We start from the raw sequence: 144,179 nt of genomic DNA, 5'->3' as shown, positions 1-144,179 counted from the left end.
AATTTAACAACCAGTTCTCTGTCCTAATTATTATTATTATTATTATTATTATTATTATTATTATTATTATGCCGCCCACTCTCCGAGGACTCTGGGTGGCTTACACCAAAGACAGTATACTAAATAGCATATTGCCCCCAACAATCTGGGGCCTCATTTTACCCACCTCGGAAGGATGGAAGGCTGAGTCAACCTTGAGCCGGTGAGATTTGATCCGCTGATCTGCTGAACTAGCAGTCAGCTGAAGTAGCTGCAGTACTGCACCCTAACCACTGCGCCACCTCGGCTCTTAATGATTTCTTCCAACAACCAGTTTGTCAAACTGCTCAACCAGTTAACAACTGGTTCTCCCGAAGTGGTGAGAACTGACTGAATCCCACCACTGCGTATATGGCTATATTGAATAGTGCCAGTCAGCATGCTACAAGCATAATTGCCTCTTCAGTGCAGAGATGAGGGTAAGAGTGACAATTACCAGGATGTTATGTTCTTGAATGGTAGACAATTGGTATACCTGCCAGAGTTAGGCACAGCTACTCCAGCAGGAACTCACCCTTTGTAGTTTTGTAGCCAATTTCTTAACAACCTTCTCTAGAAAGGAAAAGGGAAGTGACTGGACTCTAATTATGTAATAGAGCTGGGTCCAATTCTCCAAACTTGTCCAATAAAATTATTGGAGGTTTTTATTTATTTTATTTAAAACACTTATACAGTTGTCCATTCCTAACTCCAACTCTAGACAGTTCCCAATCGACAATTAAAACACTAATAAAACAAAATAATACATATCTAGGAAAACCATAAACATTAAAAACTTGCAGCAGAGTTAAGGTTCCACATGCAGTCCCTTGTTAAATCTTCTCATCCACCTCACCTTATCCCAACACTTGGAGGAAAAGGCAGGTCTTAAGGTCCCAAAAGTGCTTTTTGAAAAGGCAACTGGATTTTCTTTTTCCTTGAAGATGTTTCACTCCCTGATCCAAGAAGCTTCAATTGAACTGAGATGAGCTGAACTGAACTGAACTTCTTGGATAAGAAGCAAAATGTCTTCAAGGAAAAACAAAGTTCAGTTTCCTTTTGGAAAAGCACCTTTGGGACAAACCATGACTTGGATGACTGAGAATCTCCATAGACATCTAGGTCTTAAAGGCTTTTCAGAAGGCTTAGAAGGGTGCAAACTTCAATAGAAAAGGCTTTCCATAGGGCAGGGTCTGCCATGGAAAAAGCACCCTTCCTAGATCCCACAAGATGGCAATGTTTTGATCTACAAGGCTGTCATTAAGGGCCTACTGCTCATTTTCCTTCTTCACCCAGCCAGACTAAAGTTGCAACAGGATGACTCTTCTTTATTGTGTTTTGTTTTTTAACTGCTGGAGGAAAGTAGAACAGCTGGGAGACAAGAATAGAAATGAGTGACAAGCACTATAAGTGTTTCAGCAGATATCAAAGGCTAAGTAGCAGAAAGAAGGCATCGTAATCACCAACTGCTACTGTTCCTTGAGATATGTGTACTTGCTTTTTCCCCTGACCTTTTTTTCTGCTGCAGTAGCATTTGTTTATTTCATTAATTCTCTTTAGTGAAAGCATTGCAGCACTTGCTTTCAGCTTCACCCAATTCGCTGAATAACCAGCTGCAGCCATCATGTTAAAACTACAGTTTGGGAGGTGAGAAGGAAGGTGGATGAGGATTTGTGGTTTTAAGAATCAGGTATTATAGTCAAGTTACCTTATACCATACTGAAGATTAACTATTGAGAGGATCTTAAAGGTAAAGGTAACTAGCACATATGTGCTAGTTGTTCCCGAATCTAGGGGCGGTGCTCATCTCCGTTTCAAAGCCAAAGAGCCAGCGCTGTCTGAAGACATCTCCAGAGTCATGTGGCCGGCATGACTAAACAACAAAGGCACACGGAACACTGTTACCTTCCCACCAAAGGTGGTCCCTATTTTTCTACTTGCATTTTGTACGTGCTTTCGAACTGCTAGGTTGGCAGAAGCTGGGACAAGTAATGGGAGCTCACCCCGTTACATGGCGCTAGGGATTCGAACCGCTGAACTGCTGACCTTTTGATCAACAAGCTCAGCGTCTTAGCTACTGAGCCACCGCATCCCTAATAGGATCTTACAACAGTATTGTAGTATGTAGTTGGGAAGGAATATGTTGGGGTAAAGTAACTGATGAACATTATACAAAATATCCCACTGTTAGTATTGCAAGTCAAAATGGGACTGAATCTTCCCTGCTATTGAAAGTTGCATTTGTACCTATAGAGAGGATGTTATTTGCATCCACTTTTCCCCACCTTTTTTTTATGGTCTAGATCCCCATGGATATAACATGTTCTCTTCATATTATACTTGTAAAGTCCCACTATACTTCTTTTAACAGAAGATGTAAAGACTAGAGCTGGCAAGAAGGAAATGAGAAGCTTGAGACTCATCATGGCTGTTTTGTAAACATTGCCCATTTACAGCCAGGCTAGGATGAAAAACAGAATACAAACAATCTCTTTCTCAAAAGTGTGTGCACGTGCGCGCACACACATATTCTGGCTTTAAACCTCAGAGAGGTCGTGTGTGTGCGTATGTGTGCGTGTGCATGTGTAGTACTTCTCCTGGGGAGAAAGCCAATTTAGTGTAGTAGTTAAGACACCAGGCTGGAAACTAGGAGACTGTGAGTTTTAGTACTGCCTTGGCACAAAGCCCTCTGGATGACCTTGGACCAGTTACTTTCTCTCAGCCTTAGCAGAAAGAAAAGGGAAAACAACTTCTAGTATCTTGTGAAGAAAACTGCAGGAACGTGTCCAGACAGTTGCCAGAAGTCAATGCTGAGTCAAAGACACAAATAACTGTCCATCTGTCGTCCAACTATTTGTCTGTCTGTCTATAATTCCCTCAACACTGTCAAACTATTTACTAAGTCTGCACTACTATTAATTTTCTCATTGTTCCCACCACCTATCTCCTTCCACTTATGACTGTATGACTGTAACTTTGTTGCTTGGATCCTTACAATTTATATTGATATTGACTGTTTCCTGATTGCTTATTTGTACCCTCTGACCATCATTAAGTGTTGTACCTTATGATTCTTGATGAACACATATTTTCTTTTATGTACACTGAGAGCATATGCACCAGGTCAAAGTCCAATCACAGTTGGCCAATAAAAAAAATTCTATTCTATTCTATTCTATTCTATTCTATTCTATTCTATTCTATTCTATTCTATTCTATTCTATCCTATCCTATCCTATCCTATCCTATCCTATTCTATCCTATCCTATCCTATCCTATTCATCTATCTGTATCTCATTCTGAAATGATACATCAGGTGAGGAAGAATTCAAGAACACAATATGGACCAGAAAAGCCTGGGTCATGGCCTTTTCTCAGTCATGCAGTTTTCTGGATAACTTTGAAGCAGCCAGTTTCATACACTGAGGATCCAAAGCAAAGATTGCTGAGAGGATGGTCCACCCTTTACTATACTTCTAATATGTTATAAAGTTTTGATTTGTTATCAGAAACAGAGACAAACAGATATGCATCTGCATAAAAATAAAATGCAAAGTTGCATCCTTTTTCTAGAACTCCTTTCCCATAAATGTTTAAGTTTACACAGCATTTTTCAGGCTTTCTGTGACAGCACATCCATGTAGTAGAAAGAAAAAACAAAGGGATCTTCTTCAGGTTGTCTGGGAATGTCCCTGGGACATGTATAGACAAAGAAAGACTGCTTTTACTATGTAGAAATAACAATGACCTTCTATTTTTGTTTGTTTGGGAGGGCATTTTGTGATGTCTCTGAGTAGCTATGAAGGCTCCAATAGACAGTTCACATACCTTCCCAAAGCTTTGAGAGGGACTTTGCCACACCATTCCAAAATTCCCACTAGATTAGAATGTTAAATGAGACTGAAGGGGCAGAAGGAACAATCATATTGACTATTTCATTTCACTTTGTTAAGATTAAATCTAAATTAAATCTACTTTAGCTTTTGTCTGCCCCATCATTTCTTAGTATATATCCCCAGCATGCCATCCAAAGTGTAAATTGTTTGGGACACACAGATGCACACATACCCTGTCAATCCCTGCCAGTCATTACTGGCTTCATATCCAATCACACTAAATTGATCTGCTCATCTCTATTTCTTCTCTTTCCCCCCCCACACCCCACTTTTTTTTTAATACCAGTTTGCTTTACTGCAGACTGCCACACTCTATCTAAATGAAATGTTTTCTACTCACTTTGGAGGTATTCTAGCAGACTCCCATGTCTCATCAGCTCTGTAACAATATAAATTGGATCCTGTAAAGTGCAAACAGCATAGAGCTGTATAAGCTTAGGGTGTCTCAAATTCTTCATTATCTGTGCCTCCCTGAGGAAGTCTTTTGGATCCATTGAACCTGAAATGAGAACAGCGGTGAAAGAAAATTAGTGTGTGTTATTAAGGGCTATTCTGGTTTGCCCCACAGTCTTGTGGAAATAACCAGGGAGATTGTCTGCCTCTTCACTAATCAGCATAGATAGCAATGCAAATCCCTCCCCCTACATAATTCAGATAAGGAATTTATGAAATTGAAATAGCAAAGGAAAACACATTACTTTTTGCCCCCCCCCCCAAAAATGAATTCTAAAAAAAATTCAGCAATAATAGCAGTTGTAGTTCTGGTCCTCCAATTTCCCTCAATTCCCCACTGCCCCCATAAATATTACCAAAGATGAAATCACAGCAGTATTATTGGTTTCACTGTTCATCTGAATTCTCAGAATGGAAGCATGATCAGAAAATGGGTGGTAATTTTCAACATCTTAGCTATCCAAATTCAACCTCTAGCCACAGCTTTAATCCATAACAAAGATCTCCTCACCATCTTCAAGATATATTGTTATAGCTCATTGTATTTTGGAATTATTCTATTACATGTTATAATAAATAAGTATTGCAAGTTTTGGTGTGAAGAAATGAAACACAGTGTTCTGCTGCCCTCTCAATGCAGTAAATCCATGCCAGGAAAAAATCAGATTTCACGACAATTTAGACAAGTAGTCTAGATTGGTGTTGCACTCAATGTTTTTTCTGCCTGTGTCTTGTCAATATAGTCCATTTAAGTGAGAACAAAATTCCTTTGTTGTTGTTATTGTTGTGGAGGTGGAGACCGGGGTGCTCCCGGTTCAGACCGGATCACCCAATCCGGTAGCGATGGCAGCGAGTGGTTCGGAGAACCGGTAGCAAAAATCCCTGTACCACCACCCCATGCCCAGCTGAGCTGCGCGATCATCAGAGGCTTTTTTTTTTTACTTTTAAAAGCATTTTTTTCTTCGGCCAAAAAAATGCTTTTAAAAGAAAAAAAAAAGCCTCTGATGATCACGCGGCTCAGCTGGGATCGTCAGAGGCTTTTAAAAGGCTCTGACGATCCCAGCTGAGTTGCCTGATCGTCAGAGCCTTTTAAAAGCATTTTTTTACAACCTCTTCAGCCGAAGAGGTTGTAGAAAAAATGCTTTTAAAAGTTAAAAATAAAAGTTGGCCACGCCTACCCAGTCATATTACCCCCACCACCAAGCCCAAAATTTCAAGCCTGGTGGCATACAGGATTCTATTGTGAGTAGAGGACTACTCTTCTCGTGAAATATCTCTGGACCTGCTCAATTGTATTAATGTCCGATATACAGTGTGGATTCCAGGCAGATGAGCTGTATTCGAGAATTGGTCTGGCAAAGGTTTTGTATGCCCCTAGTTAGCAATACAGTGTTACCGGAGAAGAAGCTTCGCAAAATTAGGTTAACAATTCTTAATGCCTTTTTGGCAATGCTGTTACAGTGAGCTCTGGGGCTTAGATCATTTGAGATGAGTACTCTTAGGTCCTTGAAAGAGTGAAGGTCATCTACAAGGTCGTTTCTGCCCAACTTGTATTTGGTGTTCTGATTTTTATTGCCAATGTGTAGGACAGAGCATTTGTTGGTTGATATTTGGAGTTGCCAAATGCGCGACCATTCTAACACATGGTCAAGGTCGCTTTGAAGGGCAGCAGCATTGTCAGTGGTGTTAAATAATTTTACATCATCAGCGAAGAGGACACAGCTGCTTTTAATATGATTGCATAGGTCATTGATGTAAAGCAGAAATGTGTGGGTCCTAGAACGCTGCCTTGGGGGACACCACTGTTAACTGGTGCCGGGTTTGATAGGGCCCTCCCTATTTTATTTATTTATTATTTATTTATTGGTTTGATTTATATGCCGCCCTTCTCCGGAGACTCAGGGTGGCTTACAATGCGTTAAGCAATAGCCTTCATACTTTTTGTATATACCTGCTTAGTAGGGCTTTGCCCCCCGCCCCCCCAGTGATGTTCTTTTTTATACAAAGTCAGCTTATTTTGACTACTTGTTGCCTGTTTGACAGGAACATGGCTATCCATTTGTGCAGGGATCTGAAAATACGATAGAAAAATCCATCGTATCTATCAGGCATTCTTACCAAATAATGACTAAAATCTCACTGCCAGATATCTTCTACTCTTCTTTCTTTTACTATCCCTCCCTTCCTTTTAAAAGGCATCAGGAAAATTCATCAGCGATAAGAAAATACAAGGTCAAACCTAGTGTTGGAATGCATTAAAAATGTAAAATGGTTAAAGCACATAATGAGTTAGTAGACTTACAAATGCAGTTGGCATGGTTTTCAAAAAAAAAAATTATTCCAATGCTGATATATTAATCAAAGATCTTGCAAGTGCTTCATGGGACTACTTTGTTTCTGTGAAGATTGGGGCCAGTTTAATTAGTATGGTGTGTGTGTGTGTGTGTGTGTGTGTGTGTGTGTAGGCATGTGTGTGAGGTTAATTGAAGGCCTTTCTAGTTGTAAAAGCTGCAGTTTAATCATTTGTCCTTTTATATAACATTGGAAGGATCAAAGATTAATTTTTAAGCAAATGGAGAAAATGGCTCAAATGGTTTTATCGTGTGAAGCTTTTCAAATGTGTAGCATTCAATAATCCTAGAGATTATTATCCCTATGTTCTTTTTTAAATACCATATTTTTCGGAGTATAAGACGCACCTACCTTTTTTGATGAGGAAACAAAGAAAAAGAAATCTCCCTCTGCCTATGTCTCTGAGCAATTTTGCCTCATTGCAGCAAACAGCAAACAGCCTGCTTTACTTCCAGTTTCATTTTCAGCATAGCTTGATTAGCACAAGGGGGAAAAAAATCTACTCCAGCAATTTTCTTGCCTGCAGCAGAGCTCTGCACAAAACAGCTGAGAGCAAATCAGCTGAGATTCAGGAGGCCGATCCAATCAACTTGTGCTAATTAGGCTGTGCTGACGCTGAAAGGAACTGTATTTTCTTGCTGTTTGTTTGTTTATTTATTTATTTATTTATTTATTAGATTTTTATACCGCCCCCTCTCCCGAAGGACTCGGGGCGGTGAACAGCCAAAGTTAAAAACATACAATATAAACAATTAAAATACGTTTAAAACAGAATTAAATCTAAAATGGCAAGGCAAGGAGGTAAGTTTGCAAGGAGGTAAGTGCTGCAAGGCAGAGGCCAAAGGGTGGAGGCCAGTAGGTGGGTGGAGCTACATTCGGTGTATAAGACGCACCTAAATTTTCACCTTCTTTTTTGGGGGGGGAGAAGGTGCGTCTTATACTCCGAAAAATGCGGTAAATAGTTCAGGTTGCTTTCTATGTTACAATAGTTCTCTGTTCTACAATAAGTCTCAATAGCTCTCTATCCTACAATATTTATTTAACCGTGCCTAAAAAATACTGCAAGTATTTTGTTGGTTAGTATAAGAGGGTTTTTTTAAAAAAAAAAATCAAAACAAAACTTATTCATGCTATCCATTGCTTGAACAAAAATGACTCTCACATTCAAACTCACTGTACAATGCTATGAGATTTTTACTTGAACATTCTCACCATCCATCTGATTTTTTTTAAAGCCTTCCACTTTGCTTTCCACTTCGACAAAAAGAATTTGTCACTAAATCCCATGGCTAATATTTCAGTCCTAACAACCGGTTCAGTGATGTCATATCGTCACCGTTACCGGCTCGGTGGAACCAGGCCAAACCGGGAGGAACCCACCACTGATCTATGCCTCCTTAGAAGTAGCAGTCTTCCTCAGTCACCTCAGGCCTGGCCCTACTTCTGATATAGAACAATTCTCCTGTTGTTCTCTATGTTTGTTCCTGCTGTCTTTCAACATTCCAATCCAGACAGCAGTAGTTTAGCAATGGAGCTGCTTGGTACCGACTACAGTCTCTACAAGAATCAGATTGGCTGTTCCTCTGCTTCTTGCTCTTCCTATTTGTGCAAATTTTTGGGAAGACTGGCTTCTGTGAGGGAAAAACTTCCACCTTTGACTTTTCCTTTCATTTTTCTTTCCCAGATGTCTACTCACTGGGATGCCTTGGCACCCCTTTTACCACATTCTTTCCTCTGATGGTAATGCCAACCCCTCTTTTATTGTGGTATCAATGTTGTTTTGATGTTGTAATGATTAAAGCAAAGGGAGCAGGTTCCTTCCTTTCTACCTTCTACTGTTAATCCATGGGACATTTGCAGCAAGGAAGAACAAGGTTCAACTTCATAGAATAAGCAGCACTTACTGAAACTCTGAGGCTCCGTTGCAATTTAAAGGAGGGCAGGACTGGGAAAGCAAGGAGAAGATGATTCATCCAATCTGGGCAGAAATTCAAAAGATACACACTGGGAGATCTAAGGACTAAATGTAGTAATGAGCTTCTGGGGAAGATGAGAGGGTAGGAAAACTTGGGGTGATGAAAGTTGACTTAATGGATCAACCATAAGTTAAATTTTAGACTTCTGGCAGTGATGTAGGGTCAAGGCGGCACGGGAAAGAAGCACTCTGTTCCCAGTGCCGAATCTCTAAGTTTTTGGTGCCCTTCTGGGCAAAGATTGGTCCTGGAGGGATCAGCAGTAAGGAGGTGAATCTTCGGAGGAGGTGAGGAGAGGTGCGATCTCCCGCCACACCAAGAAGGACCCTCATTCCAAGCTTAGAAGAAGCCGGCCGGTGCAGCTGACTCAGAGGCCCGACGCCCCAAGAGGGACCAACGGGAAGCAGAAGAGTGAGTACGGTGCAAAGATCGGCGGTGTGAGCAGACTGAGAACAATTTAAACTATCTTTACTTCGGCGGAAACCGAAGGGGAGAAGGTGATTTTTGGAGGGGCAGCGGGCAAGAGAAAAACTCAGAGTTTAAATGGGCAGCAAATGGCCCATTGGGGGGTGGGGAAAGCGGTTTTTGCCCTCCCCAGACTCCTAGAGAGGCTCTGGAGCCAGGCGAGAGAGGAAAAATGGGCCTACTGGGCCATCACGTGCCAGGAGCAGGGGGAGCGGGGGTGTCACACACACATGCGCAGGTGGGGGTGCATAGAATTATGGGTGTGGGCACGTGTGCACGACCCCCACCCCCACCCCCTCTCCTGGCATGCGATGGCAAAAAGGTTAGCCATCACTGGTCTAGGAAAATTACAGAAGAGTTCAACTTACCTGGTTTTAATGTTTTAACTGCCACTGGTGTTCTGTTATTCCATAATCCTTCCCAGACCTCACCAAATTGCCCGGAACCCAATCTGTTTAAAAGTTGTAGAGAATTTCGGTCAATCTCCCAGTGATCTACAGTTTGATATGATAAATCATATGGAGTTGGGACTTCTGTCTGGATAGAAATAAAACAGCATGCATAAACATCCATTTTTGCTTTACCCAAGAATGCCAACATGGCAAACTTTGCAGGTTTTCATTAATAATCGGTCCTCTAAACAAAAAAAGCTTTGGACAACAAATAAAGCCACACTTTTAACAAAAAGATGCCTATTCTTACAATGACTACCAAATACTTTCTACTGTAAAGAAAGCATGTTGCCTTGATGAAAGTCTCATTTCACTAAAGCAGCATGAAACAGTTGCTTTGAGCACTAACTTCCAGCAGGGAAGGCTATGTTCTTATTGTCACACTCTCATTTTATGATTTTTATTTTAGATGCGTTTCCTTTCAAAGCCAGAAAACATTATTTCAATGTTTTCAAATTCAAAAATACCTAGTATGAGCCATGTGCATTGGGGTGCTTCCAGATAGATGGCTCCTAACATCCTCCTTTCCCCCCACCCCAGTTTTACTGGTGAGATGCTCCATATTTATTTCCATAGCAGAATTGTTTTCCTATCAAGAAACAAATGGAAATGGTGGAGAAGCTGAGATGGTTACAGATAGAGGATCATGTCTGAATCCTCTATAAAATTTGGTAAAGGGAACAGGATGATGACTTGACTGGGTGATTTAAATTCATCCAAAGGCTTTATTTAACACCCTTCACAATATGGGTCTAGCAGGTGAGAGATGAGTATTCATTGTTTATGGCAGATGACTAGATTGGGTTCTTCAGTTGCCATGACAACATTGAAACCATCATTTCATCATTCATTCCTGAGCTTCTGGAGTCCTCTCAGGGCTTCCTTCATCTACTGGCATTGACACTGGTGTGGAGATGCAGCAAGATTCCTGCAGTCTGAAGATTTTTTGTATTAAGCCTTAAAGTATGTGTGAGAATTAGTGCAATTGCTATTTTTTTAAAAACAAGAGAAGAACTTGGTCAAGATAATCGATACTTGGTGTAGAAACCAATGTTCTCCAGAAGGAAAAAAAATCTACCTATCTCCAATCCACAGGGTTTAAAGTCTGAATTAATTATTTCTACTTAATAAATCATAGAGAAAATCTATCTATGTGGTTGCTAGGACTCGAAAACGACTTGATGGCAGATAATCAATCAAACAACTAATCACTTGATAAAACCCTGATATTCCTCAACTGATTTTCCTCCTTTCTGAAGACTAATTAAAAGTTGTACAAGCAATGAAAACAAAGTTTCCAGACTGTTTTTTTTTTTAATGTAAAAGGTACTTACCTATGCCTCCACACAGAACCTTTTGGTGCTACAATTTTATTAGAGGCACGCACAGAATATTAGTAGTTGTACTTTTTTGCATTTGCGGAAAGAATGAAGACAAAGGTATCAAATTCAGAGATGGCAACAAAGGTGGCCAGCATTATAAAAAAAAAAAAAGCTTTATGGGGAAACTAGAACTGTTCAGCATGAAGAAAAGGTTGCTAAGAAGATACGAAGAATTACTTACAGATAAACACTGGAAGGATTTATCTCTGGATATGCATTAAGATGTTACCAATAGGTAGACAACAGCAATCTCTCGGGCATTTTCCCGCTGCAGAGTTATAGCACTATCCATCCATTCTTGAGTCATAAGAATGCTGTACAGGTAGTCCTCGACTTACAACAGTTCATTTAGTGACTGTTCAAAGCTAGAGTGGCACTGAAAAGGTGACTTACAGCCATTTTTCACACTTATGACCATTGCAGCATCCCATTGGTCATGCGATTTACATTCGGATCTTTGACACCTGGTTCGTATTTACAGATGATTTGCAGTGTCCTGGAATCATGCGATCACATTTTGTGATCTTCTGATCAGCAAAATCAATCGGGGAGCCAGATTCACTTAACCACCATGTTACTAATTAACAATTGCAGTTTACAAACGTGGCAAGAAAAATTGTAAAATGGGGCAAAATTCACTTGACAAATTTCTTAGTATCATAAATTTGGGGCTCAATTGTGGTCGTAAGTCGAGGTACCAGCCTGAAACATCCTGTCCCAGCTGCCTACCCCTATCTCTCACTTCTGTTTCCTATTAATGACAGAAATCCAACTTTTTTCCAGAGTAATAGTAATAAAGCCTAACTGATTTTATACACCTTGAGACTGCTCTGGGATGAAGGTAATATCATAGAAACACAGCAGGAAAAAAAAAAAAGGATATCTTCAGAGCATGTTTGTGTCATGTTTAAATGTACCGGGGGGGGGGAGGGGGGCAAAGTCCATGTTTTTTTTTAATCTAACAAAAGTAAGGCAACTGAAATCGAATCAGTCTTACCATACTAAAATTGGATGTCAATAACTGTCCATCCAATCAAGAACAGAACTTGGCACTATCAAACAGATTGCCCTCTCTTTCAATCACCATCTGCATTACACAGAGATGTTCTTGGATTTATCATTCACTAGAGGTGCAAGGAGCTCTGCTGCTCAGTCACTTTTCATCACTTATGACTAAGGCTGATCATATTATTCCTGAGACATAAGTAATCCTCTGGTAATTGCTTCTGCTTTGATCACTGCATGCTTTGCTTATTGCATTGTGCTTATTGCAACATGCTTATGGCAAAGCCCACTATGCACTGAAAATGGTTTAGAATTGTCACTTATTCTGTAGCCAGAGTCCACTCAGTGCAATTACAGTGTGACACTTCCACTAATCCATCTCTTAGATCAATTCAGAACACTGGTGATAAACTTTACATCCTTAAAAAATTGGCATCGTGTTACCTTCTGAGGACAGACTGTCTGAAGGAATCCCTCTTTCACTTTTCAGTTTTGTTATCATTCATGTGGGCCTTCAAAAAGCAAGCAGTACTATATCACTCCTGTGAAATATTCACTTCAAATAGGTTTGCTTGATACCTACATTGTGGTATTTCCAACAGTTCCTTTTTGTGCTTTTGTCCCAAAGGTGCTTTTTCAAGTGGCAACTGGCTTTTCTTTGAAGACGTTTCACTTCTCATCCAAGAAGCTTCTTCAGTTCTCCCCACCATCCAACCAGACCTGAAAAAGCTTCTTGGATCAAAAGTGAAATGTCTTCAAAGAAAAAACAGAAAGTCCAATTGCCTCTTGAAAAAGCACCTTTGGGACAACCATGACCTAGATGACTGAGAATCTCCATAGATTTTATTGGGCTTTATTTTTCCAGGCTACACACAGGCTATGGTATTATAGGTACCTTGTTGCTGGCTTCACCTTAATTTTACCACAGGCTGTTCTATTCATAAAATGATAGATGACCTTCAACAGGGAGATAGACAGGGTATTATATTCAGCAGAAAAACAATAATAGAGCACACCTACAAGATGAAGAATTCATGGCTATATCAGAGCAGGCATAGATGAGGTCACTAACAACAAGCTGTCAACAGTGTGACGTAGTTCTAAAACACAGTTCTGGGGTGCTTCAAGAAGAAATACTGTGTCAAAGGCACATGAAATTCTGCCCTGGCAAGATTACTACAGTACAGTGTGTGATTCTGAGTACCACATTTCCATAGGAATATTGAAAGTGAGAAGGTGAGGACAACAAAAGTGATACAGAAACAAAAGTCCTATCCTATTAAGGACAGGTTGGCTGAGGGGCTGAAAAAAACCTGGATATTCAGCCTGGGGAAAGGGAGACAAAATATAAGTGTTTACATGGTCTTACAGGGAAGATTTTGGACTATTTTCCATTGCCAGAGAAACTAGGACTGGAAGTAATGGGTGAAAAATTTAGCTACCTAGATTTCTTCCTTATTTAAACATAAGGAGGAATTTACTGATCATGAATCTGTACAACAATGGAATAATCTGCTAACAAAGGTTATGGGTTTTCCATCTCTGGAGGGTTTTAGGAAGCTGTCCAGAAAATATGAATTAATAACTTAAATTCTCTGGGCAATTACAGGTAGGTCAAAGCACAATTTATTTCATTAATCTGATAAATGAGGGGGGGGAGAGAAAGAGGCATGGCAAGAATTATCTGGAAATCTTGGGCTTTGCATATCCTGCACTGCATGAGGACCGGGTATGTTTTGAGTACAACACCCCTCAACTTGGACAGATTTATATTTTAATGTGAACCAATCTAATTTATATTTACATCCAACTGTTAAACTCTGAGCACTATAGAAAAATACGTTTTAAAAAATGTGAGTCTTAGGAAAAATGTATATAAAAGGGCAGATTTGTTTTCACCAAAATAAATACCAAAAGTGGATGAAGAAATAGATTGTTTAAAAAAAACCAAAACGTATTTGCTTATTCATTGGGTAACTCTGCAAAATGCAAGGAGTTAATCTTCACGCTGTCTCCATTTCATAACTCTTTTGATTCAGTGAATCAAAAGAGTAAATGTGAACACATCCACATCTTGATGCAATTGCTTTTTGAAATGATCTATAATGTAGGAAAAGCTTCAGATATTCAACTAATAGGTGATTTTGTTCAAGTGTTTCTCTTAGTATCTTGGAGATTAAAATATCCCTAGATGGAGGCAGGAGAAAGCCAGAAAGCTTTAACATATATTTAAGTACTGTCTCTACCACCCTGATCGGATCTGTGGCTTCTGTTTTTAGGCACCACTTAGAGACAGGAAGAGTTATGAGCTTAGCGATTTCATCTCAATATAAGTTTATACTGTGACTTCATAAATCACACAGTGACATGCTTCTTTTCCACCTCAATTGCACATTTATTTGCCCAAAATGATATGATGTTGAAATGCCTAAGGAATGGAATGATACAGTTAAGTGCATTTCTTAAAGCAGTGATCACAGCATGTAGGGGAATCATACCTGAATTAACTCGATAATCAAATACTAATCTCTGGATTTTCAGGGGGAGAGGAGAAACATTCAGACTTCATACTGTACCTTTATGCAGGGCCTCCCAAGCCTTACACACAGCCCGTCACTGGATTTACTGTAGTGCATGACAAAAGCATTCAAAGTGTGAAATGTTGCCCTCCGTGTCAAAAAAAAATCACCGTTGTCCATTTGTTTGATTCGGTAGTGCTTCACGATTGCTCCATCCCGAACTAAGAAAATGAAAGGGTACAAAAATACCATCTCTTGTTTTTCCAATGCCTATGAGAAGGCTGTCATGTAGTCCTCCTCCACAATGGTTTACAAAAACTGAGACCTTCAAGTGAGCTTCTACACCAATATGCCCAGGGGCGGGTTCTAAATTTTTTTACTACCGGTTCTGTGGGTGTGGCTTATTTTGTGGGTGTGGCTTGGAGGTCATGTGACTAGATGGGCATGGCTAGCTGGTCAGAGTCATTTCTGGAAGGTCCTCACACTTACGACCAGTCCTCGCACTTACGACCTGACTCATTTGTTTGCTTTTAACACTGATCAGCTGTAGGACGGCCCTTTGAAGCCCCGCGGCAAGAGTTTAAACAGTTTTTTTCCCTCTAGTCATCAGCTGGGACTCAGGAACCAGCAATAGATTGGGGGTGGGACCAAATAAAAGGTAAGAATAATGTGGGTGGGTGGGGAGGTGGGAGGGGGGGAGAACCGGTTCGGTGATGTCATATCATCACCGCTACCGGCTCGGCCGAACCGGACCGAACCGGGAGGAACCCACCACTGATCATGCCTGGACTCTCTGCAGCAAATATGGATCTCCTACAGCTTGCAGACTCCCCAGGTTCTACTGTCAGCCACCAGGCCTACCCACCCCCCAAATTGTACCTTTGATATTCGGCCATGTAGTGCCTTTTTTCAGAATACAAGTAGTCCTTGACTTACAACAGTTCATTTAGTGACAGTTTAAAGTTGCAACAGGATTGAAAAAAGTGATTTATGGCCGTTTTTTACACTTATGACCATTGCAGCATCCCCATGGAACAGTGGTGGGTTGCTACTGGTTCGCTGCTACTGGTTCGGGTAAATCGGTAGCGGCGGAGGCAGAAGGCTCCGCCCACCCATCCAGACATCTCTGTGCATGCGCAGAAGTGTCGCAGAAGCGTGCAAGCACGTGAGCACCCAAGAGCAAACCAGTAGCAGCCGAAATTGAAACCCACTACTGCCATGGACATGTGATTTACATGTCCATGGTAGTAGTGACATGTGATGCCTGACAACAGACTCATATTTATGACAGTTGCAGTGTTTCAAGTCATATGACCTTCTCATAAGCAAAGTCAATGTGAAAGCCAGACTCACTTAACAATGGTGTTACTAACTTAACCATTTCAGTGATTCGCTTAACAACTGTGGCAAGAAAAGTCATAAAATGGGACAAAACTCATTTAACAAATGTTTCACTTAACAACAGGAATGTTGGGCTTAATTGTGGTCATAAATTGAGGACTACCTGTATTGGTAGCATTGGAGTATTACCTGTATTGGTAATTGGAGTTTAATAGTTAATAATGCTCTAAAGCTAGGTAGCCAGATAGAAAGGCCAGGTATACATGTGATAAATATAGCTAAATAAAATAAATTACAAATGTGTTTATGTTTTTTAAAAGCCCACCCAAAAGTTGGCGAAAGTGTTAAAATTGCACTGCTCTTCTCTCTAGAGCACAATGCTGAGTTGTTCTACTTAAGTATGCTATTCTTCTATGGGTCTTCTTATATACCTTGCTTCAGGTTCGTCATTAACCAAAATAAGGTGATCACTCGCTGCATAACTGCCCTGATCCTCAAAAGATTGAAAGAAAAGAAGCCAAATGTGGTATCATGATACAGAGAAAAAGAAGAGATCAATAGTATGCTACTGGGTATAAATAATTTTATTCATATAGGTTATTATTCACAGATATATAAATGTATCAGTTGCTGCACATCATCCTTCCAATTTTCACTGACCAATGTGGAGAACAGCAACCCTGTTTTTAAATCAGACTTGCATATTTAATATATTCAGGGTTTCATTAACAATAATTCTATGTTAATTGAATTCTTAACCCTCCTTTCTTTAAACTGATTATTTTATCAGGAAGACTTGATTATCTACTATTGTTTCTAATCATCACTAATCACTAATCATCACTGTTTTAAAAGAAAGTCAGGAGTAATTTCTTTGTATTTCTTTTCTTTCTGCACCTTTGGCTTTGCTTTCTCTTTAATTCTTTACTTTTTTTGTCTTTTCCATCTTAATTATTACTTTTTGTTACTTTTTGTTTTTTCTAGTTTCAAAAATCTAATAAAGTTATCTGAAAACTTTTTTTTTTTTTAAGGGAAAATATGCCTTGAACATGCAACTTCCATCAGCTGCCACAAGAGGGTGTAGGTCATGGAAAGCTACTGCTGTACTTTTAAAGTTTATTTCCAGTTTTCAAGTGCGCATTCTACATCAATAAAGCAGGCTTAGCGAAAAGCATTGAATTAAAGTGTCTTTTATTGCATATCACATTTACATACACTTTATGCTACTAGGATCAGGATAAGCAATGTTGTACAAAGCACAGAGAAAGAGTAAGACATAGTAAGCCAAAGGAATGAAAGAGATGACGTCAGAAAACAAAAGAAAATATACATAAACTGAGTGTTTATTGTTTATTGTTTCTCTTCAAAGAGCCAGTTAAGGTGTTGGTTAAGGCATTAGGCTAGAAACCAAGAATCTGTAAATTCTAATCCCATGTAACCAACTGGGAGTGAGCTAGTCATTCTTTCTCAACCCTAGGAAGCAGGTAAGGGCAAACAATTTCCAAAACACCTTGCTAAAGAAAACTGCCATGAATTGTCCAGGAAGTCTCCAAGAGTCAACAATGACTTGAAGGTATCCCCACCAAAGATCTTCCCAACCTTGCAAACCATTCTTGTTTCCGTACACTTCTTCTTATCGTCTATTTTTTTTCTTAAACTTGTTACTTCTGTTGTTTGTCCTTTTAGCCACACCAAGCCCAATATTCTATACAAACTACGATCTCTAATCCATAGGCTGTCTTGCAAGCCAACATAAGTGACTTGCATCCCATCAGAAAGCATAGACAATAAATTAACAAAAACTCATGATGTATTATCCATATTCCCTACACTCTATAGGTTTGGAGAGAAACCATAAACATTTTAAACATATCTGGTTATATTCAGAGTAATTTCAAAGCAACCATAGTTACTATTTTATGGTGGGGCTGATATTAGAGAAAAGCATCAAATTTGCCAATAAAAATATATCTCTTGCTTCTTTTTTACATTTTTATTGGACTGATTATTTATTAAAGTCTTGAGTCAAGATTGATTCCTGGTGGACACATATGGACATATTTGTTGTTTCTTTCTGTTTTGTTTTTTCTGCTGTATGGAAATAGTTTGCCATTGCCTTCTTCATAGATTAAAAAAAAACAATCTAACTTTCAGCAACAACTACATGTAGATTAAAAGGTTCATGAGATGAATCATTTTATAAAGTTTCACTTGCAGGGGTGTCAAAAAAAAATCAAGAGGGAAGTCTTGCTGAAATGGAAATATTTTTATCAAGAAATATCTGGGCTGTAATCTTATGGATGACCACTAGATGTCAGCAAAAAGAAACAACATTCTTAACCCTCTGCTGTCATATAATGGTTGTCTGGATTTTGACAACCAAGATTCCACAAGTATCCTTGTAGAAAGGAAAGCAAAGGGGTTGGGATATATTTTGGGATAATATTTTGGGATAAGGTTGAGATAAACAAAGTTTTCTATAATTTGGCTCCCCTGTCCCAAATGATTCAAGGAAGGATCACACAGCTTATGAGGTAATCTTTTTTTCCTTAAAAGAACCCAAAAGCACTTCTGCTAAAAACATGCTCTGCTAAAAACCTCAGGAATAACAGAGTCTTCAAGTACTTCTCAAAAGTATTCATTCATAGACATTCAAATCTGTATGCATGTTTACTTCTAAACAATGACCCACTCACCAGATAAAAAGTGTATGTGATCATCAACAACAGCTGCCAGTTTATCTAAACCAAACTAAGGAAAATTAAATCTAATTTAACAACATTTCTATGATAGAAAAAAGTGGAGGGTACCTGAAAGGGAAAATTCACCCTTTTGACTTTCACTCTCTCGGATTAGGAAGGCTCCTGTCTCATTCTCATGATAAAGGAGTTGTTTCTCCGCATCTGCTCGTTTAATAGCCCCAAAAAACCACCTAAAAGAGAAAGAAGTAGGTACAACTAATTAGTAGTCAGAACTAGGTTTACAAGAATAATCATATGTTAAAGCAAAGGACCAGTTCTGAACAAATTATTTATCTATGAAGTATAATCTTAATAAGTAATAATAGAAACAGGAGGTCCTTCCTCATACAGGCTGGAAACAGCACAAATGAATATGCAACAGTATTTAGAAACACCTCTGATCCCAGTGTTTTTCAGTCTCAGCAAGTTTAAGATAAGTGGATAATTTCATTTCCCAGAATTCCCCAGCCAGCCTTGTCTTGTTGAAGTCCATACATCTTAATGTTGCTGAGGTTGAGAAACACTGTAGAACACTGACTTATCTTGTGTGCATCAGTGTCACGTCAGCTATATAACCAATTACCGTATTTTTGGAAGTATAAGACGCACCAGAGTATAAGACGCAGCTTAGTTTTTGGGGAGGAAAATGGGGGGGGGGGAAATCTGCCTACCATACTCTTCTCCCAAAATACAAATTAACTAAAGAGTAAAAGTAGACTAGAAGTAGACACTTCCGAGCTAGAAGTAGACACTCATGTCCTAATGTCATGCAAGGTCCTTGATCTGATTTCAAAAACTCATGGAAGATACCTTTATTCAGGCCTCAAAAAAAAAAATCCTTCCATAGTATTTTGGACATTTTTAAAAACAATTTCTGAGGTCAGGATGTTATTAAAAAGGCCTACTGAGCTCTTGCTTTAATAATCCGTGTTGTTCTGCTGTTTTCCCAGTTTATGGATGCTGACTGAACTATAAGTAGGTTAGTGAAAAGTCTCCTGGACAGTAAATCACTGCAGCAAAGCTGATAAAATGATCAATCCCTCTGTAGCTGCAAGAGATCACAAAAGCTAGTTATTTTGTTGAAAGATAACACAATGCTTTAAATTAAAATAAGGGATTAAAGGTGGAAAAGAAAACAATTTAACTCTGCATTATCCTAGCCTGATTGTAGAACAATGTACGCCTAAACAGAATTACTTTTAATTAAAAGAAATGAGTAAAAGGATTATGAGAAGATTTTAAATTGTTTTAGGGTAAATATATTTAGCTTTGCACAAGTTTTTTTAATGAGTTTTCTCACCGAGCTATGTTAAAATTTAACACTTTATGATAGCCTTTCTTCACAAAGGAACATTGGGATTTCCAATGGTATCTAACTTTTGTAATTTTGTAAAGTACAATTTCCTTTGCTATATTAAATAGCAATCCAATGAAATAGCACCAGCCTTTTGTTATACTACTGTAGTATTCTCATCTTTTTTATTTTTAAAGCTGAAGTTTTAAAGCTCCAATGAATAGGAAAAATACCAATAAAAATTAAAGAGACTGAAGGAGGGGAGTTGACCAGAAGGGGGAAAAAATGATGGACCAATTTATGGCTTTTGGTTTTTGGAATGGAATGATGGGTAAGATGGAGCAATTAAGGAAGGACAGAGGATACAGGAATTATGATTTATTGTTCCAGTTGTTAATGAATACGGTGTCAATTTTGAGAGAAACTGATCCAATTCACAAGCAGCAACTGAACAGATTACCCACATATTTTGGCAAGTCACCAGGAATAATGGGGTTTTCATGTGAGATATTGCTTCATAAAAATAATTAGACTCTTAACAATAGTCTCTGCTGTTGGATTTTAGTTTCTGGCATCTCAAGATGGCGAGAGATATAATTTTATTTTTGAAGTATCTTGAATAATTCTTTTCTCCTGTGCTACAACTTCCCTTCTCTTCTGACCTCCTTAAAATAAACTCTTTCTGTGCTGATCTTTTCCATTTTTTTGTACAGCTATTGCTTATGGAACTTTTTAATTCTTTTAGACACTTTCCTTGTGTTTTAATAATGATCTCAGAAGACTGAATTTTTCATTGGAATTTTTCATGGAACATTAACTTTAATACATTTTAAATTGGGTTTCCTTATTGTGTGGTTCTGGTTTAATGATCACTTTCCATAAGTTATCAGAAAAAAATAAGAATTTTAAGTCCTCTTTTCAGTTAATAAGGAATCAGAAGGAGGGGGATTGAGAGAGGGGAGAGGGGGAGGGGGGAGAGAGGGAAGGAGGGATGAATGGAGAGAGAGGGGGAGAGGGAGGGGGAGAGAGAGAGAGAAAAAAAACAAGTGTCCATATCCATTTCTGGATTTTTCTCATTTTATTTTAGTCCTGCCTATCTTGAGATCCCAATGTACTAACCTTGTGAGAATGAAGACCTATCAAAAAAGTAATTGGCCACCCCTAGAGAAAACAAAGGATGATTAGCTTTTTAAAAGATTAAAACATACTAGCTGGAGTTAATCTAGTTTTACATATTCATTGTTTCCTTATGCACATCCTTATAGAATTGTGTGCATTGTATTTGCTTCTCTTTCAACACACATACACATTCACACTCTGATGTAGACAAAATATGCATAAAGAAGAAACAACTCCTCAGGATTTTGAGTTCCTGAACATTGAGTCTTTATATTGTCTGCCCGGCAAAGAAGGCATTTAGCCTCAAGAAGTAATGGAAGTATTCAATGATATGATACTGAATTTCTTCTACTGTTGTAAAGTGGCTGTCTTTAGAATGGGAGGGGAGACATTCAGACCCTTAGATCAGGTACCATTGCTATGCTTTCAATCTAACTTCAGGAAAACAGCAGCAGATTATTTTGACTGAAACTTGAGTGTGTAGGAATTCAGGTATTGGAAAAAGTTCCAGGTTCTAGTCGTCCCCCACAGATGCTCACAAGATGACTTTGGGCTAGTCAGTCTCTCTTAGCTAAAGCCACCTCACAGGCCTACAAATGCAGGAGAAAACAGAATTTAGGAATGTTTTGTATATTTCATGAGGTCCTGAACAAAAGAAAGGCAGAATATAAATCTAACACATAAATCAGTCAAGGAAGAAAGCAGTGGATGGGAGTAAACAGGCTCAAATTAAATCCAGACAAGAGAGAGGTATTAATGGTAAAAGGAAAATTGAAAATTTGAATTTTAGTTCATCTGACTTGGATACGGTATAGTGTGTTCTTAAGGAATGTTCAGAAATGTTAGCTCATGTAAAACCAACTGAAGATGCCAAATGGTGAATGATGCAGAGAAGATTTTATTCTATTGGTGAGTCACCAATTGTTTTGTAGACTTTTTTTTCAAGGGGGGGAGTGTTTGATTTTTACTCTTAACAAACTAAACAGCCTGTTGTCTAGTGGTTTGTCTGAGGGACTACCTCTATCTTGATATGAATCAGCCTGGATGTTAAAGTGAGCAAGGGAGTCTCTTTATATATAGTCTCACTTTCTTCAGTCCGTTTGTTAGAATCAAGCTTTCAAACTATGCTTTTTTTTTTTTCCTTTTAGTGAAGAAGCCCAGACTTTCCTCATAAGCTACGTACTTATGATTTGAGGGAATTAGTAGCATGCTTGCTGAAAACAACCTATGTTTTGCCTAAATAATCCCCTGTGGATTGACACAGGGCAGGTCAGTTGCATTCATTGAGAAGAATAGAAGACTGTTGAAAACAAACAGCTAGGTAGGAGGTACAAATGGCTGTAGAATCCATTGCTGATCAGCATGGATGCCTTTGAGGACAAGCTGAGCCTTAGCAGATGTTTGCCTACTGAATGTCAACCCATTTTGTTATACCTAAAACATCACTTTCTTTCTTTCTCTCTTTCCTTTCTCTACTGTGCAGCAGCTCTCCCTTTCTCTTACCACAAAACTTCTAATTCCTACTTCTCTTGATTTCTTCTTGTTCACTATTTGTGCTTGAAGAAGAGAAAGGAACATATTTGTGTAATATATTTTCATGCTTTTGTTCATTGGGTAAGGTTGATATATGGAGATATAAAGTTCACTTTATAAATTGGGTTTGTACAGGCAACTTGTTTTAATCAGTTAGGAATTCATAGTAATTTTTTTGGAGTGTAATTTATTTCCAGCACGTAACTTATACATGTACAGAAATGCATAGATACACTCACATTTATTGGGAAGAAATTATTTTCAGATGGAATTTGCAATGTTAGAGTGGCAAGGTTGGAATGCTGGGAATTGCAAGTGACTTTTTCTGTCTTCTTTCTTTATGCTCATCTTAAATGCAAGGTTGCTTTCCTGCATTGTTGTTTTATTACATTGCAATGCAACTGTTTATGTTTAAGTTTTTTTTGGTTAGCTCCCTTGAGTGTCCTCTGAAGAGGAAAATGGGCTACAAATCTGATCAAATTAATAAAACAGTTAATCAATAAAATTCCATATAGTGGACTGCGCTAAATATGCCTGCAATCCAAGTCATGAGGTAATTCATGTTTCACAGATAGGTATAATGAGGTCAAAATGTTAATCCTACAAGTCAAACCTTCCTGACAGTAACCTGTGAAAAAGCCAAAGGGGCATCAACAAATTTAGATTGCAGCAGAAACAGGAGCCCAAACCAGATTCCAAGGTGAAGCCCTTGCAATAACAGTGATAAGCCCTTGCAATAACAATGATTTGTTTCTTTAATCAAGCTGTTGAGTGAGTACTGTTGCCAGGGTGAGGTGAGGAATGAGGAAATACTAAAGGATTAAATGAAGATAGAGGATCATTGGTTTCATCCTCAACGCAGTAAGTGGTTCCCGTCATTTTATGATTTAAAGATACACTTTGTGGTGAACAAACTGCTACACACCTTTTTGTTTTATTTATAATATATTATAAAGCTGACCTTTAGAAAAGGGGAAATGCATCCTCATCTTGACAGTTTTTGCGCTTTAATTGTACTGGAGAAAGGACTGTTTAGGATTCTTTAGCTTAGAAAAAAGAAACCTTGCAGCGACACTATTGAGGCAGTGGTGAAATCCAAAAATTTTTACTACTGGTTATATGGGTGTGGCTTGGTGGGCATTGTGTGGCTTGGTGGGCATGGCAGAGGAATGATACTGCAAAATCCCCATTCCCTCCCCACTCCTGGGGGAAGTTTATTGCAAAATCTCCATTCCCACCCCACTTTGGGGCCAGCCAGAGGTGGTATTTACCAGTTCTCCAAATTACTCAAAATTTCCGCAACCGGTTCTCCAGAACCTGTCAGAACCTGCTGGATTTCACTTCTGGATTGAGGTATACAAAATCATGCATGGTCAGGGAGAAGCTTTTCTCCTTCTCTCATAATACTAAGACCTGAAGTCATCCAGTGAAGCTGACTGAAAGGAGAAGCCCTTCTTCATACAACACATAGTTGAATTCATTCACATGAAAGCCACAAACCTGGATAGTTGTAATACCAGACTAGATGTATTCAAGGACAATAGATCTATATCAAGAATAATTAGACCATATTGTTTTCTGGTTGGAGGAAGCCTCTCTCTAAAGGCCAGTTGCAGGAAAACTACAAAAAGAAAGGATGTCCTACATGGAAGGATCCAAGAGACATCTGGTGGGTCACTGTGAGAAACAAAAGGCTGGACTATAAATGGACCTTGACTTGCTTGCAGTGCGACTCTTGTGTTCTCGTCACAAGATAGCCTCATTCTATACAGCAAATGTAATAATACCATAGGTAGATTATGCTGATCTATAACCATAATACATATTTGATTTGGCTTGATTTAGGATCAAAAGAGAGAAGTTGGGTAATGAAACATCTGCAAGCAAACAACCAAGCTCAGAAGGCACCAAAGACTTCACAGTTCAACCCTGAGCTACAAATACTCTCTTCTATTTATAGAAAAGTCTAAATAGTTGCATTCTAAAAAAATGAGTGGCAGAGCTATTTAGAAGATCGAGGGGACATCGCATTTATACTGAACACTGCAACTATTTTTAAAGGTAACAGCAAAGTATGAAAGGAAAATCAGAACCAAACCATATATTTCATTTATTTTTGAGCAAGACAGAAATCTGTTTCAAAGTGTCTGCCACCAAAGTATATTTTAGCTGAACATTGTAAGATTATTTTGTTTTCATTATTCATAAAAGCAATGAAAAGGGAGCTGTTTTTAAATCTTTTAAGACCAATTCAAAAGCTATTCTATAGCAACCAAACTTTAAAAATTTAGAAAGGAGGAAATCTTATCTCAGAACTCAGGAGAACTATCTCTTCCTCCAGCCAGTTACAGATTGAAATAATGCTCAGTGTAAACATTTCCAGGTTATGAAAGAACAGGTTGTAATTGTATTCTTCGTTTTCCTCTTCTCATCAGCTCTGTTAATATGTAAACACCACATGAATATTTCCCTCAATAAATCTTTGAATAAGCGTCCACCAAAGAACTGCATTTTTTAATGCTACACTTTTTTTTTTAGCTGAATTCATTCTTCTGCCTCATCTTTTGTGCTTCTTTCAGATAAATATTTAACCAGTTAATAGCCTACATACGCAACTATTTGCCTCCTAAATAGTCAGAGATGCCAAGTGAGATGAGATGAGGTTTTGGCATCTGGAAACTGACAGAAATAGGCACAGGAACATGGGTACCTGCAGCTCCAGCTGCTTTGCTAAAATGATTAAAACTATATGATACAGTAATCTCTGTCCAGTTGGGGTGTGCAATGATGCACAACAAAAAAGGCAGGGGTTGCATCACAGTGCCATGACATTGCTTTTGTAATGGCAGCTTGGCACTACTTCTGCCTGGCAAAGATTGCCGTGCGTCAAACAGGCCAATATTTTTTGTTGATAAAACAGATAGTCCTTGTTGAATGACTACTCGTTCAATGATTGCTCAAAGTTACGATGGTGCTGAACGAGGGGGCCTTATGATGAGCCTGGTAATTGTGGCTATCACAATAGCCACAATCACACGATCATGATTCAGATGCTTGGCAGCCAGCTCACAATTGCAACAGTTGGAGCATTCCAGAGTCACACAATCACCATTTAAAACCTTCACTGCCAGCTTCTGAGAAGCAAAGTCAATGAAGAAGACAGCAGATCACAAATAGCAATCATGTGATAGTGGTATATATTCTGTGACTGTGGGATTCATCTAACAATGGCAACTGGGAGTACTATAACTGTCTTAAGTCAGTGCATTCATCTGACAACAATCATGTTGCTTAGCAATAGAGTTGCTTGTCCAGTTGCCATTATGAAGCGAAGTTTGCCTGTATATAGAACAAGTAAGGAAAGTATGCAGCGTTTCTCTACTTCCTTAAGAGCAGCTTTGTCACATGACAAAGAAGGAAGGAGGAGGAGGAGGTTTGGAATGGAGCAGTCAGCAGTATTCTAGGTCAATGATCCATTGATATCTTTTTCTGGATATTTTCCTCCACAGTCCCAAGCTGAATCTGACCTAGATTTTTAATCTCTTTCTTTCTTTTGCTTCTTTCTCCTTTCTCACCAAATTTAATCCCTTGCTGTTCTCTTTCTGGGAGTTATTTTGATGATGGATATATGGATGGACAGATAAAAGTCCAAAACTTCAATACAATTTTGCTTAACAATCCCATTTACTGGAATGAACAAAAATCCTAAATTAAATGATGCTGAATGTGGAAAGGACATGGACCAATTCTATCCTAATTCATGTGTCTAGCTCAGGGGTGTCAAACTCAAGGCCTATGGGCCCGCAATGAGGCCAAATCTGGCCTGCGTGGCTATCCTGGAAACTGTAAGGGTCTGGCCTGTGTCACTTCAGCCCAGCCCCCACTTTCCTAGTGGGCTGGCATGCACACAGGCCAGTTCTCCATCGCTGCGTGCAGAGCAACTAAAGTAGCCTGTGGGACTACAGTAAAAAAATAATTCAGACCTTCCAACCTCGCGAGATCTTTTTTTTTTTCATGAGAAGTTGGAAGGTTTGAACTATTTCTTTTTACCGTAGTCCCACAGACTACTTTAGTTGCTCTGCATGCGGCGGCAGCAAAAGGAGCTGGAAAGGTTAATGAAGAGATGTGGCTGCCCTGGGTGGCGTGGGGGGGGGGTGAGGGTTTGGCCTGGCTGAAGGGCCCTCGGATAAGCCAGGGTGGGGTGGAGTGGGTGAGGTAGCTCTGCATCTCCTGCCTTGCTTCATCCCCCACCCCACCCCTGCCTCACTTCGTTCTTCACTGCTTTTCCTCACTCACCCCAGGAGGCTGAATAACACACTGGGGCAATGGCCACAAAGCGAGGTGGGGGTGGAGTACGAAGCAAAGTGAGGGGGGCGGAGCTGCTCCGCCACACCCCACCAGCCAGGCACTGAAGCACCTGTTTTTCTCCTCATCCTCCCCACTCGAGCAGTGCAGGCTCTGCAGAACATTTCTCTGCAGAGGGCCTCTCATTTCTCCCCCAATGCAGCGAACTCCAGCTTCAGTCAGTGCATTTAAGCTGCTGGCAGCAGCAGGCACCTAATGATTGCCCCCTCCCCAACTAGCCAGCCTGCACCACCCAACCTGCTCCCTGCCTAGCCAGCTGGTGCAAAGCCTCGCTGTTCTTCTCCTCCTCCTCCTTGTCCTCCCCACCCAAGTAGCAGCAGGCTCCATGGGACAGAGTCTCATTCCTGCCCTGGCACAGTGAACTCTGGCAGGGTGGATGTGGGTATGAGCCTGGCCTCACAGTGCTTCCTTGCTCAGTTGAAGGCTTCATTCAGCCTTCAAACAGTAAGGCCAGCTGTGGAATCGGAATCTATTTCCAGTGGGGAAAACAGGACAAGGAAAGAGGGGAAGAGAAAGGAAAAAGGAAGGAAAGGAAGGAAAAAGAAGAAAAGAGGTAAAGGAAGAAGGAAGAAAGAAGAACGAAAGAAAAAGAAGGGAGGAGAGGGAGGGAAGGAAGGAAGGAAGGAAGGAAGGAAGGAAGGAAGGAAGGAAGGAAGGAAGGAAGGAAGGAAGGAAGGAAGGTTATAATGAGAGAGAGTGAGGGTAAATCCTGCCTTAGCAGTTGGCCACCAGCAGCCCTGCTGTCTTTTGCAATCTCCTTGTCCCCTCCTGATCTCTCCTGGTGGTCTCCTATCCTATCACTGAGGATGCTTTGGTTACAAAGCCAGGTCTCCCGGTAAGGAGATGGAGTGGGCTCCCTCTGACCCACACACTTTGCCCTCCCACACACACCATGAGCAACTTGGCCAAGGAGAGTGAGCACAGAAGCAGTGGAAATTGGCCACACACACCTGGCCATGCCCCTCCCCCTGACGTCAACCACAATCCTGATGTGGCCCTCAATGAAATTGAGTTTAACACCCCTGGTCTAGCTCATCTCATATTTGTCAAGGGAGACAAATGTCTCCATGGTTACAGGCTTGGCACTGTAGGATCCTTTTCTGGAATTACAGTTTGCACTTTGAATGGCTGAAGTTTCCAGATAGACTACTGGCTACTTGCTTGGACGTTTGTTCATTCATTCATATATACATACATACATATATACATACATACATACAGTTTCTGTAGCTACTGGTCTCAGTCCAATTGACTGTGGGCTGCAAACAATATCACAATGTGCTATATGCCTTCCCTTGAGAACAGAGTTTGTTTTGGTTTTGGTACTTGCATGGTATCTGGACATTGAAGCTTTCCAGCTTAAAATCCTGCACCTGCATTCAGGACATACAGCTGCTGACCTTCCCGTTCCAACTTAGTACAATAGCTTGGACTTCTACCCTGAGCTTCATTCCTCTCTGCCATTTGCCCTTGACCTTCAAATTGTGTCCTTGATCTATTTCTAAGCTGCTTATTTTAGCTCACCCAATTGTGACCTGATAATAATGCATTCCATTGGGATTCTGCCTTCTGGAAATAGCCATACCTTCTATGTGTTCTGCAAAATGTAAAGGAGCAGACAAACCTGCATTCAAAAGGTTCTATGGATGCAGCTTATATCAAATTGTTATGAGAATTCAGAGCATGCCATGATGGATGCGGCTGATTACAAAATATCCACGAACAAAATATTAGCCACGGCTATCCGAAATTTTATTTTCTAAGAATGCCTCTTGAATCTCTCAAGGTCCCAGAGACATTGCTGAAAATATAGGTTAGGCTGAAAGTTGTGTCTTTGCTTTATATCATGCTGGGTTTCTTTTTTTTTAAACGCAATATATCTTTAAAAATTAGCTAGAGCAGGGGTGTCAAACTCAAGGCCCGCGGCTGAATCTGGCTTACAGGGTACTTAGATGTGGCCCGCGAGGCCGGCTTGGAAATAGCAAAGGATCAGCCCGCGGTGCCTCTGCTAGCGAAAAAAGGGTGCAGGGGGGCTGCATGCGGGGGCCTCAACATGCCCCGTTTTTGGCCTGGATGGCTTCCTGCAGCACTCTGCTGGCCAAAATGGGGTGCAAGGGGTCATGTGCAGCCTTCTTACACCCCGTTTTGGCCGACAGGGTGCTGCAGGAGGCATCCGTCCCGTCTTCCCCCCCACCATCCTGGCCGTCCCACAGAGGACAACTACAATGCTGATCTGGCCCTCGAAGAAATCCAGTTTGACACCCCTGAGCTAGAGGAAGGAGCAAGATAGGCAGCAAGGAACATACTGTCCCATGTTGTGCTTGCTTTCCCTATCTTCTTCTGTGGACATCATCAAAAGTGTAGGCATCATTCTCATTCTTATTTTTGTCAGATATCAACATCTGGTCTCGTTTCAATCAGCGTTTCTTAACAATTTGGAAGCAAACTATACTGTATATATGAGCTACTGCATATAGTTATATTCAGCTGAAAGAATCATAAAAGATATGAGTCAAAAGAATGTAAATAGCTAAAACAAAACCAAGAGCATAACATAGATCTTTTTAGGTGGATTTATGCTGGGTTCACAGGATATATATGCCAATTGACTCTATATAAGAAGTGATGAATAATATTACTGGGGAAATAGTACAATCCCAATTGTCAATGCATATTTATATTTTTATTGGCAATAGATTTTGGCTAATATTGTGATGTTTTATCTGTACTCACTAAGTTTATTGGTAATATCTAACACTTACATTTCACTTATTATATGCCGATGCCCAAAAAATACTGATTTATCATCCAAAGTGTGACAAAGATCCGAGACAAAAGATCATCCGCATAAATTGACTAATATTGGCTAAGTGTCCTCCCATGCCTCTGGTTTTATGCATTTCTGATTTTCTGGTTAATGTTATCCAGAGGGCATTTTGAGTGGATCCAGTAGTTGAACAACGCAATCTAAATAACAGTGATCCTACAGTCTATATGGCTCTCACCAGCATACACTTCAGAAAACATATGAAAAGGCTGAATTCAAGTTCAAAGGGAAGATTATTTTTTCGCCCGAATTGTGATCTCAACCAGTTCTCCTGTATTTCCTAGATTGGACTGTTCCTCATTCTCAAGAGCTTTTTGATAAATGATGATAATGTGAATGGTTGTATGGAGCAATATGATAACTAATAAAATGCTCATAAAAACTTTACCCCTTTTCCCATCGTTTATGCCATTATTCTTATCTGTATGCTTTGGCAGTATCTTAATTTATTAATGGCTAACTTGCAGCTAATTTACGCCCTTTGATTTGTGGACTTTGTTCTTTCCTGGCCTGTAGCGTCATCACTGATAACAAGAAAAGTCCAGAGAAATGTGTTTCAAATGCATGCCGAAGAGTCATTGTTTAAGAAATGGTTAAGGAGGTCAGAGTGGAAAACAGCTGATATCTCAAAAAAATTAACTAAGCCTTTTCCAGGAAAAGCATGAAGAGCCATTAAAGGAAGAAACAGCTTTAAAGCTCACAAATGGATCATTTTGATTATTTAAATGCATACTCAAAGCAGAAATTTTGATATTAAAAAAACACTTCAAGTATTCAGAGATAGGTAAGTCATGACTTCACCTTTTTCATATCTGGTGCACTAGCTAAATAGATAAAACTATGAACCATAGAATTACAAGATCATGACTCATTCAGTTGGAACAGCCAAATAAAAACTGCAAAAAAAAAAAAATTCTGTGTTTCTCAAGCATGGGACCTAGAGAAAATTAAGCATTACCACCTGCCCAAGCTTCTTACTAAAGGAGAGCTATTTTTATCACAAAGTGGGTGAAGGCAGAAAACATAAGGAAGAGAGTGGGAAGAGTAAGAGTGAGCAATTCCAAAAAAGAAGTGAGAAGAAAACCAACATCTCTATTATTTCATCTCCCATACTCGATACTGAAGGTTTAATTTCTCTCTCTAAACACCAGTAAAAACAGATTGGATAGAAAGTCAATTCAAGATCTAAATGAGAGGGTTTCATCTCAGAGCAAAAGTATCGACTGCACTGGGTCTTCTTGGAAAAAAGATACAATTATGCAGGTTGCACAGAAGTTGCAAAAAAGATTAAGCCTAATAGATTCTTTGTCCTGTTTTCCTATGTCATTTCCCTAGTGAATAGTGAGCACAATGACTCACGTGGTTAGGATGCTGGGTTTGAGATTAGCAAGCCCACGTTTGAGACCCGGGTGCAGCCATGGGGTGGGGTGAGCTCCCATCCGTCACTCCAGCTCCTGCTGGGAACATGAAAGGAGCCCCCAACTCAGCATCTCCCAGGCAACAGTGATGTCATCGAAGCACCCTGAAGCACAAGTGATCCATACACAAGTGCCCTAGTGAATACACATATAATTGCAGCCTGACAGTGCTATACAAACTTTATTCTTTATATTCAAACAGTATTAACCACAGTTTACAGAACCATGGTTTACTGACTCAGTCATAGGCTAGGCCTAAATTAGGAATGAGCATTGTTCTCCAAATTTGAAGAAGCAGGATACTGTAAGCAGTATCAGTGCTTTTGAACTTTGGAGTTGGAGAAGACTCCTAAGAATACTGAAAAAAAACAAATGTATCATTAAACAAATGAACCCAAAGTTGAGCCGCAAATGATGAGGTTCAAATTATCCTACTTCAGACATATTATGTGAAGACCTAGAAGATCTCTGGAGAAGACTCTAATGCTGAGAAAAGTAGAAGGAAAGAGAAAAGGACGAACAACCACAAGGTGAATGGGCTCAGTTACAGAAGTAATGGACGTATTGTTGGAAGAGCTGAAGGATCAGGCTAGGGAATAGATCATCATGGGGGGGGACTTTGTGGTCAGTAAGAGTCAATCATTCTTAATGGCACATAATCAATAGCGTTTACAGTAAACTTGTAGAAAACCTCCCATAGCTTTCTGAGTGGAATCAGTCATGGATGCAACTGAATATAAGTGAGCATTTCAGTGCCCATTCTTTCTTCAGAATAATAGAGACATGTACAGATTTACTGCAAATTAAATAACAGTTATCTTATGGGGCCTCCTAACCTCTCTGTTGTAATCAGTGGTGTAATTCTGTGAAGTCTGCTTAATCATAATGAAGTCATGATTCCACCATGAGTCATTATCTTAATCTGAATTCACATGTTGCTCATTTTAATCAGTCAATTACATTCTTAATGCTCGCTTACAATAATCAGATTTAGCTTCTTAATTTTTTTTTTTTAAAGAGTCATCTCGCCTGTTATTTCATTTGATATAAAAGCTTTTAGGCTCCTTTAAAATATCACATTTGCAATGTGAGGTAAAGTACTCTGGGATAAATTACTGATATCACTTAAAGTAAAAGCTGACACGGTCTGCTATTGAAGAATTTAAACCAGCTCTCTTTTTCTTTCTGACATTATGATTTAACCTCCCCTATGTTTGCATTCATGAGACATATATACACACAAAAATACTGACCAGCAAGATAAGCGAATTAAAGATCATAGATGAGTCTTATTAGCTAATGTGTATGTTTGATTATACCATTAATCAACCAACTCACCTGTTTATTAAAAGGCTAAAATGTACTACTATCTTCCAATATCTGCTCTTTAGCCATAGCTATGTATTTGAATATTCTACTTTTCAATTGCTCAAGTTTTTAGAATCTTTAGTTTTCTCCAGCCAAGGCACAGAGAATTTAGAAATAGTTCTTATACAGCTGAACAACTCTTGACACTATCTAATTTTCATATATGTCACCACAAATTGAATGAAAAAGTATTTTCCAGTAAGTCAGATTAATATTAAACCACAAAGTTTAGTTTATTTTCTTTTAGAATTTAAGCTTGAACTGAGATATTCAGTCTGATTCCAGTGGAGCCCATTATGGACTCCCTCTTTCCATTATCAGTTGACATTATAAACAGAACAGAACAGGGGATGTTAGCATGTTGTAAAGTAATTTCAAATGATTACTTTTACTACCAAGACTAATTCTGGGCCTTTCATTGTACAATGGGCATCTTTGGAAATTAAAAGCAGGGTTTTTGGTTTGGAAGAGATGTCCCCAACCTGGGTAAAAATCATACAAAGAAAACAAGGAAACTGCAGTGTAAAAGGTATCCGGATTCCAGGGGGATTACTGGGACCTGATTCTTATATTGGGATTTGGTCATTGACTGCCACCACCATAGTGGCCATTTTATGAATGGAGATGTTAGTTGATAAAAGAGTAAGAAAAGAACCCAGAGGATGCTTTCAAAATTCCAGCTGTACTCAAAAGGCTTCACAATTTGAGGGAGAGATTTTGATTACTGTAATTCTATTTTGACAACTATCACACCAGCTCACAATTAGATCTTAAGGCAAAAGTAATATAAAACATTTATGCTCTTTCCACATACCATTTTCCCAAACATCAACATTTAATAATATTTAAATGCTGTATCCAGGCAACCATAATACATTTACCCATGCTGTTTTGCAATGATGCTTCAGAAATATTTTATCATATATGTTTTTTACAAATCTGTGTATATCTATACATTTTTTAGCTACCTTTCTTTCTGAAACTGAATTATGAATTCAATTCTAGTATTCCAGATACTCATACCAAAAATGATTTTTCATTTCCTGTATCATGACTAAAATCTTTATAAGAATTCAAGTTGAAAGCATTGCTCGATAGATAAAATATATACTAGAAATCCAGCTGTATACTGTAGTTTTCATTTTTCATATAATAGCTATCTGAGAAGCAGATTTCCATTTACTGGTATTTGTTTCAAATTGCTGAACTTTTATTGTTTTATAGTGTTTGTTCAGTAGACTGTTATATTGATTTTGCTGCTGTCATCACCCTGAGCCACTTTGGGAAAATGTAAAAGTAAGTTTGCATTAAAAACTTATGCAATTATGCAAAATTAAAATTGCTAGAATTTTATTTCACAAATGAAAGGAAAACAGAACTTAAAAAGTGCCTCTGAAAATATACAGAATGTTGTTATAGTTATCATCATCATCATATTTGTATAGTCCTCCACCTCAAATAAAAGTAACTTCTGACGATATACAACAAAAGAAAGATTTTCCTTTGCTCAAAAACATTCTCACGTTCACATACTGTATCTCTGAGGTTACGAGTTTTGGCATTTCTTTTTTAAGAATCTGCCTGGAACAATAATCCCATCACTCCATAAATTAAATTCAATTTTACCATTCCTTGTTTCCAATCTTCAGGTAGTCCTCACTTAACAACCATTCGTTCAGCTACCATTTGAAATTACAATGGTACTGAAAGAATGGTATTTATGACCAGTCCTCAAAGTTACACAGTCACAATGCCCCGTGGTCACATGATTAAAACCTGGTTGCTTTGTAGCCTACGTGCAGAACACAAGGTCACTGGTGAAATGCAGCTGGTTCTATCCAGCTCGGGCGAACCGGTAGCACCAGCTCCGCCCACCCACCCGGACATCATCACGTCCCGTTTTTGACCCTCTGCACATGTGCAGAAGGCGCACGCTCACATTTGCGAACCAGTAGCAAAGGTAAGTGGATTTCACCCTTGCACAGGGTGCAATTCAACTCTACCCATTCACCTGTCTCTCTGCATCTCTGCCATTTTGTCTGCCCTGCCTTTGACTACCCCAGCTGCTCTGTACTCTGCCCCCCTTTGCCCTGTCCCCTGCTCTCCACCACCCTGCCACCACCACCCATTCCTCCTGCTGCTGACAACACTGTTGTGTAGGTGGCAGAGTAGTGGGGTACAGGATGGCTGAAAAGGCAGAAATGAGGCAGGGGGAAGTTGAAGCAGAGATGAGTGCAGCAAGATAGAAGAAATGTGAGATCCTGGCCTAATGACAGCAATCTACTGAAACTGGATCAATCAATCAGAATAGAGCTGGAAGGGACCTTGGAGGTCTTCTAGTCCAACCCCCTACTCAAGCAGGAGACCCTATACCATTTCAAATAGGTGGTTGTCCGGTCTTTTCTTAAAAACCTCCAGTGATGAGGCACCTACAACTTCTGAAGACAAGCTGTTCCACTGGTTAATTGTCCTCAGTGTTAGGAAGTTTCTCCTTAATTCCAGGTTGCTTCTCTCCTTGATTAGTTTCCATCCATTGTTTCTTATCTATACCTTTACCTTTGGTTTTTCCTGCCTAGGTGTAAAACCTTGCTTTTCTCCACATTAAATTTCATGTTGCTGGATAGAGCCCATTGTTCAAGTCCGTCAAGATCTTTTTGGATGAGCTTGTCTTCTGGGGTGTTGGCTATTCCTGCCAGCTTAGTGTCATCTATAAATTTGATGAGTTTCCCTTCTATTCCCTCATCTAAGTCATTTATGAAGATATTGAAGAGTACTCGGCCTAAGTTGGAACCTTGTGGTACCCCACTGCTTACTTCCCTCCATGTAGATGAAACTGCCAACACAAAGCAGCGAAGTCATGTTGATGTTTTGCGTAATGATTACATCACTTAACAATGGAAATTCTGGTCCCAATTAGGGTTGTTAATTGAGAATTACTTGTACAAACTGATAATTGATTTAATTTTTATTTGGGCACCTTGGTTTTTTTTTCTGAGTTTGTACAAAACATACACTATTAGAATACTGTCAAGCATGAAAGACCAGGATCACAAGCAAAGTGTCAATTAAACTGATTTATTATTACTCATGCCTGGCACAAGAATCTACTCAACTAACACGATAGCACTATTTTTATGCTAGATAAGAGTCAACAAAATTCAAGAAGGATTGGGCTTAGTCTGTTTGTGGCTACATAGTGACTCTAAGCTGATTCCTCTTTTGACTCCACCTCAGGTTCTGCCACTACTTCTCCTACATCTCCTATATAACCATCTCTGTATCTCATGCCTTTTATTTATAATTATCTCCCCTTGTACAGCCATGCTCTTCAAACAATTAACATCCCCTTTAATAATTCCATTCCTCTCTTCCCTTTTCCCCTAAGTAGTCTATTCCCAAGTCTCAAAATTCTCCCCCGATAGTAACCCTTATAGCATTGCAATGTTCTTTTCAATATGATAGTTCTTTCCATGGGTGGAAAAACCTGAAAAACAATTGTGATTGTGGTTTTTCTTTTTCCTCCTGAAAGGAAAGGAAAGGAAAGGAAAGGAAAGGAAAGGAAAGGAAAGGAAAGGAAAGGAAAGGAAAGGAAAGGAAAGGAAAGGAAAGGAAAGGAGACACGTCTTGCTTCAGAAATAGAAGTCTTATTTTTGCCTCACTAAAGTGTCCTTGCAATATATTAACTTTCTTAAGAATGCTTACTTTCACAAATACCCCTTGTCACAATATAACATCAGTTTCCTTTCAAAGCAACCACTCAGATGTATTTGCAAAAAAACCAAAAACCCACAGTATGCCCTGAAAATCATTCAGGGTGGAGGGAAGAAAGGCTAGCAAATATGTAAGAAAAGATACTAAGCCTTTTTTTTCTCATTCATCTTTTAGAAAACAAAGGAGGATTTGTTGTGAACCAGCAATCCCTACCTAGACTCGGTTATTACCGCAGTCCAGCTGGACAGCATTTGTTGTCTATAATACATTGGCAGAGGGTTATTATCATGTTTAGGTAAAACAATTGTCACTAATACATCAATGGAAGGTGATTTATTGTTTCTCTGATATTTGTTTTGCAGTGCAGAATATTATAAAAAGAACTGAAGGATGAAAAAGAAGGATCAAAGTTTTAATTAGGACACTTTGATACCCCAAAGTGCTAATTTACATGCATTGTTAAAATAAATCTACCACTAGAAAGTTCAGGCTTTCCTTCCTTTCTGAGGACAGATAGTTAGGATACTTAAAGTAAATATTACTGATGGGATTTAAATAATAAATGTATTAAATCTATATCCATACCACTCTCATTTAGGTCATTAAAAGTAAGCCACATCACACAACAAGAACTTATCTCTAGATATGTTCATTAAAATCTGAAATATTAGCGGAGGGAGGGAGGGAGGGAGGGAGGGAGGGAGGGAGGGAGGAAGGAAGGAAGGAAGGAAGGAAGGAAGGAAGAAAGGAATTAAATTTATTAAATTTCAAAAAGCAACAAATACAAAATAACAAAAAAGGGTGTTAGGAAAGGAGGGGGAAATCAAAAGGAAAGAGAAGTTAAAAAGTGACAAAAATTAGAATAAGAGGATATCTTATTATATACAGTAGTTGTAGAGCTGTTTTGATCATTATATTTGTATATTTTACATCACATTTTTGTGTTTTTGTTTTACTGTAGCAATAGCATTTAGACTTATATAATGCTTCATAGAGGTTTACAGCCCTCTCTAAGCTGTTTACAAATGTCAGCATATTTTTTTATTTTTTTTATTTTGAATATTGCCCTCAACAGTCTGGGTCCTCATTTTACCAAACTCAGAAGGATGGAAGGCTGATTCAACCTTGAGCAGGTGAGAATTGAACTACCAAACTGCTGGCCGCAAGCAGTCAGCAGAAATAGTCTGCATACTGCATTCTAACCACTGTGCCATCACGGCTCTGTAATCAGTTATATTATTATATACTGTATTATTATATCTTTACTGAAGAAAATATATGATCTTGATGAACCGGGTTATATAAAATAATCTTCACTGGAAAAAAATCGTTCAGCCATATTTTAGAAGAATCAAAAATATTTTAGAAAAATATGTCCTTTGTGTTATTTTAAATTTGTAGATAAGTAATTGAAAGCCATTACTTAAGAATACCCCTGCTCTTTGTCTCAACTGGTTAAGTACTTTAGAAGGCAATGACTGTACAATAAAACTTTAGTTTTATAATAAGCTGAGTTAAAACTGTAAAATCATCATATTCTTTAAAAACTCTTATTAGTTATAAACATATTTCATGGTTCCAGTATGTAGTTTTAATAAATTACTTGTGTTAGTAAAACCTTCAATCTCTGAATTGGTTAATATAGACAAATGTCTCCAAATCCCCAATAACTTGTCACTCAGTCAGCTCTTGGAAAAATGGCATTCTTTCTGTATGTTGGTACATGTTTCTACCTACAATAGAAACAGTGGAAGCTATTACTAGATTTCTAAGGCAGCATGGTGGAAATTGCTTTTGTCTTGATGAAATGGCTGGATACACCCGGATCCCCAATCTACCCACACGAGGATAATATTCAGAGCCAATATATAAATGCTAAACAAATGTGAAAGAAAACAATCCCTGAAAGATCATCTATTTTTTTTTAACTTTTCGAGCCTGGTCTGGGTTTGTTTTCCAGTTGCAAAATAATAGAAGACAATGGCATCAATAGCAGGATGCAAATACAGATGGTAATAGAGCTTTCTCCAGATTGGTCCTTATCAATCTATTGAATAAAGTTCCCATAACCCCAGCCAACTCAAAGGGGAAGCTCACCCTCCTCAGCTACTGATATATTCAACACTGGGCTAATAGAGCATTTCTCTCTGTGAAATAAAGATCAGGGGTAATTAGAAGGAAGGAAGTGTTCCTTTTATGGAGAAGCTTTTTTGTACATGCACAGATCCCTTTCACATCGATTAAATGAATGAGAGTCTGAGACCCAAGAATGAGAGAAGGAGTATCAAGGGCAAAGAACTACTGTATTTTTCGGAGTATAAGATGTACTTTTTCTCCCCCAAAAGAGGTTGAAAATTTGGGTACTCCGAATGTAGCTTTTTCGAAGCTTTTTTTCAGCCCTAATGAGGTGCTAGCAAGTGAAGCGATCTTCTGCACTTAGCCTGCTTTTCTCATTGCTTTTCTCTCCAAAGATCAGCTGTGCTTTAGAAGCTGTTTTTTATCTCGGCGCGCACGTGCGCTCAAAACCAGTGAATTAATGTGCTGAAGCTGACCAGACTAAGGACACTAGTCAGATGAATACCTGGTAGGCAGAATTTTATTTTCCTCCTGAAAAACTAAGGTGCGTCTTATACTCCAGTGCGTCTTATACTCCGAAAAATACGGTAGTTCCACCCAGAAACACTTTGAAATTACTGATTTATTGCTTTAGCCTATGCACTGGTGAAACGAATGGTTTGCACCTGTGTAAAACTAAGTATTCAAGAGGGGTTGGAACTTAGTTCTCTTGTGACAGTGTAGAGATTCTAAGCTGATTCCCCTTTGGACTCCTTCTCCTGGCCCTGCCAATCTCTCTCCTATATACTTTAGATTTATAGTAAAGATATACTTTAGTGGTAGATCCTACATACACCGTTGACTACTCATGCATGGCAAAGTTTAATCAATTTCTTGGGTGTGGCCTCTCTCTTTCCTATATTTCATATATCACAGAGTGATTCCTCAGCAGTATTTTTATTTCTAGCCAAGTAGCTGATTCTACATAGCTCGTTAGGAACACATATAGGTAATCCACAACTTGCAATTATGCGTTTAGTAACTATTCAAAGTTACAACAGCACTGAGAAAGGTGTCTTACGACCTTCAATGATTTTACCTTCCCCATGGTCACGTGATCAAAATTCAGGTCCTTGGCAACTAGCATGTATTTATGACAGTTGCAATGTCCCAGGTCATTTGACCTTCACTTGTAACCTTGCCAGGTGACTTCAGACAAGCAAAGACAATGGTGGAAAGCAGATTTGCTTAACAGCTGCATACTTTACAACTGCAGTGATTTGCTTAACAACTATGGCAAAAAAGATCATAAAACAGGATGCAACTCACTTAATAATCTTGCTTAGCAAGAGAAATGTTGGCTTCAATTGTGAGGGTAAGTTGAGAACTACCTGAAGTGATGTAGGTCCTGGTCTATAATTGGAATATTACAATATTCTTTATAGGTTAAGTGTGATTGGAATTTGTCTCCAGTGCATAAGCTTTCAGTGTACACACAAACAACAAAGTGAAAAGACATAGATCATAAATCATAAGATACAAACAAAAAGTGATAAATCATAAAATACCAATAAGAGAAGGTAGTAGGAAGTATGAGAAGATGAGAAAGATAATAGCAATACAGGCCTGGGTAAATATCTTTAGGCATAAGACAGTGCTGTGGGAGTTAGTTGTTTAGCAGAGTTGTTCAGCATGGGGAAACCAGAGACCGTGAGTTCTAGTCTCATTTTAGGTACGAAAGTTGGCTGGGTGACTTTGGGCCAGTCTCTCAGCCCAACCCACCTCACAAGTTATTGTGGGGAAAACACAATATTTATATTACTTATAAAGTAATAAAGATGGGATAAAAATCTAATAAATAAATCTGTTTGGGTTCCTGGCAGAAATTGCCTTGCTTAAGAGAGATACAACATTGCACATATACTATTTCACAATATTGTATAGATTATAATAAACTAAGAAAAGATACAACTGCTGTCCTTAAACAACATGATTTATTTTATAGCTTAATCATCAACATGTCAAACAGTAGTTTTTGTTTTTTAATTGCTGAGAACTACTAAATCTTTGGAGCATTAGAAAAGATTTGTTTGGATATGGAACTCATCCATAAGCCCATCCTTCCTGTGAATTGCATGTCTTCATTAACAGCTCTGAATAGCACTCATGAAATTGTGTGACTCCCCAGATTTGCCCCTCAAGTTTAGATAAAGACAATAACAAAGGAACTATGTAAATAGGATGTTATGAGCTGCCTTGGCTTAACGGGAATGAAAATCCTGATGTTAGTGAAAAATATAACACAGCTAGTTCTGTAGCATTTTGTGTAAAATAAGCATTTTATTGTTTAGTTGCCCTGATGTGTGAAAAGACTAAGATGTAATAATGTAGCCTTCCCCAGCTAGGCACTTGAGGGGCATGTTGCATTACAACTCCCATAAAAACAAAATCCTTTTTTTTTACATCCACATTGTGCTCCTCACAATGACAAGAGATGAGTGAGCCTCAGATATATTTTCATGATATATGTATTGTGCTGTAATTTTCTTGTCATGGATCAATTGCAATCAGTGCTAAGTTTTAAAGGGTGATTTCTGAGGTACATAAGTGCTTGCGATCAAACTTAAATCCTGATGGATGCATGGAGACCTCCCATCCTTTATTTAACTAAAATAACAAAGAGGTTTGCCATTGCCTTTGCTCAGGATTTTTTTTTAACCTTCCCAGTCTCACCTAAAGTAGGACCCAGGGAATTCTCTGGCCCAATCCTGCTTAACCTCTGAACTGAAGTAAGATTGGCCTGATAAGCCCATATCTGAGAGCTGGCAGCATGCAGAAATGGTCATTATGTAAAGAGTATTACTTCTTTTCCAGGAATAAAAGGCTGTGCTAAGAATAAGAAGTCCTTATAAACATTTTTTCCTAATGCATTCATCTGTAGATGCTTCCATTGGCAGCAAGCATTCCTGAAACAGCCGAGCACACACCTGGTATGTTTCTGATAACAGCAAGAACACCTAGCAACAAAATCTTGTTTATGTGAGGCACAGAACAGGTGTGTTGAATTAACTTCAGCCAAGTAGTTAAGCAAGAAGACATTATTTCATTTGTTTTACCAAACAATAATAATTAAAGCACATTTATATTTCATTTATTAATTTGTAAAATGTACTATACCTGAACATACTTCCAAACAAATATTTTCCCAGGGAATCTTACAAAATCCTTAGAAACCAACATGTGAAGAACCAAAAAGGAAGGGGAGAAGAAGAGGAGGAAGAAAAAGAGCAAGAAACATAGCGTGTACAAAAAGCAGTAAGTAATCTTTTGAATAGCATTCGAATATATGCCCTGCGGTAACACATTATTCAATAAAAAGTACAATTGTAGCATAGATGAAAAGTTGGCATGAAAAACCCTCAGAGATAGAATGTCTTTTCCTCAGAGCAACAATTCTCAAAGTCAATTCCGAACAATTTCTCTAGGACAGTGTATCTCAATCTTGGATGACAATGTTAAGATGTATGGACTTCAACTCCCAGAATTCTGAGAGTCGACATCTACACACCATATAGTTGCCAAGGTTCAGAAATGCTGCTCTAGAAAAGAATTCCAGAAACAGGGGAGCAACTGTGGGAAGGCTCATTCCTGGATATCCATGACTTATGTAACAGGAAGGCATAATAATCACATGCTGCTGAAGATCGGGGCATGTACCAATGAGCAGGATTTATGAAGTCTTAAAGCTCAGACCTGCATTTGGTTTAGGGCTCACACACAGTATTGAAACATGTATAATGGCAACAAATTATATTTATTTCCTTCAGATTTTACTCCACCCATCTTTTTCTTTAGATGGTAGCTTAAACTCAAGTAGCTAAACAGCTCCATATGTTTGTTCCAATGAAAATAGTAGAAACTCATAACTTGTAGTAGCTGGGGTTTTTTATTTTAACTGATTGTATAAATGATTTTAATCCCAATTAGAAGTTGGGAAGTTACTGGATATGCTGCTCAAAATTGGCAGATTGGAAAGATCTACAGATAGTTCATGATTTATGACTGCTCATGAATTTTAAAGCAAGAAGTTAATCTATTTCATATCTGTAACTCTATTGAAGAAAATTGGAAATTACTTTTCCCCTTTCTCTGTGACTTTTTCTTTCAGTTCTTATGCCATGACTTATGCCACAATGTATTACTTTTTAATAATATCAAAACACATTTGTTTTTATTTTAGTGTATAAAGTTGAGTACACAGACATGCACAGCACCTAAATCCTCCAATGCCCTTAAAATCAGAGCAGACGTGCACCAGTGAATCATATCCACTTCTTAAAATTCCCTGTAGTAAAACAATTTCTTTCGGCACGTATTTCTTCATTCAAAAATGAATGCAAATTGCAGTAAGGAACTTACAGCCCTGGTTTCTCTATTCATGCAAATAAAACCTCAAACTTTCTGGACTAAGATAAACAAGGAGCAATCAAGCTGCAATTAAGTCTCACCCCATCTTCATTGCCAAACTAATTTTCTAAATATTTGAATAATTAAAATAGGAATCCTAAAACTCAGGAGATCTGGAATGCTTCACTTTCCAATGGGCATAGATATTGTATTTCCACTTTAAAAGCCATTCAGTTTCGGCTGTATGCCTCCTAGTCACAGCTAAATAAAAAGTTGCTCTCTTCATGCCTTTGGGCAATCCCAGGGCAACAATTAACCTTTTCAAGTTATGATGGCAGAAAGAAAAGAAAAAAAAAAAACAACCAAAGAGTTTTGCAGCCCAGAAAGCCTGTTCAATGAAGGGAAAGTCCACACCTTCCAAGAGGAGTTCACTTTATTGCTATCTAGGTACCTCAATGGTTACTGTTAAATGAGGTGTGGAAGAGATTCCATTTGTCCTGTTTATTCAGTACTTCACCCCTAAAGCAGCAAAGAGTACTTCTGCACAGACCTATTCCACACACAGTCATTCATTGAGAAACAAATAAATTCATTCTGAGAAAGGGAAACATTTGTTGCAAAAATTTGTTGCAAAAATAAATCAATTTGTATGGGCTACTAGTATAATATCAGTCCCACTCTCTATTGAAAATGAGGGATAAATTAGGTCTACTCAAATGTTATGTTAGACAAAAGCCCCACCCAATATTTGGTTGCTTCTGGTTTCTCAAAAGGGCATTCTCCATATATTTAGCTCCATATATTTAGTTCCATATATTTGACCATTTCCCCAAGATTATTTTTTTGGAAATTGCAATATACAGTAGTACATTATCTAGAAATCTACAGGTAGTCCTCGACTTATACCAGTTCGCTTAGTGACAGCTCAAAGTTACAACAGCATTGAGAAAAGGGACTTATGAACATTTTTCATATTTATGATCATTCCAGCATCCCTATAGTCATGTGATCAAAATTCAGATGCTTGGCAACCGACTCACATTTATGCGGATTGCAGTGTTTCAGGGTCATATTTTGCAACCTTCTGACAAGCAAGACCAATGGGGAAGCCAGATTCACTTAACAACCATGTTACTAATTTTAACAACTGCAGGGATTCACTTAGGGAACATTGCAAGAAAAGTCGTAAAATGGGGCAAACCCCATTTAACAATTTTCTCACTTAGCATATAAATTTGGGACTCAATTGTGGTCGTAAGCTGAGGACTGCCTGTGTTTCCTCTAGCTCTAGCTCTACATCTGTATCAGAACTTACGGTTCAGCTTCAATACTCTGGTCGGGAGCAACATAGTTAGCTGGGATATAGCCTTGCAGTTTTTGTCCAGGTCTGGCAAAACCATTCTCCACAAGCAGGTTTGCAAACCACCAGCCCTCCTGAGAGGTATCCAGCACTTCAAGCTTATCTCCAGGTTGAAAACTCAGATCATCCTCAGTCCGGGCTTGGTAAGGAAACAAGGCAACAAATCTGCAGCTCTGTTTTACCGTTCTGAGTGGAGGTGATATCGGTGGTCCTACCGGAGACCCATTTGTTTCATCACTCGTCGACGTCTTACCTCCTGACCTGCAATCACAAACTTTGAAAAGCCAGAGCACGTAGGACTCCAGACTTGTACAGTTCTTCTGGCAGCAGTTCCCCATGCTGCGGCTCCTCTTACTTGCTAGCTTCAATTTCTTCAGCTTTTTTTTTTCTTTTCCTTCTCCTGTCCCTCCCGTTACGCATTCACAAATCCTTGAAAGCTATTTCTTTCATTATCTGTCATTTCCAAACTCATCCTTCGAGCCCTTTGAAACAAGATAAAAGCCAAGAGACTTTGCTGGGATTGGGAAAGATCTTTTACTTGGACTTCTTTCCTCTCAATTTCTAAAAACAAAAAGTCTTCCCCAAGAGTTTCTTCCTCTTCTTGAGGCTACTCGCTCAGGACTGAAACCTGAGCAATGAAAAGCAAATCTTTGTGTCAGGGGAATTTTTCACTTCCTCTTCTGATCATTCAGAAAGACCTGAGCCATTCTCCTAGGAACCAAAAAAAAAAAAAAAAAGATAAAATAACCAAACAGAAGCAGAACAGATTTTTTTCCAGCTAAATCTCCCTACCTTTCTTCCTCCTGATACTCTTTAGTCTCTCAAAGATATACTGTGACTACTGCAGAGAGACCAAAACCGTGTCACTCTTGGTAATGAATAACCAATCAGACTGACCTTTTGTGTTAATAAGCTGAAATGTGGACAAACTTCTTTTGTATGAACTTCCTGGTTTCTCCTCTTTCTGCCTCTCTTTTATTACACAGAGAGTGGCGTATTTTCCCTTCTGTTCTGCATACCACAAATAAAACAATCTGCAAAATCATTGTACCATATAAATAAATGTGCTATTATTATCATATTTGGCATGAATTCTCTTGTATATGGTTTTATGAAATGTTTCTAAAAACAAAATAAAAACTAATGCAAACTAATATAGAGTAAGGAAAAGGAAAAGAAATAAAAAAAAGAACGCTAAAAGTAGGAAAAATTAAAAGAAAAAAGATACAAAGAAGTAGCTTTCAATTTTCTTTACAACAAATTATAAAATTATTATAAGAAATTATTATAAGAAATTATAATTATAAGATTACTTCTTACTCTCTGGTTACAGCATACTCTTCCTTCTATTCTAATTATCAAAACCATAAATCATACAGTATGTTCATTTTATAATGGGCTTCCAGTCAGCAATAAATGTGGTTTATTGTTTTTTTTTTTCCTGATCAAAGAAGTCAGTTTAGGCATCTCAGCAAGATCCAGCTGTAATTTTAACTAACCATTCCTCCACTGTGGGTAATGGCCAATTTTTCTGTTCAGGTGCATACAGTAATCTCACTACAGTTATCATGTACAAAAACAAAGTTCCATGACATACTTCCAATTGTTTGTCAATCACAAAAGAAAGACCTCTGGTTTTCAATTCTATTGTTGTTGTTGTTAGTTGCAAAGATCTGTCTGACCCATAGCGACCCCATGGACAACATTCCTCCAGGCCTTCCTATCCTTTACTATCCTCTGGAGTCCATTTAAGCTCACACCTACTCCTTCAGTGACTCCATCCAGCCACCTCGTTCTCTGTCATCCCATTCTTCTTTTGCCCTCAATCTTTCCCAGCATTAGGATCTTCTCCAGTGAGTCCTTCCTTCTCATTAGGTGGCCAAAATATTTGAGTTTCATCTTCAGGATCTGGCCTTCTAAAGAGCAGTCAGGGTTGATCTCCTCTAGGACTGACCGGTTTGATTGCCTTGCAGTCCAAGGGACTCGCAAGAGTCTTCTCCAGCACCATAATTCAAAGGCCTCAATTCTTGGGCTCTCAGCCTTTCTTATGGTCCAACTTTCACAGCCATACATTGCAACTGGGAAGTGGGATTCAGTTCTATAGTAATCTTTAAAGTCCTCTGAATCCGTATATGTGCTCGAATCCAGAATTTTCTAATTTTTTCATAAGTCCACCAAACATGGCAAAATATATCTCTGGTTCACATTTCCAACATAAATTTGAAGCACCTTTATACATTCTAGTACAGTGATGGTGAACCTTTTCGGCACCGAGTGTCCAAACCGGAACACGCGTGCATGTGCTTCCATGCGCACATGCCAGAGCGCTGGAAACCCAAAGACTAGCTGGCTGGTGTACATGTGCGCGCCGGCCAGCTGGTCTTTGCATGTGCCAGAGCAGCGGAAATCCGAAGACCAGCTAGCCAGCATGCACATGCCTGTTTTTTGGGTGTTTTTTGGGCTGTTTTGGGCCATTTTGGACCCAAAAAATAGCCGTTAACCAGTACTCCAGCGCCCGTGAAGACTGGCTAGCTGGTGCACATGTGCTCACCAGAAACCAGGAGAGCAGCTGGCAATGGTGCGCGTACCCACAGAGAGGGCTCTGTGTGCCACCTCTGGCACGCGTGCCATGGGTTCGCCATCACGGTTCTAGTCATATGTCATATTTCATTTTATAAAAATTCTCTTTAAGATGATAACATAGTGTAAATTTCAGTTCTTTCAGTCGCATATTTTTCCATTATTTCATTTGCATATTATAACCAAAATATTAGCCCACTTTTTTTTATTGAAAAGTTTTACAAAAAACAAAAAATTTCTTCCCCCCCCATATTCCCCCCACCCTTTCCCTCCCCTCGTCCCACCCTCCCCCCCAGACTTCCCAGAGCAAAATACAAGGTGTTTCATTTAACAATCATAAAATAGATTAACCTACTTATCCTTAGACTACTAACTCCCCCCCTGAAACCTTAACTCCACTATAGATAACAAAATACTTCTAATACTTAATGTTCATTCATAAGCTTAACGTTATTGCTTAACGCATTGTAAGCCGCCCTGAGTCTCCGGAGAAGGGTGGCATATAAATCAAATTAAAAAAAAAAATAAGCTATTTGATATTTTCTTGTCTGATACTTATTTTGAATATAGTCAATCCATCTTCTCCATTCCGATACATATCTTTCTTGTGTATAGTCCTTCAAGTACGCTGAGATTTTCGCCATTTCTGCTAGGTTCGTTACTTTCAGTATCCACTCTTCAATAGTAGGCAAAGAGTCCTTCTTCCAATATTGTGCTACCAACAGCCTAGCTGCTGATATTAGATTCAAAATCAATTTAGTCTCTAATACTGTACAGTCCATAGTTATACCCAATAGGAACAACTGAGGAGTAAATTTCAACCTTCTTTTCAGAATATTCTGCATCACAAAAATATGGAACGCTTCATGAATTTGCGTGTCATCCTTGTGCAGGGGCCATGCTAATCTTCTCTGTATCGTTCCAATTTTAGTATATGTGCTGCCGAAGCGAGCACAATTTTAGCCCACTTTATCAAACATTCATTCGCATATTTCTATTTCAAATTTCAATATCCCCTGCCACAAGTTTTTGTCTTGATTTTATTTTACATTCCCCCTGACAAATTTCTAGTTCACAAATTAGTCAGTTGTACTTGCCTGTTATTTCTCATGTACAATATGCTTTTTGTGCTGAGAGGCACAAAGGTGTTTTCAGGCACAATCTGAATTTATATCTATTCCATATTCTCAATATGGCATGCCTAACATAATGATTTTTTTAAAAAAATAAACATTGACTTTGATTTTGTTGTATCACAAATATCCATGCCTCCCAAACCTCGGATCATGTCTTTCTAACTATAGAAGTCTTCTGTTTCTCAGCAACACTCACTGTTTCATCCAAACTAACAGCAAACTGCAAAACACACATTCAAATCTGGTGAACCCAATCCCTCTCTTTCCTTTGCTTCTTTGTAGCACGTTATATTTAACTCATGCTTTTTTCCCCTTCCACACAACTTTAGATATAACCTTCTGCCACTCTTTAAATGGCGCACCAATTTTCAATACAGTATTTTTTGAAATAAAAAGTCATACTATTCAAGACATTCATTTTTAATTACAAAAATTCTTCCCAACAATGAAAATTGTAGTTTCTCCCATATTAACATATTTTTAGCTTCATTCCATGTCTTAACATAATTATTTTGAAATAGCATAACATTTATATTTGTCCTAAGGATACTCTCATATTTTACCTTCTTTTCAATCTGAAAACTTAATTTGCTTATCAATTCTGTTTGATCTTCTATTTTCATATTTTTGTTAGTATCTTTGTCTTCTGTTTATTAACCTTGAAGGTTCCTAAACCACCATATTCCTTTAATGTGTCCATTCATATTTCAATTTGCTTTAAGGAATCTTCTAGAACCAACACCATGTCATCTGCAAAGTTTCTTTTTTAACCTTTACTCCCTCAACTTTCTCATCTGTCCCATATCTGTATTCAATATAAACAAGAAAAGGACAGTCAGTATTCCTGTCTTGTTCCTTTTTGTATCTCACAAGCTTTGTTAGATCTCCATTAATAATCATTTGTGCTTTCTGTGAGGTATAGATCGATCTCATCCATTTTATGAAGTTCTGTTCAAAATTCATATCTTCCAGAACCTTAAACAAGAAATCCCAGTTCAAATTGTCAAGGGCCTTTTCTGCATCTAAGAAGATCAATACAGTTTGTTTTTTATTATGTACCAGAAGTACCTTCATGATAATCTTATTGATATTTCTCTTAGAAAGATACTTGGAGGCTACATTCAGCATCTCATGACATACTTTTTCCAAAGTCACAGAATCACTATGCAGCTCATGGAAATCTCTTGCATTCTTGCAAGGCTTCATTTAGGATGACCTTCTTAAACTTTCTGCCACCAGATACATAGCTCCAGGATAGCAATAGCACTTAGACTTATATACTGCTTCACAGTGCTTTACAGCTCTCTCTAAGCGGTTTACAGAGTCAGCATATTGCCCCCCAAAATTCCTTCAATATATTTCTGTTCTAAATAATGACAGATATGGTTGGCAATAATAAAAGAAAGTCAGAAAACAAGTTAATTGAAAACAGAAATCAAGACAACATTGGTATTCAAGCAGTAGAAAAAGGAGAAGAGTCAAGATAATTTCTGCATGCCCTATTATCTAGGAATATAGATCTACTCCATGCTGGGTACATGATGTAGTACATCTTAAGTAAGATCATAATATGGCTCTAATATCACAATTGTGGACTATTCGTTTATGTCCGTTTTCCTGCAAAAAAAAATCACTGTCCTGTTAAAATACATTTTAGCATCTAACTTGTTTGTAGGTCAAAATTCCTCTACAGAATGATGGGCCTTTGGAGTGAAAAGTATAGCATTTTAAATCAAGAATTCTGTCCACATCAAAATGTTCCATATTTTGTGTGTAGTTGGTATTTAACAGAACTGGGATTTGTTCAATTTTCGATGTATGTAGCCCACCAAGCAATTCATACACATGTAGTTGAAAAGACGAAACATATATTTAAATAAACATATGTGAGTTCAACTGTGATCAATTGTGACTGCATAACATCTTTAGAAAGAACCAGATTGAAAAGTTTTTCTAGCCTCATCAATAAAAAGCAGAAATCTTATTTTCAAAGACTGGAGGAGGAGGAATTGCAGTCTTTAGGGAACATTATTCTTTGTTAGTTAATTTGCTAAGCAGACCTCTCATTAGTTTACTGGTGTACACAATCCTTTCATAGTAACTAGAGCATCCAAATTCATAGCTTTGTAAATACTCTTCCATTGTAGGGCATAAAAAAAAATCTGAGCCATTTTTTTTCACTCTGAAAACTTATTCCCCAAATCCTTATTAACATAATGAACCGAAGTGATAAATCCTGTTTTCTGCTGCTTGCATTGTAAATATGTTTTGAGATCAGTGGCAAGGCTCAGTAACAATACACACGAACGCACTGATGAAATTCCAGCTTATAATTGTTCAGAATCTTCAGACTCCAGCACTAGAGACAGTTTTTTTTCCTCATCTAAAATCAGATATATTTTATACCTATTCTTTTATTCTAATGTCTTGATTGCCTAAGATGCTTACATTACAACAGCATGTTTTCAGTGCTATGAGAGGTTCATTTACAAGCCAATATAAATTAATGAAATAGCAATAGCACTTAGACTTATATACCGCTTCATAGTGCTTTTTACAGCCCTCTCTAAGTGGTTTACAGAGTCAGCATATTGCTCCCAAAAATCTGGGTCCTCATTTTACCCACCTTGGAAGGATGGAAGGCTGAGTCAACCATGAGCCCGTGAGATTCGATCTGCTGAATTGCAGCTAGCAGTCAGCTGAAGTAGCCTGCAGTACTGCACTCTAACCACTGCACCACCTCGGCTCTATCATAACAATACTCTGGCTTTACAATATAATGAGATCTAGAACTGTTAACATGGTGCAAAACTTCAAAGTTATAGTTATACAGTACTAGTTGCCACACAAATGTGTTGCCTTAGTGGCTCAGCTACCTATTTGGTGGTATTGCCAGAGTAGAGACACTCTCACTAAAGTTCCTGCTGTTTACCCTATTTTAGTTTTTATCTCAGCCACTCTCTAATGAGCTGCACCTTTTGTTTTCGACTTTCACTTGACACCCCCCCCCCCCAAAAAAAGGGAAAAATATGCCCTTAGCATATCTATATCTCCAGATGGCCTTTAGGAGAGGGAATAGGAGGCCAGATAATTTTTGTAAATTGGAGTACTATAGTTCTAAGATCTATGCAAATTCTCAGTCATCCAGGTCATGGTTATCCCAAAGGTGATTTTTTTTTTCAAAGGCGACTTGACTTTCTTTGTTTTTCCTTGAAGAGTTTCACTTCTCATCCAAGAAACTTCTTCAGTTCTGATTGATGGTAAAGAATGGAAGGATGTATATTCCTTGCAGTCATCTGGTTGTTAGTACTCTCTCTGAGAATCATTGAGAACACTTGGAGGTTTATCTGTGCCCTCCAGGGTCACCTGAATAGCGCAAATGGATATGGAACCTTCTTGGAAGTATTGAAATCGTTCTGACTATTCTGTTCTGTTCTGATCTGATCCGATTCTATTTGATTCTATCTAGCTAATTCAGTTCTAATGAGTAGTTCTATCTTTTTTGGGGTGAGGTGGGGAGAGCACCAGACCTTACAAGGACGTTGAATTATGCCAAAATACATATTTAATTTATTTTAAATTTTTAACTGCCTTTATTTTTATAAATAATTCAAGGCAGGGAACATATGTAATATTTCTTCCCCCTCCTATTTTCCCCTGATTGGGGAGGCTCATACCAGTGGTGGATTGCTACCGATTCACCCCGGATCAGGCGAACTGGTAGCAGAGGCGGGAGGCTCCGCCCACCTGCCCGGACAGAATGCACAAAAGCATCACGAGTGCGTGCACACCCATGAGTGAACCAGTAGCAATGGGTCTTGAAACCCGTCCCTGGTTCATACATGTTAGAGTTGCCATGTTGAGAAATACTGCTCTACTCATTTGACACTCCTCGTACAATTGTATTATCTATTGTTTATGTAGAAGGCTTTCCCATTTGACTTACAGGGTGACATGCGATTAGAGTTCTTTTATTATTCTTCTTGAACATAAGAGCTGGGTGGCCTGAACTGCTACTTTAAACGAGACATAATTAAATGGATTATGCAAAAATGTTATAACTGTTAGCAATTCAAGTGTTCGGTATTCTATATAGTGCTCACTGCTGTTAGCATTGTGCATATACTCTTCTGAAAATTATACCGTTTTAAGTTGTTTTAAATGCACAGTTTGTGGCCTATCGGTGTGCATTCTTTACAAACATTTTCCTGATAAAAGCCTGCCATTACCTCTAATTCCAATAAACCTTATTCCATTTAACATAATATCTGCTTAGATTGTTTACTTATACAAAATAACCATAATGATTAACACAGCTCTAAAACATGCTTTTCTTGACTAGGCAAGGGACAATAATTCCATAAACAAATTAGAAGTTGGTTTAATGGAGGAAAAACAGTGAATGCATTTTTTTAATGTGTTGTGTGTATGTGTGTGCATAATTAAATCACAGTTCTAATATAGCTGAAACAGTTGCATTTCAGGAATATATAACACTTATTTGCACATTAATTGGCACCATACTTTACAATGATATTTGGGAAAGCAATAACAAAATGGCTTCCTTTGCTATGCGAGTCTTCTTTTAATTTGCATTTACTTTTTGAAATATCCTTGAACATATAGGTTAAATATCCATTATTATCAGGTTTACTTATAGATGATGTTACGGAGAACACTGAAGTGCATTTGCAAAATGAATAATGACCAATGCTACCAAGTACCTAAGCTGGTTGATACGTTCCGCATTTAAATCTTTTAGCCCACTGCCATTATAATGTAGCTGCAGAGAAGAGGGAAAAAGCAGAAGCAAGGGTATTTTATCATTTCTGCCAGCTGCCTTGGGCGCTTTCCTAAATCTGACTTTGCCAGCAGCCATTCCATCAGGAAACCCTGAAGTGTTTTTACCCAGCTATGCAGCATAAGAATCATAACGTTAAGGACTGGAATTTCTTTTTCTTTTCATCTTCCTCCATCGTCCTCTCCTTTGTGGACCAAATATTTTAGACTGTAAGCCTAGTAGAGAAACCATCTTTTCATGTGTTCACAGTGCTGGTGTGCGGTAGAAATGCTTTCAATTAATACATTAAAATTGCCTGATTTGAAGGGTTTCCGTCTTATGCCTCATTACAAAATAATTTATTTTCTCCAAGGCTAGACAGGAACAAATCTGAATCTTCTTCTACTGGAACTGAGGGAGGCTGCAGCTTTCAAGGTGTATAGGTTAGGAAATCAACTTGGAACAGATCTAGGATTAGCTGTTCAAAGTTATGACAGAAAGATCCCTCTCTGCAGCAAAGGTACTTATGACCTGCTTTCAAAATGATGGCTGCTGCAGTGCCCCCGCTGTCGTTCATCTACATTCGAGTAGAGAGATTCTGAAGTGACACACACCACCAACTTTCCCCATCCATCCCACTGTGGTGGCCCAGTGGTTAGAATGCTGTACTGCAGGCTATTCCTGCTGACTGCCAGGTACCTGCACTCTGGCAGTTTGAATCTCACCAGGCTCAAGGTTGACTCAGCCTTCCATCCTTCTGAGGTCAGTAAAATGAAAACCCAGATTGTTGGGGGCAATATGCTGATTCTGTAAAACCGCTTAGAGAGAGCTGTAAAAACACTATGAAGCAGTATATAAGTCTAAGTGAATAGTATTGCTATTATCCCAGGTCCTTGACTTGCTCCCAAGCTTGCTGCAGCAAAGCAAGGGAGCCTAAAGTTGGGCAGCAGAAATGACCAGCACATGGAGGGCTGAGGACTACTTTCCATCCGGCCACCCAAAAGGACTTCCAAGGACTTGGCCTCCTCCTCACCCAGCAGCACCCAATTTGCCTGTTTGTTTTTGCAGAGGAACCCATGCGATGCAATACAAGGCTCAACTTTCTTGAAGCTGCTGGCCTCTCCTAGCAAGTAGTACTTCTCATGAGATTCTGTAGGGAACTCTGTTTTTTAAGGAAGCTCCAGAAACTCCGCAAATAGATGGTGTCTCCTTCTGGGAGTTAGCTGACCCTGGGGAACCCTGAAGAACAGGAAGCAGAGCAGGCTCTGGGCCTGGGCCTGCACTAAACCTCCATGGATCTCTCCTATCTCTGAAGCACTCTGTACTTCATTTAATGACTTGCACATTCATTTAACAATTGGACCAGGGAGATTAGGGATGGGGAAATATTAAGTGAGATGTTCCACTTAATGGTCATCACAACATGCAATCATAATGAGCAGGCTCCATTATGGTCATAAGTGAAAGACTATCTGCATGTCCTTCTTGGAAAGCATCTAAAAAACCAAACAAAAATGAATGTGGGCATTTCCCACTAATTTTAACTTTATAGGCAAACCATATCAGGTTAAGGAACAAAGGGGGTGGTGACATTGTCCCCGCATTGCAGCAAGCGATGCCTTGCTTAATCACTGTTTGTGGGTGCTATAAAAGAAATTGTATTATGCAAGGGACTATTACAGCTTGCTATTTTATTGCAGGAATTCCCTAGAACCGTTATTTGACTGCCATACTAATGTTATCTAGATTTGTTGTTTTAGTTACAAAATTGATTTCCTGTGGAGAGCTTGTTTAATTTAATGGATAAAAATGGAAGCTGCTGGATAAAAGGCGAGATTATTGGAGGCCAGAAATTCCCCAAATTCAATTTTTGCCTAAGGCCTGAGTTGCTGATTATATGCAAAGGTTCTGTATTTGGAGATTTCCATGCAATTTTGCTGGAGACGATGTAAATGACGGCTGTAGCACAAAGATATATAATGTATAATTTTCCCCTCCTTTCGCCATCCTCAATTTAGGGTGGGTGGTGGTATATACACATACACAGAGAAACATATAATGTGTATTTGTGTATATGTGTATCCAATCTTTCATGATTGTAAGCCACCCAGTTACCTTGTGGTAAGATGGGTGGCCAATAAATTTTATAAATAAAGAAAAGAAAAGAAACTAAAGTTTTAGCAATATAACAACTTTATCTTTGGCTTCAGCAAAATGAAACTAGCTCATATGAGAATTCTAATATTTTTTTGAAGAAATTGCCTTTTTTTTAAAGTTCTTTTTGCTCAGTTCCCAACAAACATTTATCAAATCACAGAAGAAATACTTCCCATCATCAACCATAAAGGTATTTAAGCTTTTTCATTCATTCAAATAACAACTATTATATAAAGGTCTGTAATTGAAAACATATAATTAAGCATGTCATTGAATATATGATTCATAATTATATCTTTATCTCTGCCTGAAGTGAAATGTCAGAAGATTGGGATTTTAATGTTTCATTAATTAGCCTAAAATGCATTTGCTGAATTTTATTTTGCAAAAAGTAGAGCATACTTAAAAGTATGTAAATTATTTACAAAATGGTATTTGACCATTGATCTGCTTCTAAGTATCTGACTACCATGTCTGAGCTGCAAAACCCAATCATTCTTTGCTGCCATCAAGTGGTAATGTGGGTTTTGGTAGCCCAGTTATGGTAGAACTATTTAAACGTTGAGCTCAAGCTATTCCAGCAAGAGTTGTATCTAGTTAGCGGCTGCCTAGCATGGAGTAGTCAACAGAAGCATCGTTCTTAATTGCGTATCCAGGATGTATTCTGTAGTTGCACACCAGCAAAATGAAGTTACTGTTGCTACAGAAACCTCCTAGTATCGTGAATGTTTATTTTCCCATGTGGAGTTGAACTTCCATTGAAGGAAATGGTGTGCAATCTTGGGTTTCTCCTGGACCCATGGCTCCTGTTGGAATAGTGGTGGAAGCCATGGTGGGGAGTCCCTTTGATGTTTCAAGAGATTCTGCTAATTGCATCTTTTTCTGGACCAGATGATGAAATGATCATGGTCATTTCTAAATTTATTTTCATCAATAATCAATTAAGCACTATCAAGACATTTTATCCTGGATAAACCTTATCCAGGATAATCTGTTCCCAAACTGGTCCTTAATTCTGCCAATAGCACAGCTATCACCATTCTAGTTGAGCCTTGAACTGCTGACTATCTTCTTCTACTCCTTTTCCCAGCATGATGGAATTCTCAGGGAAGTTGGCTCTTCACCTGATATCCAAATATGGTAATTTGAGCTTCATCATCTGTACTTTAACTCTGGAGAGATTTGTTTGATGATCCATTTCTTTTCTTGGTCATCCACGGTATTATTAGGAGTCTTTTTCAATACCGTAATTCAAAAGGGTTGATACATTCTTGGTCCTGTTGCTTTAAAATCCAACTATCCTTCCTTCCAATAAGTACCAGAAGCACCAGTGCCTACATGAATCTGATCTTTGTACCGTAGGTACCAGCACATCACAATATCTGAGTATTTTTTCCAAGGTCTGCATTGCTACGCTAAAAAAATAACCAAGTGTTATTTTGTGGCATATTTCTTGACTGCTGGTTCCTTTGCTGTTGGTAGTAAATTGTAAAAGGCAAAAGCTATTTAGCACTTAATTGTCAGTTCTAAAGGTGGTTGCTGCACTTGTTATCGTTAATCATGTTTTAAACTGAATACTATTTTTACTGCACTTCTCGACTTTTATTATGACAGCTTGTGGATAATTTGCATTTTCAGCTATCAGACTAGTGTCATCACCATGGCAGAGGCTATCAACATTTCTTCCTCCAATTTTTATTTCCAGCTTCCCTCAATATATATTCAGCACATAAACTGAACAAATAGAAAATATACAGCTTTGTCTTACTCATTGGCCAAACTGGAGTCAATCTCTTTCATAGTGAACTATGACTTTCTGATATTTGACAGGTGTCAAATGAGAACAAGAAAATATTCCGAGGTTTTCACTTTCCACGGGAGATTCCACAGTTTGACTTGGTCAACACAATTGAAGATATAGTCAGTAAATCTTCTTTTTCTTTCCTTTCTTTTTCTTTTCTTTTTGCTTCCTCAGTTGTCTGAGCATGCTTCAGCAATAATATCTCTTGTACTTCTGGCTCACTTTAGACTTCTGGCATTTCTTTTTCCATGTAGGGCCTAATCTGTTGGATAACCCTAAACATTATGTTGCTATGTTAAGGAAAATATGTGATAGTTTGAACAATCTGCTAAGACTTTTTCCCTCTTTCTGAACTGGTATGTAGGCTAAGCTCTTCCAGCCAGTTAGCCACTATTGTTCTCCAGATTTACTGGCAGTTTGGTTAGCTTTACTGATTCTTCTTCCATTGCTTGTCATATTTCTATGGATATTCCATCAATTCTTGTAGTAGTTTAATTCATAATGATCAGAATGCTGATCTAACATCATCTTCTTAACATTAAAGGTTCTTATAAATAGGGACTATCTTCTGAAGTATCTTAGATTTTCTAGGGAGATACTGACATTTTTACTGGACAGAATTTTAGTACTCTTGCCATTTTTCTTTCAACTGCTTTGAGTCAGTCACTATCTGTCTACTAATGTTCGTTTAGCACAACTATTTAAGATTGGAACCTACTTCTTAGACTGGAAATCTTATGAAATATTTTTCAAGATCTGCTTCCATTTTTAACATCTTTACAGATATTAAAATCAATTCAGTTTTCTGTGGCCTCTGCCTGTTGATACCCATGTATATAGCCATTGTTTTGGTTGTTTGAAAATTGTGATGGCAGTGAAGTAATAATTAAATTGACCAGGAACTGGTAAGCTGTTGTATCTCATTTCTATTTCCTAGACCACACAATCCAAGTACATTTTTCTGTTTCCTATCTCCAACTTTAGCATTCGTCTCCAAATATACAAGCACAACTTTTTTGCATGTTCTGTCAATTTCATTGTACACGGTTGCCCTTAAAGACAGCTTGACACAAAATGCAGCTGCTCATCTACCTGCCAACATTAGTTGGTTAACTCAAGATCTGTTCTATAGCAGCTGCACTGCTTACCAATAGATTCTGGACCCATTCAAGGTCCTGGTGGCCAACGTTACCTTCAGGTTATCTTCTGCATGTAAAATTTGCATACATTACATAGTATAGCAGAAAGTGTCCTGGGTGCCCAAAAGATTAGACTGTATGACTGGGACCCAGAGAATAATATTAATAGCAGATCCCTCTCTGAAACATAATTTTCTTGAAGTCTGTGTAGTCCCATTCTTCTGTCCTTCACAAATATGGCAGACCATCTTTTTCCAGAGGGCATTTAGACAGTAACATCTTACTTGAGGTAACTGTGTTTAATAGTTTACTCTTAACTGTTCTATTGAAGAATTATGAATGCACTTTATATATCGTAAGTCATTTACTCATGAGTAAATGAGTAAGTATTATGAGTTACTCACTATGTATGTAAATAAATAATTTTTAAATCTTCTACTTGCAACTACTTGCAACACACAAATCAACTAGCAGAAGAAAAAGTTTATTCTAAGCATACATCTTCATTTTTATTACTGTTGGATGATAGTGCACTTCTGAATTCTGGTTGTGAATATGAACAAGACACCAGTGGTCCATTTGGATAAATCTGACAGATTCAGGGGTCTTGTTCCAATTTTAAACTATTCTGAAGTGGGAAGATATGATGTATAGCTTATCTAAAAGGTCTGTCATGAATAAAAGCTTTGAAATTCTATATATCTAGATGATGCCTGCCCAGTTAAATATGCAAATCGCAGAGCAAAAGTGACAGACTCAAACTGCTTTTCAAAAGTCAATCTTGTCTTCAAAGCAAATTTGTTTCATCCTCCCGCAAGGGAGAGGGCCATGCATCCCGCCCTATGCACCGTTTTGCTCAGCACTGAACGTTTAAATCCGGTTCTGCTTCCAAATGAAACCTTGACCAGCGTTATGCGCCAGCCTTTTGCTATTTTCTTTTCCCGGAGTTCGTGCTAGTTGGAAGTAATACGATCAGCTCAACTCTGCCTTTCAATGCCACTGCCGGTTCTCTAGCTTCCGAGGCTTGGCGGGAAAGGAAAGGTGAGGCGAAGTAAAGGAGAGAGGATCAACCTCTGCAGGAAACGGCCGCTGCCGTCGCATCACCACTTTACACGCAGAGCCGAGCTGCAGTTTCCTCGCGGAACACGGGAAGGAAGACGCGCGCTTCTTAGTTCCCGCTGCCGCTGCCGCCATGGCCCAGTTCTTCTCGCTGGCCGATTGCGAAGTGATCGGCTTCGATCTGGATCACACGCTGTGTCGCTACAACCTGGTGGAGAGCGCCCGGGTGAGTGGCGCAGTTGGAAGGCAGGCCGGCTGGCAGGCCGGATTTAGCTCCGGCTGGGCTCTTTCGAATGGCCGCCACGGTCCAGCAGCCCCCGCGCAATGCCATTAGAGAAACAACCCCGGGGAAAGCCCGTACGACGATCGCTAGGTTGACAGAGCAAGTCTCGGACTGGCTGAGTGGCTACTCCGGGTTAGGAGGAGGAGGAGGAGGAGGATCTAGGTTCTAGTGAGCGTGGCCCAGCCCAAGGTTTGCACTGCGAGTGGCGCTCTGACGTCTTTTTGTGCGGATGTAGTAAAGCCCGCCGCGGAGGACTGGGACCGACTAGCGTTATTTCAGGAAGCGGAAAGGGGCGCAAGAGTTTTGGCTGGCTGGAAAGCGGCCTTTCCAGAAGACCAATAATTTGGGGAGGGGACACCTCCACCCCGGCTGTATTGTTGCCAAAAACCTTATAATGCCCGGAATTAAGCTGTGCCGTATAAAAAAGCAACGAGCTTCGGAATGCCTAAGATTATGCTATTTATATTACAATCTTCTATACTCTTTCACCAAATACTAACTTCTGACAAACCCGGTGGAATTTTGTTGTTGCGAATAGATACGCGTAGGCTTTTTAATAGTCGTCTTTCAAAATTTATGTTCTCTCGGAAGTTGCATTGACGTTTTGCTCCCAAGACAACATTGGCTGACACCCTGTCTACCAATCTACCAATGTTTCCAAACTGTTTTCTGAGTGTTACTACTATACCTTGATTTCAAATTGTATATTCTATTTTTTTTAACGTTTTATTTACATTAGGGTATTAGATTTTGATTTTTTTAAAAAAAAATGCAGGATATGGAATGCAATTTGATAAAAACACACTGCAAGTGTGGCAATGTTTTATATATACAATTTTGGAAAAGAATTTTTAATTAGGCAGAATGGAAAACTTGTCTGTTTGCCAGTCTCTTCCTCCCTCTTTTTTAAAAAATCAGTGCATAAATGTCCAGACAAGCTGAACTACATCTTCATGCAATGCACAAGTGTCTTCTCAGCAATAGAAGTTCAACCCCACTTCTATTCTTAGATAAGGCTAAGAATGGGTAGGTTTTTCTTCAGATTGCAGGAGCGGCAAGGGTTCTGGAGATCTAATGAAATAGGGCCGTCGCCCACCCATGTGCAGTTCAAGCACGCCTATATCAAGAAACTCACCACACCAAAATCTAATAAATAACTAGAATAAAATCTGCCCTTCAACTAATATACTAATTTTTTTTTAACCGTTCAGTTTTCATTACTTCCTAAGAGAGAAACTCTGGAAAAGATAATGTTGAGAGTTTCCTTTTCATAGGCCTGTTAGAACTTCTGTAATCTAACTCCTTCAGGTAATGGCATAATTCGTAAATCAGTCATTGGATTTTATGCATTCTTACACAAGAGTAAGTCCTAGGTTGGGCTTGGTTTTACATAAAATACACATTCCTGGGTTTATCTATTAAAAGTACTGAAACAAATAACCGTACATGGACATTATGTTCATGGTTATTTAATAAGCCCTGGCTCATGTATTTTAACCAGTTTGCTATGTATATATAATACTCCAGTTTAAATTGTGAACTGATTTCAGCTGCCATTAAGATTAGAACACCCTGAGGGTAGAATCCTGACATTTCTGAATATGGTGCTAAGAATCAGATCATTAAAAGCTCATATACATTGCTGATATTTTTACATACAGAACATTATTTCTGTTGCTTGTTCGATCCTGAATGCGAAGCAATAGTGTCTCAATATAACTTTGCACAGTGTTAAACTTTTTTCTTAATTTATAGCTTATATATGACAGCTTCGCTCAGTTCATGGTGAAAGAAAAAGGATATGATAAGGAACTTCTGAATGTGATGCCTGAAAACTGGGATTTCTGGTCAGTGATTTTTCTTAATTACCTTCAGTTTCCTTTGTAGTTGCTTCTGGAAGAAGAGACTGCCTGTATTTAAAAGTTATTAACTGAGCATTCTCTCAAAAGCAAGTATACCCAATTAAGTTTGATATAATTTATTCCAAGTAAGAACATATAGGATTGCAACTGTAGGGTGCTGATATTGGAGACTATATACTGCTTCCCTATTTTCTCCAGCCAATATTTATTTACCCTGACTTCCTGGGTGTAAGAGTGTTTCTTTGATTTGCTATACTAAAAATTCAGCATGTATCATAGATTTCTAATGAGCATGGATTCTCGTCCCATCCTTTGAGTAGCTGGGATTTTCTTCCCCTTCCTCTCTGCCATCTTACAATAAATAAGTCTTTCTTTGCAGCATTTAAATGAAACTGAATGAGAGCACTCTTCCTTTCCATTGCCTTGTTATAGGAATAGAGTGAATGGGATGGTGCTCCAGTCAACTATTCTTTTCTTGTTTTCTTTCTCTTTCTGACACTTTATTTTTAATCTACTCTCCACCTAGTTGGGTGTAGCGGTTAAAGTGTTGGCCAAGCAACCAGAAGACCATGTGCTTTTAGTCCTCCCTTACCCTGAAAACCATCTGGTGACTTTAGGTCAGCCACTCTCTCAGTCCAATCCAATTTTTTGTAGAGAAAATTGGAGCTGGGAGTATTATATATACCACCTCAAGTTGTACAAAATTCAGGTGGATTGATGATGACGACGACAATGATGGTAGTGGTACACAGCAGACTTTCTTAGAAGGGATACATCAGTTTGGGCAGAGGTCTGCCCAAGCTGATATCTTTCAAAGAGCTTTTGTCAAGTCAAAGGCCATGTATTTTTCAAAATATACAGTTACTTGATTGCATTGATTAGGAACTTAGACAATGGGCTTTCCCACATTGTGCAAGTAATGCTAAGCTCCTAGGTATTCATCTAATACTAAGTGCCTGATTATCTCTATGGCCCCTGTGGCATTTAAGACAACAGTCTGTAGCATAGTTTACAGCATCTCTATGTATTTTGAAGCTTGTTTATAATGTATCTCTTTTTCTTCTTCCATTAATGAACCTGAACTCTTAACAGCTGCAAGGGCTTAGTGCTGGACCTGGAAGAAGGGAATTTTCTTAAAATTGCAGATAATGGAACCATTTTGAGGTAACATTTAAATCCTTGATAAAAGTTTATGTTATATAGTTTATTAACTTTCTCACAATGTTCTTTTTCAAAGTACAATCATATCATTCCTCTCCTACTTATTGAGGCCATAGGACTAGAATTTCCATTTCATATCAATCGTGTCACGATTCTAGTATTGTTTTTGTAATTCTGAGCAATCTAGAGACCACCAGGTTGGGGAGTCTGCCTTAAACCCTGTCTTGCACTTAACTGGTCATAATAATGATTTACCTTCTAATAGGGGCAGTCCTTGAGTTACAACAACAGTTGGAACCAGGAGTGCTGTCACTAAGTGACAAAGCAATTATCAAAATAAAAGCAGGTACCTTTGAAAGGAAAGAGTGATATGAGTTGTGAATGATGGCAAACATCATTATTGAAGATCATTGATGTTTTTGAAGAGCAGACATTCCTTGGGAAGGTTGTTTTGCCTAATACAATTAAAGCTTTCAAAATTCTTAAATAAATTATTTAATTTTCTTTCCCTGCCCATTCAGTTCTGTCTTCCCATCAGCTTACCTCCAGCCCATGCTGCTTTTCCCTTCCTTATCCAGTTAAGCTACCTCTTATTCATCCATATCTAGTTTTCCTCTTCTCTGCTAGTACTACTGGAAGGAGGGAGGGTGCATGTTTTTCTATGACAGAACATACTTTTTGTGAGAGAGATGATAATTTGGTATATGTAAATAAGGGACAAATACTTCTACAAATTAGTTTCATTTACTTTATAGGCGGTTAATTTTAATCTGTAAATGATCCTGTTTTAGCATTTACATTATAATGTTGGAAGAGAGAAATCAAAGAACATAAAGTGTAATAACATTCATATCTGATTCTTCCCTCAAACAGGGCAAGCCATGGCACAAAACGTATGACCTCTGGAGAGATCTTGGAGAAGTATGGAAGGAGGGAATGGAAACACTTTAAAATAATGAGTGGAATGGTTTCTCGTTCAGGTATTACATGGACATGGCCTATAATATAATATGTTAATGCTATAGTGTTGTATTTGTGGCATCCCTGGTGCTCTATTAACTTGATTGTTTTCTTACAGACATTTCATTACCAAACTAGGTAACAGCATAGTGCTAGTGGAGAGTAAAATTTGTTCTCATGTTATATTCCAGTGACTTGCCCTGTCAGTACTGATAGGAGTGATCTTGGTGGTTCTTAATTGTGCTGTTGTTTACTGTTAGTTTATTTGGCAGTCCTTGATTAGAATATGGTTTACTTCTTGATTGTTGATCTAATGTTAATCTTGATATTATTCTTTGCTCATCTGAATGTTCATTGCAGGTGAAGAGGTGTTTTGGTCTTCTTGCTTCTTTCTTTTTGGTTTTTTGATTGCCTCTTTTTAGAATGGTGTGTAGATGTTTATGTCTGTGTGCCTGTTGATGGCTAATTAGTCTGAGTCTCAGGCTTCCAGGAATTCTCTAGTATTTGGGGACTTGGCTTTGTCTAGGATGCTCATAGTGTCTCAATTAAAACTACAGTTAAGTCTATCCATGTGTTGTGGAATTAAGGAGTTTTCATCATGGCTTCTGATGCTAGTTAATGTTCATGGACGTGCTCTGCCAGTTTTCTACTTATTTGCCCTACATAGTGTCTTTTGCAGTCCTTATACTGTATGTTATAGATGATTCCTGTTTTTTCTTATGGGGATAGGGGTATTTTGGTTTACTTAGGATGTTTTGGAGGCTTTAGTTCCGTGATGGCGAACCTATGGCATGTGTGACACAGATGGCACGCGGAGCCATATCGGTGGGCACGCGAGCGTTGCCCTAGCACAGCTCCAGCACGCATGCACACACTGGCCAGCTGATTTTCGGGCCTTCCGGGCTCACCAGAAGTCGGGAAACAGGCTGTTTCCGGCCTCTGGAGGGCCTCCAGGGGGTGGGGAAGCCCGTTTTTCGCCCTCTCCAGGCTCCAAGAAAGCCTCTGAAGATTTATTGAAAGTTCACCATAAAAGGCTTATGTCCAAAGGCTATATATAAGGCTAAAATTAGGTATATACATATTACATACTATATGTACTATATGTACAATATATAAGTAAGAGTCTGAAAGCTTATTCTCAAAGCTGATGAAGAAATCAGGCTGAAGCTTGCTTCATACATAGTCTGAAATGATTTGATGAGTGGGAGAGCCTAAGATAAAATTGTGAGGGTTTTTTTTTTTTCCTAAAAAAAAGAGGCGACTACCCTTCAGAAAAGCTCCAGCTGTTTTGGAAGCAGACATTATGGAAGACTGACAAATCTTTACTAGGAGTTCATTACAGAGATCTAGTCTTATCACTAAAAAATAGTGTTTCCAGACTTTTCCCTCACTACTTAACCTCCTGGAGATCGATAACGTATTCCTGAATTCATGTATAAGTTTTGATTTCCTACAGTGATATTTGGAATTGTATTCTAATTGTATGATTCTCCAATGTTTTGATGTCTCTTGAGCAATATCCTATTTGTGATACAAGGGGAAATTTTGCAGATATCAGTATTATAGTAAATAATAATTTTCCTCACAAAAATGTTGACTTGTCCACTAGGTATCTAATATGGCATTCAATTTCTTGTCTTTACAGCTAAATATTATGCCTATGACAATTACTTTGATCTGCCCGGGTCACTTCTTTGTGGACGGATTGTGGATGGTTTAGACAAAGTAAGTTCTAATCAGGTTTGGAGCATCAGATTGAGCGCTCATGGGCGATATATTTCAATTAATGTTCCTCCTGCTTCTGCTCCTCCTCTTCCTCTTCCTTCTCACACGTTACATGAAACTTGAACATCCTTTCGGGGATCAAATTCTTTACCCTTGCTTTACAGGAGTGAGTCACAGCAATAAGCTAGAACTGAATCACATATCTACAGAATTCTGAAGGAATTCATTTCTTTTCTTAGGAAAGTAAATAGTGTCCGTGCTTGTCTCTGTTTCTGTTTCAGACAGCCCTACCTATAAATAGGGCACTGATTTTGCTAATTGGCTTGTCTCTGAAACTCAGACATCATTTCTATGTTCAGCCCTAATGAATCTCCTGTTATGAAGATTTATGGACTAAGCACAGGGGTGGTATTCACTTACCTTCGCAAATGTGAGCGTGCGTGCCTCCTCCATGCATGTGCAGAGGGTAAAAAATAGGACATGATGACGTCCAGGCGGGTGGGCAGAGCCTCCCGCCGCCAGTACTACCTGATCATGCGATCCAGATAGAGCCAGCTGAATTTCACCACTGACTAAGCAGGCAAATACTTTTTTTAGTGTGTTTATTACTGTATATGTTCTACTAACTTGTCATTATTGATTCATTTTTTTTATAAAACCTGAAAAGATGAATAAAAATGTAGGTCCAATAAGGGGAAGCATGTCCTATGACAAGCAGGCAAGCATGAAATGAAGTTTTTATTTTTTTGATCAAGTCTCTAAATTTATTAAATCCATTCCTTTGTTTACATTGGCTTCCATATTCTTATGGGCCAATGTTGCTTCATCCAGAGACCCACCTGAAAAGCAAGGCTGCTATGCTCACGTTAGGCATCATTAAGAAGAGAGTTTCCCAAAACAACTATCTGTAAACAGATACGATTTGTTGTAATGATCAGCAGTGTTGCCTGCAAGAAATTGGTTTTACACAAGATTTTTTTTTTTTTACTTGATTTATATACCACCCTACTCCCGAAGGACTCAGGGTGGTGAACAGGCACAAATAAAACACATAGAATACAAAAATTTAAGAGCAGAAGTAAAATCGAATTAAATTAATTTAGCCCAAGACAAATTTAAAACCCCAGGTTAAGAATATTCCCTTCCTGTGATGAATAGTGTTTTTGCTTTTGTGTTTTTAAATATTAAAATGACGCTTTCATGCAGGGAATTGGTAATTCAAGAGGAAGAGAAAAGTTTAAAAAAAATCAAATGAATAATGCAATAATGAAAGGGCATAATCACATCATTGCATCACATGAGTGAATCCAGTCCTACATATTAATTAGCAAAGTCCTTTCTTAAATGGGTGTTGCTGGCATCAAAGGGAGGCGTTCCCAAACATGTCATTGATAACTGTGCATGTTCAATTAACGTGAAGTGAGGGATGAAGAACAGAAACAGGGTGATGGAGTAAGAAGGAAAAAAAAGGATTGGCTGGAATCCTGAATGAAGGAATCCTATGTGGCTGCATTGTATTTCAGACTGTGCTTGTGGTTGTTAGCTTTTTTTCTCACTGCTTGCTAGAAAAACTGCTTACAATGAAAAAGGCAATAGGGTTTCTTTATGCTTGCAGCACAGCCCTAGGAGAAAATACGACTTCTGGAAGGATATGGTTGCTGCCATACAGTATAATTATAAAACATCAGCTTTTAAAGGTGAGTGGTTTCCCTGTCTTTCAAGGGCTGTTTCTTTGTTGAAGGTGCTTTTCATGTATCTCTCCCTTCATAATGGCCGTGCATTTTCACAATTAAAATATATTGATGTGGACTGAATTGGAATTATAGCAATCAAGCAGCAAACAATACTCCAGTCGAGGAAGTGCCAAGTAAGCTAACAGTAAACAGCCCAACTCCAAGACTCCATCCCGACCAACATTGATAGGGCAAGCCACTTGTAGCTAATACAGGAGCAGTTTCTGGCTTATCCTGTGAAAGGGGGCCCTTAGAGGGGAAGTCAGACATAAATAAGAAGAGTGATTGATTCTGTGGGTGCCTAGAAAATGAAACTACTCAAACCTCCCTATATCTGCAAAGAACTGGCTGTAATGGTTTGTGGGAATGAGAGACAGGAGGAAGAGCTACAGCCTAGACAATGGTCTGATAAGAGAACCTTGAGTCCGAAAAAGGAAAGGCGATAAAAGCATCCTAGAATGGACCTTCCCTAGGGGAAAGTAAACATGAACAAAGGGAAGGATACTTTCAGACTTGCAAGATTCTGTTAATGTAATCTTAAAATAAAAATGGAGCTAGTACTCATAGTTCTTATCTGGACTCCTTTGCAAGACTAGCACTGGAAATTTGGTTTATGTGGTAGGTAGAGAAAAAGAAATGTCTTCGCGGGCATTAGGGGATGAGCCATATGAAAAATTTGCAGCATTGAATTGTTTACACATTTTCCCACTTTTTCACCTGATTTTGTAAATATCTACCTCCTGTCCTTCCTTGGCATAAGAGGATTCCAGCACAAGATTGAACGCTTCTGTATCTAAATGTGTATGTTCGACCTGTTAAAACTTATATTCAGAAATTCCCAGGATAACGTAAACACCATAACGCAGTAAAAACAATTGACAGAATTATTTCTATCAATATCTTTTGAAAGAAATCATTTAAATAGAAATTATATTTTGATAGAAATTATATAGATAGTGATTATTTCTATCGCTACCTTTTCACTAAATTCACTAAATGATCAGAGAAATTGAAAGAAATGTGTCATTTATTTATTTATTTATTTTAAATCAAAATGGACAGATACAACAAGTTTTTAGAACAAACTGTAAAATGCTGGTTTTAAAAGAACACAGTACAGGCGATTTATATTGATTTCATACAAATGGTTCGGAATCAAGAGGTGGCCGTGGGATGAAATGTAGACTGCACAGTGGTACAATTAGTATAGTAATAACTATTCACACTCCATAAGGTAAATGTTTTAACATTTTAAACATTTTCTTAGCTGTAGTTGTATTGTTCTCTGAATGTTGTATGTAAACAGACATCATTCTGTAAAGGGTAATATTGAAATATTTTATGAGGATTATAATACTGTCAATTTAGCAATAAATATACCTACAGTACTCATGATCAGCCATTACTAGTACCTGCGCATTTGGACATAATTACCACTTTGTATGCTCACCTGGGGTACCATGGAACCAAGTTGATTCATTTTGTGAAGCTAATATTTCACTGAAAATGTTTAGAGTTATAGAATTAACACAACATATTGCATTTCTTGTGTTTTCTTATTCTGGTTTTTTAAAACTATGCACATTTGTTTGTTTTGATGGCATTACACATCTATGAAAAGAGGTTTTGATAGTGGGGCCCTTTTGGGGGAGGAATAATCTTGGTAGAAATAATCTTAATTAGCTTTTCAGTATGTGGGCAAGTAAAATGCATGTCTCAGTGTTGCCATACAGTGTGATTGTACCTTGTGAATAATTTTTTAATTTTTTTTTAAATCATATGCATTATGAACTTTAGAAAAATATTGTTGTATTTGGTGTAATTTTGTTAATTCCGTTGTATATGTAGAAATACACACACATATACCTGGATGCATTTTTCTGTTATGCTAAATATTACATTTGTGCAAATAAGAAACCTGAGAAGGAGGAATGGACATATTCTGAAGAGTAAAGGCCATTTGTGTCATTGTTGGGCAGCTGTAACCAAACTTGATCATTTTCCATGAGATCAACAACAGCACTTCCAGAAGCCTGATCAAGGTATCCTTTCTTGTACTCATCAAATGTGTACATGATGGGTGAGCCATTCTTGTACAGGCCAACCCAAACATGTGTGCCTTTGACATGGACATGATAAGCAAAGTAGTAAAGCCCTGGTATTCTACAGGTGAAGATGCCTGATCTGGGGTCATAGTGTTGTTGCTTGTTGTACAAAATTATGTCAAATCGGATAGGAGTAGCAGATGTAGGGTAAGCTTTGGAGAGAATGGCAGTGAAAGCGGACACCGGCCTGCCAGTGAGACCTTGAGTTGCACCAGATTTTATAACTGGCACTCCTGCCAGGGCTTGCCCTGAAGGACCAGGGGGGCCTGGAGGGCCTGGCAATCCAGGCTCTCCAGGATGGCCTTTGGAACCTGGTGGACCAGGTGGTCCCATAGGTCCATCTGTGCCTTTCGATGAAATTCCAGCTGGACCTGGTAATCCCGGTGCACCTGGGTCCCCTTTGCCTCCAGGGAGTCCTGGAATACCTGGAGGACCAATTGGTCCCCTTATACCAGGTGTACCAGGTGATCCTCTAGAGCCTGGCCCACCACTGATTCCTGCTGCACCTTTGGGTCCTGGTGAGCCCATTGGTCCAGGTAAACCAGTTGGCCCAGTGGGGCCTAGATCTCCTTTAAATCCTGCCGCACCTGGATGGCCCTTGGATCCAGGAAACCCTGGCTTCCCTGATCTGCCTTCCAATCCTGGCAAGCCTCTTTCTCCCTTAATACCCGGGAATCCTGACGGACCAGTTGGGCCTCTTTCCCCTTTGAGCCCAGGTCTGCCACTTGCGCCAGTGGCACCTCTTAGCCCTCGAGAACCTGCTTCCCCAGGTGGCCCACCTGGTCCAGGTCTCCCAGGGATACCAGCTGGGCCTTGTTCTCCCTTAGCTCCTGGACTACCAGGGAGTCCTTCAGGCCCCCTGTTTCCCTTCATCCCTGGCAATCCTGGTTTTCCAAATCCTGGGAGACCAGAGGGCCCAGTTGAGCCTGGAGGACCTGGAGGTCCTTTTGCCCCAGGGGTTCCTGCAAGGCCAGGTGACCCACTTGACCCAGGGAGTCCTTTTCCAGGCATTCCAGGTTTCCCGGGAGAGCCTTGGGGACCTGGAAGTCCAACTGGACCTGGTAAGCCTGGTAAACCCTTGTCCCCTTTAACACCTGGCTGCCCCGGAAACCCTCTTTCCCCAGGCCTTCCTATCCCTGCTTGTCCTGGAGGCCCCTGTGGCCCTGGGAGGCCTTTCTCCCCTGGGCGACCTGGAACCCCATGCCCATTTTCTCCCCTTTGCCCTTTAATACCAGGAGCGCCTGGAACACCTTTTTCCCCAGGGATGCCTCTTACTCCTTGGGGTCCTGGGAGCCCTTGCTTCCCCGCCATCGAAATTCCCACAGGACCAGGAGCTCCAGGGGGACCCTTTGGCCCTGGAAGACCAGCAGGCCCCATGCTTCCTTTTTCACCAGGGTGTCCTTTGTCTCCCGGTCTTCCTGGAAAGCCTGTAGTTCCTGGCTTTCCCGCTGCTGAAAGTCCTGGGGGTCCTGGAGGTCCTGGAGGCCCTTGACTTCCATAGCTTGGTTTTCCTGGTTCTCCTGGTGATCCTGGGTAGCCTCGGGGGCCAGGGGGGCCTGGCGGGCCTTGTGGGCCTTGTTCTCCCCTTGCCTGTGAAACTAAACCAGCATTAAGACAGTTAACATCCTATAGAGATTAAATGATTCAGAAGGACAAGTAGCAACAGCACTTAGACTTTATATATCGCTTCACAGTGCTTTACAGCCCTCTCTTAAGTGGTGTACAGAGTCAGCATATTGGCCCCAACAATCTGGGTCCTCATTTTACTGACTTCAAACACTTGTTATTTTTTAATAACGTCTATTTAAAAAAAACCCTATGCCACTTAAGACATAGCTCAGTTACAGTCATTTCTTATAACAATATGATGGTTTGTTTACATGTCATATTGAGTCATTTGGGGAGGGGGGGAGGGAAGGAAGGATGGAAGCTTGAATAATTTTTGACCTTAAAAAACAAAAGCGCAGTTGCACTGATACCATGTTTCCCCGAAAATAAGACCCTGTCTTATATTTTTTGGAACCCTGAAATAAACGCTTGGCCTTATTGCCATGCGCTCAAAAGCCCGATTGGGCTTATTATCAGGGGATGTCTTATTTTGGGGAAAACAGGGTAGCTAGCAAAAAAAAAGGCTAAATAGTGAAGGTTTAATGAAGGTTCCATGAAAATAAGCTGAAAGAAACTCATTGGCTTCAATGTGCATGAAATTTCAAAACGTTTAAGATGTGGCAAAGGCTGAGGGTTGCTCCCTGTTCATGATTTTAATGGACTGTTTGTATTTTGGAGCCTGTAGCATTTTCTCATAGGAAAGAAAATCTCTACAGTAAAATTCATCTTTGTGATAAAACAACACAGATCTGTTGGTAAAGCATTTGTCGGCCGCTGATGTCGTGTTCCTTAGATGCTTGATGAGCACATTTTTTTTTTGCACTTGAGACGTTTGGAGTCAGATTCATTGAAGCAGAGAAAGTGTAATAGCCTGAGTCTCTGTTTCTTCTAAACCTGCCTACATTTTTCTGATATAGAGAAAGAAGGCAAGTTTCACAAGCACCTTGATTGTGTGAATGATTATAATCTCTTTAATTGGAGAAGTTAAATCATACGAAACCTGGGCACAACAAATTAGTGTAGCAGTGTCTCAGGAGAATTAATTGCCTGATATGATTTATTTATGTAGCATATGGCACCTGATATGAAAAGATTATCTTTATTCCCACATAGGTAGTCCTCAGAGTACGACTGGTCACTTAGCGATTGTTTGATGTTCACAAACGTACCTAGAGGAATACTTACAATCCGGATTAAAAAATCTGACAGTCACCCTCCTGTGCAGTGATGTGACTGTACTTCAGACGCCTGACAACCAGGCCGCATTTACGGCCGTTTGCAGCATCCTGCTACCATATGACCAAATTTTAACGATGGTTTTGACTAAAACCGGCCTTTATTTATTAAATTTATTCTGGCTTTCAGCAATAATTGCATCCCTAGTGAACTGTTGATTTGCTTAATGCCCGTGGTGATTTACATAAAGACTGCCACACAAAGATCATAAAACTGACTGTCGCAAGTTGCGACTGTGATGGGCAGGCTCCTTTACGGTCGTAACTCGAGGACTACCTGTACTTGGTTCGCCATGATATTTCCACCAGGAAGAAAGGAAAGGGATGTGGTTCAGCCAGAATAAAGACAGGGACAGACTGGTTAATGTGTCGGTTGTCCAAGAATTTCTGAGATCCAATCCGCCATCCTTTCTTCTCCAGCAATAGAAACATTCTGCTGAAGGGCAGAGCCAATTCTAGGAGAGTAATCTTGTTGAAGTTCATTTGCAAAGCTCAGTTGAAAGCAAAAGTGCACATATTATTATTTATGTATTTATTTACTAGATGCAACCAGGTTGTGAATGTAATGTTCGCTATTTCCCTTGTCCTATTTTCCCGACAAGAACCCTGTGAGATGGGCTGGTCTGATAGAGAATAAGTGACCCAAAGGCCTATGTCACCTTTGCTGAAAGTGGTATTCAGTGAGTTGAACGTGATCCTTGTGTTTTAATGCAGCCTCTGAAAATTTTATTCTATTATTTAAAAGAGAGAAAAAAATTCAGAATGGACTACTCTTATGTGGTTTTGGAACAGGAACTTCAGTATGTTTATGTTTAAGTTTCTAATATTAATGCAGGTTTTTTGGTATTTTTAAACCAGTAGAGGGAGCCATGCAACCATGTATAAGCCGTAGAAAAAAATGGAATGTGTCTTTGCAGAGAAATACAGAATCTGTGGACATAAATACAGACTTCATCAACATACATCATATATGTATGTATCAAGTTTGTGAGTGTGTGTGTGTATTAAATAGATTTGATCTCAAGATTCTATTACATTTTTCATAATTTAAACCAGCTTTCCCAACCAGATGCCTTCTGTGTTATTGGATTACTGTCCAAAATTCATAGTCACTAGAATTCTGGGAGTTGTCATCTTAACAGACATGGAAAGTTTCAGGTTGGGTATGAAGTTATGTTTCTCCAATGCACAATTTCAAATGTTAACAGAAAGAACTTTCCTAAAAGAAAAGAACTACTAAAAAACTTTAGCGAAGGCATCTGTTTGGATACCATGGAAAGTTTTGAGCAAATGTTTTGCCGGAGACTTCTCCAGAATACTGGAATCATGTTTGGCAAACCTAACATAAGGGAGCAGCAATAACAAACCAAGTAAGTAAAATGATTTATGGTGTAAACGTTTGTAGATGTTTTAAGGGGTTTGTGTAATTGCTTCAGTATTTATGTTGGGAAGAGCATAGCCCTACAATGACTAAGATGTATTCTCTTGATAAATCTTCTTTGAGCTTACTACAAAATAGCAAAGCCGCATACACATTTTTCACATCTTTGTCAGTTGGGCATCGGGAAGAGCTAATCCGTTCTTGCTAGTCTTAAATAAGTATTTTTAAGGAGATAGGTTTACCTTTTTGTGCATTTAGGAAATCTATTTGGTCTTATTTTAACTTGTATCTAAATATGCCTTGTGAAAATTATTTCCAGGAGCTGCACAAAAAAATCCCATGAATCTATGAACATTATAATATGACTATAATACTTCATTGAACAGGTTAAAAATTTTCCTATGTCCAAATTTAGCATATCTACAAATATTTAAAAAGCAATAAAGCTCAGTAGGATACCTAGCATCTAGAACAGAGGTGTCTAACCTTGACAGCTTTAAAACCTGTGGACTTCAATTCCCAGAATTCCCTAGCCAACCATATTGGGAAATTCTGGGAATTGAAATCCACAAACTTAAAGTTGCCAAGGTTGGATACCCCTGATTTAGAACTTGAAAACTGATTTTAACATTACTTACGTTACATTACTGGGAATGTTGTTTCAGGATGCAACCAATTCCTGAGTATCAGCCCTGTTCACATAGCTTTGTAGTAATATAGTATCAGATGCTCAGGCAGTAAAAACCGCTACTTCCTTTAGAAAGGAATTGAGTATCTGAGTTAGAAGCATCCCAAATAATATTAAACTGAAATTCATGCTCCTTTAATTTAAGCTCTCTAGATTAAGTCCTGCTGTCTCTAGCAGACAGGAGCAAATCTTTGCCAGCAGAGGAGAAACACACCTCTGTGGGAGGAGTCACTGTTGACTCCTCCCCACTTGAGAAATCGAGGCTTCCTTGAGATTGGTGCTATGCTGAGAGGAGCTGCAATGGGCGATCCTCACCCTCCTTGTCATGCTGTAGTTCATGTTTTTCAAACTTGGCAACGTTAAAATGGGTGGACTTCAACTCCCAGATTTCCCTAATCAGCATTCTGGCGTGATGCATTCTCATTTCCCCCTGCCAGTGGGATAGACAATTATTAACTCAAGCAAGGCATGGTTTTCAGGCAAAGGGTTGTGCATCACTTTCTCAACCTTCATGCTTCCAAAGTAGACTCCTGCCTAACCACATTAGAAATGCTTATGTTTAAACCTTAACAATTTGTTTTAAGCTTTAATTCCCTTAAAATGGCAAGAGTACGGAAGAGTCAGTATGGAATTGCAGTTTAAGAATCTGAACAAAAATCTTCATAGCATCCTACAAAGAAATCTGAGAATTGCCTGTAATTTAAAAACTTTTTAAATACTTTGTGTACTGTAATTTCACTACTGGATATTTCAGAAAAGTTCCTTTCTTTTAAGTCTGCCATATTATTTAGCATCCTCTAGACGTTACAATTCTTAGTGCCTTCAGTTAACATGGTATAATGGCAAGGAAGAATAAACATTGTAAGGGATTTATCCAGAGAGCTACAAGTACCCCACCTGAGGTGGTGGTGATGATTGTGATGATGGAACTATTTATTTGATTTATGCAACTCCTTCCTACCCTGATCTATCTAAGAAATGAATTTCTCCATCAAAATTAGAACATATAATGAAACCTGAATTTGGAACTTTTTCAGAAAAAAATAAAGATTTCATGTCTGATATTCCTGTTACTATGGTGAAATGTGAAATTTCAGCATCGCAATAACCTCTCATTAATGAGATTATATTTCCACTGAACTGAATGAAGTGCTTGGATTTTGCATTCAAATTAAATCCTCTTGGATTCCTTTGTAAACTCACTTCCTAAATAGCATTACCTAAATAAATGGAAAGCTAAATCCATGCATGAATGTCAGGACAGGACAATAGAGAAGTCTGTATGGTAGGTTGCCGAATATTGTTGACCTTCAGCTTCCATTAAATCCAGAGACTTGCAATTCACCATCCTTTGAAGTTCCACAGGCTGTCTATTAGTTTTCTAGAAGGTTGACCACCTAGCGGTCACATTAGATATTCTGTGGCTGTCAATGAACCTGTTTTACAGAGAAGAAACTCTGTAACTCTTACAGGGACGACTCTCACCCTGGTCATCACTTCTTTACTCTCTTACCATCGGGAAGGAGATATAGAAGTATAGCCAGCCACACAAACAAGCTGAAGAACAGTTTTTATCCATGGGCTGTCAGACTTCTGAATGAGAAATAACATCATAACTATGTAGTATGAGGGCCAGCACAATGTGTAACATGTTCACACTGGTGCAATAAGACTAGGGTTTTTTTTGTTAATATGATTTATTGGGTTTGGGATTTTCTGTCTTCACTGAGTTGTGTTGGGGTGGGGTGGGCTCACACTGAGGGAGCTCAGCCAATCTCATTGTACATTTGTTGTGCACTGACAATAAAGATTTGAATTGGAAAATATATATATTGAACTTTTGCTTAAAACCTTAGTATTAACGCTAAGAAAATTATCTTATTTTCCATTTTATTATTAGCTGCTCTTTTGAAGTGGGATGGATAACAAAATCATTGCGAGAAATCTCAGAACTTAGTTTTAGTGATAGGTGCTACTGATCGTATTTTCATGCACTTGTTGCTGTTGGTACATCTTTTATATTGTAATCGTTATGTTATGAGAAAGAAAGGAAGTGAAAAATTGTTTTCAGTTGGCGTTTCCCCTGTTCTGCCTTGAACCTTTTGAACATTAGACTGCAAAAGTATAGTCTGGAGAAGATGTTTTAAAATCACAATTAGAAAGCCTTAGAATATGTTCTGTGTTGCTTTCTAGTCCTTCATCAGTGCAACAGATGAACATCTGATCATAAAACTGAAGAGCCATTTTTTTGTAGTGGTAAAGCTTCTGGTCTAGAAACCAGCATACTGGGAATTCTAGTTCTTTAGGCATGAAAGCTAGGTGATTTTGGGCCAGTTTCTCTCTCTAAGCTCAGTCGACCTCATAGGGTTGTTGTGGAAAAATGGGGTGGAAGAAGGAATATTAGGTATGTTCACCGCCTTGAGTTACTTATAAAGTAATAAAGGTGGAGTGAAAGTCTAATAAATAAAATAGTGAGTTTTGAAAAACCACACAATCTTCCCTCTCTGGGATGAACTACTTTAAAATATTTGGTGGCATGTATATTTAAACATGCCACCAACATAAACATAATAGAAATTTTTCTCATGGAAAGATAGCGTATCAAAGTGGTTTTCTTAACAATTTAGTTTTCTATGCATGGTCCTGAAAAGTTTTTAGACAGAGCATTCAAACGTTTAATGTCCTATATGTTATTTCCCTGCAGTTATTCCTCTGTATTCAGTTTTATGGTGATAATTGAGGTAAGTATCTTAAAAAGAACAAGAGTAGTTTACCTTTTAAAAAACCAATACCTTTTGTCTCTTATGGAATAGCAAGTATCTTTATCAACCCTTATCACCAACATTCTTAACAAATTCACTTTAAGAAGCAAATACCACTTACCAGGATTTTTTACGTTGAAAGGCAGAAAAGGTGGTCCTTTGATTGGTGCACTTGGTTGTCTCTGATGTTGTTCAGGATAAAAGTGTTCATCACCCCAGACTATGTTCATGGAAAGCAGCATCAACAGAAAGGATAGGTGTAACTTCATATTCCTAAATCCACTCTTCATCGAAGGAAGTAAAAAAAAAATACAATTTGTGTACATATTTGGAGAATTGAACTTTGGATTCTTTCTATCCCTACAAAGTTGAAGTAAACACATAAACATTCTGACTCAATGCAACTCATTGGAGTACAGGCTTTAAATATTTTTTAAAAAATGTAGGAATACTAAGCATCAGAAATCTAGTTATATTTTATTGCATGTTCAACATGAACTGCACAATAACCTTATGGTATGGAAATATATTCAGAAAGAAAAAGAGGAGAAAATTACAAAGCTGCCATTCCTGTCTCCAAATAATCCCCCTGAAGTTTCCAAAAGCAGACACTGGCTCCTCCTGTTTCAGAAAACAAGCCCAGTTAGCAACTTAGGCACAGGTAAGCCTTCTGTACTAACTGTAATTAGAATACTGTCAAGTGCCATTAGTGTGCACATGAAAAGCTTCTGTCCCACTTAGAGGTCTTGGAAGCCAAGCCAGATAGAATTGTAGCATACCAGCATGTTGCAGAATTACAAATGTGTAGTGGAGCAGTCTTGGCTCATGAGTCCTTCTACTACAGGTGTGCAGAGCAGAAGTTGTTATTTCAAGGAACATCCTGAGTCATTTATACTGTTTGTGCCTTCGGTGATGAAGTTGCACTGTGTGGTAGCTCCACCTTCAAACCAAGAAAATGCTAATTATGGTGGAAAGTTTTCTTGGCCAAACATGTTGTGTCAGGTTGGGTTTCTATTATTATTTGGGATGCTAAACTCCATTCATGAATTTACTTCAATTGTACTAAAACTGAGAAGAGGTTGGTAGCTTATCGTCAGCAAGTACCTGTGCCTTAAAACACTTAGGGTTTGTTTTGATTGAAATTTCTCCTTCCTCTGCAGCAAAAGAAGAAAAGAGTGGGAAATCCATACCGGGACTAGATTATTATTTTGAGGGAGGGGGATTGTCAGATAATCCCAGCAAATATGGTATGATAAAGATTACACCAATCTTTAAAGATTAGTTTGATTTCCTTAGTGTAGTTTGTCTAAGCCTAACTCATCCATTTTCATGTTTGCTTTCCCCAAATTTTTGAGAAAAAGGTTTTTTTCCCATTTCTCCATTCTCCTATTAGTAATACATTCAGAAATGCATTAAAAAGGGAGCATTGCAAAACATTAGCATTGAATTGTGGGAATACAGGGACTCGTTTATCCTATTGAAATAGGCAGTTTCTTGCTTTTCTGTTAGAGGGGTTTTTTTTTTTTGCTCCGTACATATTTTTAAATAGGAAGGGACACATTCCATCAGAATAAGTTCTCCACGCCCCAGATTCCCAGTGATTGAAAGAGAAGAAAAACTTAATCAGAAGGGTGCAGCTATTAGACTGTATAAAGCATTTTATAATTTATTTATCAAATAAAGTATTTGGAAGAGGTACAGTACTTCAGAAACTCTGCTGGCACAAGTGAATCACTCCTTATTGATGCATTTAACTAGCAGTACTCTTTAAAAGGCTTACACAGCCTCTTTCAAACTGTCCCTGGCTATCAATGCAGGCATGCACATGCACAGATAATACTGACTCTGAGACTGTCAGCAAAGCATTGTGCATGCTTATAGAAATAGAGCCAGCAAAGAAGAGCCTTTAAAATAGCCATGCAGCAGGGAGGACAATGAGGAGAAGAGCATCATGCTGATGTGTCACAAACTCTGCACTGACTTGCCAAAGCATCCGTGCATTTTGTACATGTGTTGGGATGTCACATTCCCATATGAAAGAATCAGCGGATTCTTTCATGCTTTGAGAAGGAAGGGTATGGCTTTGCTAATAGGTTTGATAGAACCCCTTTTTAATATGCTGCCCTAGTAACTATATCCTACACTCAAGTAACTGTGTCCTGCCCTAATGCATATGATGATGTATCCATGCTTGATAAAGCAACCTCCTTCATTTCCATGGAGAAAGTGGGCTCATGTTCCTTTGAATGTTTGGCTTTCCATAACTCAATAGATATTCTATAAGTACTTTTAAAAGGCTGTGTTCCAGGCTGTTTTCCTTGTGCTAATCAAGCTATGCTGAAAACGAAAATGAAAGTAAAGCAGGCTGTTGGCTGTTTGCTGCAAGGAAGCAAAATTGTTCAGAGGCAGAGGGAGATTTCTTTTTCTTCTTTTCCTCACCAAAAAAGGTAGGTGCATCTTGTACTCTGAAAAATGCAGCAGTTCAGCCTATGAATAGCACAGGAAGTCATCTTACTCGAAACAGTTTCCTACTCTACCTTATCTAGAAGCAGGGGTGAAATCCAAAATTTTTCCTTACCGGTTCTGTGAGTGTGGCTTGGTGGGCATGGCAGGGGAAGGATATTGCAAAATCTCCATTCCCACCCCACTCCAGGGGAAGGATACTGCAAAATCTCCATTCCCTCCCCACTCTGGGGCCAGCCAGAGGTGGTATTTGCCAGTTTTATTTTATTTTATTTTTATTTATTTTTATATGCCGCCCTTCTCCAGACAGTCAGGGCGGCTTACAATGCGTTAAGCAATAGCCTTCATACTTTTGTATATTTTATACAAAGTCAGTTTATTGCCCCCACAAACCGGGTCCTCCGAACTACTCAAAATTTCCGCTACCGGTTCTCCAGAACTTGTTAGAACCTGCTGGATTTCACTCCTGTCTAGAAGCCATATTTGTAGTTTTGCTCTGTGCTTTAATCCAACTAATCTTCATATTCCATTCTCTGAATATTAGGTGCATGGATTTAAGTAGGTAGAAGTTCCATTTATGATCATGAGTGGAGGCCTGTTGAAGGATCAAGGGTCTGTTCAATATCTTGATCTGTGATTTATTGTTTATAATACATTGGAACCATCATGCCATAAATGCAGAAATTACACTTGGCCTCTGTATCCACAGCAGCTGAAGGGACTGTCTGTCAATGCTTCATGTGTTCCTGCTTTTTATTTTCAAAAATTTCTGACAGATTTCTCACAGCAAACAAAACAGAAAAAAGTTTAATAGTTTCTGTGTACATGCATTCAGTCAAGACAAAAGTACACAGACCCATGTTGACTTCATTTCTTCCCCTCCTATCCTGAATTGAGTCTTGTACCTGACATAAATGTAGTTCTTTTGTAGGTTTGTACGTGAATTATGGGACTATTTGTATTACTGCTTGCGATTGGTAATAACTTTTGTTTTAGAAAATGCACTCCCTCTCCCCTTTTTCTTATCTGAATACTTGATCAAAAATACAAATCTGACAAATCTATATTTAGGAAGCAGGGCAAGATTGTATTCTTAAATCATCTTTTATTTTTTGATTATGTCAAGCTTAGCCCTTTCCCTGCCCGTAATTGTTTGAAAACCCTTAGTGCAACCTGATACTTTGTGGATATCTTGGATTAAAACTTCTCCAATTCCCAGTAATAGCTGCAGGAAACAGTAGGGATTATTGACCATTGCATATAGAATACAAGACATCGGGCTTAAGGAAAATTGAGGTAAAGTCAGGGGTGAAATGCTCCCGGTTTGGACTGGATCACCTGATTCGGTAACGATGGCGGCAGGTGGTTCGGAGAACCGGTAGCAAAAATCCCTGTACCCCCCCGCCATGCCCAGCTGAGCCGCACAATCATCAGAGGCTTTTTTTTTTTACTTTTAAAAGTATTTTTTCTACAACCTCTTCCGACAAAAAAATGCTTTTAAAAGTAAAAAAAAAAAAGCCTCTGATGATCGCGTGGCTCATCTGGGATTGTCAGAGGCTTTTCAAAGCATTTTTTTCTGCAACCTCTTGGCCGAAGAGGTGGTTTTAAAAAAGGCTTTGAAAAGTCTCTGATGATCCCAGCTGAGTTGCCTGATCGGCAGAGGCTTTTCAAAGAGTTAGAAAAAATGCTTTGAAAAGTTTTTTTAAAAAAAAAGTTGGCCACGCCCACCCAGTCACATTATTCCCCCACCAAGCCATGCCCACAGAACCAGTAGTAACAAATTTTACATTTCACCCCTGGGTAAAGTGGATGTGATTTGCGTGCTTTCATCATTTATCCCATCATTCTTAGGATCCATCGTGATAGACTACATGCTTGACAGCTAAAGAGCACAAAACCTCAGGAATGGAATTTCACAATTCAGACCAGATTGATTCCTCAGGACCTCTGATTAACATAGGAATCGCCAGTTTGGATGACCTCAGAATCTGACTCATCCAGCACTCTTGTTTCGTAGTGGCTCGTTAGTTAGGACATGAATGTGAGTGGACCTTTCGGTTGTGTTTCTTGGCAGCTGTATTCAGAGGGGAAAGTGGCTATCCAGTACTTCTTCCTTTATTCACAAGTGACAGCTGAACTTCCATCAGTGCAACAGCATACTCTATTATCTATTTAAGTAATTTAGAAGTCATGTTTTATGGTTTTATTTAAACAATCAGCATTTATTGTCCTATTTTATAAAGTACGTCATTTATATTAATAGCATTATCTACACATATTTAAATTTCTGTTTATGTTCATTTATGATAATTCTTGGCTCACTCAGCTGCGTTTCTGCTAGGAAGCGCTGAATCACTAAGCCAAGATTGTTTGCGCCACCAGTGACTTTGTTTTATTCAAGTCTGCTACAAACGGGTCTCAGTCGTAGTCGAGTGCTATCTGTACAAAGTCGGCACTGAGAGCTTCCGCCTCTCAGTGCCTTTTGAACATGCTGCCCCGCGCCCCACCCTCGGACGCACTGCTCAGCTGATTGGAGAAGCAACAGCTACCTCCAATTCCTTTCCCTCTCCGTTATCCACTGCCGCGTCACCCGCTGGTGCCAGGAATCTCAGCCATTCGAATTCTACTCCCGTGGCGTTTTTCAGTCCAGCGTTCTGCTTTCCCCAGTGATTTGGTGCAACCTCCCCCCATGCAACCTACCTGTGCCCAATCCTTCATAAGGAGGTTTGTTCTCGATGCATATGTTCCCCCTTATGCTTCATGTGTCGAGCCGTGGCTGGGCTGGGCTCGACAAATTTAGATTTAAATAATTTATGGGCTGTTTTTCAGAACAGTATGTTTAATTTAGACATAACATGGTAGCTGTTGAAAATACTATGTGACAAAGGAACATTTTAATGATCCGTTAAGTGAAAAGGGAACACAAGCAGAAGACATCCGAGATCTGAATGAATGAATAGCCTTATTAAATACTTTGTTCATTACATACAGTAGTTTTGTGTTCCCTTTAGTTGTTTGAGCAGTGTATAAACTACTGTATGTAAAGAACAAAGTATTTAATAAGGCTATTCCATTCATTCAGATCTCGGATGTCTTCTGCTTGTGTTCCCTTTATTTTTTTGAGCAGTATATATACTGTAGATCAGGGGTGTCAAACTCAATTTCATTGAGGGTCACATCAGGGTTATGTTTGACCTTGGGGGGTTGGAGTGGGTGTGGCCAGGGTGGGCATGGCCAGCTTGACGTCACTCATGTCAGGGGCGACTATGGTGGCCCGAGCACTCTGCCAGAGAAAACAGGCTGCCGAGCTCCATTTTCAGCTGCGACTGCCTCCTGCAACCCTCCAGGAGGTCCATTTTCACTGGCAGAGGCACCTCACGCCAGTCATTCACTGTTTCCAGGGCAGCTCCGCAGGCCAGATCTAAGCATGCCGCGAGCCGCATCCGGCCCCCAAGCCTTGAGTTTGACTCCCCTGTTGTAAATGATATATTTCATTCACTAACCCATCCAGCACTGAGAAGATAATTGGATAGTTTTAAAAGCTTCCTAACAATGTTAATTTGCCAGGTGTGTGTGTGTGTGTGTGTGTGTGTGTTGTATATTGACGTTACAGTGATGATGAAAATAGTTAACTTTATAACTAGTTCTCATACTTAACTACCTTCACAGAGCTGTAAAGCAAAGGAAAACTAAAGTAAGATCATAAGCTTAGTTGTGGTTTCACTTAGTGACCATTTTGTTTAACAATCGAATTGCCAATCTCAATTGCGGTCACTAAATAAGGACTACCTATGCAAACTTCTGTGGGTGCCTGATAATCAGTATCTTTTTGCTAGCCATAGCATAGCCATAAGCCCCGGTAGGGAATCCCAGCTGGCGGAGTTGTCACCTTCAGAGACAGTTCCCTAACCCAGCTAATATAGCAGCTTTGTGCTATATTGATTAATACCTTGCTGTTACGGATAAAGTGAAGTCTCAAATATCTCATTTTTATTTTAAATTGCAGCTATAGTGCTTTTGCTGGATGATCATGCAATCCCATCTAATTTTACTGGTATCAGCTCTAACATATTGATGTCTTCTTTGATTAGTCTATTGAATGCCTTACAAGGCTGCAATCCTGAAAATAAATTCAGGATATAGTAACTTCAGTGGGATTTCTGAGGGAAAAAAACCTACACTGCAATACTTATTAAAAGAAGTATAATTATTTACATCCTATATTCAAAGCTCATACCAAACATCAACAAAGAAAGAGAGACTTGTTAATTTTTGGCATTAAACACATAATTTGAGTGGTCATTTAGGGTGATTCCTTATCATAGCACTTTATTTAGTGTAAGGATATTTTTATTACATCCATCCAACTTCTAATAGCATAGCTGTTTTTCTGGAATCTGTTTACCTGCAACCAGTTATGATGCTGAGGCTTTAGTTTAAATAACATATGCATTACATTTCTATATTTAAAAAGTAAATAATGTCCTTAGTTTCCTAAATATACACAGAACTGCTTAATTAAAATACATATTTTTATCAGTTTATGTGAATAGAAGAGCTGGTGGGTTTAACCGTGGTAGACAGATTCTTTTGGATGTTGGTTCTTCCTGTGATGCCATCATAATCCAAAATAGGATGTGCCAAATTCTGCTTCTAGAATAGGAAAGATGACCTCATTAGGAGTTCTGCCTGATTGGACCCATTTCTGCTTTACTATTTTCATCACTACTCATTTGTTATTCCATTCCCATAGAATACACACGGTTGCTCAGGCTGAGAATATCAGGTAAGCAGGAGAGAATATAGTAAAAAGATATCATAACAGAAAGCTTTAATCCTAGCATTGACCCCTAAGTCTCCAAGACCAATAATATGTCTTCCATCACTTGCCTTATGGTCAGACTAGAATTAATCCTAGAAATTTTTTTGAATCACAATTAGATTACTTTCTAATATCCTTTCTTTTGATAGGCTTGATTGATAGTTATCCTGCTACGGGTAATTTTTGTTTCTATTAAGATATTTTTTAATCAGTACCATACTTGATTTTTCAGATTAAGATCTGGTTGTGACTTGGTTCCACTTGGTCCCACTGATGCCAACTGAATTTTAGCTTAACTCTTCACAACACTGATAGACCCTGGCAATAATTTAAGATCTGCTTGTATGACTTTTCATTTAAAATATTTTGACCTCTGTATCTTGAGCTCTAAACCCCTGGAAAATGACCAACATTTGTATCATTATGTTTTGCATGTGGAGAAGTTAAATTGGGATGAAAAGTCCACATATTTAGTTTCTATACACACAACCTGTGTTGATCCAAAGTGAATGAGTTTTAATACCCTCTATAATCTCAGTCTTTCAGCAGAATACTAAACAGCATTCAGTTATAGCCACCACATATAGAAGGAAGAAAGGCCACTTGCTTCTTCGCGGGCAAATCTATGCAGCCATTTTGCCATACAGTATGGACATTGCTTTAATTGTTCCCTGAGCACATGCCTCATACTGTGTCTCATTATCCTCCTGAAGTGCCACACTTTGGAAGTGATGTTTTCCCTACCTTGTCCCACCTTAAGATATTGCATGCAAGCAATACAGGGCACATTGATGTGCACCAGGGAGGGGTCCTAAAAACATGCGCTGAGCAGGAGTTTTAAGACTCCAGTAGGTTTTGAAGGTTTTCTGCGGGACTTCCCCCTTTTTACTCACCCTTCAGTCTTCTTTTGTCTACAGGAAAAACAACCACTTTTGAGTTTCTTCTTGAAATGGGTTGGTCAACTTGGAGACTGTGAAGCCTTGAAACTGACCAGCCTTTGGTTCAAGGCATGTGATGGAAAGGACTCAGTTCTTGTATTTCTGTAGCCTGCATGGTTGGGAATTCCTTTCCCTTTGGCTGCTGCTTCCAGAGAAGTCCTGAGTTCTCACTTCCACTCCTTATATTATGTTCTTGGATAGTGTAAAGCTCTCACATAGATTTCCACAGTTAAATCCCGTTTTCAAACTCCAGCTCTTCAGGAATGCTTGTCTACTGGCTATATCTTTGCTGCCCGAATCCTGACTTCAAGATGGCAGCCAAGAGATGGAAAATTCTTCTTTGCTGCCACCTAGCAGTCATTTGGATAGATAATTCATCAATTGACCATCATCATAGATAGATCTGTTGATGGGACAACAGAAAACAAAGACACAAATTGCAGATTACTATCTGTCTTCCTTTACTTCCATTTCTCTTTCTGTCTGCACCACAGTTGAGATTGAGTACCAGCACAATCTGTCAAAACCCTTTAGTTCTCTTCTCTCTCTTATGAGGAGCAAAGAAGGTGAGTGGAAGATGGAGATTTGTGGAAACTGCAATGCTTGAAACTTTTCCAGTATAAAAAGAAAGACTCCTTTGAGTCACATAATAATAAATATTGGAAAGAGTCTGTTTTTGAAACACAAATGGTCAAGTAGATTGTCTTTGTTTTTTTTTAAGCTGATAGCGAATATTAATTTTCTTCTTACCTTTAAACGCCCTACTTCCCCTAATTTTATTTTTGACGCTGAAATCTATGTATATACATCCAAGTGGTAAAATAAGTATTTGGTTAAATTGGTTTATGACTATGCTGATCCACAAACAAAAAATAGCCTTTCCTCCCCTTTATTTCTAAATGAGGATCTTGCTTTCCTTCGATGTGTGTTCTCCAGTGACATCCTGACTAGAAACTATAGGAGAGGTCATGGCTAATTCCAGTCTCCTTGGAGGTAAAAAGGTTCAAGATATTTCCTCAAAAACCACATAATTAAGAGAAATCTTCCATCACTGTTGTGGAGCTATTTCTCAAAGTGCACTTTTTCAGCAGGTAGCAAAGTTCATGAATAGAAACATTCATGTCTTTCAACCTTGTCCCCAGCAAACATCTGATTCATGAAGAACACCCCATGTGTAAACAGGTGCTCAGGTATTTAACAAAATGTTTTTAGCTCTTTTCTTTTCTAGCCTAATAAATCAGTGTTTGAATGTGTTTTTTTTAAAAACAGGATAGATTTGGAATATCTGTGTATTTTCAAAATCAGGATCTGTGTTTACTGAATGCCCTGTATCTGCCTCCCCACTTCTCAAGAACTCCCTTGTATTATAGAAAATATTATTTCCCCTGTAAAATTCATATTACTATTATATTTTGTAAGATGGATGCATATTTTGTTTGCATCTGCACATATGGGAATGAATTGGACTTGACATCTGAAACAATTAATTCATGTCTGCTATCTGATGAGCTTCAATTACTGATTTATTTCATTTTTATTTCATATTTCATATTTATTTTATATTTTATTTCATATTTCAGCGTACATTACACTCTGTCTATAGCCTCTTAGGATGACTACCTGATCAGGACGCAATATTATTCTCAATGAAACTATGGTTTCTAAGTAATTAGAGATACAACAGTGATAATCCACACAATACATGTGGAAGACCATCTTTATACTTTTTCTATTAGATGACAACTTTCAATGCCAAACAATTTTTTCCAGCTAAATCTGTTAAGAACTTTAGGTGAACTAGAGTACTTTTCAAACATATACTTATAGCTCTTTGTAAGATGGAGGCAAAGAAAAAGTCATGTTCCTAACAGAGTAAACTTTTAATTTACACTCTGTAATTTTCATTCTGTAGCTTTTGCTGACATGCACAAAATGGTAAAAGGATCTTTGATACTACCATTTCCACTTTCAACATTTAAGTAACATCTTTATCTATCCCTAGCTGGTAGCTTTCAGAAGTATCTTTCAAAACTACATGCCTGTTAGTTTAAATGAGATACTAATATTGTTCCTTTTTATTTTTGGTGGACACAATAGAGTTTCTCAGTACTACTACTACTGTTGCTCTTCCTGACATTTTAGTGCAGGGTTATGCGTCACACGCTGGCCATGCCCATGCCCAGTTTAATGAAGAGGGGGAAAGTCCCGATATGTCACGTTGCCGCTGTGGCAACGTGAGCTTGACACCCCTGTTTTAGTGTATTTTAACCATTCTGAAACTTGTTTGTTTCTTTATATGTCATATTTACATTGTATCCACTTTTTTGAATGAAAAGAATGTTTTCTTTGGATATATTGAATTACCTTTCCCCCCTTAAATATTATTTTTTTAAAAAAACTGTAAATGAACTACAGAACATTTTGAATTAGTTGAGTTTTGCAAAGGCAAATCCTTGCTTCCAGTCTCTTATTTTTATATCTTCCACCAAATCTCAGTACTTTCCCTCTTTCGCTTCCATGTCCATGTGGTGTAGTCCATCAAAACTGGAAACAACATGGAAAGTGCAAAGTACAAGATTAGCTTTTCTTCTAGTTTGTCTAACCAAGACTTGACTTTCTCACCATAGTGGTTGTCGTCCACTTATGTAACTGTCAAGAGGTAATAGAAGTGCAGTGGAAATACATGTGCCAAAGTTTGTTTATATATCAACACTTGGCATTGACGTACCATGTTTAAAAGCCCATGAAAAGCTGCTCGCACTATTATTATATCTCTGGTATTTCAAAATCAGGTTAGGTTTATTTTTGACGCTGTATTTATTTACTTTGCTAAAGGGTTGTTTTTTTTTAAGTTAAGTTAAGCTAAGCTAAGCTAAAAATGACAATATTTTTTTGATCGCTAGTATTTTGCCAGAAACTGACTTAGGCTTTTTTTCCCCAATGCATCCCAATGCATCCCAGGGTGCTGTTCAGCATGATGATACATGCTTCTCTTTAGCAGAACATACTTCCTTGCAAGAGAAGAAATTTTACATGACCAGTTATTGGCTGCAAACAAACATGTCATCATTAGAATGCCATTGCTTATTTTCCCTCTGTATCTGCCAGGATTTGGGTCTGTACTGCATAGATATTATTGTGATAGGTTTTATTTTGCAATAATAATTTTGCAAGTCCTTGATTTATGATTACAATTAAACCCAAAATTTCCATTGCTAAATAAGGCAGATATTAAATGAGTTTTGTCCTGTTTTGTGACCTTTTTTGCCACAATTGTTAAGCAAATTACTCCAGCTGTTAAGTGAATCGATCGATTATTCAGCAAATGTGAACAATTTTTTCAGTGCCATTGTAACTTTGAATGATCACTAAATGAACTGTTGTAAGTTGAGGACTATCTGTAGTTGCATCCAATAAATTTCTCAAAAGAAGTTTGCTAGTGAAATCCAATTCTAGCAGGGGTAGATGATAAAACAATAACAAATTCTGTACCCAGAATTCAGGTTTGGAAGACTGAACATATTTCAGATGCTAGTCATAGGGAAATGATGTTTTCTACCATGAAATAGAAGTGAATGGCCTTGCTTCTTTGTTTGTAATTACACCTGAGTGTTGTAATGAAGTAAAAAATACTAGGTTAAACATCTGTTTTGTTATTTGGAATTCGTTGATGGAATTGCTGCATAGTTTAGAAGTAAGCTCTTCATCACTTCTGAAAGTTGTAAAGAGAATTGATTGATTGATTGATTGATTGATTGATTGATTGATTGATTGGTTCAATTTATATGCCTCCTTCTCTGGAGACTCAGGGCGGCTTACAATGCGTTAAGCAATAGCCTTCATACTTTTGTATATACCTGCTTAGTAGGGCTTTCGGGCCCCCCTAAGCAGTGTTTTTTATATACAAAGTCAGCTTATTGCCCACATAATCCGGGTCCTCATTTTACCTACCTCGGAAGGATGGAAGGCTGAGTCAACCTTGAGCCTGGTGAGATTTGAACTTGCAGTAATTGCAGGCAGCTGGCAGCTAAGTGGTACTTAACAGCACTTTAGTCCGCTGCGCCACCAAGGCTCCTATTGTGTCTATGTCCCCTTTCTTTATCTTTTGGATCTCCCAAATAGTCTCTTAATAAATGTAAGAAGATATAGGCCGTGTCTAATGTCATGTTTCTTAAACCTTTTCCTCTCAGGGCCCCTTCCCACTTTTAAAAATTATGGAGAACCCCAAGAAATCTTTCATTTGTATGGAATTCTGTTTGTGTGAAATTTATTGATACTTACTATATTAAAATAGATGCATTCATAGATTATTTATGTATTGGATACATAATATTCAAAACTGACAATATTTAACCTATTAGATATGAACATAAAACAATTTTTCATAAAATATCCCTATATTTTTAACAAACAAAATAATAATAATGAAAAGAGTGACATTGTTTTAAATTTTTGCAAACCTGGCAGAGACCACACTGATCTAAGGGAACACGGTGCAGAACTATGTTCAGCTTAAGTCATGGATGAATTTGGACTGGCTTCATTTTTAACTTCCATTGATTTTCATTAACAAAAGATAAAACTAAAAGTTTCACCAACTCTCATTTGCAATGTGAGGAAAGTAACATAGACTTTTCAAAGGTATTTAATACAGGTAGTCCTCGACTTATAACCATGATTGAGTCCAGAATTTATGTTGCTAAGTGAGAAATTTGTTCTCTATAAATGAATCTACTCAGCAAATCCCAAAGTCAAAATTTCACCTTTTTCTATCTCAAGCGCAAAGTCTAGACACGGTTTCAAAAGTACGAACAAAATTGGATATGTTCTTTTCTTTGATTAAAACACTTAATTTAGCCATTTCTGTTAGATCCATCACTTTTTCCATCCATTCTTTCATTGTGAGGATTGATACATCATTTCATTTTTGTGGGTAATATATCAGCAACGTAATATATCAACAATGGTCCAGATTTTTTTCCAAGTTCCTTGTCCAGTAATCCTAAAAGAAAAACTTCTGCTTTTAATTTTATATTCATTTTAAGAATCTTCTGCATTAAAATATGAATCTGGCCCCAATATATCTTTGCTTTATCACAAATTCACCAAAGATGATAAAAAGTTCCTTTTTTATAATTAAATTTCCAATATACATTTGAAATACCTTTATGTATCTTTGCCAATTTATCAGATGCTACCAGTAGATACATCATTTTGTAGAAATTTTCTTTTAAATTATAGTTCAGTGTAAATTTTCCTGATGTCACACAAGGAAGCATTTTTTAGAAAAGAAATAATGGTCAGACCAGACTGGTCTGGTCAAATACTATCTTTTAATCAAGAAGAACATAATCTCAAGTCAAAAGAGTTGGAATCAGAAGGATGTGTTTGTCACTGGCCTACATACTCACAACTGAAGGAAGTATTTAATTTAGATTAAACAATGTTCGAGGTTTGAAAATGCAAAAAGTGGATTTGAAATTGTACTGTGTCTTATAAGGAACACATTATTGCCAAGGTCTATAAAATGTTGTTGAAACTGAATTTGGAAAATGAATACCTGAAACATTGTATGATTCAATGGGCAAGGAACTTTGGGTATAATATAATGCTTGAGTAATAGGAAAACATGCGGATGAAAGGTTTAAAAAACAAAAACATGGCCTTCTCTTTAGACATTATCAGGATTATCACTTAGTCAGCCTTCCATAGGTCTGTATATCTCTAGAGATGAAACAAGCTTGAAATCTCCCTTGTTCCTTTGCAGTTAGCTTAGAATCTTCTTTGAAAAGGATAATTGCTGCTTGAACACCAAGCATATAAAATATTTAGGAAAGAGTCTTTAGACTCTTTAGACCCAAAATATTTAGGAAAGAGTCTTTAGACTTCTCTGAGGTTGACAAATACATATGGCATGAATTTTTAGGAAAAAAATCTGCATTCTAAGTTTTTCTGCTTTTACTGCTTTTATTTATTTACATAGTTTAATTTTATACTGTCTGTCTTCTATATTGCACATTTTATATTAGATAATATTAATTATATAGATTAAAAAAATAAAATTATGTTTGTGCACACCTCTATGTATACCATTCAATTTGGCATCAATTATTATGTAGCTACATATCTCTTGGCACTAGGGGTTAAAATATATTGATTTTTAATTTGTAAATATTTATCAAAAAATAAAATTACAGAGTATTTATTTTGTACAGAAGTACAAAAAAATAGAAGACCAATAGGGGGGAGAGAAGTTCAAAAGATTTATGTACAAGGAGAAAGCTGTTCAGTGAAATACTTGAAACCAGTACCTATAAATAGTATTATTGTTCAGTCATCGTGTATGTTCTATGGCATGAATGCACTTATTTATCCATGTTCACATGCCATAAAGTTACTGCCAGGGATTGAAAAAATAATTTGAACACTACATAAAATAGGAAGTATATTTGTGAACTACTTAAACTGCAATTCTTTACCCACAAACATTAAACCCCCTTGAACTCAGTTGGATTAACTTTTAAATAAGTATATATAGAGGAAATGAAAAAGTATAAGTATTTATATAAATTCCTTTTGATCTGTAAGTAGTGTAAGGCAATTCCTAGGGAAACAGTGCCATTCACTTTTCCTGAAATGGTGTTTTCATATTTTTTAAAAGACTTTTAAGTATTTTACATGTGGCAATAGAATTTTGTATCACCTTAATTATATATTTAATCTGATATTTTGAAACAGAGAAAACCCTTGTAGCAAATTCTATATATTTTAAAAAAGAAGCAGAAATGCGTTATGAAGAGTTCTGTATTGTGTTATTAATTGCTTCCTATTTTATTTGTGTGTGTGTGTGTGTGTGTGTGTGTGTGTGTGTGTGTAAGGAGAGAGAGATTTTCTTATTTTTCACTTATAGGAGTGTTTGGAAAATAAATAAATAAATAAATAAAGGGTCTTAGGCCTGTCTCTCTGCTTATCGATGTGATAATTCACCAAAGTAGAAGAGAATGAGGCCAAGTTTGATGTGGCTAGGGGAGGGGGCCAGCAAAAGAAACTTCAGATATAAAAATTGGTCAGATCTATCCAAAGGCTATAGAGAAAACAATCATAAGAATTCTACCAGTGGATCCCTGTAGGAGAGAAAGTTGGGCAGTGTGTTAAAATGCCACATTCTGATAGAGAGAAGTTCCCCGAGGATGTGTTCCAGCACCAGTCCAAAAGCTCAGAAGACTAAACCTCTGGTGCTGGTGACTGACCCAGATTGAATCCTGCAACGTTATCCTGAGACATATGTATTTGCTTTCATTTGTTAGAATGGGACCATCTGCTCCAAGCTTAAGCCCTCTGATCTCTTGGACATATGATCCTAGGTGGAGTTGAAAGGAATTCCTGAAGCAATGGATTGCATGCTTTTCTTAATATGTGCCTAAGGAACTTTGATTATTAGATACATGGATGGATGGATGGATGGATGGATGATGGGTGGGTGGATGGATGGATGGATGATGGGTGGGTGGATGGATGGATGGATGATTGAGTGGGCAGGCAGGTAGGCAAACAATAGATAGACAGATAAACATGCTTAACTGGAAGAAGGTTCTCAATAAGTGTTGAGATATTCCAAACACCATAGACTTAGACTCTGTTTCTACAAGTGGAAGGAAGTATTGTACTTTCCATTCCTGATGTCTAGACTGAAATCATTTTTTAGAACAGGATCAAAGCAACTATTCCTTGGCTGTGCCTATATTGACTTAAAGCCACCCATAATCAAACACTTCTCATAGGCATGAATAAGCAAACCCTTCAACTGTTGCTTTCAGAATAGACAACACCTCCAAAAAGTCATCTGTGTAGAGGTGCTTGGAGAAACAGTAAGCCTGAAAACCAACCTATATTCAATGTCAGACACAGCTTCTATTCATGGTACTGGCAACCTCCGGACTATTCACCCCCCCCCCCCAAACCAGCAACAACAAAATAGCATTTCAAAATTAGAAAACAAAATACCTGTTGTGAGACTGCTAGCCAGGTACAGAAAGAAACTCAGGGTGGAAGATTTATTTGTAAGTGCAAATATATCCTCCCACTCTGACCTCTTGCATAACCTCAATCAGTTTTTCATGCCAGAACAGCAAATACATTTTTTTTTTATCAAGGAAACTGAAAGGCAAAAGAGGTTATGGCCCCAACTACATATTAGTGTGGGAGCCTGAATACAACTTGTGTGCTTCAGCTAGTCCCATAATCAGATCTTGAAATAACTTTAAAGCTAGTAAAAGCTTGTATTTCACATTTTTCCTTGACCTCAAAATCAGTATATAGGTAGTTCTTGACGTATCGCCATAAACGAGCTCTGAACTTATGGTCAATCATAAGTTGAGACTTCATGTGACCAGACCCGATTTTTTGCCTATTTTTTGTGGCAATTGTTAATCAAACACCACAGTCATTAAGTGAATGTCATGGTTGTGATAACTTCGAAAATCGGTTGCAAGTAGCTTTTGAGGGGGAGCGTCTGTTGTAACTTCAAAATTAAAGTACTGGACTTTCTTTGTTTTTTTCCTTGAAGATGTTTCACTTCTCATCTAAGAAGTTTCTTCATTTCTGACTGAAGAAAGTCCAGTTGCCACTTGAAAAAGCACCTTTGGGACTATCATGACCTGGATGATTGAGAATCTCTGTAGACATTCAAAATTAGTTAAATTCAGATAATTTTATACAAGTACTTTGCTAGTGTTTTAGCTGGATTTAAAACAAATCCAAATATATGACAAGTTCAGAATATGTAGTTATATCTGGTCTGCTGATAGACTGCTAGAAAACAAGGAGCAGGTATGATGATGATTCCTCCTAATTTACCCTTTTTTTAGCAGCTCCATGCACTCCTTTTTCCAAACTTCCTCCAGAGGATTGGGAGCCTATGTGGCGACTTGAAAAAAAGAGTAACTTTTGACAATCACCTTTCTGAAAAATTCTGTTCATTGAAACCTCTGAAAATTAAACAAGAAACTCTTACCAATTTTCATATAAGTTCAATAAGAATAACTTAAATTTTATATCATAGGCCACCCTCCCTCAACTTGGTGTCCTTCCAATATATTAAAGTTCCCAGACTTCCCACCTAACATATTCATAATGACTGAGAATTTTAAGAATTTGTTTCAACAAGCCTAAAGTACATCAGACTGGGAAAAGTAACTTAGGTATGTATGTATATTCATATATGTTTATTAACTGTCTAACCACGCTTAAATGCCATCAAATCTGGAAAACAGAGTAGAGACCCACCAATTCTGAAGGGCATAGAGATTAACAACACAATTGTCAAAAATATACAGTTACAGTTATGAAATAATATAAAACCCAACACAAACCTAAACGTTAAAGTCAGATAATCAGTTGCACCAGCTCTATCTGTGTAAAGCAGATAACTCCATAAAAAAATCCATCTTGACAACCTTAATAACACCAGGATAGGTGCAGCTTGGACCTCCAAGTGGAGGAAGCACCATAGAAAAGATTTGCTTCCAAGTCCTCCCTTCTCTTTCATATAGTTTCATACAAAAAACATCCAGGTCAAACATACTGGATGGGCTTATAGAGGAGATAGTCTTAGGGATACCTAGGAGCCAACTCACATTGGCCTTTATAATTAAAACCAGAACCTTAAACTATACCCAGAAACCTGAATTGTACCTAGACCCTCTAATATTGATGGCTGAAGTAGCTGTCAGCCACCAACATGTAGGTTGCTGCATTTTGTACCAATTGCATATCGTGAGTTGTCTTTAAAGGCAGCCCCTTATAAAGCTCATTGGGATAGCAGTGAGAACATGAGACTGGGCCATAGCTGGTGCATCTGCCAAAGCTGAATCTAGGCCCTTCTGACTGCAGTCTCCAACCAAAAGGGCCTAGCAGGAGTCTGAAGCAAACCAGGAGAGCTTCATGACAAACAAAACTCCTTTGGATTCAGTTTCAGTCTGCTTTGTTCCATCCAGACCTCCACAGCCTAGCTAGGACTTACCCAGTGTTTGTAGGCTGCCTAGTATTTACCTTTAAATTGTTCAAAACGGGATAATTAAATGGAGTCTAAATATAAATCATATCCTGTATGTGTACAAGAGGAGGCAATATTTAGGAGAAAAAATGTTTAACTAAAATGGTTATAAAGACAGGGCTATTATTTACATAGTTTATGCTTCCTTCGTTTTAATAATTTAAACTCTTACGCTCAGTTTCTAAAAGTGGTTCCAAGCTTAAAAATAGCACTACTCTGCAACTTTTGAATAATGCAATATTATGCATATGTTCCCGTTATTTATTGCAGAGTTTCCCAATATTTCCGACTTTGCGGAGCAGGGGGGAGGAGATGGTTCCACCCAAGTGGCCAGCAAGCACATGCATGCACACGTAGCTCCATTTGCACGAATGGCGTGCACGTGTGCCTGCTGCTCATGCGAATGGCGCATGGGTGCTCGCCCACTGCCCAATGCTCTCCAGCTGTTTCTGCAACCCAGTTGCAATCCCCTCACGGCCCTCAGATTGGGGACCCCTGATTTATAGAGTTGCTTTTTTATTTTTATTTATTTACTTTTATCCTGCCTTTATTTTTATAAATAATCTGAAGGTGGTGATCCTATCTAATATTCTTTCCTCCTCCTTTTTTCCCCCCAACAACAATCTTGTGAGGTGAGTTGAGCTGGCCCAAAGTCACCCAGATGGCTTTTGCATCCAAGGCAGAACTAGAACTCACGATCACTCGATTCCTAACTTAATGCCTTAACCAGTAGGCAAAATTGACTTTCTTTATAAATGTAAATATACATATAAATGTACATTTATATTTATACATTGTAAACTTGTAAATTCCTCTGTCCAATTGAAGTTTGGCTACAAAGTGTAGCAGATTTATTTAGCTTCACTGGCTTTATAAAGAAATAGTATTTGTACTATAAAGTGCTCAATACGTTAAGCAAAGTACTGCATTTCTTTCTTTTCCTTGGACAGTATTAAAAAATAAACACATTTAAAATATTCAAATAAAAACTTGGTTTGTTGGATAATTTTCCTTAGACGATATATAGATGATAGATTTAGATCAGGGGTGTCAAACTTGTGGCATCATGGCAGCATCAAGTGATGTATCATGACTTTTTTCCCCTTTGCTAAACCGAGTGTAGGCGTGGCCAGCGTGTGATGCATCCAGTCCGCGGGCTACAAGTTTTACAGTCCTGATTTACATCCAGTTCATCCACTTCACAAATGTAGTACTGCTAGCTTTCAACTTATGACCATTTAAGGGGCAGGTTTCAAAACCCGTCGCTACTGGTTCGATTGTGGGTGCTCGCGTGTGCGTGACACTTCTGCGCATGCGCAGAAGCGTCTAGGCAGGTGGGCAGAGCCTCCCGCCACTGCTACCGGTTCACCCAATCCGGGGCGAACCAGTAGCAACCACCACTGGACCATTTGTTTAATGGCTGTTCAAAGTTACAACAGTAACTTAAAAGTGACTTGCAACTGGTCCTCATACTTATTACCATAAGCACGCATATATGATAGTCACAGTGTTCTAGAATCACGTACTCACCAACTGGATTTGCTTAATGACCATGTGATTCATTTAACGATTGTGACAAAAAGGATGGTTGTACCACTGGTTGTACCAAAGACCTTGGATGGAACTGAAGTGGGTTTTTAGATCTCACCACTGTACTTTATTAAGACTGAGATACATCTGTTCTTTATTTGTGCATAGCCTACCTAATCTTCTCTCAGAAAATGTTATGTTTTCACCTCTTCTAATGTGAAACAGGCTGCTCATTTTAATACTCCCCTCCAACTTTATGTTATTATATATATCTTGCTTTCACATTCTAATCCAAAATTGCTGAATGATACTTTCCACTCACATTACATTCATTTTATGCGTGGATCTAGATTAACAAAAGATGCAATCCAATTTACAAGCATCACAGTTTCCAGGTTAAGCCACTTCGCTGATTTTTTTTTAATGTGTTTGTAAGTGCTTACTAAAGATGGAGACGAGAGAAGGTTGAATGTTCATCACTGACATAAATTCCCGTAAGTGAACCTGTGGCAGATTGAAAAAATATTATTTAAATAGTAAGTGATAAATAATGGTGTGAGGGAATCAAAAGATTAGAAATGCTTCCATTGTCTTTAGCTGAAACCATATGAAGAGTTGAAAAGACTTCTCTGCGTAAACAAGGATGCTGCTAGTCTCAAAGGTGCTTTTTCAAAAGGCAATTGGACTGGGGTTTTTTTCCCTTGAGGAAGAAGAAAATGTTTCGCTTTTCATTCTCCGCGCTTTTGGACCATTCCAGGCAGCGATAGGCAGCGGCAATCCCTGCCGCCTGGAACAGGCTGAAAACGGGATGTGTAAAGGCCAAAAATGGCAATAGATGGCAGCAATCCCCACATTCTGGAACAGCTGATCAGCGGTATTCTGGGAGGCCGATCTAACCGCCATTCAGCTGATCATGCTAAATCAGGCTGTGCTGAAGCTGACCAGGCTGTTTGCTGTTTGCTGCAAGGAGGCAAATTGCTGGGAGGCAGAGGCTGAAGGGTGAGGTGAGTGGGCGGGCTTTGGCAAATTTGTTCTATAAGACACATAGTCATTTCCACCCACTTTTTTGAGGGGCGGGAGTGCATCTTATAGTGCGAAAAATACGGTACATATGTGCCTAAACTGTGGTTAATTTGGGGAATATTCTTTGTTGAGACAGCTTTATAACCTATCATTTGACGGTGGCTAGTTCTATTATTAAAATTAATGATTAATGATTGGATATAATGATATAATGTTCTTGCTAATTAAAGCAGAAACAAATACTTTCAAATTCATCACAGAAGAGAGTGTGAGAAGAGAGTGAGTATAGTTTCCAACTTATTAAGCATCATCTGCTTCCTAGTGAATTTGGACAATGTGTTCTAATTTACAGACAAATTTCCACTTAATTTTGCTTATTAATTTTTCTGGAATCATGAGCATAATAGGGATTAATTGTGCTATTGAGAAAGTGGCCTTGAGATCACGCTTTTTTTTACCTCAGATTTTTAAAAGTCAGTATATTTTGAAACATCAAATCAAAAATAAAAATCTGGTATAAAATAATATAAGATTTAAATGATTTTGAGACTCTGGTCCATGTGAGGACTAAACTCATATCAGTCAATTAATTTTGGAGGAATAAGATTTTGTTTTTGTAGTTCATGACAAAGAACAAAGAATTGTAAGTTAAAGTTGTTTTAGACAGCAGCAGCTGTCACTCACCTGATCATTGGTAGATCAGTCTTTCCACCTTCTATACAGTTCTATATTAAAACTTAAGTGTTTCTTTCATTTTAGTTGCTTCAAAATAAAGATTAGGTCATCCTGAAGCCAAATTAGAGAGAGGGTAATTCTCTTTCTGGAGGAATGAGTAGAATTCTGTACATAATGGTTACTGGTGTGATAATTGTTTTTTCCACAAAACAGGTGGAGGCAGCAGAAGGAGATATAAATTATAAGAAATTATAATGGTTTTATGAAGCATTATTTCTTCTCCAGAACATCTACTCCTAAAAAAAAATATTTTAGCTAGTAAAGTCCAGAATATGCAATTTATTTTACCAGCCTTTTATCTTCTGCCTCCTTTTCTAGATTTTCCTATTTTTATTTTATTTTATTTATTTTATTTCGAATTTATATACCGCACCTTCTCCCGAGGGACTCAGGGCGGTGTACAGCCAGATAAAAACATACAGTACAAACATTAAAAACAATTAAAAGAATATATACTAATCTGGCCCCAGTTTAAAATGACAAACCAATTAAAAATTAAAAATATTTAAAAATATGTTAAGCCAGCCCGGCTTGCTGAAAAAAGAAAGTTTTAAGGGCATGGCGGAAGGCACCGAGGTCTTGGATTCTCCTTATCTCTGGGGGCAGCTGGTTCCATAGGGTAGGTGCCCCCACAGAGAAGGCCCTTCCCCTGGGGGTCACCAGCCTACATTGTTTGGCTGATGGCACCCCGAGGAGGCCCTCTCTGTGGGAGCGCACGGGTCGATGGGAGGTTGTCGGTAGCAGCAGACGGTCTCGAAGATAACTAGGTCCTATGCCATGGAGCGCTTTAAAGGTGGTAACCAACACCTTGAAGCGCATGTCAAATATTTAGTGCTTTTATTTATGCTTCAGATATGTATGAAAAATGTATACAAATGATACATTTTAGGCTTTTTAGGCAGAGATTTATGTCAGGTTTTTTTAAGTACCATTCCCACTAAGAGTAGCATACATGTCACTGCAATCCAAGATAACTAATATATTACTCTCTTTATTTATATTGAGTTTATCACATCTGTTGGGCATGCAGTTCTATTTTTGATCCTGTGTTTATTGATGGGTAGCCCTGTTTGTGACTGTATACCAGTGGTGGGTTGCCCCCGGTTCAGACCAGTTCTATAGAACTGGTAGTAAAACTGGATGGAGGCTCCACCCACCGACCCTGACATCATCAGAATGCTTCTGCGCATGTGCAGAAGCAAGCGTGCACGCGGGGACCCGTTGCGAACTGGTAGTAAAGGCAAGTAGAACCCACCCCTGCTGTATACATACACCCTACTGCAAACAAATCCTTCAAAATTGAGTGGTGTATATTCCATGCCACTAGTTTACAACAACCACTTAGTCATACTCCATAGCTCATTTTATCACATTTATAGAATGTTCCCTCCCCCCCTCAACTTTCTGTGTAATTTCTGCCCTTATTGTAGCCAATCAACACACATCATCTCACTTTTTGCATTGTCCAGAATAGCTCAGGTAACATTCATATTCAAATGGCAGCACCTTGTCTATTGAGATCCCATATTTTTAAATCCTGATTGATTTTCATTTACAGCATATACCTCTTTACTGATTATAGTACGCATTCACAAGTTTATTTTGAGTTCTCAAGTTGAATCCTTAAGATTCCAAGATGATGATGTGTCAGAAGACACTTTAGAAAAAGTTCTGTGCAGATAGGTCCCTTTAGTTATTAAGAGCTCAGCTACTATCACGTGGTGAATATTTAGAAATGGTAGTGTTGCAGTGCAATGTCTGAAAAGTTTTAATTTCTCCATTGTTGATATACCATTCTTAAAACCAACAATGCTGCATGTAAAATGCTATTTTAATTCAAAGTGTTGCATATGTTGCAGTATTGAGTCAGAAAAAGAATGTCCAGAAATTGTGTATGAGTGAGTGTATTTGATTGATTCACACACACTTTCTTATATGTGGCTTGCTCCCTCTGGTGGTACACAAAATTCATAACTGAAAAAAGTTGGGTTGATTTGCAAGTAACTTAGAAGGGACACAAATCTGAGTGCTAATATATTCAATGTAAAAATGAAGCCTGACACATGCTAAACAGTGCTTTTGTTTGTTAAACCTGTAAGATTACATTGATTCTGGGACAAATAGCCTCAGGAGCCTTTCTTAAAAGTTCTAAAGTTATACTTTATATTATACCCAAAAATATGTTACAACTAGCTGATAACCCGGCATTGCCTGGTATTTATTTATCCTTATCCTGTATTAGACAGGAAGAGCAATTTCACCCTGAGCCCTGATTTCGGCGAGAATTAAATTAGTTAAAAATGTTTTCCCTGTGCCCCCAGAAGCATCAAGTAAAATGAAATCACCGTGTTGTTTTGCTAGCTGATCCATGATAATTTGGTATGCTTTTTTCTGATCTTGATTTAGAAGTGGCTTCTTGTCTGTGATATATGCACTAAGTTATTCAACATTGTAGTTCTTTTCTCACATGTAATCTGTGTGAAGTATGTCATGTCGGTCTCATAGTGGTGCAGGCAGGCCGAGTTGCAGTGGTGTTTTATTGATCATGGGCATACATTTGTCCTCAAAACTAACCAAAACGTTGTTGAAAATATCCAGACCAAATGTAATTTCTAATGTTGGATTTTCCTCCTCAGCAGAGGGAGCCCCCTTGCGAAGTACTGTGAAGCCATTATCAAGCAACTCCGCAGTGCTGCACAGTAAAAGCCATTTTAAGGCAGTACAGTAGAAGCCATTTTAAGGCATAACAGGCTGTATCTTAACAGAACACACACCCCGAGGGCTGTTAGGTGTGTCTTATCCCCACAGTATTATTTCCAGAGAGTAAGTCATCTGTGTACCAAGTGTAGTTGAAATTGTTCGAGGCATTCCAGAGTTATGCTGGAACATACACACACACACACACACACACACACAGAGAGAGAGAGAGAGAGAGAGGAGAGCCATTTATATACTTCTATGATTCTATACAAACTTCTTTTAAAAATATATAAAAGTTACTCAAAGACTTCCATCATTTGTCTACAACTTTAGATTGCACTTTTTTGATATCCTACAAGGATCATAAATAAATTCCAATTTAGAGCATGCAATAACAGCATCACTAAACACAGTCATTGGAATATTTTACTTAGATAACATATAGTCATTGTTATCACCAACATAATCAACCATTAATAGCAATTTCATTGATAAACTGCATCAATGTTTAATGTACTATTTTTATTTATTGTTGAAGGTGATGTGGGGTGGTTCTAATATTTACAGTCTAATTAAAGCAGAAAACTGTGTTCATTTAAAGCCATGAATTCTACATATTTTACTCCAACTTCCATCATCAACTTCCAACTTTCAGCATGAACAAGATAATGGTAATGAATAAGTGGATGAGTTTCCAAAAGAGCCAATATAGTCTAGTTATTAAGGCAATGAATTAGAAGCCAGACGACTGTGAGTTCTGATCCTACCATAGGCATGGGGTGATTCATGGATTCACTCTCTGAAGGCTACCAAGCTTTCCAGTGTTTCTGCAGATTTCCATGTTGAAAGTTAGATAACTTGAAAAGGGCATCCCTTTGTATAAGAAATTAATGTAGTCTAGGATAGTGTAACTCTCTACTATTCTGTTTGATCTTACAGAGAATTTCAGAGGGAGAGCTTTATCTTTTTAGTAGTTTAGGAAAACTGCAACAGTAGTCTCTTCTACTAAAGTGAAAAAAGTGATTTTAAAATAGTTTTTAGTTTTTATACTGTTGCTTTTATTTAAATGACTAAATGTAGCTTCCCACACAGATAATAATAGGAAAAATAAGTTAAGAAAGTTATAAGTTATTTGTCTTTCCGGGAAAATGTTTTGACAATGGAATTCAGCCCTGCTCACTTTTACAATGATTTCTGTTTGTCAGGTGTTTACTTTATAACATTGCTTTTAAAGGTTTACATCCCAGTACTTTATTACATATCAGTTGAATTTGAATGTATGTGTTTTGTTTTGTTTTGTTTTGTTTTGTTTTGTTGCCAAAGAGACTGTCAGTGCAACATAATAAACAATTGCTTTTCTTAACTATATGGGCACAATGAACAATCATGCTTAAATGATTGAGCACTTAATACTAAAACAAATTAATTTTCTATTTAAGAATTTTCCAGTTTCTTTTTTTCCAAATGGCTCTTTAGATTAAATGGATTCTTTCCTTTCTCATCCACAGAGGTCATGTTACCTTTTCTGGCTTGATATAGATAACAAGTTAAATAACTTTCAATGTATGGAAAGTCAGATGCAATTTCACATATGTCAGTGATCTGTTAACATCAGTCCAGGCTAGTATACTTAGACTTCAGCAAGGCATTCGACAAAGTAGACCACAACCTACTTCTTGATAAACTAGAAAAATGTGGGATAGACAGCATTACCACCGGGCTTTGTAACTGGCTGACAAACTGTACTCAACAAGTAGTCCTTAATGGTACTACATCTACATGGAGGAAAGTAAGCAATGGGGTGCCACAGAGTTCTGTCTTAGGGCTAGCATTTTTCAATATCTTCATAAATGACTTAGATGAAGGAATAGAAGGGGAACTCATCAAATTTGCAGATCACACTAAGCTGGCAGGAATAGCCAACATCCCAGAAGACAAGTTCAGGATCTAAAGAGCCTTGGTGGCGCAGCAGACTAATATGCTGTTAACTAGCACCAGCTGCCTGCAATTACTGCAAGTTCAAATCTCACCAGGCTCAAGGTTGACTCAGCCTTCCATCCTTTCGAGGCAGGTAAAATGAGGACTCGGATTGTGGGGGCAATAAGCTGACTTTGTATAAAAAAGAACACTGCTTTGGGTGGGGGGGGCAAAAGCCCTACTAAGCAGGTATATACAAAAAGTATGAAGGCTATTGCTTAACGCATTGTAAGCTGCCCTGAGTCTCTGGAGATAGATAGATCTCCAGATAGATAGATAGATAGATAGATAGATAGATAGATAGATAGATAGATAGATGATAGAAAATAAATAAATAAATAAATAAATAAATAAATAAATAAATAAATAAATAAATAAATAAAGATCTTGACAGACTTGATCCATGGGCCCTATCCAACAACATGCAATTTAATGTAGAGAAATCAAGATTTTATACTTAGGCAGGAAAAACCAAAGGTACAAATACAGCTCAAAAACAGTAACTGAGAGTCTTTCTCTTGGAGTCCTAGTGGATGATCACTTAAATAAGAGACAGCAGTGTGCAGTAGCAGCCAAAAACGTTAATACAATCCTTGCCGGAGGCATAGAATCAAAATCACATGAAGTATTAGTACTGCTTTATAAAGCCTTAGTAAGACCACATCTGGAATATTGCATCCAGTTTTGGTCACCCCACTACAAAAAAGATGTTGATATTCTGGAAGAAGTGCAAAGAAGAGCAAAGAAGATGATTAAAGGCCTGGAGACTAAATCATATGAAGAACGGTTGCAGAATTTGGGTTTGGCTAATGCAGAGAAAAGAAGGACTAGGGGGTGATATGATAGAAGTATTCCAAATTTGAGAGGCTGCCACAAAGAGGAGGGAGTCAACTTATTTACCAAAGCACCTGGAAGCAGAACAAGAAACAATGGATGGAAACTAATCAAGGAGAGAAGCAACCTGGAACTAAAGAGAAACTTCCTAACAGGAGAATTAACCAGTGGAACAGCTTGCCTTCAGAAGTTGTAGGTGCTTCATCACTGGAGATTTTTCAGAAGAGATTGGACAGTCACTTGTCTGAAATTGTACAGAGGGTCTCCTGCTTGAGCATGGGGTTGGATTAAAAGACCTCCAAGGTCCCTTCCAGCTCTATTCTGACTGAGAACATTGTCTATTATGTAGTCCTCAAAATGTTTAGTAAATTCAGAACACTGTCACAAGATGGCAGTAAAATACATATTTTAGTGAAAGAATAAACTTGCAAAGGAATGCATTTTTTTCGTAATGATTTTCAAGTGTCCTTTTCTCAACTAATGCAAAAAGCCTTATGTCATAAATAGGCTTAACAGCCTGAGAGATTTAACTCCATTTTCCATCTGCTCTAATGTTATTAAAAGGCAAACCTTCAAACAGAAGTAGAGGGGGGGGAAATGGGACCAAATGCAGGAAGTTCAATGAACAACATCAGCAACTGTTTGAAATGCAGATGAGTGTTGCAAAAAGCAGTCTTTTTGTTCTGCTTTTGATAATAAGCATTTCATTTCGATTTCATTGTAAACGGTTTTGCATTTATAGTATATTAACCTTGCAGTATTTTGCAACACCCTGGGAATTCAGTGAGTTGCCGTTTTTTTTAATATTTTGTATCTGTTTGCTGTCCTTACTTTTCAACAGGGCTACAATTGCTCAACCCCTTCAGTGATTCACCAGGCAAAGACTGTGTTGCCACAAATCCTTTCCTGAAAAAAGAAGAAAAATAAAGCTCAATCTCTGTTTTCCTTCACTATGTTTTTTTGAGATGTGTATAATCAGTAGCGGTTTTTAAGCTGCTTCAGCATTTAAAATCCTATTTTTCAGTAGAGACATAACGGTATACAGGTAGTCCTCAATTTACAATGGCAATTGGGATATGGATTTCACTAAGCAATTCCAGTTGCCTTTGTTAACTGAATCCCATAATCGTTAAGCAAGGCAACTTCCTGCTGGCTTCCCACAACCAGGTCAATGGGGAAGCTGGTAGAAAGTTGCAGGTGCCAGGCAAGTCACAAGCAGTCCGGCAGATAGGTTAGTGGCTGATGCTAAATGTGGGGTGCACAAGGATGCGAGGGAGGTGTGACAATCCTTGGGGGGTACTCAAAGGTGCAAGGAAGGTGAGTACGCAAAAATGCAATCAAGCCTTGGGGAGGGGGTGAGAGGGAGGCACAGCAAGGATTGAGGAGGGTGCACAAGGGAGGGCGTGCAGGACTGTATGAGAGTCTGAAGTGCAGCAACTCTAAGAGAAGGTGGGCAAGAGTACATGAGTGGTCAGGGCAGCATATGTGCAGAGAGGCTGGAGGAGGGTGCATATGGGACAGATTTACTCCAGTGATTTGTGACCTTTCCTGCCGGCTTCCCTATTGACTTTCTGGGGAAGCCAGCAGGGAAAATGTTGAATATGTGATTATGGGCACTGCCACCTGTCATAAGTGCTCCTAGACTGCAATCACATGACTGCAGGGTTGGAACAACTGCTGGAATAGCAGTTGTAACCACCATTTATTCAGTACCATCATATCTTCAAACCATCACTGATCAAATGATCATAAATAGAGGACTACCTGAACTGATTTTAATGCTCCCTTAATGTTTGTTAAGAAACTATTGAAATGGGTTTTACTGGTATAGAATTGGTCTTGCAGGCACAAGGATGTTTGTGATGCTATTAGAAAATAATTAATCCTTTACAGAATTGCATTTTAACTCCAGCCTTAGGATCCAGTAGCATTGCCAGAGTCGTTCCATAGCAGCATGACATGGTCCCAAAAGAGGACAGTCCATGAATGCACTGCCAGTTTTACAGATGCAACTGGTTGGCATAGACATCTGTAGTAAGCTACAGTAATGTTAGAATATTTGACATATGCATCCTAATACCATTGTGCAAATGATGTGCTTATATAATTTATTTATTTGCATTCCAACATCTGATCCAACAATTTAAGTTACATTATTTGTATTATGATTCAAACATGTTAACATTTGCCCTGCATTACCACCACCAGACCCAGTGCTCACCCATGCCGACTAGGAGTTTACATTGCTGTGTCTCCATTTATCACCCAAACAGTATGTTGGAGTCTATAGAAAACTCCCACCTGACTTGGATCCTTACACTTTTAGCATTCCAGAAGCCACAAAGGCCTGGTTCTTATCCCATGCATTGTCTAGGGTGGGGGCTGAGCTGGGACTGTTTGGTTGGGCATCTTTGGTGGTTTAGCCCTTATTCTTATTTTTATCAATTGTGAGCTGCCTAGGCTCATTATATGAGATAGGTAGCCTTATACTGTAAGATGGGCATGTTGCAGATCCCATCAGCCAAAGAGGTTGACTGACGGAACTGAAAGATGGGTTTCCCCTGCTTTGTGCAATATTCCCTCCTTGGAGATAAGAAAGGCCCCAACTTTGGGGGGGCCTTTTGCAAGGCTCTAAAAACTTGGCTTTGTACTCATACCTAGGGCTCTCAATGTGTTAAAGGCCCTGTTTCTTGCTTTACTGTTGGTTGTCTATTTCGGCTGCTTCATTTTCTGGCTGGTTTTGTTGTTATTGTTTTTAGTCTCAGTTTATTGTTTTAATTGTTTAATAGTTTCAGAATTGCAAGCCACCCAGAGTCACATGGTTGAAGTAAGAGAAGACAATTTGAAATATTAATTAGCAGTTTGGGGCTAGCATCATATCATAGTTTTATAGAAATCTCAAATCCCTCCACTTGTGTGAAAGACATAAAAAAGCAATCCAAGACACTGAGGAATGTTGTTATGCCTTAATGCAGCCAAAATATCTGGAAAGAAAAAATTAATTATTATAAGTAAATCCTTGGAAAAAGTAGGCTACCCCAATATCTCAGCTCTCATGTTAAAAGTTGATAATTATAAAGTTCTTTATGAGCATAATCAAAAAAGTAAAATTAATAGGTTGTTTTTGTTTAATATCCATTTTAAAAATGATTGCCAGTGCAACTACACAATCATATAAATTAGTAATTGTTTAAAAATAATGAAGGTAAGCTATAATATTTTACTGTATATATGGTGGATGATATTTGTATTACTAATACATAATGTTTTTCAAATCTGTGATCATTTACCAGATAAGCCAAGAAAAATTTGCACAACCAATATAGTTTCTGGTTTTGTTGCTGAAGATTTAAGTTCTCCACAGAAATCTTAGCCTCAAGAGATTAAGACATTTGGTGGACATTATGGAATGTTTAAAAGTTACCAAATCATAGCAGTAAATATTTCAACTATTGGTACATGAATAATAGTTTTGCTTATATTTTGGAAAAAAATCTTTCCTTGAACTATTTTTCCTCTGACAAATCATTCAAATATTTAACATCTTCCTATACATATAACCAAGTAGCAAATTTAGATTGAAAAACCAAGTAGTAGACCAGTTCAGGCTGATTTTGTACCATTAACTGAAATATCTGAAAGCAGTACAGATAGTTAACAGTCATTTAAGAGGTACCATGCAGATCAGGACAGTGTCCATGGGGGCAGGGTAGGTCAGGAAGGCTGTGGAATGGTGCCTAGGAAGTGCTGCATGGCTTGGAGAAAGCATGAAGTAGTGGTGCAAATTGGGGAAGGTGCATGGGATGTGCAAGAGGTGCCATACAAGTCATGCAGGGAGGGTACAGGTCAAGAAGGGTGCACAGAGGCAAGCAAGAGGGATATGCTATCTCCTCCTTCCTTCCATCCTTCCTTCCTTCCTTCCTTCCTTCTCTGCTCTCCTCTCCCCTCCTCTCCCCTCCCCGCCCTTCCCCTCCCGTCTCCTCCCTTCCCTTCCTCTCCTCTCTCCCCTCTCCTTCTCTTCACTTCCATTCCAGGAGGCAGGTAAGTGGCTACTGCAAGGCAGGGGAAGGAGCAAAGGACTGTGAGATTGACTAAGAACAGGGGTGAAATGTTCCCGGTTCGGACTGGATCGCCCGATCTGGTAGCGATGGAGGTAAGTGATTCGGAGAACCGGTAGCAAAAATCCCTGCCCGCCCCCCATGCCCAGCTGAGCCGCACAATCATCAGAGGCTTTTTATTTTTTAACTTTTAAAAGCATTTTTTCTACAACCTCTTCGGCTGAAAAAATGCTTTTAAATGTAAAAAAAAAAAGCCTCTGATGATCGCGCAGCTCAGCTGGGATCATCAAAGGCTTTTAAAAGAAAAAAACCCTTTTTTGTTTTAAATGCCTCTGACGATCCAAGCTGAGTTGCCTGATTCGGCAGAGACTTTTTTTCTTTTAAATGCCTCTGACGATCAGGCAACTCAGCTTGGATCGTCAGAGGCATTTAAAAGAAAAAAACCCCTCTGATGATCCAAGCTGAGTTGCCTGATCATCAGAGGCATTTAAAAGAAAAAAAAGTCTCCGCCGATCAGGCAACTCAGCTGGGATCGTCAGAGCCTTTTGAAAGTATTTTTTACAACCTCTTCGCCGAAGAGGTTGTAGAAAAAATGGTTTTAAAAGTTTTTTAAAAATGGCCACGCCCACCCAGTCATATTACCCCCCACCACCAAGCCACACCCACAAAACCGGTAGTAACAAATTTTAGATTTCACCACTGGCTAGGAAGTATCACAGAACATTGAAAATGAAGATCACATGATTGCAGAATCAGCCAGTTGCACTGAAACAGCCACAACTTTCTCAAATTTCATTCCCTCGGAAGTCATGGCTCCCAGATTTGGGACATATCGATCTGAAGTACCTTGGTTCAGAAATTGTTGCCCTAGGGTGCACTGTTTTGCCCAGATAAAGGTCATGATGAGAGTTGTAATAATATATAGATAAGTTCCAGGAAGGGAAAGAGGTAAATGCCAAAGAAAGTATTTAAAGCTGTGAAGAATTTGAGTGGTTTTTCTTTTTGCTGTTATTATTTTATTGTTTGGTAGTGGTTTGTTTTTGCAAAGAGTGATGATAGTTTTGTAAAATTTCCATGGTAAAAAATGTCCTTGAAGCATACTGAATACATCAAAATATTTGCAAAAATATTGTCTCTGTCCCTTTCTTCCCCCCACCCCACCCCCTTTCCCTTCTCCCTTCTAGGATTTTATCTTTCGGAAGCTATCCCTAGTTCTTTGACTTGGGTTATATCCCCATTTAGTATAAAATGTTTCCCGTAACTGCAAATACCAATTTTTTATTGCTGCTCCTTGTTTTGTTACATCTCCTAGAAGTTATAAATAGTAGAGATAGAATGAGAAAGTGAAATAGAGGGATGCATTCATTGGCATTTGGTTTCCAGGCCTAGAATGAAAACGATATAAATGTCCACCCACCAGACAAAAATCTGAGCAGAGGAAAGTTTGCAACATATCGGAGGCGGTCAGCCTTCAGTGCTTACTCATTTTTGCTGCGATTGTGCGAGTGCCCAGTTTGAAGCATCTGCCAGATGTTCCCTATTTCCTATTGCAGAGCTATTGGCAACCACCGTGGCTCTTGCAGCCAGCGCTGCCGAGAACTCTGGCTTTGCCTTTTTCATTTGTGCTTCTTCCTCCTCCTGTTGTGACAGTCAGACTCTTGGCCTGGCCGGTGCCTTCAGACATGAGGTAACTTTTTCCAAAGGGAGCTCAATGATATGGAAAAGTCGTGCTGAATGGTAAATAGGAATCATCTGTGGGCTTCGTTGGAATCAGATTTATAATGTTTCTTTCCAAAGCACTTAAACTATTTTATAAATAGATAGATATCTTTCCCTAAAAATAATATAGTGTGTACATCCCTTTGCACACACAAATCTTTTCTACACAAAAAATATTTTTTCCTATCAAAATTCTTGTACAAGGTGGCTGAGGAATTCTGGGACTTAAGTCCACACATCTTAAAGTTGCCAAGTTTGAGAATAAATAAATAATTATTGCCTCTGAATTTGTTTTTTGGCTCCTGGCAACTGTCTGGATAAGTCCCTGCTGTTTTCTTGTCAAGATTTCAGAAGTTGTTTGCCATTGCTTTCTTCTTAGGGCTAAGAGAGTATGACTAGCCCAAAGTTTTAGAATGTCTTCAAATAGAATAGAACTGGAAGGGACCTTGGAGGTCTTCTAGCCAAACCTCTTGCTCAAGCAGGAGACCCTATACCATTTCAGACAAGTGGCTGTCCAGTCCCTTCTTAAAAACCTCCAGTGGTGAAGCACCCACAACTTCTGAAGGCAAGCTATTCCACTGGTTAATTATTCTCACTGTTAGGAAGTTTCTTCTTAATTTTAGGTTGCTTCTCTCATTGATTAGTTTCCATCCATTATTTCTTGTCCTGCCCATGATGCTTTGGAAAATAAGCTGACCCCTCTTCTTTGTGGCAGCCCCTCAAATACTGGAATAGTGTAGGTCACCCAGCTGGCTGTGTACCTAAGTCAGGGCTAGAACTTACAGTATCCCAATTTGTAGCGTGGTGCCTTAACCATTAGACCAAACTGGCTATCAAGTTTGGAATAAAACTGGGCTAAATGGATCAATCTGGCAAAAAAATGTTAGAAAAATGCAGGTAGTACTGGAAGATTGAAACAGTCAATTAGGAATAATGCGGTTTACAGATAGTTTTATTTTAAAAAAGAAAAGAAAGAGAAGGTCATATGGACACTTAACAGTCCAGGGGAAAAGCTTCCCAGTTTTATGACTCAGACAGATTTATATGGAATAAAGTGATTCCAAGCCCTTAGGAATGTAAAGGCTATAACCAGTGCTATGATTTCCACCCAAAAGCAAACTTATTAGCAACTGATGCTAGAACAGCGTTATATGCTCCTTTCTTTCAAAGCTAATCAAAATATTAGCATAATTCGAAATACTTGCAGTTGCTAAAAAAAACAGAAGTTGACATGTCTCTTATTTGTTTGCTTATATAATGTTTAGTTTTTCATTAAATGTCACATTTTATGTCCATCTTTTTCTACAATGTAAAAAACTTCTAATAGAGCCTCCCAATATTTAATTTGGATGCTTAATTTTAATTAAGAATTTTTCTAGGCCAGATTAACTAGGTTTTTGAAATAGTTCTTCATAGTATTAAGCCTCTTATCTTAGGCTTCAATCTATTCGAAATACCAAATTAAAGGAAAGTAAAAAAATTACATCCCAGTACAAACATGTTAATTTACTTTCTGATTAGCTTACAGAACTCTCCAAAAATAAGTTTTGAGATAAGCCTTTGTTTCAAAAAGCATGCATACTTTAATACATTTGATTATTTTCATCAAGTTACAGGTTTCCAAAATAAATAGTAGGCAGATTATACTGGACAGTATTTTCATTTCCAGATAAAACTATAACATCCTTTCTGGTGGAGAAACAGTGTGGTTTCACTGTTATTAGAACTCATAGGACTATATTTGGATTTTGAAAAATTATGGCCTATCATTTTGCACTGTATTTGGATTAGAATTCACTCAATTAAAAAGTTTCCATCATACAGATAACTGGTAAGTTAACAAGAAAGATAGACTAGAAGAGGGAGGGGAGTATTATTCATAAACATTTCATTTGCATATTCCTAAACATTTCCTTGTAAAGCCTAGCTTGCAATTTGAAGGTTGCAAGTCCACCATCAATCTATTATTTCATCTATGAATTATGAACAAGCAGAACAAGTATCATAAAGCAAAACAACAAGCTTAATCTGCCACCCTTTTCAAATATTTCCCACTTGTGAAGTAAAGATTCCTTTCTGGGGTTTTTTGACTGACAATTTTCTAGATTTCTCTCCCATGGTGACCATGTAGGACTATGTAGGAATGCTGAACTTTAATCAGGCTGAGGACTGGATTTGGCATTTGAATAGTGCTGCAAAATCTATTCCCCAACTAATAGATGGGGCTAATACAAGCATTTCAACATTTCATTTAAATGTGATTCAATGTAAACAAAATCAAATGTAATTAATATGAAAACTCTTGAATTTTCCTCTTTTATCACTTGAAAAAATTCAGTTTCCTCACAATATGGGGAAAGGAGCCAAGGGTTTAAGAGCAAAATGCAACCTAAGGTCTTAGATTATTATGTTCCTTTTCCACAGGTGATAGGGCTAGATTAGACCCATTTTAGGAGTTATACGTCTTTATACGTTATACCTCTGTTCTACTTACAGAATGTCCTTTTGATTTGCTTCAGCACAATGAGAGTTAACGCTTGAGTGATACTCCCAAAAATCGATGATAAATTCTTTGCCAGATTGAATTTAACAGACTGGATTTTATTATGATTATCATAATTAAGTGGTTTTCTAATGAGCTAGTATTCAAATCCATTAGAAGTCAAATGCAGGCATTATAAAAGACTATGGTATAGTATCAGGATTTAGACTGAACCAGAAAAAAACTAAGATGATAGTTAAAAATATGACACAAGATCGAAAACATGAACTTGAAAGTAAGGCAGGTTTTGAGATAGTACCAAAGGTTAAATATCTAGGAGTTCAGGTTGCAGAATCAAATACGAAATTGTTTCAAAATAATTATAAGGTGTTATGGCGAGACGTACAGAAAGATATGGAGACTTGGAAAAAACTGCAGCTGTCTTTACTTGGAAGAATAGTAGCAGTTAAGATGAACATTTTGCCAAGATTTCTTTTTTTGTTTCAAATGATTCCGGTGCTTAAAAGTGATAAACAATTGAAAGAATGGCAAAGAGGACTGAATAAGTTTGTCTGGAACGAGAAAAAACCGAGAGTGAAACTGAAAATTATGCAAGATGTTCCAGAAAGGGGAGGCCTTAAACTTCCAAACCTACAACTATATTATGAAGCAGCAGCTTTGACGCAAGCAAGTGATTGGTTTGGAAAGAAAAAGACTGGACTATTGAATATAGAAGGGTTTTGATCTTGAATTTGGTTGGCATGCTTACTTATTTTATGAGAACAAAGTGGATAAAATATTTAAAAGCCATATACTTTTAAGTATATACTTCCAAACTCTCATCAAAGACTCTTTGATGAGAGTTTGGAAGAAGCACCGACTCAAATGGGATTACAAAATACCATTATGGCTGGATCTTGGTCATATCATGTGGAATACAAATATAATGTCACTCGTGGGGTTTTTATATAAAGAAGTTCTTTTTGCAGATGCGGGCAGATGGCAACTGAAGACTTTAGAAACGCTGTTGGAAGAAGGAATTAATTTAACTTGGTTACAGTATAATCAACTTCAGTTGAGATGGAGAAAGGACCAAAAAACTGGTATAATGATGCATGAGGAAGAATTGGTTAGACATATAAAAGAAAAAGGTCCAATGCATATTAAAAGGGTTTATAATGTTTTGTTAGAAAGGGATTCAGAAACTGAATTGGTTAAAGATTGCATGATAAAGTGGGCACAAAATTTTGCAGAACCAGTGATGTTGGAAACATGGGAAAAAATATGGGTTCAGAATGTCAAATTTACACAGTCGCAGAATTTGAGGGAAAATTTTTATAAAATGTTTTATAGATGGCATTTAGATCCTAAGAAACTGTCGTGCATGTACCCTAATGTTCAACCAAAATGCTGGAGATGTGATTGCCTAGATGCCACATATTATCATGTGTGGTGGACCTGCAAGAAAGTGAAGGCTTTTTGGATAAAAATCTGGTGGGTTATGCAGAATGTTTTGAGGAAAAAAATTCAGTTTTCTCCACAATTGTTTTTATTGGGTATAGTTAAGGGTTTTACATTGGGTGAAACAAAGTTGATATTGTATATGATAACAGCAGCAAGATTACTGATAGGTCAATATTGGAAAAATGAAGCTATGCCTACTATTGAGGAATGGACTTTGAAGATGGCCAGCTTTGCAGAGATGGCGAAGATTTCAGCATATTTAAAAGATCGCTCACAAGAGACTTATGTATGGGAGTGGAAAAAGTGGATAGATTATGTGCAGAATAAATATCAAACTAGGAAATATCAGATAGCTTTTAACTGAAAGTATTACATAGATAGTATTATATAGAGATAGAATAATTGAATTTTGTGAAGATGTGAAAAATATATGGGGGGTGGAGGGACTCAAGTTTTATAAAAAGGAGATTTTGATTTGGATTATATTTTGTGGAAGTCCGGGGGGGGAGGGGTGGGTTAGGGAGGGTTAGGGAGGGTTGGGGGGGGAAATTGGGGAGAAAATGTAATTGTAAAACCTTTTCAATAAAAAAAAAAAAAAGAAGTCAAATGCAGGGTTGAAATCTAAAATTTGTTACTACCGGTTCTTTGGGCATGGCTTGGTGGGAGGAGGTTGCAGAAAAAAATGCTTTTAGAAGCTTCTGACGATCAGGCAAGTCAGCTGGAATCGCTAGAGGGTTTTAAAGGCATTTTTTTTCCTACAACCTCTTCAGCCGAAGGGGTTGCAGAAAAAAATGCTTTGAAAAGCCTTTGACGATCCCAGCTGAGCCGCACGATCGTCAGAGGCTTTTTTTTTTTTTTTTACTTAAAAAGCATTTTTTCGGCTGAAGAGGTTGTAGAAAAAAACGCTTTTAAAAGTTAAAAAAAACAGCCTCTGATGATCGTGTGGCTCAGCTGGGCATGGGGGTGGGGGGCGCAGGGATTTTTGCTACCGGTTCTCCGAACCACCCGCCGCCATTGCTACCGGATCGGGTGATCCGGTCCGAACCGGGAGCATTTCACCCCTGGTCAAATGGCTGAAATGGCAACAGTGACTATTTTGATTAAAGAAAAAAATATAAGTACTTTTATTTCCACATGGAGACCGCTTCTGAACTTTGTGCTTGAAGTGGAAAAGAATGAAACTTTGATTTTGGTTTTTACAGATTAGATTGATAGATCTTTATAGAAATGGCTTGTTCATATTATTATGAAAAAACAAAAAGTTGTGATTTGATGATAATGCCTTATTTTACTGCAACAGAGAGAGTCAAAAGTCAGTGTTTCTTTTTCTCTTATCCTCCTTTACTTTTCTTCCCCTTCTCTCTCTCCACCATTTTCCTATTTACTTTCGCATTTTGTATCTTATTTTATCTTATAACCCAATAAAAATGGGTTATTGGGTTATAAATCACAAAAAAGAAGGAACTAGCCAAGGAAACTTTATCCACAATCTGGTTTAATTAAGATTCATAGCATAACATTTAATGCTTTGGGATGCAAGCAATTTTGTCTTGTTGAAGTTAGTGCTTTAAATCCAGGTGTTGTTTTAAAGCATCTGCCAAGCTCATATTGTTACGGATTAATATTACAGTTTCAAGTATCATTTGTTCCTTCTCATGTAATAGTTGAAGATTACAAAGATTAAATCTTTAATTTGGTTTTGATCAGAAAAGAATTGTGTACATTCCACATGGAAAAGTAATGTCTAAAATTTCTTCATTGGTTCAGGGAACCCAACCACAGATATTTAGTGGGAAAGATGAATATGTGTAGAAATATTAACTGATTTGGTTTGCAAGTTGCAGTCAGAAGTGTGTATCTTTAGTAGCTGTTGGAAATTCTGCCCAAGTGTAATTCAAGTACCTGATCAGGCAATAGGAATTGCTGTATTCATCATTCTATTTCATGTGAACCTTTGCTTGCTGGATAATGAAATTTTGCCTTTTTTATGATGCTGTTTAAGAAGTTTGTTAATTAAATTCCAGTCAAAACATTCATTTTTAGTACTCAGCTTTGAGGAAGAGTTGTAAAATTATGTTCATACTTTCTGTTCTGTACTGGCAGAGTCTGCCTTATGGAGTACTTAGATATGATGAAGCGAATCACCCTGCAAGAGTCAGAATAAAAGAATTTGGAAAGATGGAAGTAACAGTTCCATTTCAATTAAGAGATCCCTAGAACCCAAATTCAAAGTTCAACTCACATGGGGTTCCATACAGAAACAGGAAGCAATATATCCTACCTAGGAGACAGGCAGCAGGCCAGTGAATAGTCATTGTTCTAGCATTTTCTAGCATTTTCTGAAATGGAGGGGTTTATATCTCAATTTCCTGTGTCCCTCCTGAAACATGATCTGTTGATTTTCACTTACAGTATAAGACATATAAACATTGCATTGCCTACCCAGGAACTTGTAGAACCTACTGTTTATACTCTGAGATTCAAAAATATTTCTTTTAGAATTAGAATTGAGAATCTGCAGGTACAAGATTATACTTCTGACAGATTAGGTGTTCCTGTTCACCTCAGGGCTTCCATACAGTAGCTGGTTTCTCTTAGTTAAGAAATGACTAAGGAAATTCCAGTTCTTGTTGTAATTAGAAGGTTTCTGGCGGAACAGAGCAATATCTAGGTAATGTTGAGGCTGTGTCTGTATTAAATTCAGTTTGCTAAGGAAAATACATTAATGATTTTATAGTTCTGACCAGCAATATAGTTTTTCCAGGTATAAACTGTGGATTGAAATTCCATTCCCTTGCTCTTTTTAGCATTCTTTAATAGGCCACAAACCAGGAATGCTCAGTTATGCAAATTCCATCTGCCCACCAGAATATTTATGGCAGCTCCCTTTCAATACCTTTCCCAAGGGAATTCTATCAGCTGCTTTTTTAAAACGTAAGCATTTTTAAAATTGAGTGGTGTTTGAATGCAATGAATGCTGAGACAAATGCTAAAAACAGATTCTTGGACATGGATAGGTCAAACATGTGGCATATTCAAAAACAGGGAGGCAGGGAATGCTGCGGGTCCCATCCCCTAGGGAGATACACAGGTGGGACTCAGAAGAAGGGCCTTCTCTGTGGTGGCTCCCTCTCTCTGGAACATCATTCCCCCAAAGATTAGAACGTCCCCATTCTAATACTCTTCCAGAAGGTGCTGAAGACCTGGTTCTGCCAGCGGGCCTGGGGAACCCAGAGGGGGAATGGAGCCCATTAAATGACTTGTGTGATCTGCTGTCTCCAGGTCAGGGGGCAGGGGGGGCTGATTTTATTATATTAATTTATTTGATTCTTTTTATTAGTTTTATTGTTTTAAATGAGGCTTTATATTCTGTAAGCCGCCTTGAGTCGCCATGGGCGAATAGGCAGCAATATAAATTCAACAAGTAAATAAATAAATATTCAACCATAATCTTACTTTCTACCTTTCAGAAAACGGTGGAATGTATTTTCCTGAAGTGAAAAGCAACCCAGGAAAATATATACAGTCTTGTCCTGATTCTGTCAAAAAATGGTTAAGAAGATTGAAGGAGAGTGGAAAGATTCTGCTATTAATTACTAGCTCTCATTCTGACTATTGCAGACTATTATGCGAGTACACTTTAGGGTAAGTGAATGTTGTGTTACTTCAGTCTTCTTTTTGCCTGCGAGTAGTATAACAGTTAAAAACAGTTCATGGTAATGAAATCTTTCTTCCTGCATGCTCTGTTAGTTATTTGGAGCATTCCTCTAAATCTCTCAACCTGAGTAAGGATGGCTGGAAGCCACCAACAATATTACTTGAAGTGCTACTTCTCCTTCTTGAGAGAGAGGGTTAGAAACCTATCCAATAAGTCCTTTTATTCCATGTGTATGAAAGAGTTTTAGAATGAGATGATTATTATAAATAGATACCAAGTTCTGTTATACCTGAATACTAAATATGAAGTTTGAAACCAAATTGCTTGTTTCTTTCTGTGTAAGTAGAACAAACTCCTCAGAAGGCTGCACAGGACACTAGCTTGACTCCTGTCATATTAGTAATCTAAGTAATATTCAATACTAGGGCCTACTTTGGTTGCTTTCATTGCGATTTCATTGAAATTCATGAGCAGATTCAGCAGAAATATATCAGAATAGAAAGTCCTTATAGGACTTTCGCTTCATTTCGCTTCATTTTTCCTCACTTCTGAATTTCTGTACACAGAATGCTGGAAATCCCCCAAATCCCTTCCAGATGTTTCTTTTCTTTCTTCCTTTTTTTTTTTTTTTTTTTTTGCAATGATTCTGCAAATACCATATTCCCCATATTATACAATATTGTCAGGCATTCTCAGGACCAATCTAGAAAGTATGAATAACATGGGGACTCAGATCCTTTGTGCAGTTATTTGGCTGGAATACCTATTGGCTTAGTTCAGTGGGGTATATATCTGTTTTGGTGGTTTGCTGCGGCACCTTGGAGGATGCATTAAAGCAGGGGTGCCCAACCCCCAGGCCATATCATTCTCTGGCCTGTTAAGAATTGGGCCGCAGAGTTGAAATTGAGCAGCGGAGGAGTGAGCAAAGTCGAAACCATGTCCTCCCTCTTCCCCACCCCTCCCAGTCTGTGAAAAAATTGTCTTCCACAAAAGAAGACAAAAAGTCTTCTTTTGTTCTGGTGCCAAAAAGGTTGTCGGGGACGCTGCATTAAGGTTATTCTTAATTGTATTTTGCCTTTTTCATTTTATTTATTTATTTATTTATTTATTTATTTATTTATTTATTTATTTATTTATTTATTTATTCATTCATTCATTCATTCATTCATTCATTCATTCTTTCATTCATTCATTCATTCATTCAATTTGCATGCCTGGCCATCTCACCTATGCAACTCTTTTAAGATCCTTTATAATGCATTTTTGTGGCTTGTCATTAACCTCCCAGAATTATGTATTTTAAGATGGGCAACCACGTACAATTATTAAGTAAATAATCTATGTGGCCTTGTTATTTGGTTGCTAGCAGCTAATTAATCTAGATTTCTTAGTATGCTGTTAAAAGAAATAATTCATTGGAAATGGATATTTATTTCATACTTTTGTTGAATCTTTACTATTTCCCTGATGTGTTCCTTCAAAAAGGAGGCTCAGTGGTTTTATGACGCTGGAGATAATCTCTGCACCAGCAATTTGAGTCCTTGCACTGGGTGACTGGGTGAAATTCCGTCACTCTCTTCAGCTTCTGCCCACCTAGCAGTTCAAAAGCATGTTCTATGCGAGTAGATAAATAGGTACCACTTTGGTGGAGCAAAAAGCTGGCGCTTTGTGTAGCGCTTAGAATCCTGCCGGCACTGAACCTTCCCAGTTGTGATGCTCATTTATGAGGCAGCTTCAGTGGAGGGAGAAGGGCCTTGGATGATGCCGCAGGAAAAGCTGTTCATCTTTCTTTCTGGAATGAAGGTAGCTCGCCTCTCCTGTGGCACACTGTAGGAAGCATGCAAATATGTACCTAACAAAGCTGCTAATCAAGCAGTGAACTATTACTCTGCATTAGCATTGTAATCTCCTGGCTACTGTAACAACGCCGTATGCTAAATTTAAAAAAAATCCTTCAAAAGACTGGGCTGTTTATTAACTGCATGCAGATAACCCATATAAGATATACCTGCATATATCTAGTCTTTAGCATATATCTAGTCTATATTGTCACAATTTTCACCAAGGGAGAACAATAATTCAAATGTTGTTTGTGCTTAGTCAGGCAGATGAAAATATCAATTTAATTTGTTTTTGTTGTTGTAGGAATGATTTTGAAGACCTTTTTGACATTATAATCACAAATGCCCTGAAACCTGGTTTCTTTTCTCAGACACCAAATCAAAGACCTTTCCGGACTCTGGGTAAGATAGAATTAAGCATATTAATATGGAGGTCAGCAAAGAAGTTGTAAGCAACTTTACTGGCCATCTGATAGTTGTCCTCCTTTTATTTTATCTTATTCTTTTTCACATTAGAGCTGCCCAAATTCCTAAAATATCTGGAGAGCATACTGTTTCTAGTATGAGTGGGGAAGACATTTGTTTGGCTCACTGGTTTGTATTAAAAGTGGGGAGGGGATAAACCTGCAGGTCCAAAGCTAATAGGTAAACAAAAATGCAGTGAGCCTTTGCTTTAACACTTCTCTGAATTGCATACCAAAATGCCTGAGTTTGGGAAAAGAGAAAAGGGAAACATATTCAAACACATATACAGACCTTTCACCAAAATATCTGCCAACAAATGCAGGGGGGGGGAGATTAAATGAACTTGGGCTTCAAATTCAAATATTGAAGAAAGGGAAGCCAAAAAAAGTGTGTATACATGTTGAATCTGTCCTGGTTAAGAAACTTCTGATTAGACACAACAAGATGACATACATTAGAATTATATAATGTTTTTTATGCATGCAAAAGACTTAATTCTGTTTATGTTGGTTGAAGCAGAATAGTGAATCATACAAAGCAGATCTTGAGAATGATGTGAAAGACCTGACAGTTTAAATTGTTCCACCAGAGAAGCTAATAAACAATGTAGTATTATGTCAACATGGTTCAGACTCAATAAAATAATTTTTGGTTTTTCAACCTTACTTAGGCCTCTATAAATATAAAATATTTTATTGGCATAAACAGAAGTTTAAAAATCATATCCATATGAATGATTTGAACATCTTTTTGTTGTCACTATGGGTCAAATAATTACGGCTAGGAATTTTAGGCAACTTCTAAAATCTTTATTGAATTGGATAATATCCCACCTAAATCTGATTCTTGTGTATGGAAAACGTAATAAGTTTATATGCTGGAGGTTAAATATGAGTAATGTGGTAACTTTGAAATCCTCAGCAATAACTCATTTTCTTTTCAATTGCACATGGAAGTTGCTCCTGGTTAGATTTTTTTTGTTTTGTTTTTGGATACCTTTAAAATTTTGTTTCTATTATTTGTATCCAACTTGCCTTAAAATACGCTTTGTATAGGAGTTTCAGTCTCTCCTACTGGAAATTCAAATAAAGCATAACAAAGAACAGGGGTCCCAAATCCCTGGACCATAGCCCACTACCAGACTGTGGCCTATTCACAACTGGGCCGCGCCAGCAGCAGACAGGAGCACACATGCAGTTCAGCTTGTGCAAGTTGAGCTGTGCATGCATGTGTGCGCGCACCAGACCATTTCTGTTTTAGTTTTAAGACAGGCGTGTCAAACTCGTGGTGTCACATTGTCATCACATGACGTATTATAACTTTTTTCCCCTTTGCTAAACCGGGGGTGGCCTGTGTATGACGCATCCGGGCCGCAAGTTTGACTTCTAAGAAATAGGACAGATTTTATATTGACCACAGATACAGGAAACCTAGGGAGTCCCAAATGTAATGCCTTTAGCAGGAATAGAATGCCATGTGTTGACCGAACAATATTGTACATTTCTAAAGCTGAGTAATGTATTTTAAGATGTTTACATTAAGATAGTCAGGTGGAAAATGTTATTTGCAGGGACATGCTTGGTTACCGCATTAGAACATAATAATTATATATATTATTATTATGGATTAGAGAACAAACGAAAGTAAACAATATCATCAAGAAAGTAAAAGAATTGAAATAGAAATGTGCTGGTCACATAGCAAGAAGGACTGATGGCAGGTGGACCAAGGCAGTTGTAGAATGGATCCCACTTGATAAAAAGAGTCCACAAAACAAACCTAAAAGAAGATAGAGTGACAACATCAAGTATTGTGGGACCAATTGGCAAAAGAAAGCTCAGTATCGTATTGGTTGGAAACATGTGGAAGAGGTCTTCATTCTGCAATGGACAGACAATGGCTAAAATGATGATGATGATTATATTTATATTAGCAAATCCCTGAATGAAATTCGCAGCATAAAGGAGAGTTTCATATACATCTGCTTGCATTGGCAAGCTCAAGGGGATAGAAGAAAGTAATTCTAGCTGGATCACTGATCTTTGTAGAAGTGAAATTCAAGTAAACAAGGGTTAATACAATATTTTTCTTTTTATTCATAAAAAGTCAGTGTGGTATAGTAGTTAAGGTATTGGACTAGAACTAGAGACATTCAGGTTCAAATCCTGCCCTCAACCATAGGAACTCACTGGATGATTTTGGCCTAGTCACTTCATCTCAACTCAGCACACCACAGAGAGTTGTTTCTAGAAAGAAAAATTGAAGGAGTTGCCTTGAGGTCCTGGAGAAACAACTCCATATAAATAACAAAAGATAAGAGTTTCCTCTTACTTATAAGAAGGACTGAAATCCAACAGAGACTCCCACTGGAGAAAGGTTGAATAAGTAAAAGTTATTCTCTCTGCAGCTTTGCATGCATTTCACACAGTTGTCAGAAGACTTCTTAAGTTTTGAAATAATTTCTAAGATAGTGCAAGGGCAGGAATTAGTAAACATCTCCTTCCTGTCTTAACAGGCCCATCCAAGGACAGTAGAGCCATAGATTCCAACATACCATGCTGTATTTAATACTGTACATTTTTCTACCATATTCTGCCAGCGATTTCTCCATTAAATCTAACTATCAACCCCCTTACGCACACACACACGATATAAACAGCTGTGTTTCATATTAAATGTTACATTTGGCATTAGAGCAATAAAAAAGTTATGCAAAATCCCTTAAATTGTTATTTCATCTAAAGGCACAATATTCTTTCTTGAGGACTGAGTACATGTCTATCTTATTCAACCAAGTGTTCCTAAAATAAATATTCCATTAAGGACAAAAAGGACCTCACTTGAAAAAGCTACAGTATCAAAAGTTCCTTATAATCAAGTTATAATCCACATTAGTGGAGTTCTTAGGCTGTCTAAGCTTAGTTATTTGCTTGTAAATGATTCGTTATCTGACTAGGTACCATCATCAATGCTAGTGAGTATGGGGTTTGTTTCCTGTTATATACAGTAGCTTACCCTGCCAGGGGCAGGGCAATAGCCAAAGAAGAAAAAACAGGAGTCATGTACAATAGACAAGAGTTGTAACAGCTATTATGTAGGATAGTCAGGCAAAAGACTGGCAGAGTATATTGATGATCACCAATTTGCAGACAAGAGTGAAGTTTCCTTAATCTCATAACACAGACACAGACTTGACCATAGTTTCAGCTCAGAAACTGTGAGCATTATATACCAAACTAAATCCAAAAAATCGCTAGGGAATCCTGGAAGCTTGGCATTTGAACAATTTAGCCCTCGATAGTCACACAGACATAAACACACCATTCAAAAGAGACAATAGAAACACTAAGAGGGAAACAAAAAAACCCCATAACATACTCTCTCTAGCATCCAGTTAAGCAGGGATTAACACCAGATAAACAAGCAGAAAACAATAACTAATCCAAAAATTACCAAAGACAAAATCACACATACATTCACGTCAACATTGGCAGGGCAAACTACTGTATATAGCAAACCCTGACCCCCATTCACTAGCACTGATGATAAAACATTGGCAATAAAACATCTCAGAGAGCACCAAGAACTCAGTTCAACCCAAAGCGACATGTATTCTCTTGTAGTGGCCCGCAACCTTTGCAGCTAGGCAGAGGTGGGGAGAGGGGAATCGGGCCAGGCGAGCGGTGAATTGACGTGCATGCACACATGTACGCAGCTCGACTTGCACAAGTTCAGCTGCATATGGCTGTGCACGTGTGCTGCCCTGTGGCTCGTGCAAGTAGAGCTGCATGCATGTGCGCCAGCCTGCCACCCACATAGCCCGATTCCAAATAGGCCACAGCCTGGTAGTGGGCCGCAGCCCGGGGGTTGGGGACCTCTGGATTACAGGATCCTGATCACTAGTTTTGTGTGCATTATTTAGAAGCCAGCTTCTTTCTTTCATATAGCTAGCTACTTATTTCCATTTTCTAGAGTAGCCACATTTTTTTCCAACTATATACAAATGCGTGAAGGAGGCACACGCGAGGATAGAGAGAGAGAGCATGTGTGCTCGCATTTGCGAGCCGGTAGCAAAGGTAAGTGAATACTACCCCTGATCATTTTGGTATATTCTTTTTTTTAATTAACATTTTTATTGAGTTGTAAGATATTATAAAATACAAAATACAAAGTAAATAGAAAAGCAGTTAATGTTTAATGCCTTATTTTATTGTAACAGAGAGAGTCAGAAATCAGTGCTTTTTCTTTTTCTTTCTAATCTTTCCCCCATTTGATATATTCTCAAAAATTAAATTTGTTTAATGTGTCTTTAGTTATTTCAGAGGCGTGCTTTTCTATTTCTTGTATTTTCAGTAAAATAGATAAATTTCCTTTATTACTTCAGAGAATGATGAAGAACAAGAAGCTCTTCCAACTCTGGACAAACCTGGCTGGTATTCCCAAGGCAACTCAACCCATTTGTGTGAGTTACTGAAGAAGATGACTGGCAAAGTAGACCCAAAGGTATTTTAAAAAACAGACGTGAAGGCATGACAGCAGAGCCTCCTCATAAGAAGGCTTCTCAACATCAACACAAATTCATCTTATTAGACACCAATTTTTAGAGATCTAGAAGTAAGCCATAGTAATAACAATTATATAAATATCATCGGCTAACAGGAAATACAAGCAAACTTCATATTCATTTTTAATATTTAATACAAGATGGGTTTGGCTTAATTTAATGCATGAGTACCTTTCAAAGAAATTCCAATTGTGTTTTAATGTACTTTATTCTCAAGCCTGTGTCCATTACACTGCAAGCTTAATTAGTAATTATTAGCATGTTTTAAGTCAGGGATAATAGAAATTATGTAATTTGGAATTTACTGGTAGATCCTAAGTGGTTTGCAGATGATCAGCAAAGACTCATGCGCTGAACGTTCAAATACAGCTATTTATTTATTAGATGAAATTGTTGTGTTTCCTTATTTCCAGATCGTTTACTTTGGTGATAGCATGCACTCAGATATTTTCTCAGCTCATCACTATAGTAACTGGGAGACTGTCCTTATTTTAGAAGAACTTGGAGGAGATGGTGCTTTGGTACTTACAGAGTCACAGTCTGAACCCTTAGAGAAGAAAGGAAAGTATGAGGTAAGGATAATCTGGTATAACTCAGCTCCTCCTCCATTATGGGAGGGGTTGACATAGCATTTTGAAAACCACTAAAGGTAGTCCTCAACTTAAAGCAATTCATTTAGTGACTGTTCAAAGTTGCAAGGTCGCTGAAAAAAGTGACTTATGATTGTTATTCACACTTATGACTGATGCAAGTCACATGATCAAAATTCAGACTTGACAACTGGCTCATATTTATGATGGTTATAGTGCCTATCATTTTTATTGTAGTAAAGATATAAGTGCTTATCAGATATTAGACGGCTGGGAAACTTCTTGTCTTAATTCTCAGCAGCTTTCGACCTGTAGGACATATAATAGATTATCAAGATCCTGGTAGTTTTAGTTCAGCAAATGTTTAAAAGGCCACAAATTTATGGTAACCTTCCCCGAATGGTTTCATATACAGATCTAAGCATTATTTTTGTGTATTAAAAACATAGTTTCAGTGATTAAAATGTTTCCATTGGGTTATGTTTCAGAGATATTTCCTTGCCTAAAAAGAGAAGCAAAATGGTCATGGGTGGGCAAAAAAAACAATAAGAATAAAAGTGACTTCTGCCTTCCTGCCAGTTTCCCCATTGAATTTCCTTGTGGGACACTATCAGGGAGGATTAGAAACCTACCTACCTACCTACCTCCCTTCCTTCCTTCCTTCAACCGGTTACAGGTCATGTGACCATCTTTTATGATCTTCTAACAAGCAAAATCAAAGGAGAAGCCACATTCACTTGCTGCCTCCTCAGCAAATAGAGGATAACTGTCTACTTCACAAAGTCGTAGAACAAATAAAGAAGTAAAAAAAAACTGGTATACATTATATGCCCTAAAATAAATTAGAATTTTGCTTAACAATTCTCTTGTATTATTGCCTTTCATGTCATTATAAATGTATGTTTTTCCTTTTGTTTTATTCCTGAAGAAGTACATCAAAGTAGGAAGATGAATGAACTGCGCTCAGCTACGGTTTCCTTCCTGTCTTTTGCAAAACTAGGAAAGAAAAGACACATACCCTTATTTAAAATAACACTTGCAGCACAGAATAATAAGTATGCTTTATGCCTTTCAGGAAGAATGCCCTGGTTTGTTCAAAGGCATTTTGTAGTGATTTCTGTACAAAGTTTATTTTAAGATTATTTCAATCTCTCTGGGTTTAACTGTATAGGAATGGGAGAAGGACACTTTTCTATTCTTTCTGTAAAAAAGCAGTTTGTTTCACAAGAGCCAGTTCTTGTCACATTAATTTACATTTCAGTCAGTAATACTGGTACATGATACAGATTAATTGTAGGTCTCCCCTCAGTCAAAGATAAATGATTTTCACCCAGTCACTCTGACCCCAATTTATCCTACAAAATTGTTGCAGGGATAAAAATGAAGGGTGACTCTGAAGCTATGATCATTGATAAGCTAAATCACCTCGAGCTACGGACCTTAATCTGTTGTGTGTGGTTCTATAGTTCGTAATGGCATTATTAAATTCATTTGAACGTTTACTTAAAATAGATTCTGTTCCAGTGTTTTGGTTTTGAGCTAGCTAAATTGAAAAATAATGTGCAATAAGTCATTATGTTAACTATTATATGGCAGCTCCAGTGCACACAAGTGGGGAGCTCTCATCATTCTGTTGAGTGTCCTCGTGTCCAAAGACTTTTCATTTCTCTTCAGTGAATGAGCTCAGAGGGCAGGCAACAGAAGAAACAGAAGAAACAAGAGTAGCGGCCCTTTGGCAGGTCAAGAGGTTTGGACTCCATTTCTCTCCTCTTATTAACATTGACACAGTATTGTCAGCTGGAACTGGAGAAAAGAGGAGAACCACCAGAACATCATGCCCATGTTGTAGTCAGTCAAAAGGATAGACTGATTGATGGTATCGAAGGCCACTGAGAGATCAAAGGAGATTTGTTTGTTTGTTTGTTTGTTTACTAAATTTAAAAACAACTCATCTCTCTCACGGAGGGACTCTAGCAGTGGTGGGATTCAAAATTTTTTACTACCGGTTCGGTGGGTGTGGCTTGGTGGACGTGGCAGGGAAAGGATACTGTAAAATTTATTTATTTATTTATTTTATTTTTTATACTGCCCTTCTCCTGCTGGACTCAGGGCGGTACACAGCCTAGAATAAAAAACATCCCAATACAAAATTTAAAATTTTTAAAAGAATTAAACAAATTTTGGCCCAAAATTTAAAACCTCCCGACTAAAACCATTTACAATTAAAAATATCTAAGGGGGGGGGGGTTTACACCAGCCCAGCTTGATGAAATAGAAGAGTTTTGAGGTGAAAAGCCCGGAGATCTGGTATCGTACGTATCTCCGGGGGCAGGTCGTTCCAGAGGGCAGATGCTGCCACAGAGAAGGCCCTTCCCCTGGGGGTCGCCAGCCGACATTGCCTGGCTGATGGCACCCTGAGGAGTCCCTCTCTGTGGGAGCGAACTGGCCGGTGGGAGGCTATCGGCGGCAGAAGGCGGACCCATAAGTACCCAGGCCCTATGCCATGGAGCGCTTTAAAGGTGGTAACCAACACCTTGAAGCACACCCGGAAGACCACCGGAAGCCAATGCAGCTCGCGCAGGAGGCGTGTCACATGGGAGCGCCCCACGCGGCCGCATTCTGCACCAGTTGGAGCCTCCGGGTGCTCCTCAAGGGGAGCCCCATGTAGAGAGCATTGCAGTAGTCCAGGCGGGAAGTGGCGAGTGCCTGAGTGACTGTGCGTAAGGAGTCTTGATCCAGAAAGTGGATGACAACTGGCAAACTGATGAAAAGCCCCCCTGGCCACGGCCATCATATGCTCTTCTAAAGACAGCCGTGCATCCAGGAGGATGCCCAAGTTGCGAGCCCTCTCCGTGGGGCCAGTAACTCGCCCCCAATAGCCAGCGATGGCACCAGCTGGCTATATTGGTACGCCGGAAGCCACAGCCACTCGGTCTTGGAAGGGTTGAGTTGAAGCCTGTTTCTTCCCATCCAGACCTGCACGGCCTCTAGGCACTGGGACATCACTTTAAGGGCATCGTTGGAATCTCCATTCCCTCCCCACTCCAGGGGAAGTTACTGAAAATCCCCATTTCCTCCTAATCAGCTGGGACTCGGGAGGCAGAGAATAGATGGGGGTGAGGCCAGTCAGAGTATTTAACCAATTCTCCAAACTACTCAAAATTTCCACTACCAGTTCTTCAGAACTGGTCAGAACCTGCTGAAACCCACCTCTGGACTCTAAGTAGTATACAAATAAAATATTAAAAACATTAAAACTCAATATAAAAATTTAAAATAGAGGCAAGATTGCATGATCCCCATCCTAGCTCTACTAGATGTCTTGAACAAGTACCCTCAGTGGTGTCTGAAACCCAGCTGAAAAGGATTCGGATAACTTATTTTCTACAAATCCCTCTGAATTTGCAACTCAGCCACGTTCTCAACAGCTTTCCCCAGAAAACGGGAAAGATAGACCAAACAAAAGTGGCCAAACTTTTTATGTCCAACAATGGTGTTTTAGGGAGGGGGTACACCTCGTACCAGATAGGTAGAACCATTCCATCTCTCACAGAAGTAACCACTGCATGGATCCAACCATGTAACTTGCCAGGAAGCCTTGGGTGGCCAGATTAACAAGGCTCTTGTCCATTACTTTATGAGTAACCAGATCAAATCTTCCCAGGTAACTAAACAAGGCCATGCCTCAGTTCTTCAACCCAGATCTGCCTCAAATCCAACTTTGAACAGATCTGAGTTGATATGACATATGCCTAGAATATTTTTTGCAACAGCCCTCTAGATGTTCTTATGGTCCCTCCCTCCCTTGCAGGAAACAGTTTGCCTAAAAAAGAGCTGCTGGCTGTATAGACAAAATAACAGCAGACAAATTAATACATTTTGCACGTTTATCATCACCGTGAAATCCCTAATATATACAGGTCATATAAGAAAAAAATGTCACATCAGAATTTCTTTAATGCACTGGAAGTGATTGAATTTTGAGATGTGGTCTTTTCTTATGCCTGGGGGAAACTCCAGAATTTCTTGACTGACTTTGTTATTGGGACTTGCCTGAGCATTCACCAAGTTTCTTTTTGTGTGCCTAGTGCCTTGAATATTAGAGAGATCCCGTTTACATAGAAACCATATGAAACTATAAGAGCACATATGGATTTTATGTTTACTTTAATGTTTGTTTATATTCCAGGGACGTCAACCCAAAGCTCTCAATTCTGTTTCTAAACAGTGGGGTTCTTTCTTTGTGGATACTATTTCAAGAAAAGAAAATGAAGAGGAAGCCTTAGTAAATACATGGTCTTGCAAATCTGTTCATACTTATAGCACAATTACAATCCCAAGCATTGAAGCCATAGCAGGTAAGAATAATGATCCTAAACCAATCCCTGAAATTTTCAAACCATTAATTTTAAAGTCAAATTCATATTAGTGTCAGAATAATGTTGATGATTGGAATTCTAATGTTCTCCCCTGAATCTTTTATTGATTGGCAGCTCCGAGCTTACATTTTAGTAAATATTCATAGGTTTTCCCAGAGTAAATTCTACTGAAGCATGGTTTGAGATTCAGAAAGGGGAAAGAAAACAGTGAAGATAAATCATTTGTATCTTCATTAAAGCATATTGATTTGCTCTCCACAAAAATGATTCCAATAGCAGAGCCATAAACAAAATATTTTACTTTTTTTCCTAAAATTAATGCTTTGTTATGTAAAACATTAAGTGATCTAGCTTTGACAATCTCCATCTCCAATAATTAAGTTTTATTCCATAATCATAAACCATGTATTGACAAGAAGAAGGAATGGATATGGACTAAATCCTTCGCATATATTTTCTGTAAATGTATTGCTCCTTTCCATTTTAGCAGTTATTATTACTATTTAGAATAACAATAATAATAGTTGAATGTCAGAATAACAAGAGCCTACACAAAGGAGGGCCAATCCATCCCCAGTACTGCATGAGAATAATGCAACAATAAGAGAGTAGAAACATCCTTTGGAGATACCGGCAGCCACCATTGTTAAGTCCAATGGCTGTAAGAGTTGTGAAAATATTGCTGGTTCCCAGCTAGTCCTTGACTTATAACCTGATTTATAGCCTTCCAACAGTCTCTCGAGGACCGTTGGAAGTTAAGAAAGACTTTAAAAAAGACACTTATATTCCATTCTCAAAGTTATGACTACTACACACATGTGATCACATTTTGAGTTTTGGCAACAAAACTTTAAGACTGGTTGTAGCAATTTGCAATGATTTTTGTCCTTTTCCAGTAGAAAAACAGCAAAAAAAAATATCCATTAGATATGCTGGATTTGTTTAACAACCATACGGCCATCTTAACAACCATGTGATTTGTTTAACAATCATGGTGACTCACTTTACATTATAAAAACAATTATAAAATGGAATCCTGTCACATAGTGCCTCAACTTATGACTATAATTACTTACAAGTCTGAGTTCCACTGGGGTCATAAATTAAGGTCTATCTGTAAAAGTCTGGCAGTGGTCATGCTGAACTAATCCCGGCAAGGGGGTCGGGGGCTTGTCGAATAAGATCAGATAGACTTTCTAAGTCCTGCACAAAACTTAAATGCAGTTTTTTTCAGTCACTGTTTTCTTTTCCCCTGAACTAGTAGGTAAGATTAGTACCATCCCAAAGTTGCTGGGTTTTAGAAAGCTATTAAACCTGACTTTTCCAACAGACCTTTGAACAGAGTGATATGTTTCGGAGCTAATGTTGTTGTTATGAATATTGTTTTATCTTGCAGTCTAAGTTTTTGCTTTAAAAGGAGTTCTTGTATGGTTCTTCATTGAAGAAATATAATGTGTTTGTGTGTATGTTTATATAAAACCTCATTTATGAAATAGGTTGTATAAACTGTTCAGCATATCAAATTCTCAGGTTTTTCCTGGTAAACTGGTAGGCAATTTGGCCAAGACTTAGAGTCTCTGCCTAGAATGGGAACTCACACTAGGAATTACATCATGGCAATAAGAGTAAGCAAAATATTTCTTTTGTTCTCTTCACATCTGCTATCAGACATTTGGGACCTCTCTTTAAGGTGACCTGCTCCTTGCTGGGGAAGGATACAAACCATCTGCAGGGCCATTGTCAAGAATTACATGTCCAGACTTAGAAGGATCCTCCATACAAAACATAAAAGATAGTATAAATGTTTGGCCAGACACAAGTTAATGCTTGCCCCTAAATTATGAGAACTCTGCTGTAAAGAGATTCCAAGTAGCATTTATTTACTGCACAAAAGAAATTAAAAGTAACGTTGCACAATATTTCTAGCCACACTTTTTGACTTATCCTTTCAAAATAGTTGTTTTTAACCAAAAACAGACTTCTCTTTATCTCAGTTCTTTTAGTACTCCCTTCTAGATTTCTAAGGTTTATGGTTCATTTAATAATGGGGCTGCTAGGTTGACTAAAGGTGTCCCATTTTCTCTTCTCAGCCTCAGTTCTCAATTTGTCCCTTTATTTAAAAAGACAACCCATTTTTCCTTCTAGCAGAAAAGGAACAGGTTTAGGTAATCTCACTTTGTACATGACCCAAGGCATATAATTTTTCTTCCTACAGATAGATATAGGTTGGGGAAATCAGCCTGCAAGGATGTATACTAGAAATGTCTGTGCTTGTCTCAAAAGAAAGGCTGGCAAAGCAATTTTATAAAAACAGGTTCACAATACACAGTTTGATTGTTGTACTTAATGTTTAATTCATAAACTGCTCTGAGAACCATGACTCACAGAAGTTTTCAATAAAATAAGTTTAGCAATTACAGGAAGGCGCAGTCTGAAAACAGTGGTGAATGCCCTCAATGCACTATAGTTCTCTTCTCTAAGTACGAAGGGAATATGTATGTAACTGAAGCGTGATTAAATGTACAAAAAGTATATATGGAATATGCATGATATTATATTGTAATATATATGAAAGAAAAAGTGCTAGAAAAGTATGTACCAGACAAGTCACACCAAGTCTAATGTTTTTAAATTGTATATTTAATAAAATTATTTAAAAAAAAAATGCACTACAGTTCTCATAATCCCCAACTAGCTTCTTTGATAGCCATGGCTGTCTGGGGAGATACGTAATCTGGAACATCTGATCAATGCAAAAGTACACATGCAATGATATCAATTTAGCTTTATTGATAAGAAATTAGACTGATGAGGACAGGAATTAGCACTCCCACATAGAGTACTATTATGTCAGCTGATCCCCCAAGGCCATCTAAAGCAGCGGCCTACAACCTTTCCAGCTCAGCGGGCCAGCAGGGGAGAAGGAATAGTTTTGTGCACACACTGCTTTCAGAAATACAGTTTCGCTCACTACCCACCGCCTCTGCGGCCCGGTTTCAAATGGGCTACGGCCCGGCAGTAGGCCACAGACTGGAGATCGTGAATCCCTGATCTAAAGAATTCGGCAGAGCAGAAGGAAAAAGCCTTACATTTAAGTCTAGAAGCACAGAACTATGCTATGGACAAGTTTTATTTTCTTCATGATTAAAAACGTTAAACTTGCTGAGTAATACTGGTGACCATTCCATAGAATAGGCCAGTTCATAAAAGTGGTTAAATCTCTAGAAAATCACAGTTAACAGTTGAGCCTATGTGAAGCCTGACTTTTTTTCAGTATTCTGCATGATCTTGAATGGTGATGTTCAAATTGTTAAAACACCCGTTGTGTTCAGGCATGCATTATGAGTAGGGATAAAAAAAGATCAAAAAGACTTGGAATTTTTGCAGCGGGGAGCCTCATTTGGATCTTCTGAATATAGGATCAGATGTCTCAGTCATAACAAAATTCTGAAAATAAGGAAGTACTCAAAAATAAAGCATTTCTTTTTCAATCTTATGAGGAAGTGATGAAGTTGAGCAGAACTTCCTTATCATAAAATTGGGAGGGGGGGGGGGAGAAGCTGCAAGGCAGAAAAAGCTTCAAAAAGAATTGTGTGTGTGGCCTATGAAGACACATTAATATTTAGTGAGCAAAAAAAATTGCATGCAAAAACATTTCAGTATCATTCTGTAATAATTGATCTAAGAAAAAATAGAGTGCTATCAGTTATTGAAACAAAATCAATTTTTCTTTTTCTGTTTTCTTTTTAAGGACAAAATATTTGTATTACTATTACTGAAATGGATCTTCCCCCATGTATTCTTCTCCTAACTGCAGTATACCTGTAGATAGTTGTAGAACTACCATAACCAGAAAGCCATACCAGTGAAGGTCACAATTCATAGATACCACTCTAGAAACAAAATATTTCATTGTATTTCATTTTTCTTGTCCCCCAGAAACCTATGCAGGAGAATTATTAGTTTCACAGGTTTATCTTCCAACTCAGAATCAGGCACTTTTAGAAGGTACAGGCTAACCCTAGAGAAAATAAAAATCATATTTAAATCAGTATTAATATATAAAATATCAAGCAAGCTGTATGAATATACATCCTACCAATATAAACATCAAGGTGGATGTTTACTGAAGATCTGTAGGGATAATGCTTACTAATAAGGGAGCAAAAGTAACAGCAAATTATTCAAACCAAATTATTCCATTTTATAGATAAATGTAACTGAATGACCTTTCTCTAGACTTACATTATTGTGAATTTGGTAGAATTAGGCTTGGAATCAGAAAAGGGATAATATACAATATTCTTGTAAGCAATAACAATATATAATACGTTCTTTTAAGAAGAACATTTGAGCTTATCTTCGATATTTACATTAGTTACCCATACAAATTATTCTGAACTTTAAAAGATCTAGATGCAACTAGTGTTCAGTTGCAGGCTAATTTGTTGTAAATAATATATCAATTTTTAATTATCAAAATAATTTAGAAGGTTTCCTAAAAATATTAGAAGAAATATGTTTTTGCCGATATTACTCTTTTTTCCAGACAATAGCTATGTAGCCACTATAATAATAACAACAACAACCATGGACACCTCAGATTAATGATGTACTTTTTTATTGTAAGAAAAGAATGTCCAAGGTATAATATTGTAGCTATAATATGATTATGGGAAACATAATATTTCTCTTTTAAAATTAAGATTAAATAATTAATGCAAAGTATTATATATAATCCAAAATTAGTTTTCTGGGATATGCTAGCAAGTATATTATTTATTGTCATGGTTCATCCTTGCCTGCATAAGTGATACAATATGTTTAATTTGTCATTAAAAGATACATATTTCAAATTATCTATAATCATCTTTTGCTTTATTTTAAAGAATGATATTCACAGAAGGAAAAGCAAAACATTCATTTTTATATGCTCAAGCATGAAAACTCTAACCGGGGGTGTCAAACTGGCGGCCTGCTGGCCAGTTTCGTCACGCGCAGGCCACACCCACCCCAGCTCCACAAAGGGGAAAAACGTTGCAAAAGTCACATGATGGCAACGTGATGTCGTGAGTTTGACATCCATGCTCTAAACACAAAACATGTAAGCTCGGGGCCTGATTAAATTGTTGCGATATTAAGCAAACAAATTAAAAAGCTTAAGAAACAAATATGTTTTTCTTTGGAGCTCCTGGGATTATTTAGATGTGATATAAGTATAATTCCTAATCATATGTGTTTCTTTCAGATTTACCACTGGATTATCAATTTGCTAGATTTTCTTCAAATAGCTCTGTAACTACTGGTTACTACCCCAAACCTCCAAAGTCCTTATCAGGTGGTGAGCGAATGGCAACCAAATAAAACATCTTTAAAGAAAAGCAAATCTGAAACTTCATCATGCTTAAGCAAAAATGTTGGAAGCTACTGAGAATCATGCAAATTAAATACTATATAAATTCAAAAGACATTTGGAAAGACCTAACCAGGTTGAAGAAAAAGAAGCTTCCTATTTTCCTGTTAATTGTGATATATCAATTTATTATCTAAAATGTTTTTTTCATTCTGTTTTCCGAAGATTTGCTGCAGACTTATATTCATATACTGGGTACCTTTGCCAGTTTATGCATTACATGACCACCTTGTATCCGTAATAACACAAAGGGAGCATGTGCTGTTAACCGTGAGCAATAGTCTATGCTAAGAAAGCTTTGTACATACTCAGTTGGGTGAGGTCCAATTCCTTCATTCTTCATACTGAAAAAAGTGGTATATATGTGTGAATAAATCTGATAGATTTAGGATTTTGAGGATTATGCAGAAAACGCTGAATTCCTCTACAATGAGGAAGGATAATAGCCTTTCATTTCAAAATCTGATTAAATTTTGTAGCGTGAAATATATTTTTAATAATCTGAATCCAAACCTGTCAAATTAAGTGAATCAACCTTTATAAAATCTGTTCTGAGAAATATATTATTAACTTATTTTTATGTTCAGAGAAAACATACAATTTTATATTTAAGCAGATTAAGATGCTGAACATTGTTTTGCTGCTACACATTTACCTAATCTATAAACTGCGTTCATCACTGGTATTGAAAAAAGCACGTAGTTTACATCTCCTTTTGTGAGTTTACTTGCAGGATGGATTTTCTCTTTCTTACATCATCATTTTTTTTTTATATATAAAAGGAAATCTGTAAGTATTTAGAAGGATGGCCTGGAATTCAAATTTGAAAAAAAAAAAAAAGATATTATATTGGGATTGTGAAATTATTCTGAGTCTTCTAAGATTCAAATATTAGTTTTTGCATTATTCTGATACTAGAATGTGCTTGTCTATTCCGAAGAGATTACTTTTCAAACCAGTTGAGTTTACTTTCTCATAAGTAGACATAGGATTGCAATTAAGACTGCAACCTTATGAGCATATAGGAATAAATGTTAGAGTTCATGTCTAAGTAAATAAGTCTAGGATTATACCATAAGCAAGCCAACGTTTATGTCCATTTGTGTTTTCTCAGTAAGATAAATCTCGGTATGTTGGATTACATTCAACTTTTCTTGCATGTGGACTACTCCCTCAGAAAGGGTGATCTGTTAGGATAAATCACAGTTCAAGGATCTGGTAGTATAAACTTGAAATGTCATGATTTCTGAAGCCTTCCATCTGCTTTGGCAGTTCTTATCTGTATGAAGTTGAAAATAAAGGTTATTTATTCTTGAACGCCTCTGGATTTTGTTACTTATAGCAGGAAAAAAAAAGAACCTGCTATGTGGAATGCAATAAATATTATAATTAATGACACTGATTTATTGTTAAACATTGACAGGTGCTTAGGAGGTACTAAAAAAAATTACAAATTCAAAATCATGAGTCATTTTCTTCCAGTTTAAGGACCTGTTATGGTCAAAAAGAGAGAAAATTAATGAAAAGTTAAACCGTCATCATACAGTGGAACCAGTCCATAGCTCCCTCTTCTTAATTCATTGAAAAATAAGATCACTTATCTCTTGAATCTGTGCCATTTTATTCACTCAACTCATCTCACATTTAAGCATTTTGGCAAGCTATATAATTTACTGAAGACTGCCAAATTAAGTAACTATTTAGAATGATGTAGTCAAATGAGGTTCCCCTTAATACATATATTTTCCTCCAAGACAGAAAACACAGCTCAGCTACAAACATTCATGGTATATTTTCCTGGAACAATGAAACATTAGACGCAAATAAAATTGGAACTTGTAAGGAGAAACAAACAGGCAGTTCCTAGAATATTTTTCCAGTAAGGTGGCAGCACCAGCTTTTTTTTACAAGCAGTCCAAAAGATTCTGGTTCCAGCATGCCTAGAATACATGGTGAAGCTATATGGACATCTACTTAGAATTATATGGATATTTCTTAGGGTTAATTTGGTTTTTGACATGTGCTTTAGTATAAAACCACAGAGAGGTTTTTTTTGAAGAACTGGTCAACAGATGTTATTCATAGAGGCAAACTTCTGAAGTTCTTTCAGTGCTATAACAAAAGCATTTTCAATGGAATCAGGATAAAATCCCTTTCCTTAGTCTGAGTTCAAACATGGGTCTCCCAACCCAACAAGTGAATTTCACATACTTGTCACTGGAAAGATGAAAACCAGGCTAACCACTTCTAAACATTTTAATGTTTAAGTTGCTTGTCCAAATTAAAGGCTAGAACACCCAAAATGACCATTATGCAACAGGGATATAAAAGCCAGTGCCATTCATGATTCCAATCTGTGTTAAACCAGACAACCCTTGAGTTTGGATAATCAATCCAAAGCACTTCATTCATTTAAACATTGTGATTTGGGAAAATAAGTCAATATTGAATTTATCTATTTAGACAGGGAAGTCATCTGTTTCAAAGTCTTGCATTTGTATGCACATGTGTTTAAATAATTAATCCAGCTGTGCAAAGATAGACAAATAGAGGAACTTCATTTATAAAACAGATTTTAAAACTAATTTTAAGCAGGAAATTAAGTGATGCTACAGTTGGGTTGAAACACATTAATTTGATAGTTGTTGTCCCCTCACTTCATGTGAATGAATGTACCACTGGCACATCTCCATTAGAATGAAAACAAGAGTTTGACATGATTAAAAGCTTTTGTGAAGCCAAAATGGATTTGGAGAATTATTTTACAAAGTTCAGTCTAATGGTAGAATAACAATTAACCTTGAATAACAAGCATATTAGAGCTATGCTATTATAATTAGTGATGCATAGTTTGAGTGCCATTAAAATGCATATATTCTGGAATACAAACATATTGACAATGTAAGTGTAGTATAATGGCTAAGATGCTGAACAAAGTTAAAGTCCACTCTTCAATAGTGAAACTCTTTGAGTGATTATGGGCCTATCACTCTGCCCTACCTAACTCACAAGGTTACAGTTTTGGAGATAAAATAAAAGGTAGTCCCCATGCCTTGAGTTCTTGGAGAGTGACAGGATAGAAATCAAATAAATACATGGCATATAAGTGAATTATATTTGTCAGAAATTTACAAAGCCAAGAAGCCTCTTTACATGGTGGAGGGGTGTGCATTCACTTTCTCCCATTATATATCTAAGGTGGCATGAGAGAGGTAGGTCTAATGTATTATTTCCCATTCAAAAAAGGATAAAAAATGAAGTTTGTAAAAGTTACACAAATGCAGGAATGTCTATAAATAGACTTAACATAGGCAGTAGTTCTTTTTTTTGAGGAAATATTAATTGACAGGCATACAGTAAGTTAAAAGGAGATGGCTTCCTTTCCAGATATATAGATCTGGATTGAAGCCATGGTTGAAATGAATAATTTTAATTAGTCTCCAAACAACAGGAAGCCCTGCAGTGCCAAATCTGAAAGTATACTATTCTGTGCTTCAACTCAAATCTTCTTTCAAGTTGAATAGATTCTTACTCAGACAATCACAAAGGCACAAGAGCAATAGATATTTAGCAAGTAGCCTCTAAAGTCTAGACACTATAATGTGGGTAGAGACAGCCTTACGCAGAAGAAGAAAATGGGGAAGTGTGATACACTTACATTACAACATACCCCTGTGTATTTAGGAGACAGATCTGTAAAGGGTTTTTTAGAGTATTCAGATGGATATGCTGACAAATGTTTGCAAAAAAAAATAATATTTCACTATAAATTCAGACTAACAAAACATATGCTATAACGTGTTTTGTTAATATAACAAATGTAATATCATGCAATTTAATGTAATACAATATAATATAGACGCTGGACTTGTCAGCTACAAAGGGTTGAGGGTTTGAGTCCCAAGCACTGTGCAGTGGCGTGAGTTCCTATTACTCACCCCAGCTCCTGCCCACCTAGCAGTTCAAAAGCATGTAAATGAGAGTAGATAAATAGGTACCACTTCAGTAAGGTTACTGTGTTCCATATTTTCATGCTGGTCACATTATGATGGAAGCATCTCTCAGACAATGCAGGCTCCCTCAGCTGAAATTTAGAGAAAAACAACACTCTCTTGAGTCAGTCAAGACCAAACAACCTTTAGTAACATTTTATGTCCAGACCAATAAACCATACTGTGGTTTAACATGATGGTAAGGGAATGGATTCTTACAACATATCAAATAACATCCACCCATATAAGGAGATAGCCAGGAGCCACTTCCATAGCAGCTGTGCCCAACAAGAAAATATTGTGTGCTTAAAAATTAATCTGCCTACTTCAAAGACTTCTAGCAATTGTATCAAAAGCACAATCTTCCTCCATGTCTCCATAAAAAAGCGGGAGAGATTGTTTCAAGTGTCAGTAATGTGGAAAAAAAATGTGTGAAATCCCAACAACATTCCAGAACATTCCTTTATCAAAGGCAATACAAAAGACCATGTAAACAATTTATCAGTTTCAAAAATGTTCATGGGTAAACTAAAGACCCATGTTTAATGTACTATATTCTGTGGTAATGGTAACAGGAAAAAAACTGATTTTAAAATATTTTACATTTAATATTTATTTTAACTATATTATCTCTTTAATTCTAAAATCAAATGTTTTCAAACACTAAGTAAAATCATTAGAGCTATGAAAAAATAAAGACCTACACTTTCAATAAAGGCAACTTTATTGGTTGAATGGTGGGCAACAGTTCTACCACCAACCTGAAAGTTTACAGCTACAGATAAATCAGAATTACAATCAGAAAATATTGTTGATAGAGGATGATATTGTTTAAAAAATTCAAGCCAAATGTTTACTTAGAGTCATGACTCATTCTTATATCACAAAGAGTTTGTTTTTAGTAGAGAACAAAATTCATTTCTACACACTCAATAAATGCACACTGCAATTTCCAAAAGCATTCATACATTGAGATTAAATAAAAGATAATTACACAGCATTTTTCAGTCTTTTGATCACCTAAAATTAAGAGACCAAAGTGAGTTGTTTCAGAAGATTAAGATTCTTTATAAATGACTTCATGTTGATTACTGAATTTTATCCAAAAGTGATACTATGCAGTTTTGATGGTAAATTATTGTAAACTGTACTCTAGGCAGTTTCAGTAATAAATGTAGCTGTCTTATCAGCAGCTAAATACTGTTAGGGATAATTTGTAATTTTCCCAAAGCCTTGCAGCCTATTTATCAGCAAAACAAAAAATGCTTTTAAAAGTTGCTTTAAAACTTGTAAACTTTGCCAAAGCTACAATTCTCAGAGACAAAAATGACAAAAATGCAAGAATCCAGTATGATTTTATTTCCCAAGCTTTTAACTCTTTTAATCACATTCCCTCTTTTCTTGTTTAAAATTTTCTTCCCGTAGAATAATTAATTTCAGCACTTCTTCCCTGATCCCTGATTTGGGGAAATAAAATCCTGTTGAATCCCATTTATTTGTAAAATTTGCCCCTGACAATTCCAAAACAGCAACAGTAATAGCAGCTCTCCAGAGGCTACTTATAATTAAAATAATTTTTATGTAATACAATTCATGCACCTTTGGCAAATTTGCAAACTGTGGCCTGAATCACTTCAGATTGCAGGTTCATTCAGATTCATTGGATAAATGAAACTTATTGCACTTCCATTTTAAAAGGGTTTGACACCACTATATTTACATTAAAGAAAAACAAAGTTTTTCCCCCAGTAATAACTTTAGGTTTGGAGATCACAGGAAAACATTTATATTCACTTGTAAAACTGAGGATAGGATTGAATGATATCCAATATGTGTTTTATAATAACTAACCTCATAACAACTATTGAAATGTGAAATCTTTAAGACCAGGTTGGATATTGTTTTCCAGAGATAATTTTATCTTCCTCCAGTTGTATTGAGTTTGCTGATGTGGCACTGTTTTCTTGCCTGCAAAAATGAGTTGAGATATTTCCCTTCATCTGACTGATTATTGGCTTCAAGCTTAAAATTTGCTAAGGAAGGGGAAGGAGAGGGGAGAAAGGAGGAGAGAGGGGAAAGGGAAATGAAATCAGTTAAATTTCACAAGATGAGGCATTTTCTTTGCACTTTTCATTATTTCAGTTTTATATCAGGAAAAAACGATATAAAAAGCCAGAGGCAATGATAAAAGTATGAAGGACACGTGAAGATGTATGAAGGATTTTGGAATGCATTCATGGCACAGCTACATGAACTTATAAGCACACAGAGAATCATAAAAGACTGATTTAATTCCATTTATAGTTCTATAAACTGAGATTGTGATTTTATGGACAAATAAATCAAAGGAAAATAGTTGGATATCAGGCCGTGTTAATTTCCAGGTGAAATTACAATGAGAAGCTATAAAGATGGCTGCCTTTGTAAGATGTAAAAGTTCAGAACATGACATTGATATACAGTATCCGTGACAACCATCACATTTATCATGAACACCTTATATAAGTAATGAAAATATTACATTGGCCAACTCTTTAGCAAATTCCAGATGCCAGTCTGAGGTCACATTCACTGTTTTGCCATGTTCCTTTACAACAGAGGTCTTCAAACTTGGCAGCTTTAAGACTTGTGGACTTCAACTCAAAGTTTGAAGACCTCTGCTTTACAATGTCAGCTGGAAATCATGCCTTTAGCTTTTGTTACCTTCACAGCAGACCCTTTTTGCAACCCAAACATGTTTTCATGCTGTGTTGCTGTTCATACTGTTTTAATGTATGACATTCTGAGGGCTGTGATCAGTAGTCAATATTCAAGCTTCAGCTAGTGTTGCCCACTGTTAATAATTCTTCTCCAGCTGGGATGCACAATAAACTAGTTATTTGTGAAATGTATTTTTTTAAATTTTTTTATTCTTTGTAACAATGAGTACAATTGTTCAATCCTAGATTTAATCACTAGATGGGGTTTGTATCTCTTGGCTGCCATCTCTAGTGGTCATCTGGATTTCTGCACCTTAATATAGCCAGTGAATAAAAGTTCCTAAAGCTATGAGCTTTAAAATTAGTCTTAGAACCTTAGGAAGAGTAATCTTTCCTGAGAGCTATAGCCAGCACCATGCAAGCTGCAGATTGAGTTATTTCAAATACACTTTCTATTACACGTCTTAAGCCCTGGATGGGCTTGTGTTTGACACCCCTGGCCTAGTGTTTATTTTGGTGTTAATCTCTGCTCATATGACTGTGATGCTGGTGAGATGTTTTGTTTAAGGAACCATTAAGAACAGTCCCACCAGAAATAAGAGCAAACCCCATTCCTTCTAGCGCTGATTATGTTATCTAGTTTGGTAATGAAACATCTGCAAGAAAACCACCAAGCTCAGAGAACACCAAGGACTCCACAGTTCAGTCCTGAGCTACAAATATTTCTTTTATCTGTACAAGGGGTATGTACGTATGTACTTATGCATTTTATAGCACAGTTCTTGGGTTTTTAAAGTCTGTGTTGAAATATTAAATGTTTCCTTCGTTCCTTCTCCTTCCTTCCTGATGCTTTATTGCCTGCAATCATTTTTATACATATTTTATTATATTTTTCCCTTTTGTGAATTACTGTACTTTAAAACTTCTCCGAATGAGGCAGGATATAGACATTAATATAAACAATGCATGCATATATAAAATATAAAGCAGCCAATCAGAAATACACTCTAAATGTAATTCCATAGTGTATTATTCATTTATTTTACTGTACTCAAACCCTCCCCCTTCCTCCATCAAAAATAGCATGATTATTCCAAAATCATGCAGAGAGTTGTCTGTCCGATCACATTACAATACTGATCCCTGCACTCCAGGGATCCACTACATTGGCATTAGAATACCTTGTGCAGGCAAAGATCATTATGGATAAAAGCTAGTCTTAGAATGGAGAACATACAGATAGGCATGCTGTGGAAAATATGGCTTCAATAGTTCCCCTTAAAAGCATTCCAAGGTTTTTTATAAATAATTAACATTGGGTTTCTACAGTAATGCAAAACAAAAAGATGAGGCAGGAAATAGCAGCAGCTTGCCAGGTGGCAGTGGAGATTGGTTCTTACAACCTGGCAAAAGGCTGTTTCCTGCCCCATCTTTTGTTTTGCATTATAAATCCTATGTTACTTATTAAAAGAATGTTGGTGTATATGCTTAATTACTACAAGATTTGGCAAACAGAGCAAAACAAGTAGTGTGCAGTGAAAATACTGAAAAGCAATCACATGAATTACCAACTTTAAAATAGCAAATAGAAAAAAGAAATAATACATATTTTCAAATGCAAAATATTCTACATTCTCAAAAAGTAGAAGCATGTGATTCATTCCAGTACAAATACATTTGCTCATCTTCATTTTAAACATACTTTTCATATGCTTGTAACATCTATTTGATTATCTAAATAATCAAAAAAGCATTGTTTATAAAATCAAGTTAATAGTTAATATCCTTTAAGAACTCATATAGTACATGAGAATTACAGAATTTCCATACTTTTTAGTATTTCCTAAAATTTCAGGAATATAATGATGGTGATGATGATTCCACCCACCAACATACCAACATATGAAATATTCATGACATTCAGCAATATTTCTTCTTGACAACAGATTTTCTCAGATGAATTCTAGCTATGTCAGTCAAAGCTGTTACGCAGTTATTCTTTTTCTCCTCAATTAATTTTCTCTGTAATAAAAAATAACAAGTAATGCTGGGAAAAAAATGAAAATCATGATGATGATATGCAATCAAATTAGTGTGAACTCTTAGTGATCATATAGATATTTATCCAGACCAGAGGTGTCAAACTCGCATTGTCACAGCAGTGTCACATGTCGTATCGGGACTTTTTTCTCCTTTGCTAAACCGGGCGGGGGCGGGGCCAGCACATGACACAACCGGCCTGAGCGCCGTGAGTTTGACACCCCTGCTCCAGACCATCCGTCCCCAAACCTGGCCTTACAATCTTTCAGCAGGAGGATACCCATACTCTTGGCATAAATTCCTAGTGTTTACCTATCCTTCCCACAGCCAACCCCTCACCCACCCTGATGAGGCAGCATATCACAGCTTGAGGAGAATGGAGAAACATAGGTTTATTTATTTATTTGATTTATATCTCATGAAGGTGATTCTGGAAGACATACAAGGTTAAAACAACACTTAACCCTCTAACCATTATAAATTAAAGTGAAGCCTTAATTGGGTGATAAAATGGATAATAAAAATGATGTGACATGATAAGAAAAGGGATAAAAAAGAGTTATAAATGGCAAGTAAAGTTCAACAGATTGATCATGTTGCAGTTCTTTGTGCTAATTGGATCTGCTGATGTTCTTGAAGAGTTAAGCAGGAGTTGAAGCGTTACCACTTTATATCAGATGTACTATTTTGATCACTTCTAAATGAGGATGATGAAACTATCTCTGCTGAACTATTGCAGAGACTTACTTGGAGTGATATTTATTTATTTGTATCCCACTATTATTATTGTTGTTGTTGCTGTTGTTGCTGTTGCTGTTAATCTTTGGTGAGATTCACAGCCTTTGAAGCTGGTTAATAGCTCAGCAGCTCGAGTCCTAACCAAGGACCTAGGAACTGTTAAGATATCGTCGGAGGATGTAAGCTGTTCCGAGTAGGGTGTTTTTTTGTAGAGATTATTATTATCATCATCATCATCATCATCATCATCATCATCATTATTATTATTCTCAAACCCAAGATAAACCCAAGGCAGTAAACATACCTAATACTTCTTTCTCCTCCTATTTCCCCCACAATAACCACCTTGGGAGATGGCTTGGAATGAGAGACAGTGAATGGCCAACTGGCTTTCATGGCTAAGGCAGAACTTGAACTCCTTTTCATGCTTTCTTGCCTGGTGCCTTAACCCCTAGACCACACTGGCTCTCATACATTAACAATCTGATTAGTTAAAAATATAGGATAAAGTATTAGGAATATACACTGCTCAAAAAAATAAAGGGAACACAAGCAGAAGACATCCGAGATCTGAATGAATGAAATAGCCTTATTAAATATTTTGTTCGTTACATACAGTAGTTTTGTGTTCCCTTTAGTTGTTTGAGCAGTGCATAAACTACTGTATGTAAAGAACAAAGTATTTAATAAGGCTATTCCATTCATTCAGATCTTAGATGTCTTCTGCTTGTATTCCCTTTATTTTTTTGAGCAGTATATTTTTAAGAAAAGAAGCAGAGTTGCAAACAGCTG

General features: G+C 38.0%; 3 protein-coding genes and 1 non-coding gene across 6 annotated transcripts in view; 1 reads left to right on the top strand and 3 right to left on the bottom strand.

Annotated features, from left to right (window-relative positions):
* Nucleotides 1–44,868, bottom strand: part of FRK (fyn related Src family tyrosine kinase) — a 52,663-nt gene extending 7,795 nt beyond the window's left edge. Inside the window, exons 1-6 of the mRNA XM_070932799.1 lie at nt 44,847–44,868; nt 44,010–44,765; nt 18,667–18,788; nt 14,573–14,736; nt 9,526–9,694; nt 4,255–4,413 (exon numbers count right to left, since the gene is read on the bottom strand). Coding sequence (XP_070788900.1) covers nt 4,255–4,413; nt 9,526–9,694; nt 14,573–14,736; nt 18,667–18,788; nt 44,010–44,392 — 997 coding nt within the window. The 5' untranslated portion in view covers nt 44,393–44,765; nt 44,847–44,868. The remainder of the gene's footprint in view (nt 1–4,254; nt 4,414–9,525; nt 9,695–14,572; nt 14,737–18,666; nt 18,789–44,009; nt 44,766–44,846) is intronic.
* A 2,614-nt stretch (nt 44,869–47,482) lies between these two features.
* Nucleotides 47,483–47,589, bottom strand: LOC139309183 (U6 spliceosomal RNA). The gene has a single exon (XR_011599832.1). It is a non-coding gene; the product is annotated as a U6 spliceosomal RNA (small nuclear RNA).
* An 11,143-nt stretch (nt 47,590–58,732) lies between these two features.
* NT5DC1 (5'-nucleotidase domain containing 1) lies at nt 58,733–134,798 on the top strand. Of its 3 annotated transcripts, none has more exons than XR_011601010.1 (12): nt 58,733–58,932; nt 60,745–60,836; nt 61,944–62,015; nt 62,886–62,992; nt 64,618–64,697; nt 66,313–66,394; nt 116,479–116,653; nt 118,812–118,909; nt 123,357–123,475; nt 123,950–124,108; nt 125,801–125,873; nt 128,316–128,330. XR_011601010.1 is itself a non-coding variant. In XM_070953197.1 (12 exons), exons 1-12 carry the CDS (start codon nt 58,840–58,842, stop codon nt 133,867–133,869), a joined length of 1,362 nt encoding a protein of 453 aa, XP_070809298.1. In that variant the 5' UTR covers nt 58,733–58,839; the 3' UTR covers nt 133,870–134,798. The 3 variants fall into 3 exon arrangements, 2 of the variants coding, with proteins under 2 accessions (XP_070809298.1, XP_070809306.1); XM_070953197.1 differs by lacking the exon at nt 125,801–125,873 and adding an exon at nt 133,754–134,798 and having other exon boundaries at nt 128,316–128,484; XM_070953205.1 differs by lacking the exons at nt 58,733–58,932; nt 125,801–125,873 and adding exons at nt 59,130–59,178; nt 133,754–134,798 and having other exon boundaries at nt 128,316–128,484.
* On the bottom strand, nt 68,326–76,535 carry COL10A1 (collagen type X alpha 1 chain). The gene is made up of 2 exons (XM_070953186.1): nt 76,331–76,535; nt 68,326–70,133 (listed from the first exon to the last, which is right to left on the bottom strand). The coding sequence occupies exons 1-2, from the start codon at nt 76,533–76,535 to the stop codon at nt 68,326–68,328; spliced, it is 2,013 nt and encodes a 670-aa protein (XP_070809287.1).
* Nucleotides 134,799–144,179: the final 9,381 nt, after the last annotated feature.

Source organism: Pituophis catenifer, unplaced genomic scaffold (assembly GCF_029215685.1).
Source record: "Pituophis catenifer annectens isolate HBS135680 unplaced genomic scaffold, rPitCat1.0.hap2 SCAF_1, whole genome shotgun sequence".
NCBI classification, from domain to species: Eukaryota; Metazoa; Chordata; class Lepidosauria; order Squamata; family Colubridae; genus Pituophis; species Pituophis catenifer.
Note: the sequence above shows the minus strand (reverse complement) of the source record. Positions and strands in the feature narration are given on the sequence as shown.

Bases quoted from the DNA above. Each gene is read 5' to 3' on its own strand.
- NT5DC1 (XM_070953197.1), top strand. From the start codon at position 58,840: ATGGCCCAGTTCTTCTCGCTGGCCGATTGCGAAGTGATCGGCTTCGAT. The intron at 123,476-123,949 runs GTATTTTAAAAA...CCTTATTTCCAG, and splicing joins CTGGCAAAGTAGACCCAAAG to ATCGTTTACTTTGGTGATAG. The intron at 128,485-133,753 runs GTAAGAATAATG...TGTTTCTTTCAG, and splicing joins AAGCATTGAAGCCATAGCAG to ATTTACCACTGGATTATCAA.
- COL10A1 (XM_070953186.1), bottom strand. From the start codon at position 76,535: ATGTACACAAATTGTATTTTTTTTTTACTTCCTTCGATGAAGAGTGGA. The intron at 70,134-76,330 runs GTAAGTGGTATT...ATGCTGGTTTAG, and splicing joins TTTCAACGTAAAAAATCCTG to TTTCACAGGCAAGGGGAGAA.